The sequence below is a fragment of the Sardina pilchardus genome, chromosome 6, assembly GCF_963854185.1.
Source record: "Sardina pilchardus chromosome 6, fSarPil1.1, whole genome shotgun sequence".
Lineage (NCBI taxonomy): Eukaryota > Metazoa > Chordata > Actinopteri > Clupeiformes > Clupeidae > Sardina > Sardina pilchardus.
Window position 1 is genome coordinate 15,738,517 of NC_084999.1, and position 142,852 is coordinate 15,881,368.

Here is a 142,852-nt window from a genome sequence, read left to right on the forward strand (position 1 = left end):
GGGCAGACAGGGTGAGGAGAAGATGGACAGTGATATGTCTGCGCTATGTTTACTTCTGCCGTTTTTGCTTTTCGCGCCCATGTCTAACAAAACCGCTCAGGATCTCTCAGTCGAAGTGTAAAAGCTAAGTCGCCAAATATGTTGGCTATGACTTAGCTTAAATGCATGTATCATCATTTATAACCATTTAACATCAACTTATACGCACAAATGTTTGTTTGAGTGGCAGTCCATGTTTCTAAACCAAAAAACTTTCAGTCAAAGTCAGTAAACTGTTCCTTGCAATCCTCTGTCCATTCAGAGTGCTTCAAAAACAAACAATCAAACAAAAAACTACTCACACATAGTTCTTGCTCTGTAACTGGCAAACACACACAGTGACTCAGATCAACCATAAACAATTCCAGACAATTGACAGGTTGTCAGGACCACAGAGCCATAACAGGTGTAATTTCATTGGCTCAAATTTCAACATTTTGCAGACTCAAACTCAAAAGCTGTTGTTAACCTGAATAAACAACAGAACAATTAAAAGAAACAATCTTTAATACTAAAATGTATGGGTTGTTCTAATAACATATTACTCTATTCCAAATGAATACTGCACCTGTTAATCAAACATTACCACTACAAAGTAACCGTTAACCTCGCCATGCACAACATTATGCTCTAATGACTACTGAGGTTATTGCTTCTTTGATATTACCTCAATCATTTATTTAATGTTCATAAAGTACAGCCTTATGGAGACCTCTTTGTTTTCATGGCTATTAGCTGATTTGTTTGTCTGCAACTAATGGATTTGAAACGTAGCTTACAGTCCTCTCGTGTAAAATTCACACTCCACATTTGTCCAATTACTCTCAAACGCCGAGTAATTTATATTCTTCATACCCCCGGAAACCCTGTACCAGAGGAACACCACAATGAGTATTACAGTCGTAAGTCAAAACAACACACTCACTCTGAGTCATGACAGGATTAGCACAGCATAGCATATCCCTGGGTCTAACTTGACAGCCTCACCGAGTCAATCACACACAGGGGCTTCACACTACAGTAGGCAGCGTCCCCACACCTACCTCTGTCTCACAGAGGAGCTTCCTGTATGGAAGAACCATGTGGCATCCTGCCTACCTCAGCTTTGTCACTATGACATGGTGGACTTATAAGATTCCTGGGGGGGGATTTGTCATGCTACCCAATAAGAGTTCCACGGAGGCATATGCAACTGCAATGGGAATGGTGTGCAGTTATCCTAATCGGTGTATGGTTATTCTGTAGCATAAAGATGGTATGGTATGCAAAAGGTATTGTGTGAATATGCTGCAGGCGATCAGTATACATAACCACATTAGAGCTGTCACTAGCAGGGCTCCAATTGGATTAGTGTCACCCTTGATAAGGCGAAGGGCGGAAAAAGGAATCGAGGGTGGAAATGGAATAAGGAGACGGTGCCTTTCTTTTTCTTTTCTTTTCTTTTTTTTCTCGTCTGTTTTCTTCATGGTGTAATTTCATTTCCAAATCAGCAGACTGAAGACAAGTATGTACCGTTAAAGCACATCGCAAAGTTAATGGAATATTTATGCATTAGTTCCTGAATCCACTTTCTTTCTCTCTCTCTCTCTCTCTCTCTCTTTCTCTCTCTCTGTCATTCTTTCTTTCTTTCTCTTCCCCACTCAGAGCCTGGCTCCATTATGACTCCGTTTTTATGGTTGTAATTTGGCTGATTTCATGAGGTCTCATCTGAGCCCATCCCAAAGTTTGGAATAAGGAATGGCCAAAAACCTGCTCTGTAAGAGATATGGGGTTGGGGGGGGTCACTGTGATGTGTCTGAGTTATTAGCCTGCTCTGTCCCAAGCAAGGCGAAAGCAAATCAGACCGGGTTAGACAGCCTGGGCAGTCAATGGGCAGGCGGCGTGTTCAGAACATGGAGGGAGATCCCATTAAGCTAATGCAGTAGGAGGACGGAAGATAAGAGAGCGGAATTAGTATACAGTGGGACCCTCAACTGTACATTCTGCTACATTATTACTTAGAGAGAGCAGAACAGGAGACCGAGGCGGCGTGCATAGAATATAGAGACGGAATCATTGATGGATGGACAAATATACAGACATACAGACAGACAGACAGACAGACAGATAGATAGCTATATAGACAGTCAGAGAAAGACAGATATATAGACAGTCAGACAGAGAGACTGATAGATAGGGGGTATGGAGACAGACAAGAGGAAAGGGACTGACGAGGGGAGGCGAGAGGGTGAGAGAGAATCGGAGTGAGACTAGACCCACAATGTTGGAGAAGAGAAAAAAAAACACCACCACAATATCCGTTAACATTCAGACAGAGTCCTGCATGGCGCTGTGTGCACAGTAAAACCAATAAGAGCGCGGCATCATGGGATTGCGAAATAAAGACTCGGCACAATGCTGAATCGCCAGGGACACTGAGGGGGAGAATCGCAAGATGGGAGCCAGATACAGACCTGTATGAAGCATTCAACTTCATGGGCACAATAGCCAGAGCCTCAGACTGCTGGGGGGATTCTCATTTTCTACAGCGCGTGAATCATCCCCAGCGCCATTGTGCGGTCACGTTCCTATTAAACCGGCTTCTCCAATCCTATCTTGGCCTAGTTGGAGAACCAATGTACCACACCACTGATTAAGTCTATCCTTGAGTTTAAATTAGACATAGTGAAAAGTGTTCTTTGCACACACCACATTCAATAATGTACAAATGTGCCATTAAAGGTTCATGTCAGGATGTGAATATATTTGGAAAAGACTGGTATTTTTTATTTTATTTTTTTGTTTAATGTTATAATATTGGCTTTTTTCTGCAAGATGAGTTGGCTGCAAACCCCAATACGTACTGCAGGTTCTGAATAAATCAGAATTAATGTGAAAAAGAATGTACTGTATAGCTTGTCAGATGCCAAATATATTTGGTCTTGGCGGTGCTAATTTTTTTACAGTGGTTGTTGATATCTTTTTGAATGCTGTCAGTGGTTACCGACTGCAGGCAGGAAGAACAGCCAGAATGGACAAAAACTACAGATGCATGTGGAACTCATTGGAATTCAAATTAACTACACAGTTGGGTGTTATAATTAGCTAGAGACATTTCTCATCACAATATTCTCAAACATATGCTTAATCATATCAACATGTTTCAAATTATTTCACTTTTACCAGCACATAGCGTGTCACTTCATGTAACTTTACCAAAGAAAATCCGTGTTCTGCCAGCGTTGCGCTTTGGTTGGACTCGGATTGAAAGGTTGCACTGTGTGGCATTTGAAGTGCCTACACAGCCAAAGCATTAACCCTTTCCTCTGTGAGGGCTCTATGGTCCATCTGTCAGGGTCACCTGAGAGAAAGATAGGAGAGAAAGAGCCGGATTAGCGGAGGATAAAATGCTTTTCACACATCAAGCAGAAAACCTGCCCCCTGTGGACCTACACTTCAGCTAGTGGAACACCATCACAAAGCAGCCCACCACCACCCCATGGTTTCAAGGATCACACGCATTGATGCATGTTCTGACAGTTGGTGACTTTGCAACATTTCAACACGGCTCAGCTCTGTTTAATGGCTGGCTGAATCTGACTGATCTTAGAGCGTGATTGACATATAAACTGATCATAAATATGCAATATGGACTCCTACAGTATAGCCACAGAATCAATGTGTTCAGTCCAGTCTAAATTAATTGTACAGTATTCATTTAGCTAGCTTTTTGATTGACCATTGTGGAAAGTCCCAAACCAACAATAGCATAATGAATTTAACATATTTCCTGTGTACAACTAGCCTGGCTAGCACCACAACTTCTCAATGAAACGTGGTCTGGGAACCAAACGTTCATTTTCTCGTTTTTCAAAAAATGCCCAGATCCATTTATTGGGCGCCATGGATGTCTATCAAATGCGTCTGTGCATAGCTCATCATCGTCTTGCTTTCCCCTCTGTTCTGTGATGGGTCCCCTATCTGAGGCAAAAATTAGAGCGGTAGTTTCCAGGCTTCCTTAGCAGCGTGAATCAAATCATGCGCTAGGCAGCATGGGAACACCCAGGCTAGTGTACAACAGAAAAACACAACTGTTTGTTCTTGTGATAATGTATGGTTTTGTGTTATGATTATTCTTCAAGCACAATAAGTAACAGTTAACATATGGCAGGTGTGACTTTTGATGTTGCCTCTAACAGCAGGTGACAACCTAACCACTCATGACTTGAGAGGCTGACACTATTCTTTAAAAATAAAAAATAAAAACATCTCAGCCAAAACCAATTATAGTCTGACATACAGTATACAGTCACCCTTATTGTAGTTAAACTACAATAAAGCTTCCTTAGAGAGACATGTATAGGGTAGCAAAAGCTACCCAGAAAAGTGGTTCAAATTACCTTGCAAAAAATGATCAAATTCAAAGTGCTTAGTAAATAAAACATGTATACTTTAAATTTCTTTAAACGTCATCTCTATGTCAGTAGATAGAAGAATTGTAAAAGTCTGGGTTCAGAAAGCAAAAGTCCTACCACACATTTGCTCCAACCATTGAAATCAGACGAATCTAACAAGTCCAACTCCTCAGCCAGGTACAGCAGATGAGCAAATTAGTGAAATCACTTTTGCTAAATGCACCGGTAGAAACAATACATGGTAGGAGCTCTACTTTCTGAAGCTTGACTTTCACACCTTGTATTTACTCTTGGCTTGCATCAAGGACTGAAGCAAAAAGATGGAGGGGCTGGTCAAAGGTAGTTCACAGCAGAGGGATAACTGTTTGTAGGTTCAGTAGTAAACTACACAAAAAGAAGAAAGCTGGCTAGATAGCCAGGCAGGCCATTGGCTGAGCGCCGCTGTATCAAGGCAGCTCACCGTGCTTCAACTGTGTATTCATTGTGTGCTGTGTGTGTGTTCACCAACAGATGGGACAAATGCAGATACCAAATTCCTTGTTTACACAAGTATACTTGGCTGAGAAATCTGATCTTTTTAAAGATCATAGGCATTCCACAAAAACAGCCATCTGATCTTTATATTCAAGCAGTGTAAAGAAAATCCAACTTTGTCATCCAGGATGCCTCCACCAAGGCTTTGAGTCATCAGGCAGAAGGTTCAGATTGCCTCTGGCTAAAACGTCATCATACAACAAATCCTTCATTCCCAATACAGTACATACACAAAACTCATGCTACTGAAGTACTGATACATCACACACACTCTGCCTCATGGCAACATATTAGACAATAAAGCTTTTGGATTCTTGAATCTTGAAAAATGACCAAACCAACCGAGTCATACATATGAATATGGTTAAATTACCAGCAAGCTACTGCACATTTAGTTATCCTACTAGTACACTAGTCCCAAACACTGCACCTTCAACACTCCTTGTTCTAGTGTGGTATCTGCCTTGATTGAGGCACCTAATCACCTGCAGCTTGTGAGCAGGCAGGATCTGCTCAAGGAGAGCCAGAGCGTGGAGGTGCAGCAAACTCCAGCAGGAAACAAAAGAGGCTGAGGGTGCTAATTATCAGCTGAGCCCCCACAATAACATCACTGTGGCTCACAGCAGTGTGATCGTGTGTGTGTGTGTGTGTGTGTGTGTGTGTGTGTGTGTGTGTGTGTGTGTGTGATGCCAGTTGGGGAAGGGGTGTTGCTAATTGCCTTGTCTAGTAATCAAGTTTCTTTGAAACACAAGCAATGACACACACACACACACACACACACACACACACACACACACATACTGTACACACACAGACACACAGACACACACACACACACACACACACACACAAACACACATGTATACATAGACACATACACACATATGGTGACAGAAGGTGGATGAAGTTACATCTGTTATTCAGCAGAGCATTTTTTAGATGCAAAAACCCCACGTCCCACCCCACATCCCACATCCCACATCAGTTTTCACTATGCTTCAATACTGCCCCCTAGCAGCTTTTGATCGGTACTGCAACATAATGATCACATCAATATCATTTTATCCATTACGAGGCTAGGAAAAAAGGTCATTTGGGAAATAAAGTATTTTAATCAGACAGTACACAGAACATTACTCGCAGGCAGGAGAGGAAGCGTAGTCTGAAATTGAAAATTACATTTTCTGACATTATTACAGCACAGCATGGAACAAGGCCATTGTTTCAGCATGGGGATTCATTTACTGATGACAGCACGCCACCATCGGAACAGATAGAGCTGATTTTTATGATGCAGCGTGTGCCTTTCTGTTAATGTCCATCCCGTGCAAATGAAAGAGAAGCGGAATCTAAATAGCACGCATATGAAATACTGTTTATTTGTTTGTTTGTTTGTTTGGTGTTGTTGGCGCTTGATTGTTCCTGTGTGGGAGAGGAAATGTTGTTGAGTGATGAGCGTTATGGTGATGCACAGCACGTCTTTTGCTAAGACAGCAGGCAACTAAATGTGATCTAGCATCGTCAGTCGGGCAGATGTGGAAAACATGGAGCTTTTCTGTCACACATCCCGTTTAAGGTACGAGGGCCTCTTTTCAGTCTGTGGCATGGTCTGCTCATCTGGCAAGGCCACAGGTGACCCTCAAGGACGTGCCAAGGAAACTGGGCATAAATCTTTAAAAAAAAAAAAAATGTGCAAATTGCCTAAACGTTTGCCAATACACATCTCGTTCACATTGTCACTGAGTGTGCAGACATTTCATGTTTGACCAGAAAGGTTATTTTCTGTGCGCTCAAAATTGTTTGTGCACCCCGGACTTGAGTTTGCACATCCCTGTAATTGCGATAGCTCCCTGTTATCTTATGCGTTAGGTGAGAGAAGTGAGGCTGTTGGGTAAGCTAGCTAACACCTGCCACAAACAGGCCCTGGTTCTCTTATTTTAGCCCGGGGCTCCTGTTGTCCTGACAGAGAAGTACCTCAAGAGGCAAAGGTGCCAGGAACAGGTGTCTGTGGAGAGAGGGGAACTCCATTCGGACACAGACACCCTCAGTTGGCTGCTAGGATTACACTGGACTGAGCAACTGCAGGTAAGTAACACCTTATTTCCCCCTCTTTCATCCATGGCTGAATTGTTTTAAAGTTTAATTTGTGGAGAGCTAAACTGATGGTATAGCTGATGGTTGTGTCCGTGGGAGTAGTTACTGTTGGACTGATTTTAAAAATCTATGTTACGTGTCATTGCTGCATCACCGATGCCACAACCACATTCATGCATATCAGTCACAATATTTATGTTATTGCTATTATGATAGCTGTTTTACACAATATTTATAGACATTTTCTGCTGCATAAACAACATGTGTTCATAAGGCATTTCCGGTGGCACAGAAAATGACATTGAGCAAATGGTAACTTGGGGACAAAAGCCCCCCATTTAATTCAACACTTTGTAGAGAATTACTCTTAAGTCTGATCAATTGTCATCTAAAAGTATTTGTGTTGGTTTTGAGCCTTTCAACTGAAAACCCTCTGAGGAACAGATTGAAAGGGTTTTTTTTTTCATGTTGTTTTTATCAACTGTTTTATCAACTTTGAAATGATTACCTCATTTATTCCAAGCTTGTGCTGCCTTCCGTTGACAGAGCAGTTAACCTGGGCTGAAATCTGGTGGTTTCCCAGCCTCCTGAAGATGTATGGGCTGTATCTGGAAGCGGTGAATGATTACATCAATGAGTCATACGGGGAGGACGTCTGGAGACTGATTGAGGCCCGCGCAGAGATACCCCACCTTAAGTTTGTCCGGCACCAGATGTACAAGTAAAGCAACCACACTTATCCTCCTTTCTGGTCTGAATTAATAACAAGTTGATTATGATAAAGATAGAATATTTCTTCATTAGTAAAGAGTTACAGTGGAGTGAGAACAATCATCCGTATAAGACAAGTGTGTTTGGGTTTGTGTGTGTGTGTGTGTGTGTGTGTGTGTGTGTGTTGAGAAAGAGGAAGGAAAGCTGAAACATACGGAAATGGCAGTATAAGCCTTAAAACAATCTAAAAATTGCCTGAACGATTAACACGCATCATTAGCGAATAACCAAATGCCACTTTAAAGAGTAACACATTCTTGGTTAAGTCTTCTGATCTGAGACCCTTCAACTGTGAGAGGGCAAGGGGAGGACAACAGGATAAATGTAAACAAGGCATGCTGTATTCTTCTGGAGACTTCCCTCCGAAAGACTTCAGTTACTGCCTTACTAAACCTCCCTTAACCCATCAAGCTCTTTGAGAGGTCTGTAATATAGTGCTGGATTACCTCTCAAATTGGATAATGGAGTTCAGCAGATGTACAGGGGGATCTGGAAACCCTGGCCCAAATGGTCTTTACACTTTTAAAGGCCAGGCATCGAAGCAGATTAAGCAAATAACATTTGCTGTTTCGGAGTCCCCAGACGTTTTTCATTCTTGCCCCTCAAAAAAATCTGTTCATTTTCATAGGTCATGTTTCTGAAGGATCTGCTATAGGGTTATACCAATTTTACTCCGTTGCAGTGACAATCTCATCCTTCGCTTGGCAAAAGCAGCTGGGGAAGTCTTGGGCAAGACGCATGATGAGTTGATGTATGCCTTCGGGGTCTACATGGTCAAGAGGATAGGGAATTATGGCTATGAGCGGATACTGAAGGTATATTCTTTTATGACACTGATCAACCCTCATCATTATCAATAAACTGACAACAAAGGTGATGTCAGACTTCCACTCTATTTTATTGTTTTATTGTATTTTATTGTATAGCTAGTAGCTAAATCTGGTAGCTTGTGGTAAATCTGGTCGTTTCTGGTAGTTCCTCTCTGTTATCAATATGTTTTGCACACGGTCCCTGAGAGAAATAAACTACATTAACTAAACAAAACTAAATAATAAAGATGATATTACATACCAAAAGAACTGACCATGATCCTTCGAACAGGTGCTTGGCCGGAATGTGCGAGATTTCATCAACGAACTGGACAACCTGCACGAGTACTTCCGCTTCTCCTTCCCCAAGGTGCAGCCGCCCAGCTTCTGTGTGGAGGAGGAGTGCGAGACCAGCCTGACCCTGCACTACCGCAGCACCAGGAAGGGCTTCACCCAGTTTGTGAAAGGTACCCTGGAGGGGGGTGGACAAGGGGAGAAGACAATGCTTATTATAGACACGGCCCAGCAATGCAGTGAATGGCCATTTTATATGTTATTCTGATGAAATGTCAATCAGCTGTCGTGGGTGACTTGTGCGCCACACCCCTGTCGTTGGATGAGAGTGTAGTCTACGCTGCCGGTGTGTGATTTGTCCTTTTCATCCCACTGCTGTGTGGTAATTTCCTGTGCTCCTTCACAAAGGGCAACTCTCCCAAGTGGGCCGGCAGTTCTACAACACAGATATCGAGGTGGAGATTCTGTCAAAGGAGGAGACAGAGAAAATGACATACGTGGTATGAGAGCGAGCGAGAGTGAGAAATAGCGAGAAAGAGAGAGAGAGAGAGAGATGAGAATTCTTAATTTGCCCTTCGTCAAGTCTCTCTCTCATAACTCAATTGTGTTGCAGGTGTACAAGATGAACTTTGACAATGCTGCCTTCAAGCATCGAATGCCCCAGCAGAAGACGGCCCCTGGCTACGAGAAACTGCCCATGAAGAGGGGCATCTTTTTCGACATGTTCCCCTTCAGCGTCATATTCCGCCGGGACATGACCATGTACCGGATCGGCGACGGCCTCAAGGAAGTCTTCTCCGACCTGCAGGGCAAGAAGGTCGACGAGGAGTTCACCCTGATTCGGCCGATGCTTGAGTTCAGCTGGGACAATGTAGGTGAAGTTGTGAATGAACCCCATTGCAAACATCCCAAAAGAACAAACGTGACCAAATATATTGTGATATATTTTTCCACAGGCTATATTCCCTACATTTAGACCTTTTCCATATTTTATATCATGCACTTAGATCTACACCCACCTGAACAATGTGTTTGAGCTGCTGTCCAAAGCTGTGGTGGAGAGCAAACAGAAGGTGAACATCCCAAAGCTCAGCAAAGAGGAGCCTGAGGAGAAAGAGGAGGTTGAGAAACCGAAGAAAGAGAAGCGGGGTATGGCTCTTCTTTTATACGTACGATGAAGCCCTCAGGACAAATCAATAAGTGTACTGTGTCTAGACATCTGAGACAGTCAGAAAAACTAAAGACAACAACGTAATGCTCCTCTCCAGGCACTAGGAGGAGCAGTTGGGTCATTTGAAGCGGCCTCAGGCTAAATGTATATGTCATCACCTGAAAAATCGGAGAAAGCACATATTGGCTAACCTTTGACCTTTGTGTTAGTGACACACACTGAACAAATGCAGTGTCTCCTCCTAGACGACAAAGCCATGGACGACATGAAGGGGGTGGACCAGGAGTACAGCAGTGCTCTCACGCAGTACAACAGCTCTACCAACTCAGGCGGAGAGGACATCGAGCTGCTCGCCTTCCAGACGGTGACCGGTGAGAGTCGCATCCTGCCTCCTCCTACGCTTAAACACACACACACGCACGCGCACGCGCACACACACACACACACACACACACACACACACACACACACACACACACACACACACACACACACACACACACACACACACACACACACACACACACACACACACACACACACACACACACACACACACACACACACACAGACCAGGGCTGATGAGAGTGTCCAGCAGCTCTTCCCCAGACAGTGCTGGATGTGTTTGTTCCCTACGGTCTCCTCAGCTGGCCTCCACTGCGGAACACCAACACCAACACTGATACATCACAGGGAAAATAATCACATTGCAAATCAGAGCGTGGGGGCAAATACGATAGATTTATCTAGGGGCGGTAATGAAATAATCTAATATATTATGGCTGATTTGGAAACAAAGCACCCGGGAGGGAAAAAAAAGGGTGTTTGCTGTGCTGCAGAGCTTGACCAGCTTCTCATCAACCAAATTGGTCTATTAAAGTTATTTACACAAATATCACCTTCCCGACACAAAAGTTACCACAGCATACAAATCAAAAACCATGGTCTCATTTTGCTCCTGCCTAGGGAAATGCAGTGAGACCATATTCGAGGACATGCGGGAGCCACCGAAGAAGCCCCTTCACCTGAAGGGCCAGATGAAGTATGTGCCCCAGTGGGACTCCCTCATCTTCCTGGGGACGCCCATGTAAGTTTCCAAACAGTCTCTCCCCGTTTTGGGGCCACTTCTACTCTCTCCTTGTCTCTCTCTCTGAAGGGCCTCAGTGGGGGCTCAGTGGCACTTTATTTTCTCACTTGTTGTCCCACTATGCTTCTCTTACAGTATATGTCATAGAATTTGACATGTTAGGTGTAGACCCAACTTTTTTTCCACTTTCAACCTTGAAAATATCACGCTTTTTGTTTGTGTCCTTATGATGGTTAATGAAGTCATTTCAGATCTCAAACTGACAAAAAAAACACAACACTTAAAAGGGAGAATCAGATATCCATTAATATAAACACACAGATTTGCTACTACTAAATATGATCTTTGTTTTGGGTAAATGTTGTCAACAACTCCATTATTAGTTCTTTCATCATAACAGGAACAGAAATACATCTTTAGGTCATTATGTGAAGAAGCACACAGTGCTCCTCTAAGGAGGTATTAGATAAATGTTTGAAAGAAGTCTACTCAACAAAAGCCTTAATAATCTATCGGTAGTAACTCTCTTCTTCTCTCTCTCCCCCTCTATGCATCTCTCTGTCTTTCCAACCTTATCTCTCCACAAAGTATCGAGACTGTGGAGGACATGATTAAAATGGGGGTTTATGTAAACGACCTGAACCTACACGACTCCAGCAGAGAACTCATTCTAGCCGGCACACAGCAGTCGGCTGAGCTTCAGCTGGCGTTGGACCAGGTACACACACACACACACACACACACACACACAAACACACACACACACACACACACACACACACACACACAATAGGCCTATTATACCATAAACCATATCTTACAAGCAAGCTCCTAAACGTGCCAAGGCCTCCACAGTCCACACAGAGTAAGGAAGTTAGGTCCTCTCGTGGAGTAACGTAGACAGCCTGAGAAACGTTATGTCATTCAATGATGTTCTGCCACAGGAGCAACAGAAGTATGCCCAGCTCCAAGAGATCATTAAGAAGCTGGACGAGGAGAAGAAGAGAGGCGACTCCCTGCTGTACGCCATGATCCCTAAAGCTGTGGCCGACCGGCTCCGCAAAGGCATCACGGCTCTCGAGACCTGTCAGGTAGACACGCCCTCTGACCACACCAAACACTGACCACACACCATTACTTCCGAGTTACATAATAGAATTCACTGACAGGGCCTTCACTGCCTTTCACTAAATGAGACTTAAGGGTAATTTCACAATCAGGTTAAGTGCTTGACATTATCCACATACATGTCTGTGAACATCAAAGTCATTGCACATCACAAAGATTATAATATATCAAGAAGGTTCAATTTTTAGGTCTTGTGTAAAAAAGCCCTTACCTTGACTGTGAAACTACCCATATGCACTGAACTAGTGTAGTTCATGTAAATCAAGACCATCAACACATATCAGAATATTTCTCTTGAGATAAATATCTGTCTTGCTTGCTTGCTTGCACAGTACAGATAATGAGAGAGCATAGCTCTTGATAATGTGTCTAGACACCAGCTCACATCTGGTGTGTTTTCCTTCCAGGTATTTCCAGATGTCACCATCTTGTTCAGCGATGTGGTCAAGTTCAACGAGATCTGCATTCACATCACACCCATGCAAGTGGTGGACATGCTGAATGAAATCTACATCGTCTTCGACACCCTCAGCGAGAAGCACAATGTCTACAAGGTGACCGAGCCTCAGCCGTGCCTCAAAGATCACTTTCCCCCATTGTGCGCGGAAAACGTACCATAGGAATTTGAACTGTTTGCATTGCTAAGGGTTCTGTTCTAACCACACACCCTTCCCGTGTGGCGTGCAGGTGGAGACCATCAGGGATGCTTACATGGTGGTCGCGGGCGTTCCCAATAAAACCACATTCCATGCCCACCACATCTGCGACATGGCCCTGGACATGCTGAGCTCTATTGACCACCTGAAGGACCCCTCCACTGGGGACAACATTCAGATCCGAGTTGGTTAGTGGACTGTTCAAAGAGAATTTAAATCATGTGTTAACATCGACCAGTCGCTGACAGATAAATGGTCAAATTCACCAGCCACTCAATAGTAAATAACTATTTTTGCATTTGAAATCTACTAGCCACATTCAACTTTGACCAGCATTTTAACTGAAGGCACAACCTCTTCAGCAGATCCAAACAGCTAGATCAAACAGCTAGTGTAGATCAAACAGCTAGATCTGAATCAATTTTGATGCTACATTCTTGTCCTCTGGTTATCTCAGGCCACCATTGGATTTGTTTCAGGTGTTCTTGTTGCTCTATCTTTGCAGGCATCCATTCTGGCATGGTGGTGGCAGGCGTGGTGGGACTGAAGATGCCGCGCTACTGTTTGTTTGGGGACACGGTGAACACAGCCTCCCGGATGGAGAGTAATGGAGTGGTGCGTGGGTCATCGTTGTTCATAATCAGCTATGTCATTATTGCCACAAAGTTTGCGATGCCGTGCCAAGACAATGTTTAAAACGAAATATAGCCCTGCGACAGCTAAAGGCTTTCTATTGCTTTTGCAGGGCATGCAAATCCACATTAGCCAAACCACAAAGGACCACCTGGAACATGAGCCATACATTATTGAAGAGAGAGGAAAGATTTTTGTGAAGGTACTGTACAACCCCTCCTTCCACATGCATTTCTATAAGCAGTGATGGGTGAGCAGAAAACCATTACACAAGCCACAATAAATCACAACTGGTATACTTATTTAACATCACAATGTGTGGGTGTGAAGTAAATTCTCAATGCCGATAGCATTGTGTTGATACAGAGCTGATAAAAACAATGTTCTCTTTCTTCTTCTCCCATCCCGCCACAGGGAAAGGGCTACATGAAGACATATTGGCTGAAGGGGAAGAAGGATCTCTCCTTCAAGACTCCAGCTGAACTGAGGTACAGCAGCGAGCAGAAAGACTCGGAGGACCGCAGCTCCAACGGGTGGGTGGACGAGGCCAAGGCCCCTTTACATAACCATGCAAAAAAGACCATATCAGAAAACGCAAATGCATTTTGCCTAGAGGGGTCATTATGTAATGCGTTGCTTTTTTTCCCCCGTGCTCTCTCGTCCACAGCTCCACCTGCACCAACACCAAACGCTCCAGCTCCAACCTGAACATCCCCAACGAGGAGCAGGCCGAGGCCAAGCCCTCAGAGCAGACAGATCTGCCGCCCGAAGCCCTCCCCGCGCCGGAGGGCAGCACGGAGGACAACACGGTCGCCGCGGAGCCCCAAGACAAAGAGAAGGTCAAAAAGACTAAGAACAACAAAGGCGGGAAGGTGGAGAACAACTCGGGCACCGCGGCAGAAGGGGCGCCCCCTGCTGGTGGCGAGGAGAACGCGGCTGGCCTGGTGCTCAATAACAAGAAGCATAGTTTCAGGCAACAGTATAGGCGGTTACCAGCTAACCTCCCCATGCGCAGCACGGCCTGCAGGCTCCTCTAAGAAGACGAGAAAGAGAGAGAAAGAGAGATGGAGAAGGAGAAAGAAAGAGGTGATAGTCATCTGGCAGTCCTTAAAATGATCAACATGCCACATGCATAGGTTCCAGTAAAGGAAAGTCGATTGCTCTTCAGGTGAATTCATAGTCCAGGCGACTAGTGTCACGTGACTGAAATGAAGAGGGTCTTATGAAGTAACAACTTCTGGCTCTCATTGTCTGTCACTGATGACAAACTGGCTCAGATCGCAATGACATCATTTCTATGGCAACTCCATTACCTAGATAACTAAGATTAGATAACTAGCTCAAGTCTCATAAACTACAGATAACAATCCTGAATAGCAGATTTTTCTTGTTTAACCTTCGTGATTTGATCAGAAAAACAGAAATTACATCTCCCCAACCATTAATTAAGTACACATTTTTGTGTCACATTTTTATAAATTTTGCATATGACACTGATAGCTACTTTGGATGCTGAAAACATTAACTTGCCAACAAGGCCACTGAATCTGAATACCACTGAATTGCAAAAACATTCAAATCTTAGATGTACTGTATATGACTAAGTCTAAAATTCCCTAGAAAACACATATGTAGTCTTTTCACATCATTTTTGTTGAGTGACATTGTCACTTGCACTGTAAATTAGGCTCCATACAGAGGGTGAACATTGTACAATTGTACATTGTAGAATGTACAATTATTTTTACAAAAAGGGATATGGATATTATTTATAGTACCACTACTACTACTACTACTACTATATTACTAATACTATTGTTTTTAGTAACAATAGCTAGTTGTATTACTATTTGTATCATTATAAATCATAATAATTGTCAACATGAAAGAGCTGCCATCACTGAAAGGCTGCTATGTTTAAGGATGGGGTGGTGCTTCATTTGTTTTGTTTTGTTTTTTTGTTTTGTTTTGTTTTGTTTTTTTATTTAAAATACAAATCCATACTCATTATTCATTCATCTGCTAGTGTATGTCTGCAGGGATCAAAAGTAATCTACATATGTTAACCTATGTTTGTAATAATGTTTTAAATTATTTCCATGATTTGTCCATAACAAGTTGTTGTACAGTCAAAAGACTACTTTATGTTTGATTTTATTATTATTTTAGTACAGCTTATACATACAATAGTGTGTTAATATACCTGTAACATATAAATGCTGGAATTATTGTCACATGGGAATTTGTAGACATATCATATTCAACATGTGATCCTTTTACCACCTCATTGGTTGTAGAGATTACATAACTTCTACATAACCTATGTCTGGTTTTTCAAGTTATGTTGTATTGATGATGATGTGAAATACTATTTCAGTGTATAGTATCAGTCAACCCAATAGCTTTGATTTCAACAATAGGATTCTAATACACTTGACAAAAAACAATCACACAATAACCAAACAATGACTACAATTGCTTGGAGAATAGTAACTGGTGGTACCGGGGTTCACCTACAGATTTAATTTATGAGAAATGAAATAGCTCCACTCTGCATTGGAGTATCCCACTGTATTGCTTCCGATACAACATATATTAAAGTTTTATATAGTCTGTGAATAGCTTTCTGTTATCTGAATATGTGTGTGTGTGTGTGTGTGTGTGTGTGTGTGTGTTTGTGTGGGCGGGGCAAGTAGCATGTCTGTGGAACGAGAACAAATATCATTGATATGATATGATGTAACGGTATTGATACCAACACACAATAGTAGTCATAATGGAAAATTAAAACAATGTGAGCATGTCCTGGATCTACTGTCACACTAATTTAAATATCCACAGCCAAGGCACTGATAATCACTACAAAGTGGTATGCAAAGCCATCCATAAAAGCAGTGACACTACATTAGAATGAGAGGGCTAACCACACTCTCACGCTATTTACAGCCAGCAACACTCCTCACATATTACTCTACGATGTCACTGAATGATAACAGGGGAGCCACCAGGAAACCGCCTGAGCAACACTTCCTGTTCGTTGTCACGGTGACGATCTTAATTCTATCAGCAGCCGTTACAACTTCTCCACAGCTCATTCCCTGTGCCAGCCGAAGTAAAATAACTGAATAAAAAGACAAAAACGGCAACACTAAAAGGCAACAGGGATTGGGCTGTTCCAGAATGGTTCGTTCAGTGAGCTGAGGGTAAACAAAAACCCACCCATTTGTTGAAGTGAGCCACGGAATGACCTCTCATGTGTCCTCTGACCTGGAAACAATCGCTGGCACAGAGCCAGTTCAAGTGAAGCAGATGATGGTTAAGTTAAAACGCACCTCCCCGGTCCATCTGGTTGTCATTCAGATACTATACGTGGCAGATAATGACTCATATCAGTAAGTGGCTGACTTCCTCCATACCGAGCCAGTCAGGAAGGACAACAGTAAAGTAGCCTATGGATCATTTGCCTGCTTGTGTGATGTCTTGTTACATGACGCACATACTCACCAACATGATCATGAGTAGAGTAAGGTGCAGTGTAACAATCATAAGATACCAAGAATATACCAGACATACTAATGACTTCACAGAAGAAAAAAAATACTTTCACCTTTAAGGTGTTTGAGATGTGCTGTCCTTAGCACTCTGGAAAACCTGCATAGCTATCAAACTAACTTAGTGTGTCCATGCCATAGACAAGGAAGAACAAGATTCAACAGAATTGAGAGAATCTCTGTGCAGAGATGACATCAGTGCTTCAGTGCTCCAACACAAATGTTTAAATTTCAACAAAGATGCTTATCTGCTACAGAATCGCTTAAATTGCAGTCAATGAGTAAGACTTCAAACTCTCTGCTGACAGTAGCGGCACATTCCAGTAACAGCCGTGACAAAAAGAGTAAAGCCTTCCCCTTTTCAAAGCGCGGCATCACTGGATCACAGCTGAATTCTTTCTGGTAGTTTCACTTGTCAGGACAGGCAGAGACACTATGTCAGCACCAAAGCGTGTATGAGAGAGAGAGAGAGAGAGAGAGAGAGAGAGAGGAGAGAGAGAGAAAGGGAGTGTACACAAGTGTGAGTGTGTGTGTGTGGGAGAGAGAGAGGGAGAGAGAGAGATGTGGGGTGTGTCTTCAACAATTAGTTCCTCAAGGAAGTACAACTGAAATTATCTTGAAACAGAGTGACGAGCACTGACTGGAGAGGCACGGAGGATTTCTGTTTGTTTTTCACCCAGTCAAAACTTGGGATTCTATTGATCCAGCGCTTCATGTTGACCACCTGAGCCACGTGCAGAACTGAGGGAGACATCTGACCGAGAGGAGGGAGGGGAACCACAGAGAAACAGGTATGTTTGTTTTGAATTTGAACTTGTTGTGTCTTATCACTCTGCATTGACTAGCATGGTGATTAAGCATGCCTGCCCAGTGCCACTGAGTGTTTCTGATTGTTTGCTGTCGCCGTAGAGACACCTCGGCACACATGGCTCTCCACTATGCATTCTGTTAAAACACAACCTGTGTTCTGTTTGGCTCCAATAGTGTTTTGAAAAGAACCAAAAAGAGAAGAAAGGGTAAAAAATAAAGCGTGGTGCTGATGCTTCTTGTTTTTTGGATGCACTGGACAACATGAACAGCTAGTTCAAGTGTACATTCTTTCCACTGTCCAACTTCTCCATTGCAGCTGTCTGCTTTTGGAGGGGAATACTGCTATTTGTAGTCAAGCTGGAACAGGTACTGCTGCTTGCTCTGCTGACACACTCACGAGTGGGGTATGAGTGTCTAGTGGTGCCATTTGAAATTGCACAACCAAGACTCAACAACTATGGAGTTTCTCTCTCTCTTTCCAGTTGGACTAGACATGATTCATTTTGAAAGGTTCTGAAAAGAATACAGAAAACCGCATTTGGCTTCTCGAAAGTGAGAATTTGCCAAACAGATGATGGCGAGGCACAAAGGGTTTAGAGATACCGCTCAACAGATCCCATTTTCACTTCCTTTTTAAGAGAACAGGGTTGGGTGTCAGAATCGGTTCTAAAACTGGAACGATTAACCACTAGCAAGCGCAGGGAGGGATTTTGCTAGGTCAACTGTACAAACATTCCATCAGCCTAGGTGTTCTATCTCAGTTACACACACACACACACACGCACAAACACAAACACAAGCGATATCGGCCCTGAAGACTGTGAAAGAAAGTGGTGTACATGTAAATCACCAGCACACCAGTCTGTGACACATACAAGCACGCGCACATGGGCCAGCAATGAAAGCACAACCTATGTCTGGCCCCACAAACAACATACAGGTTCCTCAATGCTGCTCTCCACTCCTTTTCTCTCCCCTTGTTCTTTCACCTCGTGAGGCACGTAAATGGGAGATAAAAACAACAACAGCGCTATGTCCAAACAAAGGCGAGAACGGTGAGTCAACCAGCTGAAGCCTCTGCCCCTAGTGACAGTCAGTTCTTGACCTACAGTAAGCCCTTAACAGATGACAGGCATCCCCCCCCCCCCCAACCTCCACTGGAGGGCTTTGCGATGATCAATGCAGTGATCAATGACCCGCTGCTTGTTGAGACAGTGGGCCTGCTCCTATATCCTCCAAAGAGTCCGAGGCTCTACCTCCACGCTCGGTCCCCTGAGGGCTGCACGCGGCAGTCATCTGTGGAATGCCAAATATTTACCTCGCCTGTAGGTCCTCGTCCAATCAGACGGCTCGTCGTCGGACAGTCGTCGTCCACGCTTGCCTGATCTTTTAGGCCCTGTGGTAATGACAATTAAGAGTTAAAATGGCTCGTGTTCAAATACTGTAAGTCAACTAACTGGCTCACATCTTTAATTGGAGGGGCCTAGAAGGACTTGAGTCTTAATCGATTTCACAATCTTCCTTTACGCTGAAACTCTGCCTAAATTATATTTCTGATTCTCCAAACATGTTACATACATACATTTTGCATTCACAACTTTTCCTCATGACATGATGTATTCAGAATGGGTCATAAGTAGAGATATATCTCAGAGATGTCTGTAGCAGATGTCTGGTTAGCACAGAGCAGCACAGATAATTGAGGACGGCATATATTGGATGTGCAGCTTGTTTTGGATTCTGTATTAAATTAGAGGATTACAGTTTCCAGCACATATTCATTCTGATGGAGCGGGAAAATTGACTGATTGGACCGCACAGCTCTCAAATCCTAATTGGATAACTGGCACAGAATTGGAGCTCCACAGACTTTTAAATAGCCATTGCATTCTTTCCCTGTCATCATTATCTCTATTCAGGAAATTGATTTAATAAAATGCTCTCTGAATCCAAATGATCCTTTTATTTCCTGAGGAACATGGCTGGGTATTCAACTATAGATTACAGCAGTCACTGGTAGCTTAAGTTGGTAGATGTTATTCTGAAATGTCCTTAAAGTGTATGCCAACTTTTCCATTCCCAAAAAGTTACTGATACACTTTAGGTTATTTGCGACTTCAGTGAGGTGACATGGGCCAATGCAATATATACCTCCGGGTACATTAACCCAGGTAAGGTAGCATTGAGCTGTTCTGTCATACATCCCCCCACACATAACTGAGTGTTTGATGAAATCTGGTGGTGCGTGTGCAAACCTGCTCAAACTATGCAATCAACCAACCACTCTCCCTTCTTGTCTTCACTTGCAAACTGTTCTGAGCCTGCCCAAGAACTCTCCAAACAATTGTACAATACAATTGTATTCCCCGCTAAGCCAAAAAGTTGCTGCGGAGAGCACCATTTTATTATATAAGGTGCTTTCTGAGTGTTACACAGCAACTGCAAATCATATTCATGGTTCATTTTCATGCTACATTTACTGTTGTATTACCCACAAACACATACAAAAAAATCCTGGAATTTAAGGGGTCAGGGATGTTATTTAGAATATTGAGCATCTGAAATAACCAGCTGTGATGTTTTCTGTTCAGGGGCAAGCAGCCTGGACCCTTGCTGGCAGACGGTTACATCTTGATTTTTGTTGCAAGCAAGCTCTTACCACAACAAAGAATGTGGTCTTATTGGCCTACACACGGATATAATGAGCACATCAACAGGCTGTTATGTTTATGTGATGTGGATACATTGCTGAATTCCTAGAGGATATCTCTGGTCCCTTCAGAGTTAGGCTTTTAAAGACTCCAGAAGCTCTGGGGTCCCTAAGGCCAACACTCAAAGGGATATAAAAACACGACGTGTCATAATAAATCTTTTTCAACAGGGAGATGGGATCATTTTGGTTCAAAATCATGCAAATTGTTTTTCTATTAGCTGTGAAAATGGAAAAATGGGACTATCTTTTACCTAAAAATAAGTAAGTAACTGAGCTCTTTCCCTCTTTTTTATGAACGTCTATGAAGCAATGGAGTCTTTTAGCTCCAAGGACATGGCCATGAAGGCCCAGAAGAAAATCCTCAGCCAAATGGCCAGTAAGTCTGTGGTGCAGATGTTCATCGACGACACCAGCAGTGAGATCCTGGATGAGCTCTACCGTGTCTCAAAGCAGTACACTGGGAACAAGACAGAGTCCCAGAAGGTCATCAAGGACCTGATCAAGATCGCTGTGAAGATTGGAGTACTCTTCCGCCACAACCGCTTCACTCCAGAAGAGCTGAGTCTCGCCCAGAACTTTAAGAAGAAGCTGCACCAAGGTGCCATGACTGCTATAAGCTTCTATGAGGTAAGCCATGCCTTCCTGAAAGCTTATTTGTGTTGCTTAAAGGGAATAGCCTAGCTCTGAAGAGGGGGATCCTGAGGGAATTCAAACTAGAGACTCTCCTGTTGTTGTGCCCATCTTTATCAGCACATAACTGTGATGACTCACTGGTTACAGGAAACATTTGAGAGACATTTGTCAAATGTGAAAAATCACAGCTTTTCACAGCATTAACCAACAATTCACATGTACACTGTTAAGATACTTTAGCGAAGACACAGGGAAGGGGACCTCAAGGGATGCCAACGTGGCTATTACATATATTATTCATACAGTGGCAGGGAGCCACAGAGTTCATTTCACACTCCGCTACGTGGTGCTGAGAAGGGTTCTGGACTCCCTGGCGAGGCATCCATAAGACTGGGAGACGTAATTTAGACATGTCATTTAGGCACACTTCTGCCATCTGGGGTACAATCTCAAGTAGTCATAATCGTTTGCAAATAAGCATCACGCAGCACATCAACAACCATGACTCTTTTCAAAATAACACGAGGATAACATTGCCTTTCTCTATTTCCATTTGACTTAGGTGGACTTCACCTTTGAGTGTAGTGTGATTTCGGAGATCCTGACTGACTGCCGGGATATTCTCCTGAGGCTCGTGGAGAAGCACCTCACACCCAAGTCCCAGATGCGCATCACCCACGTCTTCAACCACTACTCTGAGCATGAACTGCTGACAGAACTTTACAAACATAATGGCCCTTACAAACCCCACCTCACAAACATCTGCAATGGCCTAAACAAACTGTTGGAAGAGGGCAAGTTATGAGAGTGCCAGATCACAAAATGACTTTTCTCATGAGGCAGGTTTGCATGCAACAGCTGTGCACTGAAACAGACAAAGTTGCATCAAGACAAACATCCTTACTCGCATTACCAACTATGACAACAGGGCCCAGTTTGTGTATGTACCATGGCCTTGTGTGTAAAATAATGTATGTACATATTACATATTCAATATCAAATCTAACTCCTTAAATAATTATCAACAAAGGTCATTATCTGAAGACAAACTGTCTAAGCTTAAGTTTTAAACATCATTTGTTGGGTTTTCTTTTTTTCTTTTTTTTGGCTCAGTCTTTGTTCACAGTGGAATCTCCGTCCTCCATGTATCACACTGAGGCCATTTACAATTAGATCATGAAATACAAATTATTGTGTTCCTTCCTAAATGTGTCTACACTCCATATAATTACATAAGTGACAACTGGCATTGTGAAATCAAAGACAAAATGAATGAAATAGAAATTAGCAGTTAAATTTACACAGACATGATTAGAAGAGAAATTCATTCCAACTTGGAACATCCATGAACCCACACTGCCATCTAGTGGTAACCTACGTGGTTCAGGTTCAACTTCGCATTGCATAACCGCCACTGTTGAGAAAGGAAGGAACAAGACCTTCTACAAAGCTACTCAAATGTTCTATGAAATGATCAAGTCTTCAGAGAAACAATAACTGCTGCTGCATACTTTCAGATCAACAGGCCTCCTGACAGGGCACTGGCTAACATGTAACTGGGAGTGTTCAGGTAACTAAGCAACATTTTCAACTGAACTCACTAGGGATATAAAAGAAATTCTATGCAGTAGTGCATTGTCAACGCATCACCATTCTTCAGATCATGAGCCAATTTCACAGTGTCCAGGTGCCTGGCCTAGTTGATGTTAATGATGCCTTAATTGGCAGGGTAAAACATCTTCCTGTTTCTGTCTTTCCTATAGACTGAGCTGTTCCAGAGGAAGTTAGCTTACACAGTGGCGACATCTTGTGAAATAGGCTCATTGCCTTTGCATGCAAAAATAAATGTGATGTAAGGTTGAGAGGGAGGACAAGTTTACCTTATGATAAAGCAGGACAAATGATCAGTCACAAAAATAGTTCTATTCTCAAAGGTGCATGTATACAAAAACACATCATTCGCATTGTGTCTTAATCAATACAGTGACGTATAGATTTGGCAAAACATACTTCATGAAATAGCTAAATTAGCGTTTTAGTAATGTACAGTTCCATAAGACAAAACGAATACAACTGTTCAAGTAAACAACTGTGTTTATTCAGTGTATTTTGCAACAGTTTTGCTTTTTCCCAAATACAAAATATTTGGCTCTGACTTTACACAGTAAAGTGCCAGTAGAGGGACATCAAATGTGAATCCACAAGTACTTTTGAAAATCATTCATTATTGTATGACGGGCAGAAACAATCTCCTCTCTAAACTGTGCAATCCCTTTTAGAGCTTGTGTTGACAGAGGAGGGAAATATAGTGAGGAAAATTGTGTTCAACTCAACAAAACCTTTCCAGTGTAGAAGCAACACACAGAATGAGGTGGTGTGTTTGGCTACTGGTCTGTCTACATCAATTCCATAAAGGTCCAGATAAAGACACGTACAGCTAAAAACAGAACCGGGTAACTGAATGCATTACAATGTTCTAACAAATACATGTTAAGTGACCAGCTCGTTATACTCAGCAATAGTGGTTCCTTGCCAAAAAGTAATTTGTCCTTTTACATGCCATACATAGAGTAAAATTGTGGGAACTTCTTAATGTCAGCAGTTTTACCAGACTTTCACTCTGCCAGCAAGTAAACACAAGGTAATCTACTCCAACTAACAATGATCGTTGCAGAGAAATTGCTGGGCTAATCTTACATCACATAGCACAATAGCTGCATGTGTTTTCACACAATCTTGTACTTAATATCCTTTACTCCAAAAAAAGATAACCCAATATCTGTTGCCACAACAACAAAATGTTTGTAAACTACACAAAAAAAGCTACTTGTCTTGTGCTGTTACCAGGATAAATAGATCATATTAACTCTTTCTTTAACAGTACCTTAATAACAAAGAGGTAGTGACGCTACTAATTCACATTCTTATATTATTGTGTTTATCTGCGCATATAATAGAAGCTTAAAAGACTGATAACTACAAAAACCATACATACACCATTCATGTGTTTTCTGCCATTTTGAGGCCCTCAAACTCTACAAACTAAGTGAAAGACAGAGCCTAAATTAACTCCCCTTCCCCTTTCCTGCTTGTGGTCAACATGATTTCACTGTGATAAAAAAAAGCCCTTAATGCCTGATGACAAACACAAAGACACACAAGAAAAATCAAAGTTGAAAGATCTCATCTTCCGTCTCCCGAAGTTTCTTGGTGCGTCTGGTGATGGTGAGTGGAACAGCCCCAATGGAGGTCTGAGGCTGCCGCTCGCGTGCGGACGCTGCCCTGCCACGACACGGTGAGATGTGGCTCCGCAGCACTCTGCTCGACTGAAGTGGGTCATCCGAAACAAACCTGAAGAGTAAGACCCGCCCCCCCAAAAAAGAAAACAATAAATAAATAAAATATAAAAAGATCAAGTCATATATTTTGGAATTTATATGACTTGGAGTAGATATTTTGGAGCAGCAGTTTTATTATTTGCATAATTACAATTTAAAAATGTTCCTTGGGTAATTACAATATTTCAATAGGTGTTTTAGAATGGTTTTTCTACTATTACACCTCACCTTGACATAAGTCTAATTGGGTGCCTTTCACTACAAGAATTGCAGCCAAGGCTACAGTATGCTAATTTTCTCTGCGAGGAACTGTTCATTCAAGACCTACAGACCTCTCAGTTTTTGGACTGTGCCACCATCCCTGTTATATAGGCTGCAGTGGAAATTACTTGTGCATGAGGATATGCGGATGCAATTCATAACGTTTTCTATTTCATCAAAAATCATGTTTAAAATGTAGATAAAACAAACAAATCGAAGATCATCTTTCTTGGATGCATGACACTGTTCATTTCTGGTTAGCATTACATGAATGACAAGCCGACATGATGTGCACTAACTAGAAAGAACTAGGCTATTTCCAGATTTTTTGCCAGTAGGCCTAGGTTATGTAGCCTAGACTAAATTGTCATTTAGTAGGCTAAAGATAGTAGATAAGCTTAACATTGCTATTTGTTTTATCATAAATGAGGAGGAACACAAGTTTTCCCGACTGCTGTGACTGCCCTGGCCTTCACACTCTGCTCTTTTCTTTTCTTTTCTTTTCTTTTCTCCTGCTCAGATAGTTCTGCTTCACCTTCTCATCAATAATAAAACTCTTAACTTGACACAAGGGGGAGAAAGGGCCTTGATTCATTTGAGAGGAGAACACTCTGCCTCTGTAGTCTAGGTGCGTCAGTGTCAGGTCATCATAATCTTTCCCAGGACTGTGGGGAGGGGACCCACCACACTGGGGAGTGAAAAGTGAAGGCCTGCAGTCGCACAGGGCAGGCTGATGGCGAGCACGGCCAAGAAAATCTTCAAAACAGCAATATCATGCATGTTTTGCCATCAGTCTGGTCCCACAACACCACCGGTCCACCGGGAATCCTCCCGATTCTCCCGATTACCAATCTGCTACTGCTTCACACACACACACACACAACACAAACAAAATGAAACTGTCAGACACAGCTCAGGCTACTTACGCTTTCTCTTCTCTGCATGTCTTTGCAGCCGCCTGTTTTGACTGGGTGATCAAACTGTCCATCCGTTTCAGATAATCCATTGGTGAAAGGTCTGCACCACTTGAGTCTTTCTCTGAATCTTTCTGTGCTGTTCCATTCTCAACGGGGTCATCTTTAGGCGCACTGTCTCCTTGACACATCTCCTCATTAGAAGCCTCGTCTCCATTGCTGAACAGGCCCACATCCAGCTCCGACAGCACAGGGATGGAGAGAGACTTCTTGAGGAATATAGATTCATTTGTGTACAGTCTGTTAGCTCTTTTAATGTCTTCCATCTGAAACACAGAAATACACGTAATTATTTTTGCCACAACAGCTGGCTTCCATTTAGTTTGTTATCCTTATCTACTCATGTATAGTCAATGCCTAATCCAGCAGGACCACCACAGGTTTGTTCATCATTATTTTATTAGGCTATATGCATGGGAGGCTGTTCATGTACCTCATTTCTATCCGGTGGAGCGTTAGCTGTGTTGTAATTGCATCTTCTGTTATACTTTGCTCCTTGCATGTTCACTCTAACACTGAAGATATGGTTTGCCCAATTACGACAATTGTAACACATTCATAAACCCTTTTACATCATGACTTGCTGATTCACTAGGTGCAAAAATCAAGCGGGTCTGTGTAGACACTGACTGATTACATTAACAATAGCCTCACACCTCAACACTCTTGGCTCCACCAGAAACAAATGAGGTACTGTACCTGGACAGCCTTCCGTGCATACAGGCTTTTTAATAGACTTGGGGAGTGCAACTGTCTCACTGTTCATAAACAAACCTTTTGAACATTGTTTCAGGTCTTACTGGTACCATAACATAACTTATATGGCAAGTCTGCTATAGCCTACATGGATTAGACTGTTAGCTTTTTTTTTTTTTTCAATGAAGAATTTCACTTTTCAAGTTTGCTTATATTCTTGGACTAATGTTAAATCCATGTAGGCCTACGGCAAACGGGTCTTTACACATTACTTACAGAAACGCCATACTTGAGAGCCAATCCTTGAAGCGTTTCTCCAGGTTGAACTTCATGCTCAATTCGCTTTTGACGTACAGGTGACAAGGAAGAATTCACTATACTTCCATAGGATCTCGTCCGGTGTCCACGGAGGAGGCCACGAGCCCCATTTGGATGACGGTCCGACGACATTAGCCAAGCTTACTATGATAACAACCTGACGAAGGTTTAACTCATGTAGGAGGCGGCTAACTATAACTTAGCTAAACAGAGCGGTCCTCTCTAACGTATGTTAACTTGGTTTCCCTCGTGTGTAATGCTAGCTGACGCATGAGTTCATGTCCGTGCTAATGACATAGTTAGCTAACTTAGCTCCAACTATCAAATGGAAGGTGAAGTTAACTGGCTAGCTTAACGACGCTGATTATGATAGTTAGGTGAACAACCAACAACAGCGTTCTGCTTTGCATTTAACGTTAAAGGCAATATGCACATTGAAATAGATAACAGTTATTGGATTAGCAACCTCACCACTCCTTAATTGTTGCCCAAGCAAGAATGAATACCAGTCTGTTCGACATTAATGTTTGTCAACGTTAGCACAGTTTCAAGGAAAGTTAACTGACGTTAGCCTTTGAGATGCTACATTTAGTTTTTGAGTCAGACGACACAGCTAAAACGCTGCAATGCTATATCTACGTGAACTTGTAAAATCACATGTTAGTTGCAAGTTACTGACAACTCTGCATAGTTAATCTTCACATCGCTAGCACAAAAAAACACTAACCCATTAAGGTAGACCTATCGTGTGAAATTGAATCTTTCCACAGTTCTCCGACAATCCAGTAGCGACTAGCTAGACTGAGGATACTTTTCTTAGTTAGCTTGGCACAGCGAGCTCTAGAGGCAACCTAAACATTATCAACAACTCGCTTAGTTGACATTACACAGCTTAGCACTTATATCACTAGCATCACTAATGCTAAGTTACAGTAGAACTACATAGATCAAAACAAAAACACTGCTCTCGTCTGTCGCCTCGCATTGATTGTCTGACATCCATCCACGTGATGATACCACTTTGGAAGAGGAGGGACTTGCACTTAACATTCGGAAACAGTGTAACTTACAGAATTGTCACTTTAGCCTACTGTCACATAATGTCACAGACAGCCTGTAACTTACCAGGGTTGGCCCTCTTCTGGTCATGATATATCCCTTTCTCTGCTGAAATATTTCATTCCTTCCTCATATGGATCAATGCTAGGCTACTACTCCTCTTCAATGTAAATAAACGTTACAAGAACTATTATTTTTTGTTATGTTTAGTTTTTATACTTTATTTTCTTCTTAGTGTTCAGCCATCCCTGGTGGTCTAGTGGTTAGGATTCGGCGCTCTCACCGCCGCGGCCCGGGTTCGATTCCCGGTCAGGGAATGTACTTTTGAATCAGCCTACTTTAGAAGTGAACCTGAGTAAACATAGACCAGTGTGTAGTTCCATCTGATTTCTGATTTCATCTCAGAACCAGACATTGGCATTGCAAACTTATGCACTCTCTATAGGCCTATTCTAAGAAGAAAGAAATAAGTAGCCTATTTAGTTTGGTGCGCTGTCTCAAAAATAGGCTTAGGCCTAGGCCACAACACAAAAATGTCATCAGGTAAATGGTAGATACGGCATAAAACGCACAAAAAACATTCTCTGTCGCATGAAGGCAGCACTGCTCCACCCATCACTTGTAGCACTAGCCTATAGGCTAGCCTAGCCTATTAGGCCTATTGTTCATTTGCATTTTTATCTGGTTTTTTTTATTTTTTTATTTTTTTATTATTTCACAACATCAATTTAAATCTCTCATTATGGCTTGTAAAACACTGGATCTGATATCGGCTCTATCGGCTATAACCGCAAAGCTACCAGATCTGTTAGTTCGATGAAATGAGACATAGCTACACATTTGACTTTCTTTGATGTCGCAAAAATCATACTTTCATAAAATCATGCAGCATCGCCTACTCTAGCCTACCTTGCTTGTCTGTGAAAATCGTTACTTGCTGGATAAGCAAATAGCGTGTGTGTGCGTGAGGAAAAGAGCTCTGATATGATTGATTGAATGGACAGGCCTATTATTTATTTGCTCTTCTCCCTAATGTAGTGTGACCAACTTTTTATTGTTCACTGTTAAATTCATTATTGAATTGTGTTTTTATGTGTAGGCTATGTCGCTTTGGACAAAAGCGTCTGTCAAATCCCGGGCCATAACCGTACAGATGTTACGGCTCTGCACAGACCCAGAGCCGTATAAGAGCCTAATGCAACAGCGCCCTCTAGAGTCGCATAATTCCAGGGTAACAAATTCGGTGAAACACTTGTCCAACTATGACGCGTTGTTAGTCAACTCTCAATCCATTGTGACATCATACTTTGTGTTTTATCGGTGGTTAAAAGCGGTGCAATCGCAGAACGGTAGCATTTTTAATGTGAGACAGAGACAGACAGACGGACAGAGTTTCTTATTGAGTAATTTTCGTTAAAAATGGGATGTTGCTGCAGCAAACAGGTAATTTCATTTATAGAATTACACCATATTTATATTATTATCTTCATTTATAGTGAAAATCAATGAAAATTCATTACATCAGGTCAAGTCTTTTATTCATTTGATCACATTTAAACCTACTGTAATACATCATTAATGAATTCCAAGAAATGTTACATCGATATATTCATATATTTCTTAGGACAATGATGAGGACGAGGACGACATCAGTCGCCACAAAGACGTGGTATTCACTTCCTCCACCTCTAGCCTTCCCCTCTCCAAAGGCCTGACCCGCAGCACCTCCTGCCCTGTCCTCTCCTCCACCCTTTCCCCCCACAGTGCTCCCTCTCGTGCTCACTCCTCTCCCAATTTAGCCTCCTCCCGCTGCAGCCCTCTCCTGTCCAACCGCTCACCCACACAATACCCCACAACCAAATCCCCCCAGCGGACAGTCCCTGGTGAGTCTCGCCTCCTTGCACCAGCTATGGCAAAGTAGTGTGCTATCTGAACACTTTATGCTGGCTTACTTGTAATTCCTCAGTCAAATCTTCCTCCCTGTGATTCCCTTATTGCTTCATGTTTAAGGCCTGCAACTTTCTGTTCTCTTTCCCCAGACACCCACCTGTCATCCACAAACCTCCAGTTACTAGGGTAAGCATTACCTAGTACCCTAGCTAGATTAGCTTAATACATAGTTGCCACTTTAAAAAAATTTTTTACATTGGAGGTCCTCCTATACCACAGCTTGAAATAAGATGTATGGAATAATATAATGCATTCCACAATCAACTACTGTCTGTGAAATGTGTCCACCTCATCAGTATTCTCACTAAAGAGTCTTTCTTGAAAAGTACATTTTAACATGAACAGAGTGGACGGCTTGTTTGAAAAGTACAAACAATAACAGAGAGTGAACTTCTTGATTGTACAAAAGTACATTGTAAACATTATTTGCCACTTGTGTTATGTATTCCTGCCTCTTACAGGTTTCCAAACAATGGGAACACCTGTTACTTAAACGCCACCATGCAGAGTCTCCTTGGCCTGGATTCTTTCAGCAGTGACATCGTGGACCAACTATGCTGCTGGAAAGGACACTCGTTTACCCCTCTTCTGAGGTAATGAGAAGCACCCCTGAACCATTTCATTCACCAGCAATCCAGCACAGAAAGTGACATGGTCCCTAACCTTAGTCTTTGTTAGCTTTTGAAATTGGTTCCTTTAGTTACCTTCTGAATCAAAGTCTTAATATCTGTAGGGGCATGGCACTACTACAACGGTCAAGACAGAATTCTAAGAGAGCTGAGAAGAAGAGGCTGATCCTGAAGAAAATACAGAGGTCTATTTCAAAGATCTGCTCCCATTTCTGTGGGGATCACCAGCAGGTAGGCTCAGATCTCACAGACACTGTGATGAGAATAGGTGACATAATGGCCGGGCAGGAATGCCGAGTGAGAATATCTTGTAAGATATAACGAAGGTCGGAGTGTGTTAAGTTTGGAATTGGAGTTTAATTTGAGCCAAGAGACCAGGGAAGCTTTGATGGGTTTTTTTTAAAAATTAATTTGACTTTAACTTAACTTCTGTGTTGTTGTTGTAAGTCGCTGTTGTGTCTGTTTTTGTAAGTGGAATAAAGGTGTCTGAGAGGTAAATGTGTTGTTTTACTCAATATCCACCACAGGATGCCCACGAACTCCTGGTGTTCTGCCTTATTAAATTGAAAGAGGAGGGGGAGACTCTCCGCAGGATAATGGGGGTGGCCACCAGGTGCCCTGTGGCCAACTTGGAGTTCCAGCTCCTATCAGTGCGCACCTGCAACAGGTAAGACCTTCTGCACCGTGAATGACGGTCCACTCCAATGTCTAAAATCTTGTGACCTGCACTAATAAGACTTACATTTATACAACGAGAGTCGTGGCGAGTGTGTCTCGCTAAATAAGCTAGTCACTACAACAACAGAAGGATGATGTTTGTTTTTGTCTCGTTGAAGCTGTGGACTCAGAGCAGAGAGGAGGGAGGATTATAACCATCTCTCCATCCCGTCCTCCCACCAAGGCACAGTGATCGACAACCTGGCCCAGTTTTTCAAGGTCACAGCGTGTAAATAGACAACAATGCCACTGAATCCAACCACTGGTGTTGAAAGGAGGGATAGTCACCGTATGTTTTTGTTTTTCTTCTCTTAGACAACGGAGCTGGAGTGGGCTTGCAGCTCCTGTCCAGGCCAGGCAGCCTCGGAGGAGCTCCAGTTCTTCACTCAGCCACGGTATGCAGCCTAAGATATGCCACCCCAGGCACGAAACTGTGAACAATGAATAAGAACATTCGAATGAAAATGTGGTTTAGCAATCGGCTTTAAAGAAAATTGTCTGTCTTTTCGTCTTGAGATATTGCACATGTCTTACCCCGTGTCCCCCTCCCTGGCAGGGTCCTAGTCCTGCACCTCAAGAGATTCGGCGGAGAATTTCTGCAGAAGAGTGCGTGCAGCATTGAGATTGCCCCAGAGCTGAGATTCTCCACCCATGAGCAGGGAGGAGGCTCCATGGAGCAGCTTACGCCAAGGTGGGTATGCACTGTTGTGGATTGGCAGATATTTACCAGTAATATTAGCCATGGAAAGGTGCAGAAAACATTGTCCTTTAGACTTAAGACACCAGAACGTCAGAAAACAAATCCTCTAGTATACAGTAGATATAGGATAAATAATAATATGAATGTGCTAGGTATACAATCAAACAGAGATAAAGCCAAAATGACCAATTGACTGAACTACTTAGAATACTCATTATGCTTTTTGTTTGTTTCTCCCTGGCATCCTCAGTATGGTCAGTTTGGACATGGACATGGACATGTCATTTTACACTCCCTTCGCATCTCCAGCCGGCAGCCACAGCAGCAGCAGTTCTACTCTAGGTAGGTGTGAGCTCCAGCACATATCCACGTCAGCGTCAACACACAAGAACAGTTCAATGAATTATATTCTTTAAAGAAACAACAGGTCTGCCTGTGTGTGTGTGTGTACTGTAGAATTGTAACGACAGAGGTAGAATCATGGCAGGTGTGTGTTCAACTTTCCCTCGTTTTTGTTCTTCACCCCATCAGTCTTGAGGGACAGTGGAGAGAGCGCAGGAGAGTCAGATAGCATGACGTCGTTTCTGGTGAGGAATGGCAGTTACTGTAGACCAGAAAAAATAGTAAAAGAAGGAGAAACAAATGCAACGCAAAACACGGGATTTTCATTAAGTGTAATAACATGGAATACTGTAGATGCATTTATTTGACTTTTTCTTTCACGCAGATGGAGACAGAGAGCAACATCACAACATACCACTTGGCAAGCGTTGTGTCCCACCTGGGTGACAGTATGGAGAGTGGTAAGTAGCCAACAAAAAAAAATATTCCAGCATACATGTTTCACATTGTCCAAAATTCCTGGCATTCATGATAATGGACAATATGTGTGTTCAGGTCACTACATCTGTGATGTTGCGGAGCGGGATGGCAGTGATTGGCTGTGCTTCAATGACAGTATGGTGTCACGGAAGAGCAAGGAAGACGTACTGCAGGACAGGGAGAGCACAGCCTACTTGCTCTTCTATGTGAAGAGGTACGCCAGCAGTCTACATCCTGGTGATTTGGGTGAGAAATGAGTATATGTGCCCTTGATAACAGACATTTGTTACTTTCTTTATAGCGAGGGAGGAGAGGAGGACAAAGGAGGAGTTGGCTAGATGTCAACTGGACATCTAGTCATAGGAAGAGATTTGGCATGGTGAGTGCTGCTCAGATCAAGGATGTGGTTGCTAAGACAATTCTGAATTGTCCTATGATCTTGTGAAATTTGGGTTTGGATACGATTTTTGTAATCACTGAAATAACAAGCCTTTTCAGATAGTTTTGCAAACCAGTCTGTAAGTAATTTCGGTCATTAGGCCTTCCGTTCAAAAGTCACAACATGAAAAGTCCAACCAACCCAGGTTTTCTCTGTGTCTCTCCTAGCCGTTTCTTGACGCCGGGCTGTTTGACTATTATGATCTTCTGAGCCCCACCTCGTGTCATGATGTCATGAGAGAAATTGGCTGCCGGAAAGAGACACCCGTCTGCTGGTGACTCCACCCTGTTCTACTGAGGTAATGACGTTCACCTCAGAATAACTCACTAACATCAGTCATGACATGTTGTCTGTTTTTTGTGTGTCAATACTTACAGCTTCTCTATCTATAAACTTAAACTTCTAGAGACCTCTTCCTTTGCCCTGGTTGTCAGAGTCACAATCATCATCAAGGAACATCAGCTCAGAAACAGAGAGACGGTTGCCGCCAAGAGGTAGGCCTATATGTCCACTTTGTAAAGTGATTATCATTTAGCGATTCAAATTTTGCCATTTGCCAGATTTCTTATAACTACAGTAAAAGTACCATAGTGTTCAGCAGAACTATCTTTCCCAACTGGTAACGAGAGATCACGTGTTATTCTTCTGTCCAGGAAGCAGTGTCCAGGAAGCCGTCATGACGGATTTCAACCTTTTTTCCATCATTGCGATCCATGATCAGTGCTGGAATTGAAAATAGCTTGGCTCACATCTTCAAGTTCCAACACTTTTAATGTTTTTATTTTTTGAGAATATAAGCACCATTAAACATCAAATTAATGCTCATTAAACTAAAACTGCAGTGGCTCTCCAATGTGTTATTTATGAAGTGTTCTGAATAGTGTCTTGAATGTAATTGATCCATGGATAGTACCTGTACTGTGACTGCTACTGAGATTTGAGAGGAAATCCACCACAACATTTCAGTGGCATAGCCAGGGGTGTGCTTGGGTGTGCCTGGCCCTGGGACACCCAGTCATCGGCCTGGCACACCTAAAATATTTTCCACCTTTGGCAATAAACTTTCATGCTTACCATTACTCCGTCTGTTCTTTGTAACCTGCCTGCCAAACCAACCATAATATATAGCTTATCCTAGCAAGCTATCATGAAATTCCAAGTTTAAATCCAAGCCATGCCATCTTCAAAATCAGAATCAGCTTTATTGGCCAGGTTTGTGTTAAAAAAAAAAAAAGAAAGCAATTTCACTTCAGTTAACTTTGCTCTCAAAGTACAACTCTCAAACAAATAAAACATAAAAGAGAAACATAACAGTATGAATAGAATAAAGGGCAGTAGAATAAGGCTATGCATAAGATTAAATACAGTACATTTGCAAATAAATGAAGTCCACTGGTTACTCCTGTTCCTCACTGATCAAGGTTCTTGTTGTCTATCCAACGGATATTGTCCAAAGCATTACTTCGGCCAATCAGTTACACTACACAATCTTTACTAAACAATAAACAAAGGCCTAGGCCTAGTTCACGTGTTGATTTGTAGACCTAAGACTCATATAGGCACTGCATCCTTATTTTCTGAAAGTCAGTTATTCACTTTTTCTGCCCCTCACTTTTTCTGGGTTGAGGCCGCAGGCACACCTTGATTATAATTTCTGTCTACGCCTGTGCAACATGTTGGAAGATCACATCAATCAGTAATCATAAATCTTTAACATCATAAAGACAAACTTTGGACAGCAGATAAGCCACCATATAGCCAGAGAGGGTTAAAGCGGAGTATTGAAGGATCTTTGATATAGCTGTCTAATACCCAGAGGTCAAGGTACAGAGAGGACCAAGGTTTCTTAATGTATAGCATTTCTTCTTCATCTGATATTATGTTAAGAAAAGCTATGCTCACTATGACCACTAGGCGGAGCTATGTTGTAGTTTTAATAATCCAGCATCAGCAGTGTAAAATCCATTAGGCTAATATCCATAAAAAAAATAAAAAAAACTGGAAGCGGAATACCTACAAATATATTCAGGGTTCCTACACATTTTCAAATGTCAAATTTTGCATACGTTTTCTATACTAAGTCTAATGTCTGACCAGAGATAATTTTCTGTTGTGGCAAAATCTATTTGCTAGTTCAGGGTCTGCTCAATGCTGACACTTTGCTACTTGACTGTTTATTGCAACTTATAGGCCTAAACAAAAAAGGCCAAAAAAGGACTCTTGAAAAAAAAAGAGGCAGAACAAACCACCTTGAGTTAATAGCCCCACATCACCACATACCCTTCACCATGCTAGATTGGTATGGTGTTTTTTTGTCCAGTTAGCCTATTTGCTGGTTTGAGCTCAATGACAATGAAACCAGCATAGGCATTATTGTGGTGATGTGAGGCTATTTTAATTCCCAAGGCCAAGGGAACTTAATCAGGATGCATAGTATTCTGGATCCATGAAATAACTGGCCTATTTTATTTATTGGTGTCCTTAAAGGTTAGATATTTTCACTTTTTTTTTAATTCAAGGCATTAAGATCAATTTCCAAAACACCATTTTATATTCCTCTGTTTAGTCAACTTTAGTATACAAATACAGTACTGTAGTACAGTACAGTCACTGTACTGTATTGATTATATGGAAGTTACTGCCTTTTGCCTTGGCATGGCACTTTATTTGTGGGCATAGTACAGTAACTTCAAAATAAGGATCAAAGATCATGTTTGAGCTCAAGATCTGTTTATGTAACTTATTTGTGTAGACTTCATTATCACTCACACTTTTTCTCTTCAAAGTCATTTTTTATCAGTTTCACACTCAGGCGAGTTAAGGTCTTTTGCCTTTGCAGGACAGTATAGTGAGTATGCCAAGTTTGATAAAGGTCCTTCAAACAGCTTTGAGTCATTGAAAAAAATTGGCATAGAGCCAATAGAATTTGTTGCCTTTGTGGGTGCCCTCTGCTCGGTCAACTTGCACAGGCAAACTTGCTTGTCTTTACCTGCATACGGCTTCACAAGGGTTGACACTTCAACAACAGCCTTCACTGCAATACACAAGCTTCATACAACACGGCTGTTCTGCACATTAGCCGATTGTGATTAATACAAACCATTAGCTATATTTTACATTTTATATTTAACTATGTTTTACCAGTGTGCCCATGCTCCACTCACATTAATTTTTCAAACAATAATAGTATGAGTATTAGGTTGGAGAAGGCCATTATAGTACTGAAAAAAATGTGGATGCCTACGATTCTAAATCTTATCAGACCCCCTTTGTAAGTTTATTGTAAAAATATCACATTTGGTAGTGAAAACAGTTAATTATTGTGAACATTTGAAGCTTAGCTACTCCACTATAGGAATTTGTTCAGAAAGATTCAGTAGGGTTGTCAAATTAACTGATTCATTTTGATTAATTCATTTCAGAAAAATTAACTGATAAAAAAAGATAACGCAGATTAATCGATTGTGACCTTTGACTCAGAGTCAGTAACCATTAGACTGTAAAATGAAGGAGAGAGAAGAGAATGCGCTGCCTACATGTAGATCATTGATTGGAACATTTACTTAAACTCTTTCCGAGGCACTTTTGAATTGATTTCCTCAGCATATTAAGTCATATTGTTATGTCCATTATTTGAACAGTGAAAGTAATAAGAGTTTTTGAACTTTAATGTCACTAATACGGATTATACAATGATTCATTTCAATTGAAATATTCAAATTGCTTACACAGCAAAAAGTATATGCAGTATGCAATTAATTTAGATTGATTAATCACAGAGTATGTAATTAATTAGATTTTTTTTTTAATTGATTGACAGCCCTAATTCTCAGACAGAAACACAGTTCTAGCAGCAAAGGGATTTTTCTAGTGTTCAACATAGATGAAATACTTTTGGAATAGAAAAAGAGCCATTTAACCTCTATGCACTACAATAACCAAACCCTTCCCATGCTGCCCATACATGACAATAAGAATGGCACTGGTTGATTATTTGTTTTATTAATCATTATTATAAGGCAACTCTGGACTGTGCAGACTCTGATGAGAGGACAAAAACATATAAAGTGAGACGTTGCATTCTGCTGCATACAAATGTTTAGCACTGTTCTGCTAGAACCTGCTAGAACCTCCTTTTGGGTGCTGCCAGACAGGCAGAGACCGGCTGCTTCTAATGCAACGCTGACTGAAACGAAATGTTTTCACACACAAATGGCCAAGACTACGTTGGGATAAAAATTCTGGCTGGCGCATCGGATCCCCAAAAGTGCTTAAAAACAGCAGTCTCTATTCATACAAAACATGATGTACAATTCATCCAGCCATGAGGTCCTGCATTGTTTGGCCTTCTTTCTTTCACACACACAGGGAACCGTCTTTATGTGTGCAGTGAATGGGTAAAGCTATAACGCCTCAGCACCCAACAGATCTGAGATCAGTCCCGTGAGCTGTGCATTGATTTAGCTCTTAAACTCCATCCTTCTTAGGATACAGTTCCAGTTTCCCGCTCATCCTTCAGACCAACGAACGAAGCATTAAGTAGACACCAGTGGGACGTCTGCAGTGTCACCTGCAACTACCTATTAACCGTTTTTATACAAATGTGATACATCAGACATCCAACTTTTAGAGAGAGGGGGGAAAAAAAGAGACAAAAACATGCCCAAGAAGAAAGGACAGGATATTAAGCTCATAGAATGGGCTGCTTGCCTCTAAAATAACCGTGAGTGAAATGCATGACAATATGAGACAAAAACGTACTACCACAGCCACTCAATTTCCATACCATAAAGAGCAGCATGTGAAACCACCATAAACAGTAAAAATATACACACACACGAGGCATCCACTCCTCTCCCTCGCTTCCGACTCTCTCTCACACACACACACTTTTACCATACGTGCATTAATTTCATTTTGTAGGAGACCCCTCACTGGTCCAACAATTTAAACATTAGCTCAAAAGCTGCCTGCCAGACCGCCATCTTTGGTTTCAGCCCAGTAATAGTCTGGGCTCTCTGCTAAGACACACACATTTGTATGAAGAACATGCAAATGCTGCAAACAAACAAACAAACAAACAAACAAAAACAGGTCTCTCCAGCTGGTGGAGTGAGGAGTGAAAGTAGCCTGAGAAGAGGCAGAACATATGAAGAACTCCAAGTCACATACAGAGCTAAGACAAAGCATGTGGATTAGCGTGAAGCCTGGTCTCCACAGCATCTATAGAGGCCACACAACACTAGCACTGCTGAATGTGCTGCTGCCACATCTCCACACAGCACCAAGATTGGGAAAAGGGAAATCCGTAAAAGGCCATTTCAACAAAGAATGATCTCAACCCATCAGACAATCGTAAATCAACTAACTCCTCACAAGTTGTAAGTTGTAGTGCTGACTAAACTAAAAAGTAGTAGTTTGAATGTTGGGGTCACACACTATTCCTGATAACCGAGTATTCCTGCTCAGTGAAATGGCCCCCTGATCTTGATTTGTGTTCCTTGGGTGACGCATTTTTTAAATTCAGGTCAAGCGCAAACGGCTATTTTTCCCCATCTTTCATATCTTTTCATGGCCACAGTATGAAAAAAGACTCGCTACAGAACCATGCTCTCTATACTAAACATGATGTCACCCATGAATTTACCTTTGTGGCTTCAGAAGGGTGGCTTCGACAAATAATGAAACAATCTCAACTACATAGGCTTGCTCAACCTACTCAGACAAACCCAGATTTTAGAAAATGCAATCAATCTGTGGATAGCTGTGTATGCATGTATGTATGTATATATATAATATATACAACAATATATACAATACGCCCATATATCAGGTCTAAACTTGCTGCAATAGAAACGTGCACTTGAAACATCACAAAGGCACAACTGTCAGGGCGCACTTAACGTTTGAATAGCCAAAGTGTGGCTGCACTCTTGCCCTCCAGGCTACAACACCGGATCAAGGAACTGAAAAAGAGAGAGGGGGAGGATGAATGCTAGCTCGACACCTGATATGATCTGAAAGGCCATTATCCTCCCTCTAGGCTGCTGACGAGGAACAAAACGTCCAGGATATCTGTTGGAGAGGCATTGCGAGGCTGTGCATTTGATTATGCGGCCTTCCATGAATCTTACCTCAACTGTGTTCAATTAGGTTTATGTAAACACCCATTTTTTGCAAACGCATATGTGCATACACATTCTCTGTCTCTCAAACACACACACACACACACACACTCACACACACACACACACACACCTTTAAACACAAAGAGTGTAAAATGAGCACAACAGTATGCTAAGGCAACAGGTTTAAAACCCAAGTCCAAATTGATCTCCTTGCTGTGATGAGACAGCAGGTCCCATCTCTTGTTGTCACCGCAAACACAGCAAACAAAGGTCAAGTGTCATGTGCAGGGAGCGCCCAGGGAGGAGGAGGGGTGGGGGGGTGTAACAATGATGTTGTTGTAAATCACACACCGAGAGATACATTCAACGGTCTAATTTTCTTTTCTTTTTTTCATCAGTCTTCCTCTGCTGAGAGTATATGTGCCCCAGAGAAAGAAGTAAACCCCCCCCCCAAACCCCCCCCCCCCCCAAAAAAAAAAAACAGTGGCAAACACTCAAGCAACACCCCCACACCCACCAAGTTTACTTCTTTTTGTTTTCTGTCATAGGGGCCATGGTGACTGCTGTAGCCGCGCTTCCCTTCAGAGGCGAGCAGAAGGGCAGATAGACAAGGCAGTAGCGTGAGAGAGATTGGTCCTGGAATGGCACTGCCAGTGGTCCCCAAAGATGTGGGAGGCGATGGATGATGCTGGGAGGCTTATTTCAGTCCAGGAGGACAGAGACAAGTGGGCATTTGATAGGACTCATCCTCCTCACTACCCAGCACCACCAACCACACTCCCACTGCTACTACACACACACACACACACCCGCAGACACACACACACGCACGCACGCACGCACACACACACACACACACACAGCTCAGTGGTCTGCCGTGTCCTTGCTCACTATGTTCGTCTCTATGTCCGTGTTGGTGCTGGGAGGATTGGGCTTGTGGTCCTCAACCGGGGCAGCGGCGGTTTTGGGGGGCGGGTCGAGGCCCTCCTCCGTCCCGATGTTGACGGTGATGTTGGTGTAGAGCGGCTGGTAGTCCCGCGAGAGCAGCTCGTACTCCAGCGAGTTCATGCCGTCCTGTTTCCACGTCTGCCGGGTCTTGGCCAGCATGTTGAACCTGTAGCGGAGACGGACAGAGAGAAGAGCGATGGAGCAGGAAGACAAAAAGGGCGGGACAGAAACAGAACAGAAGGAAACGTTTAAGTCCATTTGTTTATGTACAGATGGTACGGGTTGAGAATGCTCCTTTCTTTCCCGCACATCGGGACTCCCGAAGCATCGGGAAAACTGCAACCGCAAGGGGGCAACATAGACCGCCCTAATAATATGAAGGTTCGGCTCATGGAAAAACCCGCTGGTGACAAGCGGAGAAAAGAGACATGACGCTCGGCATGTTAGATTGCAGTTGCAGAGTTTTCGAATGTTTACAGCCTACCTCACAGCTCTCTCACTCGACGTAGCCTATAACTCAGTCAGTCCAGCAGAGATGCCAGAGCAACGTTTTGGTCAATGGAGAGGGAGAGAAATGCTCCGCATATCCGTCTCATTTAATCATTAAAATGAAAGTGATTGGCGAAATTAATCAAACGACGTTTCAATAAACCATTGTTGAAATGAATGAAAATGGTTTTAGAAACCTATAGGCATATCAGAAGGAAATAGCCTTCAATTCAACCTGAAATAGGCTACTCGAAAGGCAACCTTAGATTAATTCATGAATTCATTACGGTTACAAGACCGCATTTCCGTGAATAGGCTATTATTGTCAACGTCAAGGCGAAGACGAAAGAGATGGACAAGATGGACATTTTGGCAACATTTACATGCTAGGAATAGCCTAGGCCTACTTAGAAATGTGTAAGCTATTTTAAAACGGAGGCTTGTTCATTTTAACCGGCGACGTTTCAAGTACATATCCCGAATAAAGCCTGTTGAAGTTCACATCCAGCTGTGGCGCAAGTGGTAGAAGCATACGTATCGTATGCCAGCGACCGGGGTTCGAAACCTAGTCGAAGAACCTCTCCGGAACCCATCAAAACAAAATGCATCGATTCATTAAAAGATATGAAAGATTTCCTGTTTTGAGATTCTTTTTATGTTTGCGATGTCTGCTGAAAAGAAAAGTTAATATGTTAATTCGTGGTTCAGCGCGCACTCACACACATTTTTACATTGACATAGTGTCGGGCTCAAGTGTCGTCCTCAGTGCCGCATATAGGCTATAATGTAGTGAACTAAGACGAGTGTGGGGGAGGGGGAATGATCGCACAAGACAATTGCTCTTCATGAAATGGATCTCACAGGCGGCTGTCGGTTTTTAAATGTAGCCTACTACACCACTTGCGAAATCGGACGTGGCACATAGCCTAATTATTAGGCTACTGGATAGCAAATCCATAGACTTTGTTCATCCTACATCCTTAAAATGAAAGTGATGACTGGCGAAATTAATCAAACGACGTTTCAATAAACCATTGTTGAAATGAATGAAAATGGTTTTAGAAACCTATAGGCCTATCAGAAGGAAATAGCCTTCAATTCAACCTGAAATAGGCTACTCGAAAGGCAACCTTAGATTAATTCATGAATTCATACGGTTACAAGACCGCATTTCCGTGAATAGGCTATTATTGTCAACGTCAAGGCGAAGACGAAAGAGATGGACAAGATGGACATTTTGGCAACATTTACATGCTAGGAATAGGCTACTTAGAAATGTGTAGGCCTAAGCTATTTTAAAACGGAGGCTTGTTCATTTTAACCGGCAACGTTTCAAGTACATATGCCGAATAAAGCCTGTCAAAGTTCACATGCAGCTGTGGCGCAAGTGGTTGAAGCATAGGTATCGTACGCCAGCGACCGGGGTTCGACACCCAGTCGAAGAACCTCTCCGGAACCCATCAAAACAAAATGCATCGATTTATTAAAAGAAATGAAAGATTTCCTGTTTTGAGATTCTTTTTATGTTTGCAATGTCTGCTGAAAAGAAAAGTTAATATGTTAATTCGTGGTTCAGCGCGCACTCACACACATTTTTACATTGACAGTGTCGGGCTCAAGTGTCGTCCTCAGTGCCGCATATAGGCTATAATGTAGTGAACTGGTTAGACGAGTGTGGGGGAGGGGGAATGATCGCACAAGACAATTGCTCTTCATGAAATGGATCTCACAGGCGGCTGTCGATTTTTAAATGTAGCCTACTACACCACTTGCGAAATCGGACGTGGCACATAGCCTAATTATTAGGCTACTGGATAGCAAATCCATCATCCTATATCCTTGGCGGAGATAATAATTAGGCCTATCAAATTAAAAGCACACTACGACAGGTATACTTGTGTGATCACGCAACACAAGAGAGCATTTAGCGATGGGACAGTTGTGAATGAGTGCTTAACACCCTGGAGTCTAAATACCCCCGGGGGATTTGAAAAACTGTTCCAAACACACATCTCAATCTCTGCTTTTATCATATTATAGAAACACCATTAGAAGCCTTTAATCAACTCGTTTTCAAATATAATATTCATATATATTTTAAGAGAATATGGCAATGATAATGGCACTTTCTAAAAACAATAAATTCTTATGTGACACATTTAGTCTAGCCTACTTTATGAGTTTTTTTTGACCCCTCTAATAAATTGCCTATAGTCCTAGCCTACTACGATAATGGAGGAAGGGCTGCCTAACTATTCCCCCTAAGAGTTTTTTCATAAGATAAAATGTTTACTCTATTTAAGTTTAGGATTTGGTAGACAAGACAACCTCGGAAAAGTTCTTCAGATAAACAATGTTTTATTGAATTAAAGGAAAGAAAATGTATCGCCAGGGTTTCGGGGCTTGCGAAGGCATTCGTTGATCTTATCGATGCAGTCCTTGCGGCCACTTCTCCCCATCGTAGGAAACTTTCTGCTTAGTGTTGACAACACAAAGGTCTTGACGTTGTGTGGCAGTGCTTGCTTGCCCTTCGATCCATCCCAGTTGGTGGTTTTGCACCAGGCTCTGTAGTGCTCCTTTGTGGTGATGGCTCTGAAGAGCAGGCATCCGTATCTACCAACGTTGCCGCGACTCTGTTGGTGAATCCGAGCATGTTGTTCTGGGCAGTGCTTATGGCAAGGCTATTAACACCTGTCACTGAGCTATGGACAAGCAGTTATGCTCGAAAATTATCATAATAACAGACACACCTAATTGTATGGCTCTATGTTTGAACACATCAAATTAGCAAGCATTTCCTCCCGATAGCAGCAACGTTTGCTTTCTTTTTCTGTCGGTCCGCGGTTGCTTGGTCAATTGCGCAGCAAATCATCAGATGAAGCGGACCTAATTTCACTGTAGTGTGTGTGCATTGAGTAGTTCCTTAAAATACGGAACAAAGAGCGTCCCGTAGGCTATCTGTTCAATACAGAAGAAGACTTTTACTTATATATTTCTTATAACGAAACGCGAAGAAAAAATACGAGGACTGACCATCTCGCCTCTCCGCGTTTCCCCCAATACCATGGCGACAAAGAGAAATAAATATGATTGGACATTTTAATGTTTGTAGCGCGCCAGTTTACCCAGTGTGTGTGCATTGAGTAGTTCCTTAAAATATGGAACAAAGAGCGTCCCGTAGGCTATCTGTTCAATACAGAAGAAGACTTTAACTATTACTTATATATTTCTTATAACGAAACGCGAAGAAAAAATAGGCTAGGAGGACTGACCATCTCGCCTCTCCGCGTTTCCCCCAATACCATGGCGACAAAGAGAAATAAATATGATTTGACATTTTAATGTTTGTAGCGCGCCAGTTTACCCAGTGTGTGTGCATTGAGTAGTTCCTTAAAATATGGAACAAAGAGCGTCCCGTAGGCTATCTGTTCAATACAGAAGAAGACTTTAACTATTACTTATATATTTCTTATAACGAAACGCGAAGAAAAAATACGAGGACTGACCATCTCGTCTCTCCGCGTTTCCCCCAATACCATGGCGACAAAGAGAAATAAATATGATTTGACATTTTAATGTTTGTAGCGCGCCAGTTTACCCAGTGTGTGTGCATTGAGTAGTTCCTTAAAATAGCCTACGGAACAAAGAGCGTTCAAAGATCTGTTTAATACGGAAGAAGACTAACTATTACTTATATATTTCTTATAACGCTGGCTGTAGGCGATTTCTATAACCATTTTCATTCATTTCAACAATGGTTCATTGAAGTGTCGTTTGAATGATTTCGCCAGTCATCACCTTCATTTTAATGATTCAATGAGATTAAGGAGTCGACTATTGACGGATATGCGGTCTTCATCATTAAATGCAGTTGAAACTTTCTGCCACCTGGTGGTTGTTTGGGTACATTGCCTTAGCCTCGAAAAAAATCGTCTTGACGCACTGCGGGATCTCTTCGGGAGTCCCGCGGGAGAAGGTGCATTCTCAACCCGTACCCACTGTACATATTTACACAGACATGGAAGAAGGAAGATAAATATGCAGATCGGGGGAATAAAGACTTGACAGTAGTTGATTAACTACAGAGCATTTCACACTCAGTGACTTGAGAGAACTGAAACCCTCCACGTATGTGCTCTGCTGTTGAGCTCTTCTCCTCCCCACTAGCCACACCACGAGGTCCACTACGTGCTCAGGCCGTGACTCACGGGACCGTACCTCTCGGGGTTGCGCTCGTTCCCCTCGTCCAGCTTGTGCTTGATCATTTTGTAGCGGCCCACGTTCAGCGACGGGCGAGAGATCGCCATACCTCCCAGGGACACCCTGAGAAGAGGAGAGGAGAGAAGAGAAGAGAGCAGGAGTGCGGGAGAGAGGGGGATGTAGAGAAAGAGAAGATAAAGGCAACGGAAGAGAGTGAGTGTGGAAACAGCCCCAAGTATAGACATGCTATGACATGAGAGGGACTCTGACACATCAAACATCTACTGGGAGTGGCCCAGTAGATATGAGGTGAACATAGGTGATAGCTTATCAAAAGGATTTGAAAATAAAGAGCTCTTTCTGGAGAGATGAATCATAACGGTTTTATTTGACTACAATTTGGGTTAAACATTTCTTGAATGTGCCTATATGAATGAACCTCTCGGCTTCCATAAAGGCTTCATCTGTGATTTGAATGTTCGGACACGTGGTAAGCCAACAATGAGGAACGGACAGCTGCTCTTTCACAACTGCTCAACTTTACATTTTAACAAGCGCCAAACCAAACGGGTGAGCTGGATTCTCTCGAGTCAGAACCTTTACATGGATTCCCTTTTTACAGAGAAGCCATGATGAAACTAGAGAATCAGGAAGTGAAACCCACCCCCAATGTGACCATTAGCCAACTGTGCTAAAATAGCATTCCTAGCTGATCTTTCCACTGTTTATAACTGGAGGTGGGCAAATGACCTTGAGTAGGGGGGAGGGGTAGGGGCGGGGACGCAGAGTTAGGCGTGTTGATGTGGGCGCTCTACTCCACACACACACACACACACACACACACACACACACACGTCCTCACTCACCTGATGCCGATGTCGTCGTCCTCGCCTCCCCAGCCCCAGTAGTTGTTGGGGAAACCGTTCATCTTGAGGTACTGCAGAGGAGTCAGTGCAGACACGCCTCCAAAATACATCTTGTAGGGTAACCTGCCCAGAGCAAGTGCAAACACACAGAGAGATAGAAATAGAGATAAATAAATGAATATTGTACAATGTATAGGAGGGAGGGAGGGAGAGAGAGAAAATGAATGGCGATATAAACAAGAGCCAGAGATAAATAGATAGAGAGGTGGAGGAGAGAGGAAGGAGGACAAAGACAAGCAGAGTACACACAAATAATGAGGAGGGGGAAAGGTAAAGAGTGTGGATGTATGTGTGTGTGTGTGTGTGTGTGTGTGTGTGTGTGTGTGTGTGGGGCTGCTTAATCGAAGAACACACAAAGGGGCTAGGCAATGAGGTGTGATGTGTGCATGATTGAGTCACATCACGCAAACGAACAAAGGGAGGCCTACACGTTTTCCAGGACCGATGACTTTAGTTAAACAGACATGTTTACACGGCTGAAAAGAACATGACGTACGTCCACCTGCATTAGCTATTGTACTGTAACTAGTCCTATACACAGACAAACCCCAGCGGACAAACAGGATCCTTATTTAGGGATTAGTCCTGTTTATATAGGGAGGCTCCATATACAATTCAAACAGAGAAAAAAAAACACTTGGATAAGTGTAATTATTTATATAAAAGCACTGCTGGTTGTCAAAATCAAAAAGAGAGCTAAAGTGAGATTTCTTCTTACAGATCAAGTGAAAACATTGCTGCTCGATTTACAAACAGTATAATTAGTTTGAATCATTCCTTCTCAATTTACAGTACAATCCGTTTCAATCATTCGGAGACAGAGTACACAAAGGCTGTATTCAGATTACACAGCTGAATGGGTCATTCTGATTTCCCACACGATCCCATTTTCCTGCCTAGGTGGACAACCTACACTGATGATGGTAACATTCACATTCAGCCAGGTGGCATGTATCTACTTATAAATCTATTTACAGTACCGTTCCACTGTATTCCATAACTGGGGACTGAGATAGGCTAATCGGTCGACCTGGGTTCAGAAATCATGTCGTGTCGTAAAATGTCTGTTTAAAACATCAGTCAGCTTTAGCTTGATGAACAATTTATGATAAATTTACACAAAATGCCCAATAAATAAATAAATAAATAATATAATATTATAAATATAATATTATAAATATAATTAATTAATTAATTAATAAAAACTGTGTCCCATATCGGCCCTGTGAGGTGGAGAAGATATCAAGCAGGTAGAAGCACGATGTACTGTATCTAGACTAACAAATGACAGGACAAGAGACACACTGACTTGTAGCCGAATTTGTCCATGGCTATGGCGGCGTGCTTGGGGTAGATGTCGCAGGTGTAGGTGTTGCGGTCGTCCTCGGGGATGAGGTCCACATCGTGGAAGAACAGACAGTCCCACTCCTCCTCGCGCATGGCCTCCCGCAAGCCTATGTTCATCAGCTTGGCCCGATTAAACGTGTAGTCCCCCGCCTATCCAAACACACAGTCACTCATGGTCACACATGAACCCATCTATCTATCCAAACACATACTGCAATACATACATCATACACATAACAAGTTGTTAACGTCAACCTAATACTGAAACACAGACCCTTAACAAAAGAGAGAATAACTGATTGACCAAATTTAATCCTGACATACATTTATGATCACATACTTATACATTTGCGGATGCGAACCTACACACTAATTCCTTGCAATATTCCTGTAAATCCGAGTGAGCTCAGATGTGGCGGTACTTGAGGCTGAAAAGCCTGGGGATTAGCTGTAATCCCAGCCAGGCTGATGAGAGGTAGCCATCCCTGAGAGAGGAGACATGACAAAAGCCAAGGGTTTTGCCACTGCATTATCACTATGTGTGTATGTGTGTGTGTGTGTATGTGTGTGTCATGGGGTCTTGATCTTTGTTGGCTGTTTACTGACACAGAGCCCAACTCTCACACGTGGCCTCAGTGATACGTCCAAGTACGCATGCTAGGGCCAGGGTTTGGCACGTGCAGTGTTGAAACAATATCGTGCTGATGACGTCATGCACCCGGACGCAAGCTACCTGATAACAGGCTAGTGATCAGACGCCAAAAGCTAATCTTTGTGGACACTTAGTTAGAAATTTGTCTTAGTTATAAATACGTCATTCATTACACGTCAATTATTACCAGGGCCACTCTCACCAGAGCAAGGTAGGGTAACGTGAGTCTTGTGCTCCAGGGCTCTACAGTGGACAGCCAAGAATCGTACCCACAACTTTTTCTGGGCACTGTACTAGCCCAGCTCCTCATCCACTATGCTACCTCCGCCCGCACAACCCTTCTTTAATAGAAGAATAGCAGCATAATAACAAAGGCCCTTTACACATGGAAAATGCCAATGCTTCATACATTTCTTGGAGATCAATAAATTATATACAACATGGGAATGAGTGTGAAAACTGACGGAAACATATTTCTGCCAAACAAATTCACACACAAAATTAAATAGTAGTAGTAATAATAATAATACTATTGTAATAAAAATCATTCTCCATGTAAGGTGAATAACAGTAGAAATCCAATTGCCAACAAGGTAAGGCAAGAGATGAGTGTGTACTTCACCAAAGCAGGGACTGTTTAAGTGGATAAAGAGATTTGGAATTAAGGCTGAACACAACAGGCATGACATGCGTTTATTTGCTGCAGTACCACTGCCTCTTGCCAGGCAGCACTGTGGAGTCACTTGTGACGCAGCCCACAGACTTGCAGCTCTGATTTCCTCATTACCGTTTCCTCACTGCAGCGTGCCTCACGGGCTAGCTGCAACATGCCACTCGTCTGATTAACTTCATGTGCTCCTCTAGCGAACAGCAAGGGCACTAGGAAACACCACTACAGAGAAACCAAGATTGTGGCATGGCCCTGATATGAGATATGAGCATGGTAAAGACCTAAGCGTGTGTGCGTGTGTGTGTGTGTGTGTGTGTGTGTGTTGAAGGGACACAGGGTTCTCACCTGGTGAATGACGTAGATACCATAATCGAGCTGTTGCCTCTGTAAGAACGGATGCAGGTAGTAGAGCAGGAACTTCAAGTGGTGTTCCCGGTTTCTGTGGGGGACAATGACGGCGGTGCGATGCCTGGCCTCACAGTTCGGAGGCTGGTAACGACCTCCCCGAGTAACAAGTGGGTTCCTTCGCTGGACCTCGGCAAACGTCAAGCCCGTAGGGAAAGTGACGCGGATCGGTCCGCCTACACTCACAGAACCACAAGAAAGAGAGAAAGGGAAAAAGGAAAAAGAAAAACACATTAAGCAAAGCAGAGGCTGGAAATAAACCTTGGGTTGCCTTAAGGGCATCATAGCACATTAAGACTAAATGATGTAATATGAAGCAAATTCAGTCTAGAGCGACTGCTGACTACTTGCAGAAAGGAACAGCTCAGGATAAAATGAGTCTCAAATAGGAACAAGAAATGAGCTAGAATGACTAAGACATGCTAATGACCTGGCCCTGCGCTGAGCATGTGATCCTTCACAGGAAGACATGGACATTTTTCACAACTGTAAAAGCAGTTGCATAGTACACAGTACCTATGGGGAGAGGAGAACGGCGACCTCTCTTGTGTCAACTCATTTGTTAGCAATACCATTGATTTTTTCAGCTACAACTGGCCACTTGAAGATGGCATTTGAACCTTTTTTCATTCTCTCTGAAGTCTTCTAAAAAAGATTGTCCCTTCCCGACAACACCCTCCTTTATCAGAGTCAGACAAACATGCAGAGGGGGTGGTGCGGCCTCCCATGAATCAACACTACACTCCGGTGCCACTGAGAAACCTTAGCAACAGGAAACGGAGCCCCAGCAATGAGAGGAGGAAGCAGTGTTTGGCAATCCATGATAAGACGACAGTGGCCGGACAAACACGGAAGTCAGAGGTGCGCCAGGATGGGGAAGGAAAAGAGAACAGCGAGAGCTTAAGATCACAAGAGATAGGAGTGGACAGTCAGAGTTGGATTAGAGAGAGGGACACAAGCATTGGGGGCAGAACCGGAGTCGGTATTACAGACATGCGGCTGAGGTGCACTCACCAATGAGAGGCGACTTCTTGGGGCAGTAGGGGAGGTCCTCTTTGGCTGGACTCCGGGCCTGGACCGACAGGTTGGCGTACACGTCCCCTCCGTTGGTGCTGGTGCCGTTGCGTCCGTGGGCTGCGGCCGAGGGCTCCGCCTTGCGGAAGATCCGGAAGAAGTACGAGACCCTCCGCTGGTAGCCCTCCCGCGACAGCAGCGCCATGACGACCAGCTGCACGCCCAGGAACATCACCAGGTAGCGCCATTTGGACTGTAGCTTGACCATGGCAGACGCCCGCAGGGATCTACGCGCTCGGCAGGCACACCTGGCTCAGCTCGACTCGTCTGCGTTCAAAAGAGGTTATGGAGCGGCTTGGCCGTGAAAGAAACCAGGCAGTCACTCTATGGTGGTCTCATTCCTCTGAGAGGAGCTTGAACCCAGACACATAAGCTCGGAGGAGATGAATAATAATAAAGAAATAAGAAAAATGCCCAGCTACAGCTATATAGCGAGGTATACGATATGTAGCGCTGACGAAACTGGGACGAGGGCCAAAAATTGTAAACCAGTCATATAGGTCCTGGAGTTAGTGCCGTCAGGGAACGTAAACCTTTTAAAAAAACAAAATGTAGACACAAAAGGCACTTGGGAGTGGGGGGTTGAGATAAGGAATCACAGAATGTTCCGATGTTTCTGATTGTAGTGGAACGCACAACGTTAGTCTTGCAGCGGAGCAGAAACCTTTCACGTTCTCACTCGTCGCGGGTCTTTCAGGTCCATTTGACTTTCGTTCCGAGTCCTCGCTGATTATCTGACACAATCCCTCTGTGGAGGCGAGGTGCACTTCACGCAGACGAGAGTCTTTTTCTGGCCATCGTCCATGTTAGAGCGACATCCCTCCACCGCAAAGAGTCGTCTCTCCGCTGCTCACTCTTGAACAATGGCCAAGAGTCTAGCTGTGGTAACTGCGCGTGTGACAGTAGGCGAGTGTGCTTGTTTGAACATGTGTGTGGAGGAAAAGAAACACAATGGAAAAGAGAGGGGAAGGGATATCCAATACCCACGGCTATTGTCCCATTCTGTCGCCGTCTAATTGTAGGGTCCAATAAACCAGCTGGTCAAGGTCAGGGACAGAATCATGGGTTTCCCTGTAGAAGAGAAAAAGGAAAAAGAGGAGGAGAAAAATGAGTGGGAAAGTTAAGGCCAGATGCTAAATCAAACACATTAAAACCTCCATTCCTATTCAACCAAACAAAAAGCAACATTATGTCACAACAACTCGCCAGTCGCCACTCTTTGAGGTATTGTACCTTTGGCATCTATCTATAAATGACAAGAATGTCTGTCTGTGTGTCAGTGTCAAAGTGACACCAAAATGAATGGGGGTCAATGGAACCCTAACTGGAAGTGGTCTACAACTAGCCTCAGAGGCGCCCACGTTCGTTTACCCCCTTGGATAAACAAGACATCCTCAATGACTTAGAACTTTGAACGATGTCCGGGGCATGAGCTGGAGGACCGAGGAGAGGCCGATAGGCAAATATAGCTTTGAGATGAACCCAGTGTCCCCTACAGAAGCCTGTGCAGCAATGGCAACAGTACTTCCTAAACCTTGCCATCTCAGCTGTTGAGGTTTATGTTCGTAGGCTGGTAGGTGCTTCACTAATCTCAACCCAAATGCTCCTTTAAATCTGTGTCTCCTTATCCCCCATCACCACCACTACGCCAACCCCACGCGACACACACGTACACATACAACTCCAGCCCACCTCCATTCAGGAGGGCTGCCCTTATCTGATGGGCGCGGACCCATTGGTCTTTGACAGCCAGCGCTAGCAGCAGCTTGTGTTTGTTTTCATCCTTTCCTGAATGCCACAGCTCAAGTGCTCGAACAGGATCAAGCCTGGTGTGTGTGTATGTGTGTGTGTGTGAGTGTGTGTGTATGTGTGCGGGGGACATTTCTTCCAACATGGCCACCTTCCCAGACTCAAGAACCTACTGGCAGTAACAACAACCCCCCCCCCCCACACACACACACACACACCCCACATCAGGAGGCTTTTTTCTCTCGCTCAGACTTGTGCTGTCCTGCTGTTGCTTCAGACTGTTGTCTAGCTTTGAGGCCCTTGCCTGCCTCACACATTGCTTCTCTGAGCATCGTGTGTATCTGTGATTACAAATCAATTAGTGCTCATTAAAACGGCCACACTCAGATCTGCTAATCCTAATCCCACGAGCAGTGATGGGATAGGCAGTTTACATAGACAGAGAGAGAGAGAGAGAGAGAGAGAGAGAGAGAGAGAGAGAGAGAGAGAGAGAGAGAGAGAGAGAGAGAGAGAGAGAGAGAGAGAGAGAGAGAGAGAGAGAGAGAGGGTGAGAGAGAGAGAGAGAGAGGGTGGGTAGTTGGAGTGGAGCGACACAGGATGTAGAGAAACAGTGTAAGTAACCACAATAGCGTGTGTGTGTGTGTGTGTGTGTGTGTGTGTGTGTGTGTGTGTGTGTGTGTGAGAGAGAGAGAGAGAGAGAGAGAATGTGTATTTGAAGAGCACTGTAACGTTACATTTGTGGGCCCATTTGAGCATTTCTGCCTAATCCCCAGTCAATCCCACGCACACTCACAGGAAACTGGTTCATTAAGCATAGCTCATTAAGATGGGAGAGAGAGAGAGGGAGAGAGAGAGAGAGAGAGCAAGCAGTGGGGGAGAGAAAAAGCAGTGGGCGGAGAGAGAGAGAGAGAGAGAGAGACAGAGAGAGAGTGAGTGAGTGAGTGACTGAGTGAGAGAGAGAATGAATGGCGGTATAAACAGAGCCAGCACATCAGAGATGCGAGAGGAGGAGAGAGAGCAAAAGGAGAGGAAAGCAGAAAAAGGCAGAAAGGCCAGGAGAGTGATCAAGGATAAAGTGGAGGGAGCGTGCGCAAGAGAGAGAGAGACAGAGAGAAAGAGAAAGGGAGGAAGGAGAGGGAAGGGGTTGGGGGCATGCTGGGAAAAAGCCAGAGCTAATGACTTCTTTTTGTGGTTGGAAATGAGAGCAGATGGAGGGCTGACCCTTCAGAGCGCTCTCTCTCCCTCATAAAAGACCAGCTCTGCACACTGAGAGACAGCCCTACACTTGAACATAGCGTATGAGGGCAGAACACACACACACACACACACACACACACACACACACACACACACACACACACACACACACACACACACACACACACACACACACACACACACACACACACACACACACACACACACACACACACACACACACACACACACACACACACACACACACACACACACACACACACACACAGTAAATAATGCATAGAATTGACTAGAGGTATGCAGGATGAGGCAGGTCAGCCAGGCGGTTCCTGGACTTCCTGCAGAAATAAGAACTGCATCTAGCTCTCTCTCTGGAAAGCGACCTAATGCATCTGGTGAATGGAGAACACGGAGCCTGGAGCCCCGAGTAACAGTGCTGTTGCGTAAGGCACATTTTTGTGCTTGTGTAAAACAGAATGGAAACGGCATGAGCAGCAGAGCGCTGATGGCGAGGAGGGGGGAAGAAATATGCTGCTGTCGTCGATGCTGTTCATCTCTTCCCCTTCTCGTCTTCCGTTATTCAATGCTCTGTCTTTTCCTCTCCTCCGCATCCCCGCTCGTTTCCCCCTCTCCTGCTCTCCCTCATCACCATACGCACGTCTACCCTCTCCGGCGTTCCCGTTTCTGGGCACAGTCGGAATTCAAAGCAGCAGCGCAGGCATGACTAACGCCGGCCGCCTTGCCGAGCCAAATAATGTGCAGCGCCGCGCCATCCCCTCCTGCTCTTCCTCCTTCCCCTTCTCCTCCTCTTCCTCGTCACTTGCTACAGGCTGCAAGGCCTCTGAGCCTTTGTCAGAGAGCACATCCTATAAATGGGCTGCCTCCGCTGCCGGAGGTCATTAATACCACACACACACACACACAATCACACAATCACACACATGCCAATGCACACATGCAAACACACACAAGTCACAAGTCATCACACATGCTCATACACGCACGCACGCACGCATGCACGCACGCGCACACACACACACACAAGTCACAAGTCATCACACATGCTCATACACACACGCACGCACGCGCACACACACACACACAATCACACACATGCCAATGCTCACACATATACACAAGTCACAAGTCATCACACATGCTCATACACGCACGCACGCACATACACACGCACACACACACACACACACACACACACAAACAAACAAATGAACTGAGTGGTGAGTGCATTGGAACACAAGACTTGGCATGAGAAAATGACAAAAGGAAAAAGGCCGCTAGCCAAACGGCTTGGACATATTTATAGATCTTTATCCGGCGAGCGCCTGGGGAGACGCATGTTAGATGGGAGATATAATTAGAGTCCTACCTGAGAAATCAGAACTCCCTGCCTGCCACATGCCGCCCTAGCTAGCTCGCCCATGTCTACCGACGGCACAGTCCGCCTCCAGCCCAACAACCAGACCCCAGTGGACCAGAAAAGTAGACAGGAGAGAGAGGTGGACTATATGGGGCAAGGTTGAACTGCACGCCCCCCCCCAATGTAGTTCCACAGATCCTCCCCTGCAACCCCCCCACCCCCATCACCAACACAATCTCTACACCATCAGTCAAACAGCACAAGAGGAGGAGGAGGAGGAGGAGAAAGTGCTGGCTGGCCGGCCTCCATGTGAAGGACAAAAGGAGACGACAGCGTGTGTTAGGTAAACAGGGAAGTCAGGCAACATGCAACAGAAACATTCTATCATTCAAACTAATGTGCAGAATTAGGGAGGGGGAAGGGGAGAGAGAGAGAAAGAGAAAGGGAAAGAGAGACTTAAAATTGGAGGTCTTACGAAACAGTGCAGAAGGCGGGCTGGGGGGGGGGGGGGGAGTGGAGTTGCAGAGGAAATGTGGAATACTTGAAAACATCTGGAAAGCATCGCTGAGATTTTTGTAGCAGAGGAGAGACGAGATGGTAGAAGAGGGGGATGTAAAAAGAGACAGGAGGAAAGAGAGACGGGAGGGAGGAACGACACGCACAGTCGCGCACACACACACACACAAAAAAGAGAGACTGAAACAACCGAGGCAGAGACTGTGAGAGAAAAGAGAGAAAAGAGAGACACAGAGGGGTGAAACAGAAGAGGAAGAGGCAGAACTCCTACGGCAGGCAAAAGCAGACACGGCCTGGTGCTTCTGCCCTGGAGCCACAGATCGGTGAGCGAGAGCCGCTCCAGCTCCTCCCAGTCAGAAGCGCAGCCACCAGTGCGAGCGCCCCAGTCTGGGTCATGTGTCAAAGGCACATCTGTTCGCCTAAGCATCTCCTGGACCCTGTAATCTCTGCAGATCTACTCCGACACATTTGCATACCGCAGCGTAGTAAACAAATAAGGTGAACTCCCTTAATCACATGGACAGGAAAGGGGTCGGGATGATGGGCCATAAACGTACCTGCTAAAGCCACGCGGAAAAGTGACCGCTAAGCCTCTGATGGTGTCCACTGCACTCAGGACTGCCAGAGGAACGCGTGATCGATAGCCCACAACGTGATAGCCCACGAGAAGCTTTGCTACGTTCACTAGGGCTTAAATCCTCTAAGAGTCCTTACGGTGTTGCACAGCATCCTGCAATGACCCTAGGTCCAGACACCACATGGACTCACATACAGTCGATTTATTTTCTTCATTTCTATATTTAAAAATGAAAAAAAAAAAAACCCTCTTAGACTCTTATCAGCCATCTGGTGCTTTAACGTTAAACGTTTAAGTGCTTAAAAGCAGTCGGTCCACAGCTCCATCTGTTCTTGTTACTCAAAGCCGTCTTCGGGGGATTTCTGCTAAAAAGAATTCTGAAATGTTGTCAGTGTCACTCTGCTTGACGACGCTCACTGAAGACTGAAATGCTTTGTTAACGCTGCTGCTCTGCCAGGTTAGGCAAATCGAGTGGCACACAGTGAAGCTCAGAGACACGCATTCAAATTCATTGTGGTCTACAGTTTGTCCATTTCCATTGTGACCTGTAGTTCCACTCGATTAGCCTTAAAACATTTCTTCTTCTTTGATCATCCGTGAAGTACATACTACTACGGGTGCTGGTCACTTTTGTTTTATTTTCTCTCTCTTCCTCTTTCACGGCCATAGGTACGGTGCCACAGCACAGGACAAATCCGGGGCTTTCCCAGTTCAATGACTGCTACAGAATTCCACCTTTGCAAATAGGTTGATATGGTTGGTTACAATGCAAATGGACGAATAGCTCGGTCACATTTAAGAGCAGGAGGAAGCTCCCAGGATGAGATTTTGCCGCCAATTTCACCCCCTAGGTGTGCGTAATGAATCATTCTGTGAGTCTCCTCAGGGCAAGCACATACAAATATATATACCATCCATCACCTCACAGCCTCAAAGCACTAACATTGTGGTTGAAGCCTAGATTCAGAATCAAGAACATGATCTAATAGTGTTCAACAACACTCCTGATTCAAGAGCAAACAATTCTTTAGGCCAAAACATCAACGTCTTTGCTATGGGTACACCTCTGAATCGTACAGGCAAAGCAGAGTGATTCAACCTGTATCAACTCCTTCAGGAACAATTCAAATATGAGGACGGAAATAAAATAGTAGCCTTGACAACAGCAATATGAGGAGGATTAGGCTTTGCGAAACAAACACTACTAACTCTGCTTTCTGCAAGACAGCCGAGACAAACCAAAGAGCTAATCTCACCTGGCAGTGTTGAGGATATGCAAGACTGCAAAAATTCTCTTTCAGTCCGACATGTCATCTGTGATGAAAATGACAGTGTCAGCGTGGCTGACTCAGCATAAGGCTCTATTGTGGTCTGCAAGCCTGTGTTTCTACATAACAAAGATTCCAGCGGCACTGTTTACCGTCTAACGGCTTCTCTCGTTGTTTAGAGCAGTGTTTTTCAACCTTTTTTGAGCCTTGGCACACTTTTTTCATTGAGAAAATCCTGAGGCACACCACCAGCCGAAAATGTTAAATAAATTGAAATTTTATTGAAAATGAAATTAAATAAAAATCTGCAGCCCGCAATAACGATATCAAGTCATTCTTGTCAAAATGTCTTGAATGGGAATCAAATGAACACAAAGAAAATTATTTCTATTCACTCTTTTTTAGACCACTTAGGTGAAATTGGATAATTTCCCACGGCACACCTAACAATGTGTCACGGCACACTAGTGTGCCACGGCACAGTGGTTGAAAAACACTGGTTTAGAGAGACATAAGAGCTTTAGGTCGTAGGTAAATGTAAAGTCCCAACACTGGGTATGAGACCCCCCACTGGGGCACATTGCAGTGAACCAGAATCTAGCATGTGGGGTTGACCTCCTATGTTTGCAGTACTAACTACAAATGCTTGTTGTCCACAGAGGTTCTCTGGTTAGCATAGGCTATAGATAAGTGCCACAGCAGCCCCACCAGGAGTCAGCCTCTCCATGGAAACACACCAGCAACTTTGGATCCCATGGGAGTTGGTGCCGCTGTGCCTCTGGCACTTAGTTCTCATGACTTCCCATCTAAACCAACCCACCGCCCCTCCCCTTGTAGAATTTAGGAGCGCAAACGGTAGTCTCCAGGCTCTCAGCATGGCAACCTGAGTGTTGCCCTGAGCTCAGTGGGATCCCTGGTGAGCAGGTGCTGTTGTGTCAGCTGTTGTGAAAAAAACTGTTTAGCTTTCTGTTTTTTTGTTTTGCTTTGCTTTTGAGATAGGTCTAACTATGGAAAATCAGTGACAATCACAAGGGTACCTTGTAAACTTAAAGCAAAGCCTAATTTACAGTCCAGGCGCGACAAGCTCTGCGACACTCCAACAGACACAAATTGTGCCTCTTTCACTTCATTTTCCTCAGCTACACCTGGCGTCGCAGTCTACACTATAAATTGACCTTAACTATCCAGTCCCTCACTGCTGTGGACTTATTGTTTCTGTTTATTATTCTACTGCTACTGTTAAATATGTATTTCCTTATTCTACAGTTACATATTCTGTTAACTATTCCACCTTGTCCTCTTGGCTACGGCTTTCTTGTCTTACATGGCTTCACCTGGAGTCATACACTGCCACTATGGCAACAGCCAATGCTTGGATCAGGATCTAAGCAGCTAGCAACGAACAGTGGGGTATTCCAGGTATGTGGTTAGTGACAAACCTGGGTATGTTAAGTTGTGAACCTCCTACAAGAGCCCTATGCCATTGTTTTGTTAGGAGAATGAAGCCATATAGCTCTTCTATTTGGAGGTTTACCACTTACTCAGAGTTAACTTCCACAGGATTGTCATTAAACCACGTATCTGGAATACCCCCCAGGAATACCCCCACAAGCACAGCCTGAATGCATTAAGCACAGGCAGTCTATTTATGGATTCCTATCTCAATCACCTGGGCATAGCTCACCTACCCAAGACAAACTGTTACACATTAACAGCTAAATTTCCATGTTACACAAATAGGCCTAATTTGTATGGTAGGAGCAGGCTTCACTCAGTCTCTTTCTTTTTAGAGTGCTTGGCCAAACTTATGCTTACTCAGACTTTGCCGCACTTTGCAGTTTGCATATAAAGGTATAAACTCACGAGCACACTGAATGAATGTACGCGCCGAATGTACGCGCCACTGTCGCATCTGGTATAGCTGCTTACATTGATTGTAGTGATTATTAACTGCTGCAGCATACGCTTCGCGAACGGAACGATGCAGTTACGTGTCTAAAACACCTTTCATTCATTAACATCAGAGAATCAAGTTTCCCTCCTGTCAGACAACTCCGTCTATCACGGAATCCTTCCAGGTCTTTCCCTTTGTCATTCTTCCTGAAGAATGTCAACATACTCAAAGGCTTGTGTCCACACAAGTGCTTGGCTGCTCAAGTTGACGACATAATTCATTTGACTGAGGAATGTGGGCTTATCAGAACCATTAATCCAATTCACCAGAAATGGTAAGAGGCAGGCGTGGCACTGTGTACCATTAATAAATCAATAACAAAAGCAACATCCAAGGTGGATTGGAGAGCTCAACTGCACGCCACATCCCTTAGTTATTTACTTTACTAATAAGACATAAATCTATCAACGATATCACAAAAAGTGAAAATCAATTAGAAAGTTCTTGACATGTTGCCTTTAACAACTCTAGCCAACCCAGGCACTGTCATAATCAATCAATAAATACACTTTAAAGTTTTACATTTTCATCTCATGATCTGAAGCACCCGTTTTAGTCAAAGGAGGATATTTTGCTGAACGCATTTGTTCACAGGGGATACACTTGTCTTAGCTACTGTGCCTGCTGTGTGAAACCGAAGTTAAATATCAAATCCAAAGGGGACCTCATTAGATGTTTGATGTAACAGGCACAATTGTTTTTTTCCTATGGCACTATGGTGAACAGCTGGCCAAAAACTGGGCCTACTACTGCAAGATCAGAGTATACCAATGCATGTCTGTCAAAACAGCATGCTTAACAGGGCTACTATACAGAGACATTACAAAACATTACATGTATTCATTTAGCAGACTTTTTAACTCAAAGTGACTTACACTACATCAATTTTATCACCAGGACCATTGTCCCCAGAGCAACTCAGGGTTAAATCATGCCTTGCTCAAGGACACAACGGTGGAAGCCAGAAATTGACCCCACAGCTTTTCAGGCAGCAGCCCAGCTCCTTAACCACCACAGTACCACTGTAGCATGGTAATTGGCTAGAACAGTGTCCTAAACCAAAGTATTTTACATCCCTGATGAAAATCCTATCTAGATGTCAAATCAGATGAATGGGTCCCAAAGCCAAGGCCTGTAAATATTTCTGTTCAAATCCATTGTCTTCATATTTTTTCGACCCTTCATATTTATTTAGTTTTACAGCATGACACACATTCACTAATAACCCATGCTTGGGGGTCAATATCAATATCCCAAACGTTGTAGAGCGGAAGACAAAACATCTCAGTATGAATCAACCATTAAATGTTTGTATGGCGTACTGAGGCGGTGTAGCAACCATTCCCTGAATTCTGTCTAATTTGACACAGATCAAAAACACCCATCAGAAAACTACAAGTTAACTCAAGTGGTAAACCTCCTAGAGCTTGGCATGGCGAACAAAAAACGTAGACTCGTTGCCATGTTCTGGCCTTCATTTTACACTGTAACACATGTTGCCGTATTAAAGAGGTTAGGTGACAAAACCAATGTTACTCAACACAGTAGTGTAGGCTATATCGTGGCCAGCTGGCGACTAGGCTGTCAGATTTATTGATCGGCTGAAATTGATACTAAGGACCTGTAGGCAAACAACTGGGAGATGAGATGAGAGGAGAAATTTGCGAGTTAATGAAACAAGGATTATCCAAATGTAAAAGTTTTCTAAACTATTCAGTAATTCGAAGCAGTTTGTTGGGCGACCTAATCAAATTGTACATGATGTAGCTGGGACGATATTTTATACTTCCCTCTACATTCCCTCCGTGTAAACATGGTCTAGACACAGACGCATATCTCAACAGAATAATGTTACCCTGAACAGTTATCGAAAAACAATGTTGGCCACTTCAACATTCGGAATCACTTATTAATCAGCGTGGGTATACTCCAGACCACAAACATTTCCTAAATGCTAACGTAAATCCAAACCTTAGTCTTTCCAAACTTGACGTCGGCGGCCAGCAAAAATGAACGTTAATTTTAGTCCATCATCAAGATAAAATCATACAAGTAATGTTATCAGCCGTTAGGGTCATGATTAAGACATTCTTCTCACAATAGTTGTAAAACTATTTCTAAAAACGTTTATTTCGAATATTTTAGTTTGACAACGCTACGTATAAACTATACACAGACAGACTTGCATCCAACCTTAACGTTATCTCAAACAAAAACCAGTGGACAAGAGGCTAACGCACAGATATGGCAACTAACGTTTCGTTCATACATGTGTAGCCTAGCCAGCTAGCGGAGTTCCAGTCCGTGATGAGAACAACTAGCTGGGGAACTATGCAAGCAAACACACTATACAAATGGGCTGTTTTATTTTGTCGATCAATCTAATCGTTCGTCTTCCTAGCCTCGCCACTTACCCGATGTTTGTCGTCCTTTTAAGTACGTGGTTATTCCTCCGCACAGTTACCGCTACAGCTCCCACTAGTAAAGTTGAAAGGCGCAGCTTCGCTACTTCAACACAGGAAGTGATGTACTTCTTCTATGCGATCCTGGGCCCTCGGGAGGGTGGTTACTTCAGACACTTTATTTGATGAAACACCTCCTAATAACCTCTGTGTTGTTTTCCCACAAAAGCGTTTCTTAACTTACTCAAGCAAGCCCAATCACGCCGTGTTTTAACCACAGTATTGTTTTAACCACAATCCACAAAGTCACCATTAACTTATTACACTGTTAACATAACAGTGTTTCTTGACAACTAAACTTCTGATACAGAAATAGGCCTAGGCCGCTGCCGCTCGTGAAAAACCAGCAGCTCACATTCTATTCTAGAATGTTATTGAAAAAGACCATCCGTTTAAAATCAACTGTAAAACCACTTTCACAACAAACTGCAAATCTCTAAAATCACTTCCACTTAACGACTAGAAATGTGTTAACGCTATAAGGAAGTTACTCAGTTGTCGTCAGATAAGGTTTAAGACCATATATTTATATTACAAAATAGGTAGCCTACCAGCTAGAATTACAAGATGTCACAGGAGTTTCCCCAGTTCCAACCGTGGCAGCCCCAACCCAAACTTGATGCAGTGGTTGAAGCTCTCTGGCAAACTCTCTGCCCTAATCACAAAGGCACCTACAACCTGGACCTGTCGTGTCTGTCTTTAAATAGACCTGACGTTTACGATGTATCGCTAGTGACTCATGCAATCTACACAAACTACTTCGACCCTATCACTGAACATCTGCCAATGAAAACGTCAGTTAACAGGTATGTAGCCTTGATTAAGTTGATGATAAATCGTTAGCTACTGACTCATTATCTACACAACGTCTTACTATGCTTATTACAGTCACTGAACATCTGGCAATCAACGTCATTAGTAGCCTGTCAAGAAAGATCCTGTTTAAATAAGAGTTACTAAAACCTTACAAACAAGAAGGAACCATCGCATTTTGGAACAAAACAACAATCTTAGAGGAATACTAGGCATAATTTGACACGTAAAAAAGGCTTTATGTGACCTATTTGCATCCATAACATCAGGGATGTTATGAATTTACTGTAGCCCTAGCCTACCATAAGTTGTTTCGTAAGGGTTAGGCCACTGGTCCAAATGTGTTTTTTTTTCCTAACGCAAATGGTTAGATTATTGAATATTAGTTGATTGTTGAAAATAAGTTCCCAATGCAGAGGCAGTCATGAAAAACGTCATATCGTTTTCAATTAAACCCTTTATTGTGAAAATTGAACTGGCCATCCAGGACTCAGGCAGCCTATTTTTTATATTATTATTATGGGGTGCAGCACTGGTTAGGCAGTTATTGTAGGCCTACATTGAAATCTGTTCTTCCCTCCTATGGTCTAAGACAGTACTGCAACCTAAGACTGAGCTGCTTCGATTCGTGGGCAGACACAAAGATGGAGAGAGAAAGAATGAGGGACAAGAGACAGCGGAGTCAAATCCCAGCACAACGCAATGTGCGGTCCAGCGGACCATACTTGTCTAGACTCACTCAGTACGGGGCCTCGGGACCTATGTCCACAAAACAGTACCTATATCACATGTATGGTTATAACTGTAGATGATGGGGCCTCTTGCACATGTACTAATCATAAACATACCAAGTATTACAGTGCATTGTTTCATCTCGACTTTGTGTCCTTACTTCCAAAATTAAGGGCCTATATGTTAATAGGTATGTGAATCTGAATTAGTTTGAAAACATTTGTGCAGGCAGCCACTCATCTCTTGTTAAATATTAAAGCTCAATGAGAGCAAAAGCTGCTTGGCCAAAGTCATTAGTTTCTTTCCCTTCTCTTTATTTTTGAAGATGTGCTTACTCATCACCACAATTAGTTCAATATTAAATAAATACAAAATAAACTCAGGGGCATTTTATGGAAAACCTCTTTTTAATGGACATAGTTATACAGTTATATCATTGTAGAACATGAAGTTCCTTGGATTCTGGCCATCCAGCTGGTCACATAAGATTCTGTAGTGTGTGTGTGTGTGTGTGTGTGTGTGTGTGTGTGTGTGTGTGTGTGTGTGTGTGTGTGTGTGTGTGTGTGTGTGTGTGTGTGTGTGTGGAGTGAGTGAGTGAAACAGAGAGAGTCTCTCTGTATTGAAATAATGGACCCAATGCTAGAAGAAAACCTTGAGAAGTTGTATTCCTCCTATACAAGGTCCTGACCAGCTTTGAGTCTGTAAAATTACTACTACTTATGTATGCACAAAATGAAAACAAAAAAAGTCAAAAAGTGTAGTTCTAATATGCAAAGGTAGGGTAGCATCACTACTTGTAGAACTCATGCTCTTGCTCATCCTTTTTGATGACAGTCTTATACGCTTTCTCAAAGTCCTTGGCCAGGACAATGTATCTGTTCTCACGTACAGCTAGCATGCCAGCCTAGAGGGGAAACAAAATCAACAAATCAGGCATATCTGCAACACAATGCAATGCACACAAGCAACTTGATGCTGCCTCATAGGATAGGTTCACACTACCCCGCCAAATCTGATTTGTTAAATTTGGGCCACTTCCACATGTGGTCTAAATCCGATACAGGAATGATGTTTTGCAATGCGACAAGCAGTCAGAACAGGAATATCAGAATTCATGTGACTTTTACGTTCTTGATCGATCTTCATCAAAAATTTGTGCTGGCAAAATACCAAATATTTCACTGGAGCAGTGAGTTGTGAGCACGCTCTCTGATGTGTGCTATCGCATTACTCAATGGAAATAAGAGAGCTATGAAGGTAGTCAGTCAGTTGGGTTAGCTGGGTGCCGTTTGTGTGTTCGTTTGTTGTTGTTTTGCGCATGTGGGTCATGTCATGTTCCATCACCAGTCCTCACTGAGGTAGGAATCTGATATTGCCCACATTTAATTAAAAGAAAAATGTGAACAACCACACCAAAAAATCAGAATTGAGCAGTAAGACTTGCACGTGTTAATCTAGCCTTATGCAATATATCCAAGAGCAGAAAAGAGAACATGCCAAACCGCTGCAATCTTGTAAGCAAGAGTAGAAAACCCAACAAGTTGTACCATGTCAATACCCAAACAATACAAAGACTCCAACCAGTACAAGGATAACTCTAATTAAAAGGTGATTGTTAATGTAGAAGTAAAGATTAAGCTGCATATACTTCCAAATCCGGTTCAACTGTTTAGAGTAGAAAAGTACAAAAACAAACAGCAGCAACCATGCATCCTCCGTCTCCCACAGCTTACCTCTTGACAGATGGAGTTGATATCTGCTCCGGAGATCTTGTCTGGTCGAGCCACATCTTTCAAATTAGTTAAGGGAAACCAAGGGAAGGGACACCAAGGAAAGTGTGCTTTGCACACAGGGAAGGGACACCAAGGAAGTGTGCTTTGCATCTCTTTTTAAGATGCAGAGCACACATACTTATTTGTTTTAAAAAATATGCTCCGTGGCAGCAAAACCTAGAGAGAGAGAGAGACGCACACAGAGAGAGAGAGAGAGACACACAGACAGACAGACAGACAGACTCAGGCGGCACAGTGAGTTAAGGATACAGTCCTCTAGATCCACCTCCTCAGAGAGGTTCATTTTGCTTGTGATGGTGGAGAAGATCAAACGCTTTTGACGCCTGTCTGGGAGGGGGAACTCGATCTTCCTGTCCAAACGACCCGGACGCAACAGGGCAGGATCCAGAGTGTCTGCTCTGTTAGTGGCCATGATTACCTGGATGCCACAGAGAGTCCAGTCAAGGCCACATTTTGCAGCTAGAGGCATGGCATGTTATATGGGCCATAGCTTCCGATGCACACAGCTACACACACAGTAAAATAAAAACACCATACCTTCACATTCACATTCTGGTCAAACCCATCCATCTGATTTAGCAGCTCCAGCAGGATTCGCTGCACCTCTCGGTCAGCTAAAGCAGGAGAATAGGTCAGAGGTGAATATTCAGGTCAGACAATGACCATAGCACCACGTACAAATGAAAAAAGCAGACTAATCTGATTTGTGCCAAAAAGCACAAAAGATAAATACTCAATCTCCCACTGATCTAATAATGTGCTTACTCACATTCAAAGCTAGGACTACGTCTCCAGGAAATAATTTAATAGCAGGGGCTGTTGAGTTGCACAGCCTTTCGGCCTCTACAAATTGACTTCAAGCAAAAAGTGTATGAGAGCACATTAAGATGATGTTCACTGAGTAATTAGCCCAACGAGGCCACAGCACGAGTAAGGGGTTGCTTTTCAGAAGACTCGAGAGGCTAGCAGAATGCTGACACATTGCATCATTGGCAGCCAGCCATTTCCTGGTAATGCTGCCCTCTGGTGGTCATTTATTGCTCTGCTTCAAAACACACTTTTCACTGCGGATGACAGTATGTCAGAAACCACTGATGACATTTGGGAGTCTATACTTGATTTCTTTTCTTATTTTTGTGTTACAGCAGTGCTTGAACTTGGCAGTATTGACCCTGGTAAAATATATATACTGATGAAAAAAAGAAGAACTTAACACTGATGGTTTAGCAAGAACCACCATGGTTTTAACAAAATTGACCAAGTGTGAGGTGGCCCTAAATACCATCTATCTACACAGCCTGAAATTGTACCATGTTTGGCAACCAATCATAGATCAAATCAACAAATATTCTAAATCCCCATATCATCATTATGTCATACTTCTCTCTACGCCCTTCCTCCTTCATGCTATTAATGTGTTTTAATGCATTTCATGCTCATGGATCAATGCCACAGTTTTGGTTTTGAGGGCTGCAGTCTGTACAAACTGTAAACAGTTAGATAAAAATTCCTTCTTCATACTTTAATTATAGAACACATAGGCCTAGGTCAGAAATGTCAAATGGCTTTAAAACTTTGATGGTTCCCACCCCTATTTATTCAAAATTTCCCCAAGGTTGTCTCCAGATCTAAATCAATCTGACTGAGGTTTTAAGGCCCCGGTACAGTCCACGCACCCGACTTGTCGTGCGACATGTTGACGTCACGGGGAACGTTGTAACCATGTATACTTGCGCGTGGTAGTCGCGACACAAAATTATGCAGTATTCTACTGAACAGAGGCACGTATCCATTGACGTTAATGGCAGTAGCAACTAGCCTCTTTGCTGATATTTCAGACTTAGCTTGCACAACTGAAGGATTAGCCTACCATCTCGTTTATGAGATGAGTTTGTGTAATCTCCGTAAATGGAAAGAGATTTTTTTTTTTTAGGTCTAGCAGATATCCTTTGGTTGAAAATAAATCTCTTCGTTACCTTTTGCTGGAATGCTTCTGTGCCTCGGTCCTATAGCCTAGAAATCTAGACGCCCCTAGCGGCAGCAAATGTAATTTGGCTGGCGGGGCAGTCTAGGCATGATCCATTGAGGCAGGGAGCTGAGAACCCCCAGCACCAGTGGGCCAATCACAGGGCTTAACATAATGGTGACTGACATGCGACCAGAAGTTGCGACGGTAACGCATCCAGTTATTTGAAAACAAGAAGATGATTCGTTTAGCGTTATCCTATTGCGTGGAGAGGGAAGGTTACGCATCCTGCTGCTACTTGAAAACAAGAAGATGATTCGTTTAGCGTTATCCTATTGCGGGGAGGAAATTTGAAAGACAACTGTTTATCCCACCCCTCCGATTGAGCCCTGTCTACGGTGAGTGTCCAGACCCTACATCTTGATGTGGGTCTGGCTCGTCAGGCTATCGGTCCTAGTCATTTCCCCCTAATTCCTCCTGTTGCAACTCTCACTGGTAACTTCGTTAACTTATCCAACGTAGTTCACAACTGTAAACAAATCAGTCATCCAGGCAACTCTCGCTGCAGCCTAGCCAAGTTAACTTCCCACTTCTCAAACTTACTATTATTCAAACTTCATGACTACAGTCGTTTTAAAAATGAATGGGCTTATTTAAGATGTTGGATAGGCTATATGATAATGCCTGAATGTGGTTTATGTGGTTGATGCCTGTGGAAGGACACTGGCTCCGTGAGCTTGGCTTCAATCTCTTCCTAGTTGTCGTGCGAGGTTGGCGCGCGCGGCTGATATAAAATGTTCGGTGCGCGACACGTCGGCGCGCGGCTGAAATGTGGCTTGCGACACAGGAAATTACGTCATTTTGACGTCACATTGTCGCGCGACAGGTCGGGTGCGTCGAGTATACTTATAACTTTAGGCAGCCAATCTTACCGCCAGTCTGGGCGTCAAAACGCTTAGTGGCAATGGCGTCGATTTCGTCAATGAAAATGATGGCTGGGGCATTCTCTTTGGCCAGTCGGAAGACGTCGCGCACCATGCGAGGGCCCTCACCCAAGTACTTCTGGACAAACTCTGAGCCCACCACACGGATGAATGCAGCTGAGAGAGAAAGAAGAACAACATGGAGTGAGCTAGAGAGATATGGGAGGAATCTATTTTGACAGCAGTGCAAGTGTTCATGTCGTCACTGTTAAAGCAATACCTTAACAGAAATGAAATGCAAGTGCATGGATTATAAATCCTTATAATATCCATATAAATTCATAATATATTTCACTCTAACCATAGTTTTGTACACAAAACACAATTCATTCATAATTATAGCTTCTTTGTACTAGAGGAAATCAGGTTGAATCACTAACGTGTATATTAGATGTGTAACAGCCCTGAGAAATATATGCGTAATGGGAGTACCACACATGGGCAGGTGAACTGTGTTGGTGAGCAGCTGGTTACCTGTAGTGTGGTGAGCCACAGCTTTGGCCAGCATAGTCTTCCCACAGCCTGGGGGCCCATACATCAGCACTCCTCTGGGGGGGTCAATACCAATCTGGGCAGAGAGAGACACAAGAGCACATCAGGACTAGCCTGGCTTCGTACTTCCGCTCAATTTCGTTTCCCTACAGAACTGAGACTGAGATTACGTTGCACAGGTATGGTCTTTGAATTTGCCATGTCCCTACATCCGTAGCAGACCACTTGAAATACATCAACGTGGGTAGCGAAAAGGGCTTTGAGGCAGATAACGGCAGAAAATAACGTTAATGTGAGAATTATCTGACTGTACGTTGGACTTAAGCGACAGACATATACGTTGGATTTCATTTCTATTATTAGCTCTATCCAGTTTACTAACAGGAGTGTCACTGTCGGGCTGCCAATGGGTTTGGCAAGTTTAATTTTACATGTTATAACATCAGCTAAACATAAGTCATACCTTCATTTTATCACTTGAAATACAAACATATTCCCTACAACAAAGATGAGATAACTGGCTATACCAGAGAGTTAAAGCGGGGCAATCAAGGATCTTTGGTTGTACCGAAGTTCCACAAGTAACGTTAGATTACATAGGAGGTTACGGTAACTTTAGCTACGACTTTATGTATTAGCTACGGGCTAAATTGGTCCTCTACACTGGGGTACTGGTAGCAAATTATGTTGGTAATATACGTTTCGGGATGAGTCAGCAACATATAAATATTTCTTCATGACCGTTGAGTTAGTAAAAGGACTGAATGTCCTGTGTGCTTAGGCTAATCGCCATAGCCTTGTTTAGCCTGTTAATCAAATGAATGTAAGAAAGTAAAGTTGTCCGTCATGTTATTGAAAGATACATGTGGCTGACAAGTGACTGACAGGAGGGTTCACTCCTCGTTAGGCTGCGCTAAGAAACCGAGAGGGGTCACCGATGCACCGGAGTGGTTATCCTCTCTTTGGTAGAGAGAGAGACGAGAAAAACAATCAAGCATGAAAATGGAAATTATCGTGGCCAGAAAAGTTATCGAGCTCATTTTTTTTTATCGTGCGATTAATTGATCTATTGAATATCGCGACAGGCCTAGCGCAGACCACCACAGCACCACAGAGCCCTCTGCATCGCCTTACACTCCCCTCTAAGCCCTACACAGACCCCTGTCATGCACCTCCAAAAATGTTTAACTTTGCGTCAAGGCAATGCAGACCACAAGGGTGGTGTATTAAATACTAACCGTATTATTTCAGAACCGCAGCAATATTTTAAATGAAGGGTTTTAAATGCAGTAATGGGAGACACAGCAGGGATGGGATCCATAAAGGACCATGGGGCGGGAATCGAACCCGGGTTGCCAGCGCACGGTGCAGGCGTCCCACCCAGGTGGGGGCGCGTCCCTGTTTTAGGGACGTTGAAAATGGGATTCAATGGCCTCTTAGCCAGACAGATCTGCAGGGTAAGTCCCACATTTCAGGTTCAGATTGGTATTCCCAGGCTAATTCTGGGAGCTACGTGCACACACAGTCAGTAGCCACTGTGTGGAATCCTCAGGGTTATGCCAACACATTTAATTCACCTAAATACAGTAATTGGAGGATTATGAACATCTGCTGTTGTTGCAAGTGTGCAGGGTAGGCTATCCATTAACTGACACAATAACCAACATGTTTTCTTTTTAAAAGATACATTCAAGTTTAATTATTACCTGCTGACTAATGTGAACTACTTTCTGTGAGTTTACTGTGAAAAAAATCACTCATTGTCGTCAGACACAGCTCTAGCTCCGTGAACTGGAAACAAAGTGGAGCAAAACTGTTCCCTAAACCATAATAAAACTGAGCTTTGAGCCGGTCATCGAAAGGGGGAGACGGGAGTGTTGAGCTCGTTCTGAGGTGTTAAGCAATGTTTTTGGTTAAATTATTATTCTGAATTGTTTGCAACATCTTTGCAGTTTCTATATCATAATTAAAAGTCTATGGATAAGTATAAGTAACTGCATACTGGCAGATACCTGTTTGTAGAGTTCAAAATGCGTAAGGGGCAGCTCAACTGCCTCCCTTACTTCCTGCTTTTGGATGTCCATGCCTCCAATGTCTGCATACATCACATCAGGCTTCTGGTCTGAGGGGGACAGGGAAGAAAAACATTGGTGTGAAGCTCCAACAAAAACATACAAAAAGAGCTAGGCTTCTGTAGACCGTTATGAGTAACCTGCAGCAGTACAGAGTACACACATGAGAAACTTGGTCTGAACCTTCAAACAAACTCTTGAGTGGTCTCAATGCATACGATTATAGCCTTGTATCTCATACACAGACAAAGCAAACATACTGTATGTATCCAGCTAATTTTACTTTCATGTTCTATTCCTTAAGACTGTTTCAGATGGATGGTAACAACAGATCACAGATTCTTTGAAAACATTTGTCTGAATGTTCGTGGAGAAATACCTTTAGACTATTAGGGAGTGTTTGTGAATGCTTACAAAGCAAATGAAAACCTGTTTGAAAAATTTAAATCAGATCTGGTGCTAACTGGTGCTTACCAGAAGTGAGCATCATGATGCTGCTGTCTGCCTCAGGAGGCAGCACATCCACAAGGGCATTGCTGTGCTTGTGAAGGGCCACTGAGGCGTTGGGTTTCAGCAGCTCACGATCAATGGTGCTGAGGATGCGCACATAATAGTTGGAGCCTACAAGGAAGTGAACAAAGACACCATCACAGTTCCAGTTATAGACAGATGTATGTGAGTGTATGTGCTGTGTGTGAACACTGAACACAGTGAGTGGGAGTACATTTCCTAATCATACATTACATTTGCATTTATCGATTTAGCAGACACTTTTATCCAAAGTGACTTACTTATGTCAATTAGATTACATGGGGCACTTTCCCCTGGAGCAACTTGGAAGCTAAGAATTGGACTCACAACTCATCAGGCTACTAGAACTACATGCTAACACAGCTCCTTAATCACTGGGCAATTCTGTGTCAAATCAGACAAAATCCAAAAGAAATGGTTGCTGGCTGCACCATCTCCGATTTTGCCCAAAGTTTGTAACTGACTAACTAACTAACAAATATTTAGGTCCCAAAAATAAGACCTCTAAAATATTTTTGCTAAATTCCAAATATTTTCATACATTTTTCCACCCTTGATTTTGTATAATTTTTATACACTTAGAAATGCCTAATATTGGAGGACAAGTTTGAGCATCAATGTCTTGAAAAGTATTATTCATAGCCTGCCCAACCTCTGTGAATGAGAATGGTAGGGGCGCTACTGTTTTGATACATGATGACAAAAGCGCTATTTTTAACACACTAAGAAGGCTCGACACAACATGAAACTTTGATAGAAGTATCATCAGTGTCTCTACACATGAACTCGAGCATTGAGAACATTGTTTGTGTAGTACGCACAGTTTATTAAAAAGAAAGGCTTTGGACAACTCACTCCTTGACTGGCAAGACAGCAGCGAACAGAAAAACCAAGTGAGTTGATTGAAACCTTTCTTTTAGTAAACACTCCGTACACAAACAATGTTCTCAATGCTCGCGTTCATGTTTTAAACAGGAATATTCAGTAGACCTAGATGTAAACTTCCAGTTCACAGTGATTTCATAATGTTCCTTCCAAAATGGATGTTCTGATTATTAAGTCCAGACCTCTGCCTCTTGCAATGGTAAGCTTGAAGATTCAGTGCATAAGCATACCAGGCAGCCTTTTTTCGCCACAGAAGCACCAGTTATACTTATGAGTGCTAGTTGTCCTTTAGAAGATAATAAAGATTGTCAAAGTCTGTCCTACACCTTAACACCTTTTATGTTGACATAGCTTGCCTATGAGAGGAGACAATTTCTGCCACCGCAACATTTTCCAAAATAAAATAAACAACATTTCGCCAGTTGGCAAGAAGGGGGGCGCGAGACTTGGCTAATGTTCTTTGGGGTGATTGTCAGAGAAAGATTTAAGAACCACTGTTCTATGGTGTGCCAGTAACACTATAAAGTAACAAAGTGGCTTGCAAAGTCAATGTAGAAAATTGAAATATCTAAAAGATCAACAACAAAAAAATATCTACCTGTAGTGGAACCAACAATAGCAGTGTTCTGGTCCACAGCTTCAAGGAACTGTCCAATAACGAGCGGGATGCTCTGTATCCTCTTCACCTCCTCTTGGGCATGAAGAAACTCCTTCTTCAGATTCTTTTGCTCATCTTTGATGTATTCTTCCTGCACCTCCAGAAACTCCAACTCTTGCTGCAATTTCTAAAAAAACAAATCAAGAAATAGTGTCTAATGGAAGAGATGTATTGACAGTAATCTGCCATCTAGAAATAACCCGATAGTTTCGACTCAGATAAATTGTAGTGAATGAAATGACAGAGTGTGTGACATTTAACAGGATTATTTTAAACACGTACATATCCAGCAGTATTTCATAGACGTAATGTTAAATAAGTTTCAAACCTTGTATCTACTGTAGAGGTCTTCTAGGTCCTCTGGTTCTGGGGCCAAGAAGGACAGGCCCGTCTGGGGCCTTGAGCTTAGCATAGCAGTAACGTCCTCCTTAAAAAATACAATGCAGCAGACGTTTATTATCAAACTAACCTACCGTTAACAACACCAGTAGTGGACATGACCACATTATGACTCCTTTGTTTTCCTTAACTGTACTAGAGTGAGGGACACTTACAGCATCAATAAGCAAACACCCTATTACACTTGCTAATGTTGTCTGACACGATGTTATCCAGTATTTTAACCGATAGTTTCCAATAACACTTCATCTCATCGTGCCATTTTACATGTTATACAAGACAACCCGATTAAGAAAACAACAGATAGCCATCAACCACACTACAGGTTAACATTACAGTCAGCAATCTCCGCTATACATTACTGTTGACAAGCTAAAAAGCTAACTGTTAGCGAACAGCCTAGCCTAGCTGCCAACCGGTAACGTTCGCAATAATTAGATACAGCAATGTTGCCACTGATTAACGGGCAAGGTTAACCGTTGCTTCCAAATCAAAGTAACAAAACGATTATAAAATATTAGAGATTATGACTGATACAAACATCTATATTATTTCGCCAAAGCCAGATAGCTAACTAACTCACTAGGGACTGCATGACAGAGCATTTGTAGAAGCTAACGTTAGCTAAACCTAAACTAGCCATACCATTAACGCTATATTACCGTGAATGAATAGGCACCTTTTTACTGAGAGTGTTATGCGAATATATTTTTCGCGTCTTTCGTTTCCCCACCTCATACAACAAACATGAAGGTATGATACAATTACGGACTAGCTGTATTAAGCACACAAATAAGGAAAACGTCACGGAAAAATACGATGAATTACCTGGGGTTTTTCAACTACAACACCGCCGTCCTCCATGTTGAATTTTGTCACAGTTGACGTAATGAGCGTGCTTGGGTTTTACGTCGCCACGTTCCATAAACGTCCATCTGAGCCTGGGTAATGAAGTTGTCAGAAAGTGGAAGAGGAATTTGCCGAATTTGTCTGCCTGTAATGTTGGCCAAATGAAATCTGTGTAATGTCTTTAACCACAGTAGACTGCCATTGCATCAGACCTATTGCTGAAATGGGTGAAGACCTTGGGTGTCTTGAAAGGCGCTTTTGTTATGTAAAAATGTATTATTATTATTATATCCCCATACATAACCAGGTGAGGACATGATTCACTGATGGTAAAGGTGAAGAATATCAAGTAGGCCTAATTCAACATCTACCATTATGTTACAGGGGAATAAATGGCTGGACTCTGGAGGAGTGCGTATACATGATCTGATACAGGTGTTCAAAGGCATAAAGGAGAAGGTGTCACACTCATCATGTCATTATGTAAGGACACACACTTTACTTTTCTAGTTTGCTCACATTCATAAAAAATACTGCTACAGAAATGGCCCCACATGCACACACGTGCACTCACTCACTCACTCACAGGCACACACACGCACACACACCGACACACACACATAATTAATACGGTAGGTCTAACACTAAGGTATGAGTGATATGCCATAACCTAACCCTAACTCTAGGCCTAACTTAACCGAGTGACACTTATCATTTTAACATTTTAAATTAACAAATGTCTGTGACTTGTTTATAATGTTTATGACACGTTCATGACAGTATCATGACACTCTTATACCTTCAAGTAAAGTGTAACCATTCATATTTCAAGAGAAAACATGATCTTTACATGGCCTTTTCTCAGCTGGTATGGTTGGCAAGCACATGTTCACTTGTGCTCACTTGCTAATTTCTGTTGACTTAAAAACTAGATTTTTTTTAATTTTACATACAGTATAATATGGGATTTAGTTCATAGTTGCCTCAAAATAGCAGGACAGTGCACACCGTGTATATTTATCATGCATCATGAGACATTTTGAAAGAAATCCAAAATCTCAGTGCAAGGACATAAAAGTTAGTCAGGCTCCGCCTGTCTGCACACTTCCACTCAATTTATTTTCCCTAGTACTCTGGAATAGCTTGATCCGCCCTCGTTAACTCCGGCTTCAGGACACCCGACCAACCAGCAGCAACAGAGGACGTTTCTGAGAGTGATCACAGTTGCAAGCCTATCGTTATTGTTGTGTCCCCCGTGGTTAACATTATTACCAAACGTTAGTGATTGAACTCCAATAATTTCAAACTTCAGACAAGCGTCTACCAGTCAGGAAATAAACATTTGTTAATGGATCTAGCTAGGCCAGACTCTCTGTGAAGTCAGGTCTGATATCCAGGCATAGAAGTGCCCGTAGATACAGAAACACCCTTCTACACAGGTACACACAATAACATACAGAGTATGCACACAGACACACACATTGAAACATTTAGATGTACAGTATAGCAAATTATGAATATACCTAAAATATGTTTTCCACCATATGTCAACAGTTGGATGTCAACAGTGTGCATCAATGACGAGCACTGCAAGGAATTCTCGGCTCCCTGACAGAATTATAGCTGCGGACTTTTATTTGCAGACTTTGTAGACAGAGGGGTAGCTCCGGGTTGCAGGCCACCCTTGAGATTCAATTGGCCACCCCAGGTGCCACCCCAAAATCCTAGTCTACGATTCGCCATTAACAGTCAAAGGCAAGACCTTTCTTGATGCACTTGCAGCGCACTAGTTTGAAATATCAGGGTTCAGAAATATAAGCAATATAGCAAACATGCTTGCAGTTATAGGCTAAATGGCTTATTGTTTTTAGCATGTGAGTTTACAATAGGCCTACAGGCTACTGCTTGTGCTAACAGGAGAACATATATTTACCTATCGCATCTGCCAGTGCCCATTTATCTTATTACACACACACACACAAAACCCAGTATTACGATTGTGGAATCATCTGCCTATTCTACCTACTCAGCCAACACTGTTGTATTGTTATGTTGTATTGTAAATAGTCTACTGCCCTAATGTAGTATTGACATTGAGGAAAGTTTACATATTAGGCCAGTGTTTCTTAACTGGTGGGTCGGAACCCAAAAGTGGGTTGTGGTATGATCTGAGTGATGGGTCGCAGAGCTTTTGGCTAAAAAGAAATTAAAAATCCCCAATTTGAAATGCTACCTGATCAGATCTATCATTGGCCCGTTATTTTTGATAAACTTTATTCGTAGCCTATATTGCCATGGCAAGGAGACAAGGTCATGTGACAGGTCATGTTAGATATAATGTTAGGGAGCAAATTTTATAAAAGTATGCATAATTTTAAGATATCACGTGAAACGCAAGTTGGCTTCAACCCTTAATACATGAAGTAAGATAGAATATTATTCACTTAAATTGAGGACAAAATAAGACAGTGTGGGGTGCACATGAGAGCATAAAACCATCCAAACTAAAATGCCACATGGAAACAACGCACCCCTGTCAAAGACAAACCTGTCGAGTAGTACTTTGAAAGGTATCAGTTAAAGACTTCACAAATGTAATGCCAAACATCTGCATTTTCCAAACAAGTAGGCCAGGCACTTTGCATGTCTTATGTAGGCTACCTCACCATATTCGTTGGCCTGAACGCTAAATATATATATATCGTTGGTCACAACTTTATGAACAGGTGAATTTATGGATTCCAAAACCAGACCAGTTAAGAGCCACTGTCTGGCAAAAAAACATTTCACACTTCCACTTTTGCTCAAATGGCCTAATTTCTGAACGGGTTTTGTTCAGAGCTGAAAAATGAGCTGAAAACGGTATTTGACATTTTATCCAATTACAAAGACATTTGATGTGAGAGTATGGTCTTTGTCCTTCTTTGTCCTTCAATTTATGAGTATGGCGCTTGGTGCATGGTTTTACTCATGCATGTGTGCTAATTTAACAACTTGAGTCTTTCTGTTTATCTAGATGCCACCCTTGAATTAACCAGTGCCCCACTAGGGCCACCCTTGTTACAAGTCTCTAGAATCGCCACTGTTTGTAGAGTAAAGAGTGGTGGAGACAGTGTGGTTTTAGAACACATATCTATTTTGCACACAAAATGTTTAGTGTAATTTTAATTTACCTAAACTAGAATCATCAATCAAGGGGAGAGAGCATGTCAAGGCCGGGACACACCCACCCGATTATCGGCTGTCGGGCGAGGTCGGGGACTCGAGTCTGTGCCGGAGAGAGTGTTTCATTGGCATTACACAAGCTATAACAGTAAAATAGACGGACTGCCACTGGCTGATTCAACACATCAAATTTCCAAATTGAATGCAACGGCTCCTCCGCCTGACAACGGCACAGGACACACCAAACAGACTCGAGTCCCTGACCTCTACCGACTGTCTGATGCCGTCCGACGGCCGATAATCAGGTTGGTTTGTCCCAGCCTTTACATGCTCTCCCCTTGGTTGTACTATGATCCTAGTTATTCTCGGCCTTAAGACTTCTGGCTTACTAGCTGCAGGAGTAGGGAAAAGAGAGACATTTAGAAGCATGTTTTCTTTTCTTTGGATAATACATGGCATCACCATTCGGCAGTCAGGTTGATATATCAATAACAGGTAATATATCATTTGCATGATGTATAATTTCAGTTATGTTCATCAAACCTACACAATTACTTAACACAAGGCCTCAATGAATTGATTACGTAATCTAGGTTGTGGGGTCAAAGGCAAAGGTCACATGCGATATCTCAGAAGACAGATCTTCATGAAAACCTTCCTGTGGCGAGACCAATCAAAATTTGCCATTCTTTGGGGGGTGCTTTGTACCTGGCTTTTGCACATCAGGAAAAGCACAATAAATGCTGAATGATACACTGTGCATGTTTTGAGCAACATACTGTATGCTACAATCTAGTGTCTGTTTTTTAGCAAAGGCCTTGAATATAAGGAAAACAATGGCAAACTGCATTCAGCACATTTTACAGTAAAATGTCTCCAGTGGAAGAGCACAAATGCTAAAATGGCCTGTCTGCAGTCCAGATCTGTTATTTTTGGTGCATCATTAAATTAAAAACCATTAAAGACTGTTGAGCCGTTGAAATTCTATTGGACAAAAATTCTCTTTTCAAGCAAATCTCTTTGTCTTTGTCTTTTTACCATCCAATAGACATATATATGGTTTACTTGTTTAGCTATTCATAGTGTTCTCATTTTATTCATATTTTACACAGCATCCAAACTTCTTGAAAGGGGGCTGTAAAATATCACTAAATTAAGCAATTTCAGGTATCACTAATGCAATGATAAAGTACTGTCAGTTGTATACCTAATTAATATTTGCACAAAACACTAAAACATGGATTTATGGATTTTTGAAACAATATAGCCTATAGATGCAGTTCAAGTGAATTCAAATATGCTCACATTTAATTAAAACAGAACAAAGTCTAAAATATTTAGTCACAATATTACTGTAATAAAATAGAAGAAATGTTCTTCAGAATTGAACTTGGCAACGTTTAATTCTGTTGATTAATTTCCTTCTTCTCTTTCAGTATGACAACAAAACTCATGTCCATGACATAAACTCCCACTCACACACAATAAGCACACATGCACATGCGCGCGCGGCGCGCGCACGCACACACACACACACACACACACACACACACACACACACACACACACAGAGAAATTATATAAATGATATATATATATATATATATATATATATATATATATATATATATATATATAATACAGCTGCACAAATAAAAAGAACAAGCGACAGGTTGAACAGCAGGTAATGTATAACTTTCCATATAGAGAGTGCATATCTCCCCATGCATTCATGATCATAATACAACAACAAACAGCATCCCCAATGAAATCTATACACTAATCTCTTCTCTACCACTGACAATGCACAGGAGAACTGGCCAAAGACAGGGCATAACTGGCCAAAGTCAGGGCATAACGAAAACACAATGCTTGTTAGCTTACTCACATTATGTAAGGGTCAGGTTTCCTGCTGTTTATTATATTCATAAGTGGTTCTTAACTGGTCTGGTTTTAGGACCCACAATTTCCAGTGTTCATCAAGTGTTCCCCGACCTAACCAGTTAAGAAACACTCTATAGGTATATGTTTTGGATTTGGGATGATGGATGCCAGTATGTTTTTCTTTAATCGATTTGCACTGAAACTATTCATCTGTAAATTAGTTTATTTTCTGTTATGGTAACATGTGATCATACAGACTCAAAGTTTTGTGATTTGTGTTAGGTCTTTGAATAAAAGCTAAATAAATCAACTTATGTAAAAGTAAATCTAAATGTATTTATTTCCGGTTTCCATAGCCTACCTACTATCAAGGCAGCTTCCCCTTACATCACATGTATGCTAAAGATCATAAAGTGACTCATCTGAGAAAGATAAATAGGTTTTGTGTAATTATCTGAAATCCTAAACTTCATTATGATAATTAAATGGGCAAACAAATACTCCCCCTAGTGGATATTCTTTAGACAAACATAACTGCATTACGGTTTATTGGGTAAACCATAAGTGAAACTGGAGGTACTAATGTTGAGAGAGAGAGAAAGGATTTATGCTCCCACCTCTCTCCTTCTGTATTATACACACAAACGCACAGACAAAGTGCATTGGCATAAAATTGCTCACTATAGGATTGTCGATTCATAGCCTTTGGCTTTCTTCAAAATAAATAAAGTTAAAACGCTGTTTGATGGTATGAGACTTCCAATATTTCAACACTTTTCAATCGAGCAATCCTCCTCACAAAGCGTTGCTTAATATATAGCACAAAATCAAATCAAGGAGTCTAGAGCACTGTCAGAACCTAAACAGAAGCATTCAACCTCTGTTTAAATAATTCAACCATTATTTTTCAACAGTATGACTGATGCTTTGACCTTTGAGAAGACCTTTGTGTCACTACCTCAACACCACAGCTGAGACTATTTTCCAAAGCTGGTTGCACTGCTGACTGTGAGGCTCAGAAGACTCCCTCTCATGGTTCAGTATCCACAGTAAAAAGGCAAATGTTAACAGATAATAGGTTAAAAAGAGACATGCCTGTCATTCTGTTAGATCATATTCTATATGTCTACTTAATATTGTCATATTTTATTATCATTTTTGATTGTTTGTTTGTTACACAATTTTTTGTACATTGGGTAACTTTGTCCCGTTAAATCAGCATTTGATGTAGCTTCCATTGATCTGTTTCTACAGAGGAGCAAATCTGGATACGTTTTGGCTATGTGTGTGAATGTGTGTGTGCGTGTGTCTGTGTGTGTGTGTGTGTGTGTGTGTGTGTGTGTGTGTGTGTGTGTGTGTGTGTGTGTGTGTGTGTGTGTGTGGATGGATGGATGGCTATTGATCCTACTGAGGTCAAACTGCTGATTAACTAAACTGGATCCTCCATGCTCTAGCTTTGCAGGTCATACATAAGATTTGGGCTTTGCAGGCTCTGGTTGCCTTGTGATGAGTTCACCATATTGGCTCCTACTGTTATCAGCTGTTATTGCAGCCAGAATAGGCCTATTCATTCTAGTCAATATTATGAGACAAACAGCAGAACAATGAAATCGTTTTTACTTAAAAAAAAAAAAAAAAAAAAAAAAAGGCTTTTAACTTTAATTACAGTGCAGGCATTACATTTCATGTTATATCCACAGCACGTCACGGTGGACCACTGGATAGGCCTACTAAATCGACGTTACCATAACAACAGCAACTACACTGATCTAGCTCCCCCTCCATCCCACTACCGCAATGCATCACCATCACTCCCCCTCCCCACCATCTTTTCCTCTCCCCATCCCAAAGGCTGATTAGCACACCACTCCATCCGCACATCACACCGTTTCGCCGACGCACTAGTATTTTTTTTCAATCTGCGCTCGTCCGTCACATATGCCGAAGGACGCGTTTTTACCTTCTGGAAGAGTCTGCGGTGACCCGTGGCTCCGGAATAGCCTGCACATTCTGTGCGCCTTTTGCTGATAGGCCTGTGTTTTCTGTCATCCGCAACGCTCAGCTGTGAGGGGGGTTTGGCAGAGTGACTAACGGAATGATTTGACTGTCCTATCGGGAGGTTATAGTCCAGTCCACGGCAGTTCCGGGTGACAGTCGGATGGGATGACGAAGGAAATGTAACATTTTGATATGGAGAGTATTCGGTAGCGGAATGCGTCCTTTCATTGACCAGAGGATAATTTGATGGGTAAGAGTTAGGCAAACGACGTTGAAGTCTGTTTTAGGTAGGCTAATTCATCACACCGGCTGTTATCATCATCTAGTAGGCTAGTCTATCAACATAACTTAGAGCACTGTGTAGGCTATATGTATTTTGAAAATAGTAGCTCAGACCCCGAGCATCGTTTCTAGTTGTTGATAACGCACCGGGATCGTGGCTTTCTATTTTTCTATCACTGTTGGTGCTGTCGGTCAAAAACACTGTTGTGTAAATCGTGAGCCTCACCAGTCGTGAAGAGAATCTGTTTCCAGAACAGGTTGAAGGTGCTCTATTTAGCAACAAATAGCTATAGCACACATGCTGTAGGTTATGTGTCCTAATAAAGGTGGATGATAAGCGGAAATTCACACTTGGATGGGCAACTGGTGAAATACCATTCTGCGAGGAAGAGGCATACTGGATCGTACCACCAGTAGATTAATTTACAAAAGAAGTTATTTGTATAAATCATAACATAGTGCAAGATTAAAACAATTGATTGTTAATTTTGGCATGTGTTGCATGCATTAGATGTGTTTTATCCTGAGTAAGCTATGTAGTTTAAATGTGTATACTGAGGAGCAATAGGCCTATGAGCAGAAAGCAGCAATAATGTGAGTGTTAATGCACACCTGGAGCCAAAGACATTTACAGTAAGAGTATGTACATGCTTCCATTTGTCACTACCATCACTCACTGTGAATTTCTTAGTCGCCCAAAAGTCTACTCAGGTCAGACACATTATCAAAAGCTACAGACAGAGATATAATATTCGCACGTAAGAAATTTCCAAACCATCGCCTATATCTTTGAGCATCATTGTCTTCCACACTTTGCACAAATTCCATGAGACATTGACAGCACGCGTATGTGTTAAATGTTTAAACCATAAACCTCATACACAAGTCTTCCTAACATACATCATTGCAATCACTGCTGAAAAATTGTGAGAAGGACACTGAAAACAGGCCGAACTTGTATTTTTTTTTCTCAAAGCAAGAGGGACGAACTGTGGACTAAATTGAAAGAAATTTTACTGAGCTGTGGACTAACTTTGTCTGGGCAGACACCGGCTATCACACGTGTGTGTGTGTGTGTGATTATAAATAGATGAACAAAGTCTTCGAAAACAGAGTGGCTGAAACCCGAGGCTTCCAGGCCTGCCCCTCCTTTCTTTTCGTTCCCTGAGCCATCAGATACTGGGCGGCTAGAGGCGCACCGCACGTGGAACAGCCCGAGCCGAGATCCGAGACAGGCCGGTGAAAGACCGTGGGGTAGGCCTCGGACTGGACCTAAGAACTGACCCGACCTTGGTGAGCAGAGCCATCCCACAGCGCAACACCCCCTCCTCCCTCAGACTGGGGAGGAAGAGCAAGAGGAGGAAGAGGAGGAGAAAGAGACACGCCCTTTGATCGCAGACACCTCCCCAGACTCTTTGAGTGCAGAGTGCTCCCCCCACGCCACGCCACCCCACCCGACCTCCGCCCCAGCCCCAGCTCGTCACGCGAGGGGTCGCGATCGTCGTGATCCAGTTGTTTCCTGTTCTCTTCTCTGTTGTGATTTCTCTCCTTCAGCGCGCTCTGGAGTTGCGTTGGAGGCAACCCACACGCTTTCTTCACAGAGAGCCCTTGCCTCGTGACCAACTACCTACTCACATCCACATCTCCCTCCTGCCAGGAGGTGTGTGAGGACTCACAAGCGTCTGTGTGTGTGTGTGTGTGTGTGTGTGTGTGAGCGTGTGTGTGTGTGTGTGTGAGAGAGAGAAAGAGACGCCTCTTCATAATGATGTCTGCACTGCGGATACTGCTGGTCCCCCTGGCTCTCTGCACTCTGCACGGTGAGTACTGCCTGACTTTATTAGCGCTGCTGAGGCATGCATGAGCCGCTGCTCTCACTCTCTCTCTCCATCTGTGTCTCCCAAACAAAACCACACCGTCTTGCTGTAACTGTCAGGGGGTATTAGAGCAGCAAGGAGCTCCAGGAAGGAGCTTGCAATGGGCTCAATGGAGCTGGGTTGAATGGAGCATTTTCATCATCTCCTTTGAAGTGTGTGTGTGTGTTTGTGTGTGTGTGTTTGTGTGTGTGTGTGTGTGTGTGCAATCATTATACAGTATGCCTCAAAGGATAGATCATGCCGTTTATGAGGAACAGAGATGAATAGTTGCTTGTAGTGTAATAGAGATGTGGTCGTACGCAAGGTTTGTGTCTGTCTTACCCTCCATTCATGCCATTTGTGTGTGTGTGTGTGTGTCTGTGTGTGTATTTAACTGTCGCCCAGATGGCCCACCTTACAAGCCTAAACCAGATGCTCTATTTTTTCGAAGCATGTCATGAGGTACAGCCATGTGGTGTTGGTGAAATGGATGTAATAAGGTAGAACCACGTGGGTTGGTAAAGTGGACGTGTTGTGGCAAAGCCACATGGTGTTGGTAAAATTGAGGGCACCGGGCAATGCCAGTACACCATCTGATGCAAAGCGCCACTCTTAGTGGACACCCATGATCCCTACGGCTGGCGTCATGGTACAAATATGCCACTGACAGCTTGCAGTCAGCATGTGTAAAGGCAACGCTGGCAAATGGGTTGTGTGTGTGTTCACTCAGGCACAATAAGTAGCAATAAATTAAATATTTAAATAAAAAAAAACACACTCTCCAAGTTCGGCAAAAGTTGAACATTTATCTTTATACGCACGCTAACATTGTCCTTTTCCTTGCTTGATGGGATTGGGATTGAAAAGTGAACTCTGCTTATTTACGCATTGATTTTATCCAAAAATGTAAAGTAGGGCAGAAAAAGGCACCCTGTCAGAGAGCTGAAGTGGCTCTCCCGTCTGAAAGCCTATTTTTGTTGTGCACTCAGAGCCTTGGGGGAGTGAGCCTGGCGTTTCCTGCTGATGCAGGTGGATGACGTAACCGGGTGTCAAGAGGGGTTGAGCAGAGATGTGCACGCATTAGGGGGGCAGGGATGGCTCGCATGGGGGAGAAACCTCAGATGGCCTCCTCATGATTCCGCCTTCTGAATACCGGAATCCAAAAGGCACTCCTGCGGGACTGAGGAGCGTAGTAGAAATCCCACTTCTGCTTTTGTCTACCAGGTTAGGGGAGGAAACAGATGGTCCAACGGGCGAAACTGGCCAAGTTGGGCGTCAGCGAGAGTGAGAGGAGAGAGGGATAAATCCATTATGCAACGCCAGTGAGTTAGTTGTGTAACTACTTTTTTTGGGAGGAAAACACTTCTTCCATGTGGTTCATGTTTTCAGAATGAAAAGCATTTTGCTCAAACAGAGACAGATACGGGAATCGTTGGCCCAGGCCAGATAAGAGGGAAAGACTGGCTGGGCAGGGGACAGACAGACAGGATGACAAGCGAGTCCCAGGATGGGTTGATATGATCCCAGTCCTCTGTTAGCAATATCTCTGTTAGTGGGTCTTATATTGCCTGTTTCTCACCTGGCTCCCATCTAATTCAATTGTGAACTCAGTTGATGATGAGGTGGTGGTCACTGGCTATCCCTGGCCAGAGATCAGCCAATGGCAATAGGCCACACATTAAACGTGATGGACGAAGACCTTGAGGATGTCAACTGTTGCCATGATGAATTAGCCACCGGCAACACAGACAGATGTAATTGGACAAATAAGTTTCAGGCGAGACAGAGAGGAATGATTTATTTGGCCTTTAATCATGCCAGCCTTGAGGCTTTCCCAGTTGCCTGAGAATTGTAGTAGGCCTACCGTCATTAATGGCCTCTGAATAAAAAAAACAAAACAAAACAAAAAAACTCCCAACACATTAAGCAGGATGTTTTTCGGTGGGGGCCTGATAATCTCTGGGCTCTCAGGTCTCTCCTCTCCTATCCTCTCTAGTCCGCTCCTCCCCCCACCAAGGCCAGGCGGCCGGCAGCCATTCACACGCATGTTTGCTGCTGTGATTGGGGAGGTGTGTTGCACACAAAAGAGGCCCTGACAGATGGGATGCATGTGGACTAATGCTAACGCCAATAGAGCCCTGGACAGAGGAGGAGGATGCTGAACCCAGAGATGGAGAGAGTCATCTCTAGGTTCAAAGGCTTTGTCAAAACATGATTCAGAAAAACTCATTCATGCCTCTATCTCCAGCAGGGTTGATCACTGCAGTGGACCTTTTACAAGCCTTCCTAAAAAAGACTATCAAACAGCTACAGGTGATGCAAAATGCAGCAGCCAGACTTCCTGAACTGACCACATTACTTCAATATTTAAGTCCCTGTGCTGGCTTCCAGTTGGTCATTCTAGACTCAAGAGCAGATTGTTCTCACATACTTTCTGCTAACAGATCAAATGCACCTCCTTTTAATCAAATGCACTTAATGTTTTATGATGATTTTAATTATTCTATTTTATGTACTATTTTCTTTTATGCTTTTATTTGCTATTTTTTTTATTTTGTTTATGAAGGGCACATTGAATTGCCTCTCATTAAACTTGCTATGCCCTTGCTTCACCAGCGACTCAGTACACATCATGTGTGTGTGTGTGTGTGTGTGTGTGTGTGTGTGTGTGTGTGTGTGTGTGTGCTCGCATGGGGGGTGAGGGGGCGTGAGGCGACACTGCAGGTCTCCCCTGCTGAGCTGCTCTCTGTGTGGCGTTTTGCGTCATCAGAAGGCCATCCGCAGGGCTCGTGTTCCGGGCGTCTCACGCACCAGCCCTCAGTGAGTGAGCGCTGCATGGAAAACTGCATCTCCTCAAGGGCTCCTCTTCGCTCCCCTCCCTGCACACAAATGTGTACATGGGAGCACACACACACACACACACACACACACACACACACACACACACACACTCACACACACACACACACTCACAGACACATAGAGACACAGTCACAAACACATACAGACGCAGTAACACATGCATACTGCTAATGTCTCACTCCTCCAGTTTCTGTCACGCATAGTGTAAGATTCTTACTCTCTCACACATGCATAATGCATACACACATATGTACCCATCTGCGGCCATGCTTATGTAGTCTGTGTGGCTCTGTGTGTGTGTGGTGTGCAATCAAGTATTTATTGAGAGGATATATGGCAGTGTAGCTGACAGGTCATGCTGGTCAGCATATCTGAGGCAGCCATGAGGCTATAGAGAAAGACTGGTGGTGGTGTGTGTGTGTGTGTGTGTGGAGGGGGGCAGGCTGTGAGAGGACGGTAATGGAAAAGAGCCTGACAGAGAGGCACTGAGATGAAGACTAGAAAGTGGAAGATGAAGAGAGAGTGAGTGAGGGAGGGAGAGAGAGTGAGTGTGTGATTCCATTATGGTTTTGCATAGACAGAAAGTCACAGCTCTTCTGTCAGCAGTTGGTATCGGAGACGGAGGATAGAGTGGATAAGGAGCCGAGGGGCCGAGCGAGGCGGTCTGCCTAGAGCACTCTCTGTCGTGCTCATGCTGACCTCTGGAGAGCCACGTCCTGCACAGTGAGAAGCTTTGGGAGAGAAAGGCGAGCCTGCACCAGGGAGCAGGAGACAGAGCTGCACCTTTGATTTAGTTTTAGCTGTACAGTTGGTGGGATCAATGGTCTTTACTGCTGTGTGTGTGGAAAGGTGAAGGATGCTTTTATCTAAAGCAACTTACAAATACGAATTCCGAGCCTTTGTTTTATGCTTGAAAGGAGACTGAGGGTCCATGTCTCAGTTCTTGGAGAGTGGAGACCCAGACAGGAAAAGTGTTCATTAATCATTTAAGAGTAGGGCGGGTGAAGAGAGAGAGAGAGAGAGAGAAAGGAGTGCATGAGAGAGAGGGAGGATGAGAGAGAACGCTTGGAGACAGGCATATCCAATAAGAGCAAGGGAGCTGAGCTAGTGGATATTTCTCTTTCTTTATTTTCTTCTTTTTTTGCCGTCACTACCGTCCTCACTCTGGTACTGTGACGCAGTGTGAATTGCATTCTCATATCCCAATTGTGTGTTTTAACCACTGGACGTCTGAAGACTGGGGTGTCTGCTCTAGGTTAACTGGCATTGTGGGAGCATTTTCTGAAGAGACACAGATTGATGGAATACGGAGACAGCCAGTTAAATCAGTAGCATAACTTGTAGATGCCTGCCAACTGATAAAATATTCAGTAGTTGTCGACAGACAGGGCTTGTGCAGATATGAAGGCGAGGGACAGGGATGAATGGCGTGCTGAAGACATCTCCTACTCCATCTTCTCTTCAATTCCTCTGATTTCTATCTCTGTCTCCCCAGCCACTTGACCTACCACCAGTAATCAGAAAAGTGTGTGCTAAATGCAATCTAATGTAATCAGCCTGATCTTCAGTAGAGTTCGGTACTCCCTGAGGCAGTGTTCTCTGCTTAGCATCTGTCTCTAGATCAGAGAGAGAGTGTGTGTGTGTGTGTGTGTGTGTGTGTGTGTGTGTGTGTGTGTGTGTGTGTGTGTGTGTGTGTGTGTGTGTGTGTGTGTGTGTGTGTGTGTGTGTGTGTGTGTGTGTGTGCGTGTGTCTGTCTCCACACTGGCCTTGCTGAAGATGGGGATGTGTCGATGTTGATCTCAAGCAGCAGAGACCGCAAAGACACTTTGAGCTGGCATGGAAAATAACTCCCATGAGCCCCGAGTGCCCGGAACCGGGCGAGACATTTTCCCTGGATACCGCGGTCTCTATACATCTCTGACACGAATAGCAAAACGTTGGCCATGGAAACCTTACAGCGGCTCTTGTTGTTTTGCTGCTCTCTTTTTTTGTTTGTTTTTTTTTTCATTTCTCCTCGTGACTCTCTTGCCCCCGCTGATATTTGCACCGTGTTGGTCCAGCAAATGATTCCCTGAGAAAATGTAATAACCTTCATAAACTCCGCAGCAGCCTAGCCTGCTGGAGCAGCAGATTATTTATCGAAGCTCTTTTTTCAGGCAGGCAGGCAGACCGTCCAGGGGCCATTTTTTGGTGCTAAAGCCCCAGCGGAGGCATAAACCAATGCGGTGGATTAAAGGTTCTCCCTGACTCATAATCTGGTGTTTTTCGGGGCAGATGCGTTGCATAACGTAATCTGTGCGCGAGCGAGCGCTCGCATTAGAGAATGACTTTGATATTGCGGGTGACTGGTGCCCCTGAAGGTCGAGAATGAGCCCATATGACGGCCCCGAGGGATCCTAATCGGGAGAGACGCTTGCCTTGCTTGTCTTATGCAGTCAGTCTCATGATACGCTACGTCCCCATGATCTGTCTCTCTCTGTCAGTCCATCTTTCTCTCACGCTGTCTTTTCACATGCCTGCTTTTAACCTGTAGCTTTCTCATCTATACTGTTTCCCCAGCTCCCTCAGTGTCTGTGCTTTACAGTGTTCTGTCTATCTCTGTATCTCTATCTCTGTCTGTGTCTATGTCTGTGCTGCACTTGTGTTCTTGTGGTCTGTTGTGGTGTACTTTCCTGTATGCCACATACTGTAATAACTGTGTTGTCTTCCATGTGTATAGATGTCTGTCTTGTGATTTGTTTCTTCTGTGTGTATACACATGCAGCATGCTCCTCTTGCTGCTCTCATGTCCTTTACCTCCCTCGTCCCCCTCTTCTTCCTGCTTTGTGAGAGTGGCATACTGTATGTAGCATCTGTGATAGTTCTGTTGATAACCCCCCCTTCCTCCTCCTCCCACTGCTCCCCCCCCTTAGTCTTTATTTACAGTTTATCAGACAGCATTTGCTCACTACTCTTGAGTTTCCCTAAATGCTACCACAACAATGGCTGTGTGTGACTGTTGCTCAGAACTGTGTTAATTCTTCCTCTCTTTCTTCCTGCTTCCCTCTCTTCTTCTCCTTCTCTTCCTTCCTGCCTCAGAAGTGTTTCCGCATTCCCATATTCCCCGCTTACCTGAACCCCCTCCCCTCCCCCCCCCCCCAACCCCAAGAGCCCTTTCTTTCTTCCAGCGGTGAAGAAAACAAAACTCAGTGATTTTTCCCAGAATGTTCTGAAGAGAGGAAAAAAGAGAGAGCAATATCAAATCAGTTCCCAGAGATGCTGTCCGTAACCCCGTTCAGCAGAGAGAGAAGGCGACGGCGGTGTCGGCGATAAGATTGTGTATCAGTATTGTGTAGTGGCGAGTGCCTCAGCAGCTATGCCAAAGATCTGCCGCTGACAGTCGTAGTTGGAAGTAACCCCGGCTCACAGGTTTATCTCGAGCAAGAGGACCTGTTGTGTAGCGTTACTGTTAAAAAATGTACGTTTACAGCCATGCAGATGCTTCATTCAAAACTACAGAGTGCGGTGTGAGAGGCACTTGGAAGCACAGGTGTGTTGCTCTCCGCCGATGTGTGTGTCTCTTGATGGCATATATAGACCCATGCTGCTATATATGATGATAGATAAGCTACATAGAGGTCAAATGGCCAGGGATTGTCAACAAAAGCATCTGCGAGCAATTTATTTCCCCTCACACGGAAAGCTCTTTCTGTGCCTCGGTGGCAGGCTGAATAATTAGTGATGGGTCAAAAACAACCATTACTGTGTTGTCGACACGCGACACAGTTGATTGGGAACTAAAACTAGACACCGCCTTCTGAAAATGAGTGGAAATAAAATATGCAAGACAAAAAAAATGCCTTGATATGAGCTACCACAGGAATAATAATAACAACAACAACATAAAAAACAACAGCATGCAAATGTAAGTGATGGGAACGTGCACGTAAATGAGCATCAGAAGACTGATGTTTGAAGTCTCTGTCTTGTCTCATGCCCCATTGCGAACATTGTAACTTAGATGTGGAGTGCTTGCAGTTGCTAAAATAAATAAAAGTCTGTCAGGCCAGACATTCATATGCATTATTTGAAATAATATCATGGTAGGTTGCAGTAGCCATGTCTGAGCACAATCCCTATAACACTGTAGGGCTAGTTTTCTTCTATTTTCCAATCTAGACTAGTCTTGGACTAACCTGAGCAAAGCAAAGCGCTGTCACGCTAGTCCAGAACTAGTCCTGAACTAGTCCAGAGCTAGTCCAGAACCTCCATCTTAGGAGACTGGACTCTGTGAAAACCCAGTGGAGAGTGCTGATTGCGGCGTCCTAACCTCTGGGCCTGTGGTCTGTCCTCAGCTCGTCTCAGCCATGCGGCGTGCGTGGAGGTGGACTCGGACACGGAGGCGGTGGCGGGAGCGGGGTTTAAGATGGGCTGCATCTCCTGCAAGCTGAGGGGGGAGGTGGAGGCCAAGGCCACTGTGGACTGGTACTTCATGGCCCAGGGAGAGAAAGAATTCTCCCATGTGAGTATGCTTCCCACTCTGTCTTGCTCAGCCATTAAAGGGACAGTCAGCGATTACGCAGGAAGTCGCATACAATCGCTGACTGCACCTCTCAGCACGACCATGTGTATTAGGGTCATTGTGTGTTGTGGGTGACTTTTTGTTTATACAGTAATTTCTCGCATATAAGCCACATTGTGTATATGCCGCAGGACAGTGTTTTATGGAAGTTAAAAGAAACAAAACCATATTAATTGCCCCCCTGTAGGCTATTAACCTCATAGCTGAAGAAATTTTGCAAAATCAATGCCGCGGCTAATAGTCAGGAAATTACGGTACTTATAATGTTCTGGAGTCTTTTTTGATATACTACTTGCACTATTTTGGGGTATGTGGTTGTGTCATGGCAGGTGCCATAAAAAGCCCCAGAATTCACGCTCAGATTTGCGATAGGAACAACACCACTGCATTATTATGCTGGTGATCAGTTAGTCTATAGGAGCAGCCAGACTGGCATCTGAGCAATAGGCTATACTGTATGCACGGAAGGCTGCTCAGGTACTGTACTTCATTTGTTTCTGGTGGAGCCAGGTGTGTTGGAACCTGCTGCTATTGTTAATTGTCAGTGTCTACATGGACCCGCTTGGTTGTTGCACCTAGCGAATCAGCATGTTACGATGTAAAAGGGTTTATGCATGTGTTATAATTGTTATTATTGGGCAAACCATATCTTCAGTGTTGGAGTGAACATGGAAGGAGCAAAATGTAACAGAAGATGCAGTTACAACACAGTTAAGGCTTCACCAGAAACAAACAATAGGTACCTGAACAGCCTTCCATGCATATAGCCTATTGCTGTTGTCCATTAGGCTAGCACCCCCCCCCCCCCCCCCCCCCCCATCTCTCTATGTACTGGAATTAGAGCTGTACATGTCTCTCACAAGAAGGCAGACACATGCATTTTTTATGCTGAGGTGTTTTGTCTCTGCATAGGCCATTGGCAACAAAACCTCATCCCATAATAGAGTTTAGTCCATTAGACAGAAGCCTTGGCTCAGCTGTGCACTAAGCCAAAGCAAAGCACCACCTCAAGGTTCACTGATAGATTTGCTAATGTCAAGGATGTCATCCATTTTAAGTCAGTTGCTAAAGCAGAAATGTTCTACAGATGGTATAACAGAAGGTATGACATTAGCCAGCATTGTGAGAACTGTGTGTCCCAAGATCAGTGAACATTTTTCAACCATTGACATTGCTTCATGAGTGTTAATGGAATCACATTATGAATAGCACTAGGTGGATGTACATTGGTGTGTTTGTATGTGTGTGTGTGTGTGTGTGTGTGTGTGTGTGTGTGTGTGTGTGTGTGTGTGTGTGTGTGTGTGTGTGTGTGTGTGTGTGTGTGTGTGTATGTACAGTTCTGCTTGGATGTAGCACAACCTTGTGTAACTTGATTCTGTGCAACAGAATGCCAAGGACAGAGTCAGAGTCAGAGAGAGTATGTGGTCAGGGGTTTAACCTTTGAGCTTTTTGTCTATTCTGAGCTCAGTAAGGGCCTGACAGGGTAACAGTGGTGCTGATCTACAATGAAACGGTGACATGAATGACCTCAGGTTGCCTTGTCAAAAAAAGCTCATGAGCGTTGACAACTGTGAATACTCTTCCCATCCAGATGATCTTAAATGGGATATTGCTGAATAGTGGGACAGATAAGCTCATAATATATATAACAGGTATTGTGCATTTTATGACTAAAGTGACATTTTAGCCCAGTGTTTCTAGAGACAGTAAACTTCATTTTCAGACATGGAGCCACTTCAGATTTAATCTCAGGGGCCAGACAGGCTCAAAACAAATTTCACTCATTTTCAGGAGTAAAATATTTCTGCAAGTCTAGAAAGGTACAGCATTGACCATTAAAAAAAAATCAAACTGCAGATAGGAGCAAAAATAAACTAACTTGGGCAGAAAATTAGAATATGAGCAAGCATGTACAGTATGTGATACTACCCCGCAAACACACCAACGTGTGGCCGTAACATGATTTTCCGATCACGGATAATGTTGCCATGTTAGGTTCCAACGTGGCGGCTTAATGGCGACCATGCAGTAACCAAAGTGGCTCTCCGGCAACCTTCCTGCAACATAATTGCCACATAACCGCAATATTGTAGCAACGTTGAAACCCATGTGCTCGGAAGTCGCTGTCACATCTTTTTTACATGACCTGTATAACGGGTGCCGGCTAGATATACAGAACATGTGGTTCAGGACTGTGCTTCGCGGGTGATTGATGGCTTTTTCAAATGTAAATCTCTGACTACCTCAAACACAGAAGCTGTGTCATTGATGCCTTTTAAAAACACCCCGCTAGCCAATTTAATGATTCTGTACAAAAAAGCCTTGGGTTCCTCACAATTCCATTGTAGGCCTACACCTCACTTGCGCAACTCACAGCACACAGGTGTGCCTGCCTTGGCACACCGATGGAAGACCACTGCATTAGATAACTAGTTCCTCTACTGTCCCTCCGTAGATCTGCAGATTTGACCCTGACCGCGACGCGAGGCAACCCGACGTGACCGACGAACGTTTCTACGAACGTCTGTACTGGAACGGCAGCAAGAACACGTTGGACGTGCAGGACGGATCCATCTTCATCCACAACGTCTCCTTCAACGACACAGGCACCTACCGCTGTTACTTTGACCGCAGCCTCACCTTCGCCAACTACAACTACCGCACCAACACCACCAAGTTCGTCCTCATCAAAGTGGTTCCCAAAGGTGAGGGAGTGCTTGAGTGATGATGGTGATGGTGATGATGAAGAAGAGATGGAAGTAACATATGACATTTGACATGGTGTTGGGGGTGTCACAGGGCAACTGGTGCCAGTACACTTTGAACTCAAGAGTCCTTAATTCACAAAATGAGGGAGGCACAACCTCCAGAGCTGTTCTTCACAGTTATTGGCCCGCGTGTTGAGCAAGATTTCTGAGAACAAAAAAGTACAAGGGAAATGCATCCTTTGTCCTGATTAGATATGTCAAAGTCAAGGATGCTGTTACTAAAAGCCACCTGTTGTTGAAATACATGTAATTGATGTAACCAAGGTCACAGTATCAAGTTAGCTTACATCAGAGTACTTGTACACAGTGTGTGGCTGTGAATTGCTGTCAGGCTGTGAGATATTGATGCAGGACAGAGAACATGTTCTGAAGACTCCAGTGTTCTAACTGCATGTCTATTTTAAGATCAATGTAATGTAATGTAATATATATATATATATATATATATGTGTGTGTGTGTGTGTGTGTGTGTGTGTGTGTGTGTGTGTGTGTGTATACCGGTATATAAATCTATGTTTGTTATAGCATATAACGTGGTTGTGTAACAGAGCAGGTCTGATGATTGGTGAGGGTGTTATGAGTCAGTCATAAAATCGTCTAGTTTTTCATTCAGTGGATGGGGACAGCCAAGGATAACCCAGGGACCCTACTAGGGTCATTCACTTTCTATTTTATTAGATTTGAACAGTCTGTAGAAACTTGATGTTAGAGCATTAGAGATATGGTCTAAGAGGGTGAAGGGAGTCATTTGATAATTTCATTTGTTGTATTATTTGAGAGAGAGATGATGGGAGGAAATAATTACCTTTTGGAATAGCACATCCCTGTGGTGAGTTGGCTGTATTACAAGGGAACAGAAATTTCAGCAGTTTGCCTTAACTCGAGGGATTATTTTGGATGTGCTGTCGCAGAGGTTGAGCCATTTGAGCAGTTTGAGATGGAGTGCACTTCCGTGCTCAGCCTTCATCCCATTTACATCTCAGTTTACTCGGCACGCCTATAATAACACTGTAACTTTTTCCCCCCCTCAGCCACTCGAGGCTTGGCCTCCATCTTGTCGGAGGTAATGATGTACGTATCGATCATTGGGCTTCAGCTATGGCTGGTGGTTGAGATGGTGTACTGTTACCGGAAGATAGCGGCCGCCGGGGAGGAGGCCCTGAGAGAGAGCGCGTAAGTAGCCATTCTTTTAGCCCTGCTTCACCTGCTGCTCAGCTCCACTGCTGAGTCTGCGGATACTCAAGTAATGGAGGATACTGTATGTCTCCTGTGCCTCCGTTAAGTGGTTAACTTGTTATTGTCCGTAAGAGTTACTGCAAACCGAGGGCCTGAACTTTTCTGCTTTCTGTTTCCTTCTGGAAAGTGACACTCTGTGGTCAGTTTCTGAATTCTTCTGTTTCCCTCTTAATGCACAAGCACTTCCCTGGGGTCACTTGTACTGTCCTGTTTCTGTCCTTCAGAGTCACTCAGCTGTGACTTTTTGCCAATTTTTCAGCTTTTCTCATTTTTCTGCTTTTCTGCCTTTCTTGATCTTTACGCCTTTTCTGTCCTTTCTTCTTCCCTCCTGCCTCTCCCTCAGGGCGGAGTACTTAGCCATAGCCTCGGAGAGTAAAGATAACTGTGCGGGGGTTCAGGAGGCAGAATAACACAGGTAGGTCTGCCTTCAGGTTACGACCAGAGTGCCGATCAGGCCTGCTCATGTCTGATCTAACTGCCCAGTCTCTGCTTCCTTCCCCCTCCAATGGCCGCAGACTCTGCTACATCTATTCAAATCACTTTGTTTACAGACATAATGTGTTTTTGGAGGGTGTGGTGGGGTTGGTTGGGGGTATAATGTAATGGACAAATGTAATGGAATTTAGAGAAAACTTGAACTTGGTGTAATCATAAACTTCTGTTTGTGTGACAGGTCTGTGTGTCTTCTTTTCAGGACAAAGAAAATCCCCAAACACCTGGCCTAACGTTCCCAAACACCTGGCCTAACATTCCCAAACACCAGGCCTAACGTTCCCAAACACCAGGCCTAACATTCCCGTCCATCCTGCTGTCCTGTACACAGCCTTGAGCCAGGTCTTGTAAAATGACTCCATCACATCTGCACAGCATCCACTCAGCCAGAACAGAAGACCCATCCAAGAACCCTTAACGTCATTAACGCCTCTGGAACTCACCGTGCCGGAGGTATAAAAGTCCTGCCACATTTTTTTCCAACCATTCACTTAATCAGCTGATTCTAATGAGCACAGCTCTTAAGCCAGGTAGATCGGGTAATTAGTGAAATCACCTATGTTAAGCGCACAGTACACAATACATGGCAGGACGTTTTTGCTTTCTGAAGCTGGACTTTTACATCTGGGCACAGTACCATTAACACTTTGTCCCTCACATTAGATGTGTCAGAACGATGTAGCTCAGTTTTCATTCGTAGATGAGGAAGTAACAATGTAATATATGGTGAGAAATTGAATAACAATGGATTCCTAAAGACCAACGGGACACTTATGTCTATATGAAAGATGATAATCAAAATGGCAAATGTTATGAAGTTGTAAATATGCACTGACTCATTTACACACTAGTGAGACGGCACAGTAGTGTATTCCAGATGTCTCTCTACTGACTGAACGAGTGATCTGCTTTATGAAGACTATCAGTGACATGAAATGACTGCTGACATAAATCAGCATACTTGGTCATAAAGATGCATTAAACGTGGGTTTAGAAGATAAGGTGCAACTGAAAAGCTTAGCACTTTGTCACAGGGGCATGATCTTGCATCTGATAAAGTATTGAATTGTAACAGCAGCTGTATATGATTGGATTACTGGAGAGAGATGTTTTGTGTGAGCAGATCTTCCTTCTGATAACATGCATGTGTATAATGCAGCGACAGTACAGATTCTACTAAACTCTAGTAACCAAACTGAGATGTTAGACATTCCTCCTTGTTAGCCATCACATAAAGCACATTATGGCCGTTTGGGCACAAGCGCACACACTACATTTGTACAACTTTCCTGCACCCCTCTCCACTCAGAACCCCACTCCTAAAACATCTCACTCGTGTAAATATTTAAATATAATGTATTACTTATTCTCTGATGCAATGGAATTGTATGGATGACACTAGTGGTCAGTTTTGATAAGGTTTTATCTTTTTGTTAAAAACACTTCACTAACTCGCATACTCCAAGCTGTTAACAGAGGTGGTCCACTTATTAACTTGGCATGCATTTTGAGATTTTAAATGTTGTAGCTAAGCATCCACTGAACAAAGTGGCGCAGACCTAAGGCCTCCTCAGCTGTGTTGACAAATGTTATGGGTGAGACCTGGTCAAGCAAATGCGCATTACAGCAGCTGTGGCTGCTCATGATGTGTGTGCTCCTTCATGCCATTCGAACAAATGTATGAGATGATGATTTATGAGGTCCATGTTCCATGAAGAGTAGCCTACATGCATTTTTAAAGTCTATGTTTTTTCTATGCCCTGGAATTTTCTCTGCCTTGATCCCTACAGTTAAAGAAAGAAATCTGAAGATTGTTGGGTTTTTTTTTTCTTTCCACTAAGGGCTGCATGAGTTATTTGGTTAGCAATCCCCTAATGCTTGGGAATGTTAAAAAAAAAAAAAAAATCATCTCACTTGTGCCTCACGCGGAAATGTTTTCCCCAAACCTCCAAGAAGATGAAGTCTTAGCTAGGCTAGGTAGACCAAATACACTGGAGGTAAATCTGTCTCTAGTGAAGGAGAATGCAAACAAAAAGGCAAAACAATGTGTGTGTCATCAGATCACTCATAAAGCCTGGGAGATTTATTCGTCTCCCCTGCTTGTCCTTTTGCCAACCCTCAGGCGAGAACCCCGTTTTGCCAAGGGGGGGCAGCAAAACACTGCCAGACTGACTGCCGTTTTTAGGGCCTTGATTGGTGGGGGGGAAAAACTATTTTCAAAGTACAGGTACAGATTTTGTTACTTTTGGGATGTTGCATCTTGTAATAATTCAGCTTTCTACTGCATGCCTTTGCAAAGTTTGAAAGAACTTAAGGTTTAGTCTTTCCCTCTTAGCTACCGTGAGATGAGCGCCAAGTCGATTTGATTGTATTGGTCGGTTCACATGCCTCAGTGTGTCACAAAACGGGTTCAACACAGACAGTTATGAACAACTAATGCTCCCGCCACACCTGGTCACTAATGATGTGTTTGTTGCATATCAGTGGTCTTGTCTGGTATGACCCCCTATGCCTACTCTTCAGAGTTTGCTGAATTGTCATTGCTGGTCCTTTTCATGTCTACCGAGACTGAACGTTCACTTTAGGTGTCTAAGTTGGTAACTCCACTCTCACCGTGACAGCATACCCTGTTCACATAAAACATTTTGGGGGGGCAAAAGCTATTTTAAAAGTATGCATTTCATGTATATGTGAAAATGTTGCTTGCCAAACAAATTATGAAAAGGATATGGTTAAGTATAATTAAAAATGTAATGGAAAACATGCCTTGTGTCCTGTTCTTTGTACACTTCTACTGTAGCGTAACTTACCTAATGATTCCTTGATTCATCACGTAAATATGTTTAAATTGGTTTCCATTTCTTTCTTTGTTAATGTGTCCATTGAACTTCTATCTTCTAGGGAGGCATGTAGGCATGTAGACCGAAATACCATAGGCCACATGTTCAACAGAGACCATTGCAAGGTGAATTACTACATTTATTGATATTTTATTGCTATTTCCTAATTAGAATACTAGCCTATTGGTATACAGGAATTTCTGCCAGCTCACCATTCCACAGTTGAGAATGCCGGATCCTGTTGTGGCACTATGTTTATTGTGACTGAACTGGTAGCATTTAAAAGAGCCTTAGCTATGTATAGGTTTAGGCTACTGTGTTGTGCTGGGTGATGTCCACCCGCGAAAAGGGGTTACATTTAATGCAATTCCATTCCATTCTAAATACTAAAAAACATTCAAATGTCCAAGACAGTGTTTGTATTTAAAGCAGGACAAGGCAAACTGGAATGTGGAGCGGGGGAAAAAGCACTATTCTGATGAGGAAATATATCCTATTTTGAGATTAAATTCTTCACCGTCAAACACAAGAGCATAGGCTTATCTTGCTTAGGCACACACACAAGCACAATGTTAAGCAAACATTGCAGATATCAACCTATTGAGAGCTGACAGCAGCAAATTCTAAGTGCAGTGCTTGAAATTAAGTCGAAGGTTAAGAGAGTCATGACTAAAAGAGACCGACGTCTTGACTGATAATGGTAAACCACAGTTTACACAAAGAGAGCACTCGTTAAATATAAATATGAATGTCAAGAATGTCTTGTGATGAGGTGGGTTACAAAGCAGACAAGCTCTTATTCATTCACAAGGCCTTGTTCCTGAGAGCACTTCGACTTTACTTCTAGTGCTAACCTTTCCTTTGGGTGCAAACCTTCCACAGGTAAAACGTGTAACCTGAGATGAGAATAGATTCTCCCTCTGGCATTAGGTACTATTGTGAGGAACGCATAACAAATGCACAGGAAAGACAATGAGTCGTAAAGACGTCACCGATAATCAGAGAGGGTTCATGAGTGTGGTGCTCTCACACACACACACACACACACAGACAGACACATAATCAGAGAGGGTTCATGAGTGTGGTGCTCTCTCTCTCACACACACACACACACAGACACACACACACACACAGACACACACAAACACAAGGCAGTGAAGAAAGCAGTCATGGGGAGGCTGAGTTGTTGCATATTTCATAGGTTCTTATTTCTCCATGTCATCTGGTGTGTACAATCAAATCTTTACAGTACATTCACCCTTCCCTTTCAAACCCTCCATCCATCCATCCCTCTATTGCTGGCCTCCTCCTCCTCCTCCCTCCCTCCCTGTCCCCAAATAAATAACACATCCTTTCATTACTCACAAGAGCTGTGCCCAGCAAAGCCCATAGACAAACACCACTGACAGACCAGGGCAGGAGAGAGGGAGACGGAGGAGCAGAGAGAGGGATGGGAAACAGAGTGATGTAGAGAGAGAGAGAGAGACAGAGAGAGAGAGAGAGAGAGGGGTGAAACGAAGAGAGCGATGTAGAGAAAGAGAGGAAACGGAGGGGTGAAGCTAAGACAGTGAAGTGGAGAGAGAGAGAGAGAGAGACAGAAGTGATTTAAGACACAAAGGACGGTTAAAAGGGTGAGACAGAGAAAGATATTGAAGGGCGAGAACAACTAATAAAAAGCACAACATCAGATACAAAAGCATGAAATGCAATAAAAGACCAAAACAAAAATTAAAAACACGCCAACACAAATACTGCGACAGGTTCCCTTTTTCTTCATCCGGGCCTCAAAAGTTCTGCTTGGTCCTTCAGCGTCCAGCCCAGTGAACTACAACAAACAGCTAATGACTGCATCTATGTTCAGCTGGTAGAGTCTACAGGAACCCCCAAAAGTTCAAGTTCTGGTTCATAATAATACAGTTCCACGCAACCTGATACTGTATACCAGTAACAGCAGGCAAAGGGATGATGAGCACTCATCCTTGAAAGACACTGGGAGGAAGTCCATTCCACACACACGTCCGCTCACACACACACACACACTCACACTCAAATTGATGAATTTCAAGACACAATGGGGAAACAAACAAACAAACAAACAAACAATATAAGAACAACAACAATTAGCCTCACCCTAGTTTGCCTGTAGCTCTTTCTAATAAACCCCTTTCAAGTTTCGTCCATTTTTGTTTCTGTGTCCTGCAGTCTGGCGTCCCTCTTCATTATTGCTTTTTTGGGGGGGACTGCTTTCAGCTTTCTGCTGAGGCGTCTGCGTCTGCGCCTTCTCTCGGCCAATTGGTCCATGATGACAGCTCAAGCACAGAGCGCAGCGCGTCCTACGCACGGGGGGTTACAGTGAGGTTCTCAGTCCAAGAGTCTCTACAATAAATACTGAGTAGGGTTCAAGATACACAAACTTGCTCTTCAGTATGGTTTTTCAAACATACACACACACACACACGCACGCACACACACACGCACACACACGCACAAACGCACACTTTGTAGAGTAGCATCAGTCTTGGTTCTCTTATAGTCTGAAAAAGACTTCTAATGAAACAAACGCACACACGATTGACCTCTGGAGGTATTGAGTCAAAAGAAAAGTAAAAAAACAAAACGAACAAATAAAAGTAAAACACAACACAGGGTCCACTAGTGACCATCTCTAGCCTACTGACCCCCTCCCACCCCCAACATGCAGAATGGCAGGCAAACTTTGACCTCCTGAGAGGAGTGCTGGTCACCCTCTCAGTCAATACCCAAGTCTTTCAAGTAGTCCTCCACTACACATATATACTGTATATCTTTTAGAAAAGGCGGACAGAACAAGGGGACAGGACGCGAGGAGAAGTGGAGAGGAGAGGGAGAAGCGGACTGCGTTGCACGTGCAGCCGGGAGGCAGTTGAGTCTTCTGCTGTTTGGTAGGCTGGGACACGCGACCGGGGGGTGTCTGAGAGCGGAGAGCAGAGCCTCCCTCAGCTCAGTTCGCTTCAGCTCTGTCTGATGAGGGCGCAGTCTTCTCCAGGAAACGCCCGCAGAGAGAGAGAGAGAGAGAGAGAGAGAGAGAGAGAGAGAAAGAGAGAGACACACAGGAAGATGGCTCAAGTTGCAGCTCAGTCGAGAGGTTCCAAGGTGACCCGTTCTGAGGTGATGCTTTGCGGCCAGTAAAAACAAGTGACAAACTCCTCGTTTTGCCTCGTCTGAGTGATCAAGGCCAGCTCAGTTCTGCTGTGGTTGTGGATGTGGCAGAAGTCACTGATGAAGTTTATTGCTGTAGTCGACCAGAGGGTGTGTCTGGGGAGGACTGACATGTTGAAATGCTTGGAACGATTTGCTCAATTGCTCTGTGTGCGCAGTTGCCCTTTGTATGGAGATCTAGTCTTTTGGGTGTTTTCCCCCCACTGCGTTCCGTTCTCAACTCCCATAATGCATGATGACCCCCCCACTTCTTGCCTCACACACACACACACACACATAGAGTCAGCCCCCGTGTGTTGTCCCCTCAGACACTCCCCGCGCTGCTCTGTGGTTCCAACAGCACACTGGGAGGCTGAGTGGTGGGGTTCTAAGCAGACGGGGTGTGTGAGGTCCTCCAGAGTGGGGTGGGGTGGGGTGGGAGAGGGTCAGTGTTCTGGAAGTGTCTCTGTGGGGGGGTCCGCAGGGATGTCCTCCTGAGGCTCTTCCGGAACGATTCCTTTGTGCAGCTTTTCCAGTGACTGTTTCATCTGCGGAGCATCAACCAAGACATAGACAGGTTAGCTTTGGGGACGTGGTGGCTTGGTGAAGTCCTTGCATCTGACAGTGCGCACGGTGTACAGCAATGTCAGTGTGTCAGTGGAGGTGGCATTAGTGTGTGAAAGGTGAAACACACGTGCTGGTCATTGGGCTACTGAGCCAATCTAAATACCTGCAGTGAATCACACAGGACCAAAAGCTGCCCACATACAGATCACACACACACACGAACACGCACACAGAAGCATGCAGACACACACACACACGCACGTGCAGAGAGCATGTACAGTAGTGAGTGGATACTGCTGCTCTGGAGTAGAACAGGCACGGTCAGAAGAACAATGACCTCAGCACGTTTACAACCTGTACTGTGAACATTATTGACAGTAAACATGAGATGGCCTGGTCTGACGCACGCGCGCACACACACACACACACACACACACGCACACACAAACACACATATACACACACACAGTAAGAATACTGTCACTGTAACAGGGGCAACCTCAGGGACAGTGTGCAGAGAGCAGAGAGGTATTCCTAGCAGGTGGTTCTGTGACAAATGTGGCTGTTAAAACAGAGCACTATTGAACACTATGGCTTTCTTTTGCTCTGAGTATGACACCATGGGGCTCTGCCATAGGGCGTCAGTCTCCTACTCTTGACTTCACTAAGCCACCAATGGGGCTTTTCCATTGCATGGTATCAACTCAACTCTACTCTACTCGATTTTGGTATCGGGTGTTCGTTTTCCATGGCAACCAAGTACCCCCATAAGCTAGCCGATTGAAATAGCAATGCTGAAGAAAACAACTGTAATGTCATTGACTTCATCTTTTGGTACCGGCTAGGCTCACTTGGAATCTCAACAGAGGTGATACCAGAAATAGTACCAGGTACCAGGTACCAGTTTTTGCTAGTGGAAAACCAAACAAAGCGAGTAGAGTCGAGTGGAGTTGAGCTAATACCATGCAGTGGCAAAGCCACATAGGGGTTATCACTGAGCCACTTGTGGAGTGTCCGTGTGGGGTGGGTGCTGTGTGTGAGCGGAGAGGCTGCGTGCAGGATACCTGGTCCAGGAGAGTGACGGAGGACTGCAGGATCTGCTGCCACTTGCTCAGCTGCGCCTGGTGGAACTGCCGCTGCAGCTGCAGCACCTGGGCCCACTCGCCCGCCGACTGTGGAAGAGGGCTGGGACACACACACACACACACGCACACACACATCAAATAGACATCAAACAGACATACATGTACAAACATGTCAACAAACAACAAACACAAAAACAGCTATTCAAAGAGAAGGAGGGTCCATGGCGCAAAGAGCAATCACATGGCTGCGCTTCATACGATTACTACACCAAACCTCAGTCACAAATCAAAACTGCCTCCCTCGGTCACAGCGCGCGAATGCTTCTCTTATCACACTCTGTATGCAAGTCAGGCGCTGCGCTGCGCCAGAGTGCAGTTCCTCGGCGTGGCCTGCAGAGGTCCTCACCTGTCTGTGAGCGAGTAGGAGTGCCAGGTCTCCAGGGTGTGGGCCGCCCGCTCCAGTGCCCACAGCTTATAGAACAGCAGCATGTTCAGGGCCACCAGCACCACCAGACTACAGAGAGACAGAGAGAGAGAGAGAGAGAGAGAGAGAGAGAGAGAGAGAGAGAGAGAGAGAGAGAGAGAGAGACAGAGAGAGAGACAGAGAGAGAGAGACAGAGAGAGAGAGAGGAGACAAAAACAGAGGTGAGACTCTAGCATCTATAATGCAAACCACGAGACCATCAACAAACCATCCATTATGCAAAACCAAGCGCAGCAGACTTGTGATGAGACAGGTGTATTTGCCATTCTAATGCTCTTCCCAAGAGTGCCTCTTCCTCATTCAAAAGAACTCTGGTGGTTCTGCAGCACACAGCCTCTATAGGCTCATGGGAGCCGTGTAGTCAGGACTCAGGCGCTGGCCCCAGCTGACCCTGACTGGGGCGGAGGGGAACATGTGGTGCACTGACCAGGATGCGGGTGACATATTTGAATAGATTTGCATGAGGAAAGGCAGGATCTGGCAAAGCATCTAGCACAAACAAATATAGGGGTTGGGTTGGGTTGGGGTAGGGTAGGAGGGGAGGGGAGGGGAGGGGAGGTGATGGGATGAGGTGCTGTGAGTGGACAGAGGGCTTCTCCAGTTGAGGCTCTGAGTTCAAAACTTAAACCAAGGGGCTGGTTCTTGGCTGACCTTCACACACACACCCCCACCCCCACACACACACACACTTCACCCTCAAATATACACTCACACACACACACAATCACACACTAGTATCATGAGGCACACATCAGGCACACAGTATAATCATGTAATTGTGCTTGTCTACACACAAGCAAGTGTAGTCAGTTCGGTGATCACAAACACACAAACAGAAGAGTTACGTTACCTGACACAGATCCTGTGCAGGAGAAGTAGCGAGGGAAGCAAGGAGAAAACAAAGCCGGGGAAAGAAACAGAGAGAGAGAGAGAGGGAAAAAGAGGTAGAGAGAGAGAGAGGGGGAGAAAGTAAGAGGGAGTGTGAGAAAGAGAGAGGTAGCATGAAGCAGTTAGTAAGCAGAGATTGTGTTTCACACCCAGTCTCAACAACTAACAAATGTTAGCTTAGCATCAACACCTTCTAAATAATGTCCAACACCTGGGCTTAATTCAACACTTTAATACCATCAAACATATATTTACTCACATTACACGTTCATAACTATCTCACCAAAACAAGGTTCACAGGTAGAGTCTACCCCACAGCTTAAACCCAGAGTGTTGACATTACATGAAAAAGTGTTCACCTTCTTCACCACAGTATAGAGCTGGAGCCATACTGTGTGGACGCATGCTGACAGGTAGGGACAATGGAGGCAACATGCGAGAGAAGCAAGCGCGAGAGAGAGAGAGAGAGAGAGAGAGAGAGAGAGAGAGAGAGAGAGAGAGAGAGGGCGGCTAAAATAGGCCAGCACCCCATTTGGAGGTCTCGGCCCTGATCGTGAGGGAAAATGGAGGGATTTTGAAATTGCTTTTGCATCCGTTCAGGCGGGGCGGGACGGGGACGGGATGGGTTTTTATTTTCCGCTAGTTGCAGCTTGGCAGCGGACGCGGCGAAAAATCTAATCCCGCGCCAGGGGGGCTATCTGATCTGGGCTTTACTAGCGGCAGAGTGGTGACATGGGCACAGCTGTTTTTATGCCTCATCCACCCGGCGGCACAGCTGACATGCGCAAGCATTCGCACACAACATCACAAACCACACACACAACACATGCCAACAAACACACACACACACACACACACACACAAATAATAATAAACAATGAAAAACATACAGAAGCACAGTTACCTAACAGACACTGTCATTGTCACACAGTTAGATAGATACACAGACCAACACAGACAAAGGAGTACACTTTTATAGCCAAATAATCACAAATGGACAAACACAATACTCTTCCCCATGTCAAGACATGCACTAACACACACACACAGTCCCATGTTCCAGACAGACAGCCATAAAGATAAAGTAAGATAGGCGCACTCACATGAAGCTGACTATGAGCAGCACGGTCGAGATGTTGCCGCTGCCGCTGTTACTGCCGATGCCACGTGCCCTCTCACCCAGCTTCAGAAACGTGCCACCTGAAGACAGACAAAGAGAGACAGAGAGAGAGAGAGAGAGAGAGAGAGGAGAGAGAGAGAGAAAGAGATAGAGAGGGAGAGGAGGAGAGGATGAAGAGTGGGTAGGACAGAGGGTGATTGAATAAAAGGCATGTTGAATAAAATGGAATATTTATTGAATAAAATGGAATACTTAATGGTGGGAGTTTTGTTTTGCAATGCCAAACATGACCACTAGATGTCAGGTTACTAAAAAAGGTAGTGCATGCATCTGTGAGGGAGAGGAGAAAAAAGAGCGGGAGAGGAACAGGAAGAGTGTGCATATGCAGTATGTGTATATGTGTTTGTACGTGTGTGTGTGTGTGTGTGTGTGTGTGTGTGTGTGTGTGGGTGGTTGTGGATGGGACAGGTTGCAGAATGCACCGAGTCTTCTTGGCAGCGTGTGCCCGCGCTCCTTGCGGAGCCTCCAGATGGCGGCGCTGACTCACCGGTGTCCCGCCGCTCCCGGTCGTCGGCCAGGCCCCGCTCGGCCCGTTCGCCCGCCGCCCCTCCCATGCCGCCGCCGCCCGCCGCGCCCGCCGCCTCCCGCTCCCCGGCGCGCCGCGACAGGTTGCGCTTGCGCCGCCGCAGCGCCGGGGGGGTCTTGGCCGAGTCTGCCGCCGCCGCCGCCGCCTCGCTCGACGTCACCACGGTAACCTCCGACTGCAGCAGCGTCTCCAGCTTGCACACTTCCACCTCTGACGGGAGAGGGAGGGGGAGATGTAGCACATTAGAAACACCCAGAACCAGCCAAGACACACCCAGGCCAAAGACAGCTCTACACACATTGTATTCAATTCATAGAGGCTCTCGTGTACACAAAGCATCCATCGGTTTTGGACTTCCGGATTAATGTGTCCCCTCGAAAACACCTTCATGATGTCAGTCGTGTAACAACCATCTTAGTATTCGGTTATTAAGTGATGATGTAGTAATGGGATACTAAATCTCTTGCTACATAAATCTCTCGCTAAAACGGAAGTGATGATGACAAAGTTTACAAGTCGCAAAAACCGTCTGGCTGCACTAGTAAACGTTTTTCAGGAAGAAATCTATTGGGTTCGTAGCGTCTGACTAAAGAACCGAATTGCAACTGCCTGCTCTCTGCTACTGTAAAAAAAACAACATCTCTATTCAATCCAGATTTCACATGCAAATGACAATACTACAAAATGTTAAGTGCACTTTCCTTGACTACTAGACTGACCTTCTGACCTGACCCTGCCCACCTCCCTATTGCATGTGGCAGTCCCAGTCAAATAGTCAATAGCAGACAGGGCCTATTCAGCTACATTCAAATTCACCTTCACTTCAAAGTGGCACACCCACACTGACATTTACACATGGTCAGTCAGTCCAACCGTTTACTGGCATAGGCTGGTCCAACCGAAATCCAGACCAAGAGGGGAAGAGGGATAGTAACTTGCATTTTCATTTTGAGTTGCAGCTTTGCTTTACAATGGGCTGTATTTAGCTTGTTCTATTTCCAAAGAGCACACTCTCAAAACACTACCATTAAAGTATTCATTTACGTTTACTGTTGACATGTGACCGCTCAAGGACTTATGTTTAGAGTCACATCTCAAATGACATGCTGACAGCCTTTTACAAATTAAGCTAACTTCATCAAGCAGGAATCTATGATGAACTCTCACAGAGACACAGGGTGTGACGCTAGGCCTCCCATTCCCATGGCAAACTGTGTCTATGACAAACACATCGGCCTGACAAAGAGCTGTGTGCATACTTTGCTCTGTTTTCTGGATTATGGGATATGGCAGCACAGAACAGCTAAATATACAGTATGTGTGACCTCACATGACACATTGAACATATATGAAAATGAATCTTAGAGACGATGGACAAAGTTTAGATTCAGGAACAGGATGTCCTTCCCAAAGGCTCTGCAATTAGCCTCTGGATACACCAATGAGCATAATTCTTGGACCAGGAGGAGAGCCAGTAAGGAAGGATATAAAAGGGAGAAGCCAGTCTATGGGATAAACTTATTGCTGAAGCAAGAATATACTGATTCTTCTTTTGTACTTAATCTAATTGAAACTTATGCTTTAGCCACATGTTTAAGGCACAGAGGAAGCACTTCTGGGTGTGTGAGTGTGATATGACGGCCAATTTCTTGTAAGGGCACAGCAAGTTGGCCCTCCTCCAAGCCCTCCACAACAAAGAATGAGAGCCAATGTATTGACATAATATTCATGTATAAACCCCGTGGAGACAACCGCAGGGAACACATTCTAAAGGAAGAAAGATAACTAACTCTCAGTTTCCCAGGGAGAAATATTGTGTAAGGGAGGGGATAGCTAGCATTAATGACTTCAGGAAGCTTGTCAACTGGTATTTACTTTTTTTAAGTCTTTCCTTCCATTCTCCCACGCTCCCTCCCTCCTACCGACCCCCCCCCCCCCACACACACACACACACCCCTCTCTCTCTCTCTCTCTCTCTCTCTCCTCACCCATGTGTCTGTAGTAATCTTCGATGCCACTCCATGTGTTCTTCTCGATGAGGGCTTTCACCAGGCTCCACGGCTGCTTCCTGTAGCAGATATCTGAGGACACCCTGCACGCACAAACACACACACACACACGCACACACACACACACACACACACACACACACACGCACACACGACCGTCCTGCCATCAGATCAAACACAACCCCTTAACAGCCTTAAAAGGTACACAAACAAACCTCTGTTTACATCTACAGATTTATCATCAAAACAAACAGCCTGCTTCCTCAGGGGCTGCTTGACTTAATCACATAGTGTAGTGTGAGGGCTTTTACATAAGAGGCCTGCCAAGTCATAGTTTATATCTGACCTTTGTGGGCAAACAGTGAAGACATTCAGGCCAGAGAGGATAATATTGATAGTTTGACAGTGGGGCTACACTGGGCATGTAACTAAAGCATTCCCTTTGCGATGCATACATTTTTTTTATAGAAAGTGTGTTTTTTCCAAACGTATCTGGTGTGGCCAGTTCCAGGGATCTAAGCGGAAGCTAATTGTTGCTGCAGACGCAACCTGAACGGAATGCTTCACTTGTAGCCCCGATGTGAGTCCAGTTACAGTACTTCATCCTGCCAGTCATGTCTTCTGCTAGACACTGTGCTAATACTGACTGGTTATTAGAAGTCTTTTGTCTGGGCAGGACAACACTGGTTCAATATGAATGTCAAATCTTTGACCATTAATGCATAATTACATGTAAATGACTGCCAGCTCTGACAGCACATGAACCTTGCAGTCCATTATGGCAAAGACTTCTTTCATTCATTTGGAAAAATTTCAACAAAACTCAAGCTTTTTGGGGGGGTCATGGACATCCTAAGTGTAACATCTTGATCTTGAGCAGATTCACGTCCCTCTTGTCCCTGTGGGCTTACCGTAGCCGGCTCTTGTGCTTGTTGACGGAGGTGAGGCAGTAGCGGTGTACAGTGTAGAAGTAGTCCTGGTATGGGATGCCCGAGGTAATGACCTCCGAGTCCACCACGTAGCTCTCGCCCCGCGCACTGCTCTTGTGGAGAGTCTGGGGGCAGGAGAGGACACGGGCAACCAGGTTAACGCATACTCCACATACACAATGCACACGCTCAACGCACTTTGTGCGTACGCACGCGTCAACATACAGTACACACTGTCAGGGCTCGACATTAATGTTTGCAAATTGTTACAAGTGGCAACCAAAAACTCATGCCTGGAGGCCAAGCTGACAACCACTTTCAAAAGTTAACGTTGAGCCCTGCACACTGTACATTCTAAACACACACAAACACGCGCACACACACACACACGCTCGGGAGTTTTCCACTACAGGACTTCAGGGGTAGTCTTACGGGAGCTTAGCCATTCGTGTGTGTCTCCACTGTCGGAACCCAGAAAGGCAGACTAATGTCAGCTAATAGGCTTAAACTAATCAGAATATCGATGGTAAATTAATTTATCAGGTAATTACAAATGAAACCAACATAATGCAACATTGATTTGGAACCACTATTCATACTGTAGATAGCCTGTGATGTTTATTGACTTCAAATCACTCCATCTGAAGTTTGTGTAAAATCAAAGAATAGGCGAGCTGTTAAAAACATTTCGATTGGTTTAAAACCAGCATGGATCTTTGTAGCCTCCAAGGTGACTTTAGGTAGTAAGAATGTTTAGGTTACTGGAACTGAACACGTAAGTGTAAGTGCTAATAAAGGATTTAGTGAAGGTGTATCAGTGTGGGGAATATTTGCTGCAGCTGCCCTGCCAGTCTAACTAGCACCGTGATCACAGAGCAAAGGCTGCAGGTCCTGTGAGCAGTGGAGACACAGCAGCTCAAAGGGTTGAATAGTGGGGAGTTCCTGTACCTGTCCCCTTTACCTGGGTAGTGGGCCTAAGTAAGTACCTGTAATGGAAATTAGCCTCAGACACACACACACACACACACACACACACACACACACACACACACACAGACTTATTCACACCCAGAATCATCCAGAACAACCAGAATCCTGTGGTCAGCTCAAGTAGACTGAACCATCCACACAATTCAACATCAACAGAAGAAAAAACACACAAACATGGTTACCCACATCCACACCCAGGACTGTCAACTCTAACACCAACACCGATTTACATCCACAAACAGCTAGGAGGTTTAAATCTGCAAACATACAAACACACACACACACACACACACACACCAAGCCCATCATCACCCACGTTCTCACCCATACAAACAGAACCTACACCACCACACTTGCATACGTCCAAGACCACAAACACACCATTTCAACACAGATGCAGCGACGGAAATCAGCAGAGTGCTGCCACAGCTGTTACCCCACACCTACAGGGCCCCTAAAATACTAGTGCACCTCAACACATACGTAATACATGCGCAGAGAGAGGAACACAGAGAGAGAGAGAGAGAGAGTCAAAGAAAGAGAGTGAAAAAGAAAGAGAGTTAACATGACATTAGATTCAGAGAGGAGTACAAACAGGGTCGGACTCGGTGATGGGAAGAGATGTGGAAAAAATAGAAAAAGAAAAAAAGGAAAAAGAGAAAGAAAGACAGAAAGAAAGAAAGAGTGAGAGAGAGAGAGTGAGAGAGAGAGAGAGTGAGAGAGTGAGAGAGTGAGAGAGTGAGAGAGTGAGAGAGAGCAAGGCAGGAAGGAGCTGAGGTCTGACCTGCGTCTCCACCACAGGGGCGGTTTTGGGGCCCAGTGGGTTGTTGATGGCGATGGTGTAGCTCAGCACGCGCGTGGTGCTCCCAGCAGTGGCGTCCTGCTGCCAGTCACGCACGTTCAGATCTGACCAGAGGAGGAGGAGGAGGAGAGGAGAGGGGGAGAGAGACAAGGCAGGGGTCAGGACGCGAATAACGCAGCGCTGTGTGAACTCATCTTAAAGTGAGACCAGAGGAGAGGTTTGAATGGATTTTATGACAGACAGACTGCTCCTGCCAATTACTGATCTGATTTTATTTTATTTATTTTATTTTATTATAAACCTGACAAAGTCATGACACACTGATCATGTCCACTCGTTCACACCATCAGTCCATCTGATCTGATCATTTTATTGACCTCACTCCAAATGGAAATATAAAATAGGAAACATAATGTTTTAATGGCACAAATATCTGCGGCATTAGACCTACAAAAACAGTCATGACACTATTGGAAATGATGAGTGATGCCAAGGCAACCATGGGCCCCTGCCAGAGGGACACACCCACAGCTGAGGCCGATGTGTCGCAGCAGGCCCTGCCTGCCATTGCACACGCCCTTCATTCCACTGCAGGTCCAAGAGCTAAAGAGAAGCACCGGATTTCACCATCACCGTGGTCTGTGTTTCAGTGAAAGTCAACGGCACCTTATAAGGGAATTAGTGGAGTTTAAACAAGCTTTTGTCTCCCAGCCAAGCTCATTTTGTTATTCTATACTTGATTGGAAGCAAGCGGAACTAAACTGAGGTGAAGAACTAAAAGCGAACGTCATTTAGCAGTTTCTCACTGAACTGAATCCATTCCACACCCTCTTGGGGAAATAAAACTAAAACCCAGCCTCTGGTCTTGCTTGGTTCCTCTTTGCCTTGCCTAGCCTCTGTTATGCCTGCTGTGAAATGCCACAGGCCTAGCTTTTATCTGCTGGTGACAACTTTGTTAGCACCAATGTATCAAGAAGGAAGGTGGCAACATGAGGTGACATTGGGGTGGAAAACATACACTGTGCTGGTTGTTTGGTACAAAGCTGAATGGAGACTCTGTGCGTTTGTGTGTGTATGTGTTTGTGTGTGTTTGTGTGTGTTTGTGTGTGTGTGTGTGTGTGTGTGTGCATGCGCGCGCTTGTGTGGCCCGGACATTCATTCATTCCTTTGTACAATATGGGCAGGATTTGGTGCTGTTTGGCTTGGCTAGGCCTGGACAATATTTGGAAACTGCGTTGGCAATATGTCAGTCCATGCTTGTGCCTACATTGCACACAATGTGTTTGTATGTGTGCATATGTGTGTGTGTGTGTGTGTGTGTGTGTGTGTGTGTGTGTGTGTGTGTGTTAGTCTGTATGTGTGCATATGTGTGTGTGTGTGTGTGTGTGTGTGTGTGCGTGCGCATGTACGCAGCCTCACCTGTGAAGTGGCGCTGGGAGAAGAGGTGCTGGATGAAGTGCGTGTCCCCGGAGAAGAGCAGGTCGTGCAGCTTGTCCACGCTCATGCGCACCACCGTGTTGATGTGCAAGCGGCCGCCCAGGTCTGCACAGAGCGCCTCCACCTCACCTGGAGAGACCACAGACGATTCCCCGTCACACACCGCCATCCAGTTCACTATTATACTATCACTATACACTACTATCCAGTTCACTACTATACTATCACTATACACTACTATCCAGATCACTACTATACTACCATTATACACTACTATCCAGTTCACTACTATACTATCACTTAGTATACACTACTATCCAGATCACTACTATACTACCATTATACACTACTATCCAGTTCACTACTATACTATCACTTAGTATACACTACTATCCAGATCACTATTACACAGACTACTGCTCTTCACATAGCATGTTAAGCTAAGGAGAATACCACATTTCCTACAAAGTGGGAGATACACCTATACTAATAAATACACACAGGTGCTGTACATACTGTACAATAGACAGAAGGACAAAGGGGACAAACCCCATAAAAAAAAACATAAAACCTACAGTACAGAAAGCATTAAAGAATTATAGAATAAGCAGTTCTACAAAACGCTGAGCGGTTCAACACCCCTTCAACAGGAATAAAGCTGTGCAGTGCTGCCAGTGCCACACACCGAGCTCTGTGACCCTGCGCACACTGTTTCAACAGAGGAAAGAAATGCAACTGTGGAAGCGGACTCCTCCGCAGGAAATGGCCTCAGGCTAGATGCCGTGAATACGAAACCACATGACACATTTGCATGAAGGTGATGAAACGGAATGGTTGAATAAGTAACTGACTCAGGGTAGTTACCAACAACTTGACACCCTAAGTTTCTCTGTAAATCCACACATTTCTCTCTAAATCCACAAATTGACCTGGACAACAGTGTTGAGTCATACAGAATGTTTCTTGTCGTGACTGAAGGAAGTGTCATACACAAACATATTCATACACTTCGCTACACTCTTGTAACTATGTAATTGAAGAGGCACACATTCCTGCATGACCCCTTACGAAAAATAACTAAATACTAAGTATCTAGTATCTAGAGTAATCTACTAGAGTAAAAGTACTATAAGACTGCACTATAGGAAAACTATAAAGTATATAGTAATATCATAAAAGTATATAGTAATATCATACAATATCATTGTAGAAATGTTATAGCATTACTAAGTAAAGGGAATTAGTGCAGAAATGACTACAGATATTTATATCTATTTACATGTGCCACTAAGACTGGCTATACTATGCTAACTCTTTTAACAGTGTTTTTATCTTCTCCCACTAGGTCTGTAGAGACAGCCTATCTGCTCCTGCCACATCACTGGAAAGAGAACCTGCAAACCCCCTACACAGATTACTTCCAACGTGCCTCTGCACCGCCAAAAACTCGCTCTACAACAACGACCACCTTATTTACCTGTGCCACACCTACAGTCACTTCCGCCCTGGCGACAGTGCAGACGGCCCGCCGGGCACCTCAGTGCCTGGAGCACAGGTGCCGCTGCATCCCGACACCACCACAGAGAGGCCACTCACCCCGAGAGCATTCACCCGACGTGCTGTTTTCCTCACAACACGCGCCAAGGAGCAGGTCACAACAGACACAAACATGTAGCTGTCCCACAGACAAACACACACACACACACACACACACACACACACACACACACACACGTGCCCTCCTGGCGCTGACTGCCTTGTACTGTTAACTTCACCTTCCCCAGGGCCATGTCTGCCTCTTCTGTGTCCACAGGCACATGCTTAGCCCATCACAAATAAACACACACACACACACACACACACACACACAGTGACAGAGCTCCACATTCAACTTAGAGAAGGCCAATTCATTCCTATATTCCATTCCATTCCAAAAACAACACCGTCACTACATCCAGCATATTAAACAAGCCACCTTCACAGACATTTCCATTTGCCTAAGGTACTAGAAAGACGGGTGATTTCCTAAGTCAAACCGGGAGCCATTTGAAGCCTACTTAAGCTAGAGGCAAAGCTGTGGCTCTTTGAAGTCTACCAAAGCCATAGGCAAACTGCAGGGTTTTTTTCCCCCCAAGCCTCATCCTGTAGCTACATTAGCTTAGCATACAAGCAAAGTGCTGTCTGGTTGGGCGAAATGAAGACCGCCAGTGCATTTCTAAGAGAGTGGGCCCCTTTGGAGAAGTCCGTCCTCAGTTGCTGTGCTGCTGCACGAGTGTCTGTCCGTCATTCATCTCAGTGGTGTCTGCAGAGGGAGGGGGAGCAGCTGACCCCCCCCAGGCTGCTCCGGGTGACAGCTGTGTTCACGGCATATGACACAGCATGTGTGACGCCGAGGGGAGGGAGGCAGAGAGAGAGAGGGAGGGAGAGAGAGAGAGAGAGAGAGAGGGAGAGAGAGAGAGAGAGACCCTGCCACCGCTTCACAGGGCTCAGCAGATCGGCTCAGGGGGAACCCAAACCCAGAATCCAAATCTCAGATCAGGTCAGTGAAAGGGTAGTTGCGAAGACTGTAACATTACAGAGTTCACTGGCAGCTGAGTGAGGAATGAAAGTACTGACTTCAGGTACATGCCCCAACTGGATACAAGCCAGGGCTCCGGGGTCACGTTCAGCAAATGTTATAAATATTCAAATATAATGCGTACAAAGTTTTTTTTTCCTGACACACACTTCCTAGGAAGGACATTTGAATGTGTGGCGTTACACGGACACTCTAGATTCCACTCTAATGTCTGATGCCGTGAACGCACTCGACCGTCCAAATCAGCTGTGTCCACTTACTCTCTTCCTGTGTGTCGGAGGAGTTGCTGGGGTCCGTGGGCAGCTCGTCGTCATTGGTGATGTCCAGCGAGGACAGGTTGTGAGGAGTCGGAGGAGGTGCGAGATTATTGGTTGACTCAGACAGCGTCTCCCCGCCACACTCCTCCAGATTCTAGAGCACGAGAGAGAGAGAGAGAGAGAGAGAGAGAGGGAGGGAGGGAGGGAGGGAAGACAGGGACAGAGAAACAAGAAGTACAGGGAGGGAGAGGGACAGAACGAAGGAAGGAAAGAAAGAAAGAGAGGATGGGGAGGAAAGAAAAGGATGGAGAGACAGGAACGATAGTGAAGGACACAGAGAAAGACAGAGAGAGAGAGATAAAGAGAGAGAGAGAGAGAGAGAGAGAGAGAGAGAGAGAGACAGACAATGAGTCATATTGCAGTTGTGCTGCAGTCACATCCCTATTAGCACACACATGGGAGTGCGCTGGAGGGCCACGGTGCTATCAGAGGAGCGGGCACAGTGCCAGGCTCATGTGCATTTTTATTGAGTCAGTAACAGCATTCTGGCCAATCTGATCGCCCTGTTCCGTCGCTCTATTACTGTCAGATTCCAGTAATCTCATTGCCACACCATGACACATGGCAGGACGCCAACGAGGGCTAACAAGGACAAATGCAAAGGCGGACAGTAGAGTAGGACTTTGTGTGTGTGTGCGTGTGTGTGTGTGTGTGTGTGTGTGTGTGTGTGTGTGTGTGTGTGCGAGGGTGTGTGTGTGTGTGTGTGTGTGTCTGCCTCTTCTGTGTGACTGTGGACACAGAAGAGGCAGACATAGCCCTGGTGAAGGTGAAGTTAAAACTACAAGGCAGTGTGTAAGTGTGTGTGTGTGTGTGTGTGTGTGTGTGTGTGTGTGTGTGTGTGTGTGTGTGTGTGTGTGTGTGTGTGTGTGTGTGTGTGTGTGTGTGTGTGTCTGCCTCTTCTGTGTGACTGTGGACACAGAAGAGGCAGACATAGCCCTGGTGAAGGTGAAGTTGAAACTACAAGGCAGTGTGTAAGTGTGTGTGTGTGTGTGTGTGTGTGTGTGTGTGTGTGTGTGTGTGTGTGTGTGTGTGTGTGTGTGTGTGTGTGTGTGTGTGTGTGTGTGTGTGTGTGTGTGTGTGTGTGTGTGTGTGTGTGTGTGTGTGAAAAACAGGGAACACGCCTCCCGATTTGTCAGAGGGAATCAACGGTAGTCAGAGGGAATCAACAGTAGTAGTGGTGATCAGTCATGGCTGGAAAAGTCATGTGTGTTTGGGTGACAGATTTGAATTCTTTGCCTTGTTTTCCTTGTTTTCGCAATCCAGATTCAATCAAACATGTTTGATATCTTCCAGTCCATTCTATGGTGGTCATCAATACAATTATGACATCCAGCCAACAGCCAACCATAGCTCAATCATTATGTTTATGCTCATAACAAACTCCCAATCATCAGTCTACTAAAGCCTGATTGTATAATAAGTGGTGACAGGTAGCTTATTTAAGTGTATTCCATATCATCTGTTTTCCATCCTGTTTATGTCCCTGTTGCCCTGTATTGAATATCTAAACTGTATGGACATTTTTATTTAGGTTAGGAGAACAGATCAGCTGGTTGTCAAACCAGTCAGCTGATTGACCTAGCTATCAGCTGACGTCCCTGTCAGCTGATGAGTCTTTGAAAGACTTAAAAATTGTTGAAGTTAGAGCGAAAGGGAGGCGTGATTAGTACGCTCAGGGAGACCACTGGAGACCTGCTGTTTTCGTGACTGTAAGTGCACTTAATGAAGGTAGAGGTGGAAGTAGCTAAAGGCCACCGTATACCTAACTCTGAGCTGTACTCAGCCTACAAGCTGAACTGGTGTGTGCGTTGTGAGTGTGCAGACATCTGACATGGAGCTTCCCCTATGGAACAATTAACGAGTGTGTGTGTGTGTGTGTGTGTGTTCTTGTGTATGTGTGTATGTGTGTGTGCACGCATGTGTGTAAACTCACGGCGGATGTGGAGGCGGACGCGCCCCCTGTGAAGGTGGGGGGCGTAGTGGAGGGCAGTGAGCTCTGGGAGTTGGGGGGGCTGGGCTCCGGCGCGTCGCTGAAGCTGCCCCTGGCACCAGGCCGGCCGCCGGCGGCTGGCACATCCACGGGCAGCCCCGAGGACGAGGCCGGGGAGGACCCTGCCGCAGGGGGACTGCTCGGGGGCAGGGCATAGGCAGAGGCAGAGGCAGAGGCGGAGGCAGGCTGGGGGGAAGAGGCCACTGGAGAGGTGGGGACCGCCGCTAAATCCAGCAGGTCAGTTACAGAGACAGACTCCTCCACCGGCCTAGAGAGAGGGAGAGAGACCGAGAGAGGAAGGAAGAAAGAAAGAGGAGAAAGAAAGAATGAAAAAAAGAGAAAGCGATGAAGGAAGAGAGGAGAGGATGAGAGAATCAGAGAGAAAAATGAGAGAGGCGAGAGGTAAGTGAGGGAAAAGCAGGCATAGAACAGAGATAGAGATTGATAGAGAAGCAGAGAGAGACACAGACAGACAGACAGACAGACAGACAGACAGACACACAGACAGACAGAGAGGAGGGAAGTAGAAACAAATAGGAAGTTCAGTAGCAGTTATAAATAAAGGAAATGTGGTCATAGACATGAGAAGCAAAATACAGACCTACTAAAGAAGGAAACCAAAACCATACAAATACATAACCATGAAAGTCAAAGATTATGAAATCCAAAACGTCCCCATCAGACCAGCACACAATACAAAGGGGACTTCCATCAACACATAGTGAGCCAACAACCAAGGCATGACTTGCACTACACCAAAGAGCGTGTGGTCAGTCAGACCACAGGAGCAGGGGGGTCCAGGAACTCACAGCATGCCGTTGATGTGCTCGGCCGTGGGGGAGACGTAGTCGTCGTCCTCGCTGGTCAGGCCCAGCTCTGTGCCGTAGCACTGGTGCACTATGTGCCACATCTCCTTGGGAGAGAGCGTCTGAGGGGAGCGGAGGAGAGGAGAGAGGAGGAGAGGAGAGGAGAGAGGAGAGAGGAGAGGAGGAGAGGAGGAGAGGAGAGGAGAGAAGAGGAGAGGAGGAGAGAGTATGAAAGAGAGGTAGGTCAAGGACAGAGAGTAGGACAAAAGATGAAAAGGGAAAGGGAAGGGTAGGCGTAGGATTTAAAAATAGAGAGAACGTGGAGGGGAGGAATATAGAGAATATTATCATATATATTATACACATCATAGATCAGATTATGATTATTATTATCATGTTTATTATACTATTATCATGCTAGTTATACAAAACAAGAATGGTGGGAAGTATAGGACAACTCTGCAGTACACAGGAAGAATTAAAAAGAGAAAGAGGAAAGGCGCAAAACCAAGCTAGCCAGAAATCTGAAATGGTGTCTGTGGTGTACGTCAGCACTACTAAAGACCAGTACCTTGTCCATCAGCGCGTTCTGCCACAGCCTGAAGATCATCATGTAGCTCCGATCCCTGGCCCCAAACGATGTGAAGAAGTGCTGGGAAGGGACAGACAGATGAGATTAGGTTCTACTTTGTTGTCATCATGCAGAGTACAAATACAAGGTACAGGTCAGTCCTGTTTACATCAGTCACGCCACCTGCTTACATCCATCATGCTTCCATTAAATTCACTCTATGCACCTTCAGCGTATGTCTATTACTCAAAGCACAAATGGGTTATCTTTCAGGGCTCCATTCTATTTTAAACATCCAAATCCAAGGACTTTTCAAGGACCATTTCAAAGAAATCCAAGGACGCAACAAGACCCGTTTTGAGGACACGGATCAAGGTCAATTTCATCAACGTGACAATAAGATGAGTTATTCCATGGTGATAAAACTGACTCTACTACTGAGAATTTGCATTAGTAAGTGCACTAATAGGAAACTCCCCATTGTGGCCACCACATTGGTGGTACTGTGGCCATCTTAGCTGATGTCCAAGCTACGTGATGGAGGTCCCGTTCCCGTTCTTGCCCAATCTCTTTTTTTTGGGATTCATGATGGTGAGTAACTTGTGAAATCTACACTGACCAAGCCGAGTCACATGGTCAGACTGACCACTGGCCCTAGTCATGCATGCACCAGAGAGAGCGCTAGTAACATGAACTGCCCCGCACCCTGCGCCTGGCACCAGAATGAGCTTTACAGTGACGAGGCAAATAACAGGAGCCTTAAGTGGGTTTCGAGGGCTTCTCCCCTGAGAAAATATTTTAGATGTTGCTAATGCTGCTAAATGCTGTTTTCGCTCAGTTTCAGGGGGAAAGAGATCATTCTGTTCGCACATCACAAAACACACTCCTGCTATGCTTAGTCCATCATGCGCCAGTAAGTGCTCCACTGCAGTGCTACAGTAAGTGTTCCATCCCAGTGCTCCCAAGATGGACTAGGATTGAGGACTGAGCTCGGAGAGGACAAATGACTCACTGAGATGAACAACCCAGCTGAACGAAGGGCTGAAATACCGTACCATTATTAGAGTTTTCCCAGGGGACAATCTAGATTTGATCATGTGGAGGTCAGCCTCACCTTCTCGTGTTCAGTGCTGATCTGAATGGCGTTGGGGATGAGCTTGGCCGTTTTCTCCTTCGTCAGGGTGGTCACGTCTTTCAGCAGGATGGTGATCTGATTGGATGGAATACAGGAAGGGCAAATAACAGACAATGTATTTACAGTACAATTTTTAAAAAAATGTTAAAAATAAACAGTGAATTTTCAAGATTACAAATCACTTGCTTTCGTTGTCAACTGTCTGTGCCTACATGTACCAATGCGTCTAAGGTGTGTGTGTGTGTGTGTGTGTGTGTGTGTGTGTGTGTGTGTGCTAATATATAATGCATTTCTATTTGTAGGACTCACAGTGGTTTCCCATCTGAAGATGTTACTATAGAAACAGAGCCAGTTCTCTGACAAGTAGAGACGACCCTGCAGCAGAATGTCCTTTTGCAATGCGCAGGAGTAATCTGGGGACAAGAAACAGGAGAAAGAGAATGAGAGAGGGAGACAGACAGACAGAGAAAGACAGACAGAGAGAGAGAGAGAGAGAGAGAGAGGGAGAGGGAGAGAGGGAGCACAGGAGGAAATGTTGATCTTGTGTATGATGCACCGTGAACACGAGGACATTGTGTGACTCACACTGAGACTCCACAGCAGGCCTGAGGCTACTTTACATAACATCCAGGTGAAGAGCCTCACCTGTGTGCAGGCCTGCATGACTTAGCCCCAGCTCTGGTTTCTTCCAGAGTCTGAGGCGACTTTCTGTGCTACTTTCTGTCTTTACCTGCCAGCGGAGTCACTCACCGACAATGAGGCGCTCTGTGTCAGGCAGCTTTTTGAAGATTTTCCGGAAATCTTCATTCCTTTGCTTATATGTAGGGCTCAGTACCTAAGGACAAAAAAATCGCCAAGCGCAGGTTAACCACTTGTTAACGTGTGTGTGTGTGTGTGTGTGTGTGTGTGTGTGTGTGTGTGTGTGTGTGTGTGTGTGTGTGTGTGTGTGGGTGTATGTGTGTGTGTGTGCATGTTTGTGTGAGCGTTGCGATATTTATGCATGTGTACGTGTGTGTGTGCGTATTTGTGTGTCTGTATGTTTGTCTAAGTGCTTGGATGTTTATACATGTGTATGTATGTGTGTGTGTGTGTGTGTGTGTCTGTATGAGTGTGTGTGTGTGTGTGTGTGTGTGTGTGTGTGTGTGTGTGTATGTGTGTCTGTATCATGTGTGTGTGTGTTCTAAGTCTACGTTTTAAAAAGTCAGTCTGCAAATCCCCAAGAGTGGGGGTAAACTGCTGGGGAGGAGCAGCACTCTGCAGGTTCCAGTGAGGGAGTGATCACGGTGGTATTGGCGCTTCAGCACAAGCTCAGCGCTGATCAAGAGTGCGCTTCCCACTGTGGCCCACGGAAACACACCCCATCAGCAGAACCCAGAGCACTCAGCCATGAACCCCTGCCAAAAGCACACATATATACTCACATTGTACCAGCTCTGCATTTTCTGCAAGAGAGAGCAAACAGAGCATAGAGTCAGAGGAGCACCAGGGCAGCCGTTTCTCATTCCCCCCCAAAAGACCTCTTCTTCTCAGAGGCTGCGCTGCGGCACTCACAAATGTACTGTATAGTGTACACGCATTCCACACACAAATACAGGCTTGTCCGTACCAAGATTTACAACTATAAAGACAACAGTAACGTTAGGAACATCTCCTGCAGAACGGCGATAAGAAAAGGCTCTGCGGAGTATTCTTCAGGTTTATTAATGCGATTTATAACATTTGATGGAGTGAAATTGGCTGTCAGATTTCTTCTGTTATTTTCAAAATCACTCTGATAATGATCCCCGATGACCCCTATGATTTCTTGATGTAGTTGTCCTTGTAGTATGTGGTGTGGACATTGACGTTTTAATCAACTTTAGTGACACTTAGCTTGCACCGTTATCGTAATGTTTATAATTCTTGGTGTGGAGAGGCCTTCAGGCCTTCAGGCCTTCCTGCGCTAATATAACGGCTGTTGATGGATAAGCCTTGTGCTTCCCTTGACATGTAAAGACCTTGAGCCCTGCAGCCAGAGTCCATGAGATGTCACTGCAACAACCTTCACCACACACAAACATACTCCCACCACCATGGTACTTATCTCTTCAGCCATCTCTCTGCTCTGCCCCCATCCACACTCTACTAACCATCACACACACACACACACACACACACACAAACACATACACGGCACGCACCCAAACACAAACGCAAACACACACACACGCGCACCTGTCTTCACCTTTACATTAGTTAGGCTGATAAAACATCTACCTAGTGCACCTTCTATCAAGGAGGCCCACAACAGCCTAGTCTGATATTGTATAGCATGTAGGAGGATCTCAGGGGGACTTGAGAAGCTACAATATAACTTAACATCAGTCTAAAGACTGCACTTTGAAATCATGCAATGTGCTGATAGCAAGCGCTGTGGACACGGTGATATTCTCAGAGATCCATCCCATCCCCAATCTTAGCGTGTCTCTGCATTGCTAGCATTGTCCTTCAATCCTGGCCTTCAGGATGTGGTTGGGCTGCTTTTGACATTGAATTCCAATCAGTGATTGTATCCTCTCAACCATTTAGCTTACAGTGCACTATGGCCCGACCTGTGTATGTTAACATATGTATAATAACCATAGACTGTGATAATAACACATAAAGCACATATTCAGTGTGAGGCTGCATAAGACCACGCAACGCTGCCTGCAGGTGATCGTCTTACCTTAGTATTGCGGGAGAAATGTCGGGAGGAAGAGGAGAGAGGGTAGGAGGAGGTGGAGGACGCCGACGGGGTGGGGGGCTGCGGGCTGTCGGCTCCCCCGCCGCCGCCCCCCCTCTCTGTGGAACCCTCACCCTCGCTGGCACGCCCCCCCAGCACGCGCCTGCGCAGGGAGGGGGAGCTGCCCGGGGTGCTGCGTGGAGAGTTACTGGCCGTACTGCAGAGGGCCAAGCCAGGGGGGAGAGAGAGAACACGTTAGCGCCCACAGGTAGAGGAACTGGTTCAAGTTTACCATGTCATTAGTGGGATTCGGCTTGATGTAGCCGCCTGCAGCCGTCTTAAGGTGAGGCTATTTGTGAAATTCTGATACGTTTTCAACCCGGTGCTGTGGATACATCATGTTTGAATGCATGAATCTCAGAAATGACCGCGTAATGCAGTCGTCTTAAGACAGCTGCAGGCGGCAATATGAATTCGAATCCATTTACTGATTCTCTTCGCCAAGCACACAGTATTTCTTAGCCTATTTCTCAAGGCAGGGTACATCTAATTACACACATCTACTTGAAGGTGCAGTATGCAAGACCTAGGGGGGGGTCTAGCCTATTAGCAGAAATGGAATATATTACTCATAATCATGTTCATATTTATGACCTGCAACTACTAAGCAATCTGTTTGTTTTGGGTTTTTTTTTAGCTTAACTCTCTATGAGCCCTTCAAAACTACATAGGGACTAGGCCATATTTTCACCGTTTTTGTAATGGTGAAAATAAGCGATTTATCTCAACATAGCATATTCGCTCCATAAGGTTGGGCTGCAGAGTCATCTGAGGTTGGTATCCAACAAGGTGGAGTTGGCTAAACTCTCTCTCTATACGGATCTGGTCCTCCACTGAGTTCACCAGAGTGGCACATCAGAGGAATAAAGCACAACCCTGGCACAACAGAGGCTCTCCTATAGGTTTGGGAAAGAAGTGGTATTTAGTTGGCTGCTATCAGCCTCAACTCTAACGATGCCATCAGCGCTATTAAATCCTACATACCGCAGTCTACGTGTTCAGGCCTAGGTTTTGCATTATGAAGTGGCTGCTGCAGTTATCAAAAATGAATTATCTTGCTTGCACACCATGGGATTTCAAAGGCTGCGACTGTTACTAAGAGCAACAAGCTGACAGTTTCTGTCACAGAAAAGAAAAGAAGAAAGGCTATGTTTGCAAGAAGAGTCAGCCTCCACATTAAAACATGGACGGAAACAAGTCATCAAGGTTGCTCCAGCGCATATTTTTTCAGGGGCTGACTCTCCATATCAGCAGAATCCTGACAAACAGTCCTTGAAATAAATCTTGCCGTCTGAGACAAGGACAAATGCGGACAACCAGCAGGACTAAGGCACTGAGGCTCGTCTCGCTGAGCACAGGGCATGGCCTGGTGAAGATGGCTCTGTTTATATCACAACAAACGTTGCCATGGCTGCATACCTTTCCAGCTGAAGTGAAAGGAGAGGGAATTCCTGGGTAGTTCTAGGCTTCAGCGACTCTGGTTAGCATACCATGTCACAAAACTCTCAGATTGGAAATAAATCACTTAACATGCCGTTGTTTTCAGTTAGGCTACCCTAAAATAGCATGAATCTGCAGATAAATGTTGAAGGTGTGAGTCACAAATGTACAATGAGAGATGCCGTTAATGCCACCTACAGCTCAATTAGTTAAATCAATAAGTTAATGTTAATGTTGGATGAAGTCACAACATTGTTCTGCCAGTTTCAGTTTTAAAAAACTGGACCCCATTCCCTCTAGCAAATTTAATCATTCTGACATAGACAATATGTTCAATTTAATATCAGGATAGATAACAAACATAGACTTACTGGGCATTGATTTTGAAGTGCAACATAGAAAAAATAAAATAAAATAAGATTCCATTTACAGAATGGTTTTAAGAGCTGACTCAAGACAGTGAACACCAAACACTCTAAACCCCAAATTCCGCTCAAACTAACCCAGCGTAACCTGCACACACACACGCACACACACACACACACACACACACACACACACACACACACACACACACACACACACACACACACACACACACACACACACACACACACACACACACACACACACACACACACACACACATTCTGTAGCAGCAGCCTTGCATCCACCTACTTTTCATCCACACACCCCATTCTCTTCAGATGCTATTTTTTTCTCTCGCACACTCTTTTTCACACTCTATTTCTTTTTTCTCCCTATTCTCTTTCTTTTCAGACTCCCCATTCCTCGCTCTTTCCTCCACTAAAACAGCCCTTTCTGCCAAAATCCGCTCAAAGCCAGCCCGATTCTCCTGTTGTCCCGGCGACTAGGCGGGGAGAGCTGAAGGGCCGTGTCTGTATCTCCAAGGTAACCAAATCAGACCATGATAAAGCCCTCCTTGACGAGTTGGCTAGGCCTGTCGGAGAGCGAAAATATCTACAATCACCAATGTGTACACTCTCAAGACTATGGTTTCATTGTGTGACAACTTCACAGTAGGCTACTACTGCTTGAGAGAATATACAACATCTAGCTGCAAACCTACAAATCTTATTAAAGGTTCTAACCCCAGAACATATGGTTCTGATGATCTACTGTCAAATCACACATCACTGCGGTGTATCACTCGTTCTAAAAACACCCTGAACAAGGCAGTAGGCTACATTTACGCGCATCATGGTGGACACATTGCGAGACTGACCAGCGTAATCGCGCGCGTGCTCGCCACAATCTGTGTCAGTGTCTGTGACTGTCCGTGTGTGTGCACACACAAACTAAATCCTGCCTCACTGGCAAATCCGTCCGCTCGAATTTTCGATTTTGGTTTCAGAGCGGCAAGCGTATCTTTCGCGATATCAGCTGCAAAAGGCATGTGATAGCCTACACAGTGCAGAACCCAATACAGCCAACAAGCACGCAACTGGCCCGGTGAGAAACAAACCAGACATGTAAAGGCCGACACAGAGCAAGGCTTCATGGTTAACAGTCAAGTAGGGGAGAGTAAAAGTAAACATAGGCTGCCGACATCCCAACATAACCAAAAGCGTAGCATACGTATCCTGCTGACAAGGCTCGTATATTTGGCTAAGGATAAAGATGCGATCTTGCATAGTGCACCGGTAACGTTATGCACAATAAACGTCCCTCCCTGCTGTATGACAGCGTAAACTAGCGTGTTGCTAAAACAGGCAGGTTAAAGGGCACTCTATGAGAATAGGGAGATGAATGAAATAACTGAACGATCGACTTCATCGGACCGTAACTGATCAACACGGGAGGCATATGGCAGACTTCGTTTTTGTTACTTACTCGAACATGTCATGAGGTTTTTCCGAAATAACACCCACGCCGACAAACGCTGCGAATATGGCACGATGGATAACAGTAACAGCGCTACGCCGATGAAACGGAGTGGTCAGATGGCCGCTTAGCTTGGGCTGCAAGCGCATTCACTTCCCTACGGTCCGTGTCCTTCATCCGCGGCTGCTCTCAGTTCCACGATCTCGGCGAATATCCCCCCCCAAAAAAACATCCTCCGAAACGAGGTGCACCTAACCGAGGTTCTTTTTTTGGAACCACGTCTGTTTCACGGTGATTAACTGACGCTGCACCCTCGAGCGCAGCAAGAGGGAGGAGATACGGGGGATAAGGGTGGGAGATGGGGAGGGGGAGGAGGAGGAGGAGGGGGATTCTACTGTGTGAAAGAAAGGAGTCCTCCTCACACCACGCTGCCTGGACGAGGGCCACAGATTCTGTGATGATGGTTACAACTGCACATTGCGATCAGATGCATATTTATAACACAAGGAACAACAAGGAAAACAGAGGTCGCAAAGTCACGTAAACCAGCCAAATATTACAGTTATAGACTAGCCTATTGTACATTTCCATGTATTTGATTGAATTAAAAACAAATCTGGCGTCATAATTAACATGTCATTCTGGCTAGTCTATCAACCCTACCAAACCCTTTAACTCTCAGTCTCTCCTCATCTCTGGATTAGAGACTGTAAAGCACCATAATAATAATCCAGAGTGGTTGGGCCTCTGTCCGTCTGTAATCTGCTTTCCTGAGGTCTCTGGGCACGGCCCCTCATAATCTCGGTCTAAAGGCCAAGATGGAGGAGGAGTGATGAAGGAGGATCTCAAATGAGGTTAAGGAGTTCACCACCAGGAGAGGGGAGTTGAGAGAGAAAACTGACCATAGGAATTTATGTGACACTCATCAAACGGTTGAGAAGGCAGATACAAGGAGGCTTATATTTGTCACCTAAACATAGATCAATTGGCCATGACACGACTGTACTCTTCCAATTGTCCTTTCTGAATGCCTCCCCATCCCATCAGCATTTTATCCCGTGTGCAAGGTCCCAAGCAGGTGCCGGATAGGGGGCCTGAACCAGTACGCATCTTCAATCTTATCACTATTTTCTCTTTATTTATAGGCTAAAAGACTAGAAAGCAGACCAAAACATGCTCTACAATGTTCCTCTGGGAAACGATCTAGAATGCATACAGTACACGTGTGGGTCTGAGTTGGTCGGTGCCTCACAGAGGGAGGGGTCGGCACTGCTGCACAGTCAAAATGACCTTTCAGTCAATTAGTCAATTAGCCGCCCGATTTAGGGAGTCCCGTCTGAACCAATGGAGAGGAGACAGAGGAGGGGTCAGGAGATGGCAGCAGCTGACTGCCCCCGGTGTCCATCTTACACAATCTCAGCGAGGCCACGGTTGGAAATATGCACCCGCTCACAGATAAATGGCAGCTATTAAAAACTTTGGTGTCTTCCTCTTTCCGCATCCAAAAAGGCACAGCCTTTAAATACAGAGAAGAATTATGTCAATCTGTGAGGAATCTTCCCGTGAGAACTAGTGCTCGAACCAAAATGATGTTCTTAGCTGAGGTTAGGCACGTGTTCCCCAACTGAAATGTCAGTAGAACTGGGGAAAGAAGAGGACACATATCAAACAGTGACTTTACACCAAAAAGGCCACCCTGTCCCTCCCTAGAGTAAACAAAACATTGTGGCTTTTGCGGTCTCGTTTTTGTGACGCAAGAGTTGTGCAAGGGGTTATGATTAGTCTGTTTGGAACAGCACAGTACTGACGGTGCACAACCCTCAGAGGGACGGATACCAGACCAACGTGCATAAGGAATGCCAAACAAACAAAACCAAAGCAGTCGGGTCACAGCATGCAGTCAATACTGTAGACGGCCAAGTCACACTACACAACACCCACACAGCTCCCACCTACACAGGTAGCCTCGCACTTCACTGGACAGCATTTCTACTTACTGCAACTCACTTCTTTCAGAGAGGACTGGAATCAGCATTATTATTAGATTCATTTTTAAATTGCTTGTAACTTATTTGTTTAGTAATAAGCTCAGACTATTTTTTTCCTCTTTTTCACTGAACACATTTATGTAGGTGTCCACGACCATGGTAACCTTGCCAGGGACAAGGAGGCGGTCATTCCCAGCTGCACTCCTATACTGACAATTACACACATTGATGCACTTATTCCTACTGCACTCTAGCTTTTTTATTTCACTATTTTTGTCACTCTCTACTTTTTTCACTCTTACTGCACGCTACCCTTTTACATTTTCCTAGAATTGTTAAAAAAGCTTAAAATGTTTTACCATGTTGTAAGTCGCATTGGTTAAAAAGCAACAGCCAAACGTAAAGTAATATATACTATACAGTTCTTTACAACTAAACCAGCTGGATGATGTACTGAAACACAGCACAACTGCCTGGAGGAAAGCATAGGCTGCTAACAACTGGACAAGGCAGTAAAATGGCCTCCCATTAAGTGTTCACTTTCACAGACCTAAGTATGGTTCATCACTCTGACAGGACAGGACCTGATGCTATCTGTGTGTGCTGTTGAGCTTCTAATTAGTCGAATGTTCTAGCAATCTGGGAGATGACCTCTTAATGGCCTACTACCATGTCCAGACGTCCACACACTCAATCACTCACAACTATGGATAATGTGTTTTTATAAACTTTAACTTACATCAGGAAAATACTTAAATTACATGTTTATTACACAGTCATTTGTGAAAGGTACCATTATTGATGCATTGTCTTTGGTTTCGTAAGTTAAAAATAGGGATATTTTATATAACCCTCTGCATGACAACCTCCAGTGTGTAATGTTGAGAGGATGCGAAGGACAGGAGTGTGGTGAGAGCAGCCCCAGCTGATGGGAGCAGGTGAATGAGTCACACGGTGTGTTTACTGACAGCCCAGCGCCTTCCCAACACACGACACTTAATCTGCCTAGCCAAGGCAGAAACTACAGTCTTCATATAAACATCAGAATACTCTGCCAGGACCAGGGAGAAAATGCAATCTTCATCTAAGCAATTAAAACACATTGTTTAGTCTACCTTTTAGTTTCAATCCAATACATAGGCCGCTATAGGCCTATAGCTACGGTAATGTAAATATTTGACTATGTCATAGGATATATGACATCTGAAAACTGTGATTCCGCAATCTCCTATTTTTTCCCATAATGCATTACACTGAAGCCTATCGATGATTTTTTCTCTCTCGCTGTAAACCAGCTCAAGGACAAACGGATCAGATCAATCTCCACAGGCTATAAGCCATGGACCAGCCAGAGCTGGGATGCCACTGTAAGCAATATTTTTCATTTTCAAAAGAAGTGGGTCAATAATTTGCTGCTTGGCAATTGAAAGGGACAGGAGCACAGCTGTTCATATGAACCTCACAGAAACACACACACTGCCTCCTCAGCCGTCCCTCTGAGAGGCTGACAACACAGCGCTGCACCACACAGAGCCGCGCTCTGATTGGGCGACGGTGACATCATAGTGAACAGCCTGTGTTCCCACAGGGCAGCAGTGATGTCATGCATATGAAAGCAGGATGGATGGGAGGAAGAGCCCGCCTGCTTTCCCTAATTTGCCAGTAGCCCGGCCTGGCTCAGGATTCTCCAGTAGTGTGGTCCTCTTTTGCCCTCACTCATCCATATCTCTCTCCATTTCCTCCCTCCCTCCATCTATCTCTCCATCCCTTTACCGGTTACATTACTGAGTTGAGGCATATGCCTCTTTCTTGCACCAATGCACTTCCTTGCCGTTGCCTTCTTTTGCAATATATTCACATTTTTTCTAAAGCAATACCTCACAATATTACTTCTTGTGTAGAGAACAACACAAAAGTTTTGCAAAGGAATACTGCAACTATTGGCATGAACTAAGAAATCAATTCTATCTGTGAGGTTTTAGAAAGTCGGTTTACGTAATACTAAAGAAGTAAGGATACTCTTAGTAGTACAGCTAAAGCTTTTATCCCCCCACACTTGATCCTCACGCAGATTTGCATGTGAGTGTACACTATCCAAAATAAAGCCTTTTTTTTGGACCAAAAACTGACACATAACAAAAATCTGAGGCAAATCCGCCAATTAAAAAGTTGTCACTTGGCTATTAATAAATTGTAGGCCTACACCACAGGAAGGCGATTTTTTTTCTATTGCAGAAGCTACTGTAAAGTAAGTGCATGCTACTGTAAAGTAAGTGCATGCAACTGTTAGACATGACTTTCAGTTATGAACACATAAACACATGATCACAATCCAAACTCTCTCTCAAACTAGTGACTTGCAGTGCTTAGCGATGGGATTGGTTGCAGTTGTTAAGTGTCTCCAGCACTTATGGGCTGCACTTAACTAAACTCACACACAGGCGCACACACACACACTCACGCACAAGCACACACTGACCTGCAGCTGTCCCAGTCAGAGCCGTCCCTGCTGAGCAGACTGCGGAGCGACCAGCGCGAGCGTCTGCTCGGGGACCCGCTCCGAGACCAGGAGCGCGACGGCGGGGGCAGCAGCAGGGGCGAGGGGCTGCCCTGCCTCCGCCGCTGACCGTACTCTTCCTCCTCCCCGGCGTCTTCCTCCTCGCCGCTCCTGGAGGGGCTGGGAGAGGGGCTCCGCTGTCGCCGGCTGATCGGCTTCCACTCCCCCTCCACGTCCTCCTCGCCCCCCTCCGCTTCCCCCGGCCCCTGGCTGGCCTCGCCCTGCTGGTGCCGGGGGTGTGTGAGGCGGAGGGGGGAGCCCTCTGGGGTGGCGGGCCCGCAGGGGCGCGTCCTGGCCCTGCAGCGGCGGGACCGGGGGCGGCGGCAGCGAGGGCTGGGGGACCGAGACCAGGACTCGGTGTCGGACGACGGGGGGAGCACCGTCAGCGTGGGGATGGGGATGGGGATGGACTCCGCCATCGCACCGTCCGGGACAACACCCACCGATGTCGTCATTGTTTACCCCGGCACTCCTTTTCGGAGGGGGTGGGGTGGGGGGGGGAGTGGGTTTTGCAAGGGGGGAGCTTGGCGTCTGAGTAGTTTTTTTTTTTTTTAAATCCTCTTTGAAATGCTTTCCCCTGGAAATCCAATAGAGATGATTCTTGGAGTATCAAAACCGCCTTGTTTGTGCTCATAAACAAAGGCCTCTCAGCAATCTTGCTGTATGTCCTGTGACAACACGTTTTCTGGCAAACCCATACTCATCGAATAAATTCACAGGCGACTGCATTCACTCTTGGGAGCTTCTTCTGAGAGTGCAGAAAAGTTAAGTCTCTCGCACACAGTGAATAGCCTTAACACTCTCCCCTTTGCTGTCATAATGAAGTGAAGTTTTTCCTGTCGGGGAGATGTGGTGAAATTGGTCCTTAGCCTTGGAGATGAGAGCTCAAAGCCTCCTTCACACCTGAATGCTGTCAATACTGCCGCAGCAAGCGAGGCGGGGGAGGGGCATGCACACAAGAAATCTTTAAAAAGCCACAACAATGCCGCCGACTGGCCGAGAGGATCCCTTTTCAGTACGCAACCTTGAGCTAGGAGACTCGGGCTTCACATTACCGCCCACCACCCCCTCCTCCTCCTCCTTCTCCTCCCTTCTCCTTCTTCTTCTTCTCTGTTTTCTTCTCTTCTTCTCTGCACTTCACCTTGTCTGCAGTTCTCTCTGGAGTCTTCCGTGTTATTTGGGGTGGTTCCTCTCCCTCGCACTCTGTTGCCTTTCACAAGGAGCACTGTTTCGCAATGTGCTTCATCAGTGAGGGCAGAGCTCGCAGTCGTGCAGAGGAGATAATTATCACTGAGGGCCAACCACTGAGGGGAGTAGAGACTTTATCTGTATTCATTGCTTCCTCTTAATGCACTGACACACACACACACACACACACACACACACACACACACACACACACACAAATACACACACAAACTCCCTACGGTTATTTTGGGCCTGAGTGTCTATGCCAAAACATCCCCAGTAAGAGACAGAGTCTGTTTTATGTTGTGCCTAAATTTCTATTGAAATGTCTCAGAATAGGTCAAAGTACAACTGTTGGCAGCTGTACAACTATTCAGTGCCTAACACACACTTAAAAACACTTAATAAAGACTCAATCACATGTGACAAAGTCATGGCTCGGTCACCTGGGCATCATCATACCCGCCTATTGTATTACAAAAGCCCCAAAATAGCCTATAATTTGAAGCCGCCTTTTCCAGCTGCGCTGACAACGTCTTTATCAATATGTAGGATATACAGAGGCAGCTGTATATGCATGGTCATCAAGCATGTCTAAAAAAGCAGACTAGCTGTTTTTTTTCCACATTGATTCTCATGAAAGGGAGGGGGGGGGCGGGGGCAGCCAGCGCACACAGCTGCTAGCCACAGAGACTCCCTGGGCTGCTCTGAGCCACCAGGACAACCCCGGGGAAGGCAGTGCTGAGCTGTCCTGTTGTGCTGAGCTGGCCTTAGCTGGGCGGAAGGAAGGAGGCAGGGGCCGGGCTGATATGTAGGGTGAGCAGGCAGGGTCACACCTCATTGGTCACCACCGGCGCAGAGATCATCTGCTCACCACTCAAAGCCATAAGGCGGCCGTGCTCTCGGGTCTTGTGACAGTACTCTCAACAGCAGCAGCGGCGGCGTAGTCCTTCACATGTTATTACATAATTGCTGCTGTCTTCGAATAAAGTTCTAGTGCTGTAAAGCAAGACCTTTGACATGAAGAGCTAATGCAAAGTTAGGTTTTTCCTCATAGTCGACAAAGCTTCTTCTGAGTAAGAGGCAAGAGGAGAATTGGGGACAACAGCACTGATGAATCTAGGCTACTGTACTATAACTGTATAGTTATGTGCCTGAATTCAATTTGCCTAAGTCACTAAGTGGCACAGGAAAATGTGTAACTCCTACCTGACTACGCTATGCCAAGTGGGCTATGCCAGCTGATATAGCCTACATCCTGTTACGATGGCACAGGACGTGCAACAGAGTAACATACAAGGATGGAACACACATGGATGGACTTCAAGGGGCAGTGGTCACCAGGGATGTTTTGACATGAAACACAGGCATTTGGATTCCAGGGTTGGGTTTGAAGATTAGAGTTACAAGGACTTATGCAGCACATCAGAGCAGAGCTCTCTTTTCACTCAGGGCTGGTATTTCACCTGTAGTCAGGCTTGCAGTGAAGCCTCCCCATGGTATTAAGTCATTTGTATATATTTAAATAGTTGTCACAAGGTTATCTGGGCATTGTTTTATCATTAAACGGATTACTTAACATGCTACACGGTCCTGTGCTGTCAACTGTTTAGATATTTTGCATTTAGCTGCACATTTTTAAAGCTCAGTGATTGACTCTTTCTTTACTCTGTGAGGTTATCAGGTGCAAGGACTGGATACTGAGGCCCGTTCCTCACCGTGCTGTGCTCAATTACTGGGTCAAAACGCTATTCCCAAAAATACACAAACACACACCTAATGCCAAAATTCATCAAAATGCATTCTGCGCTGAAAGCAACATTAGAGAAAAAGAACACAGACCAAAAAAAGCAACGCAGATGGCAGCTCAACATCTGAGGCTTCTCCCCCAGAGCATCTGCAGTCATTGACCTAGACATGGAACTTTATTTGCTCATCTGTTTGCACATGCCAAATCTTGGCAAGGTGGTGTTTGCACACTGTAATCCTGAGTAATCCATGCACTGCCCTCTACAACTCTCCTCATCACAGTCCACATCAGACGCGCTATCCTCCGCCTTATCACCCGGGAGTTATAAAGCATACCGAGAACAGCCAGGAACAGAACCTTTCTCTTAACAGCCCATGTAGTGGCTTTCCAAACTTCATTAAATGCATTCAAATGTACATATTTTATTGATTTGTTCGGCCTCTAAAACACCACCTCTGTCATATCTTTAGCTTTCCATTTCATGAACAGAGGACCGTTGAACTTGATCTTCCAACAGTATGACAGGTTACATGGGTATCATGTGTACAAGACTTATCGCAAAAAAGTTTACGAGTACGTAAAAAAGAAACCAATCGAGCCATCAAACCATTCATTTTGCTCATCTCATCAGTGAGCAAACAATGTATTGCCTTCTTGAAAGGAATCACTGAGATTTGACATCCCGTGTTTAGATGAACATATACGAGTCGTTCAATTACTATACAGTACTCTTTGAAATCGACCAGGGCCAGAGTGGGCCATACAGGAAGGAGCAGCATCCCTGGCACTGCAAACGTAGCCAGTTGTGGAGTCAAGTCTGAAGGTGAAACACTGACATTCCGTGTCATGACAACGAACAATAAAGCCCACTTTTAACACACGCTTGCATTAAAAAAAAAAATCCCATGGAGGCAGCAAGATAATTTATTGAGTTGTCATAATTTATCTTATCTTAAAACGCTATATTGCACGTGACTGGTTGTAAATATGAATCAGTCACCATAACATCAGCCACGAATCAACTGGAAAGTAGAGAAAAGTCAACGTGCAACAATTCATTCAAAATGTTGCAACATTTTGCATTAGAACGTAAGGAAAGTAAGGTGGTAACTTCCCCACTGCATGTGTAGCCTACTGTAAGATGTTGACTGGCCTGGCTAAGCTAATTGCAGCCTAGGCTGTCCAGTGACATTATAGGTCCTATAAAGTCTCCTGTAACGTTATAACTTAACGCAAATGACAACGTTACAGTCTTTTCGTCAACTTCAACTTAAAAAAAACTAAATTGAGGCAACGCCATTTCTTCAGTGTTGACAGCTTTGAAGTTGTGTATGAGCGAGGCCAAAACATTAGCTGGCCAAGTGTCATTATGATATTGTAATGTAATTGGAAAACCAAAATAACGCCACGTCGTTAACATAACTTATTATTACAGTATAGTTGTTCATACCTCACATTTGATGAATTTCCCCCGTTTCGATTCTCCTGCTCGGCCTCAGAGACCAGACGGGCGACGGTGCGAGGGGTGATATAATCCACTTTTTCACAGGAACACATCAGCATCCTTTAAGATGTTGCTAATGATAGAGCCTCTTAACGTTACCTCTCCAACGCCGCCAGTATTTCCACTGGAGAAAGCCACTATAGAATCGTTTCTTGAGATGTTCACAGTGATCCGCGGAGAGAAGTTGAGTCAAGCAAGTAACAGTCAGCTAATTGGCTGCCTATACATACCGGTGACCAAATGGTGGCTAGCTCAAAGGCTAGCTGCTAGTAAGTTAACCAATATGTTATTCCACAGCTAGAGTATGCGAACATTTCGTGTAATAACGGGTCGCCAGAAAATAATCGTTGTTTTCAACTGGACGACCTGTAACTCTCCATATTCTGCTTCGCCGTTTTCATCTAAAGTTTACAATTATAACCTCATTTTACCGGCAAAAAAGTTAACGTTACACTTTTACTTTTAAAAGGCTCGGCAGAGCGTACAACGGGGGTGTTGTTCCGTCCCCCAGTAAGCTCAACGAAACGTTGTACAGTGGAATACGAATAAGTATTCAATTTCATGCTGAGATTAAAATGGCAATATTCTGATATTACACCTATCATACGCAAAGATAAGTTATTACATGGTATGTGCAGCCACTGATGAAGTATTACTCTGTTGTATACAAAAGACTGAATACGCATTTCAAAACAAATACCCCTTTGTACACAACTTTATGGTACGGTCGGATTTGAGGCACGCAAACAAAGTAACGGGTGTTCATGACGTGTGAGCATCTTGACCAATCAATGAAAAGATATGGCAGTCAGATGCTATCGTAGGCATATATAACCAAAGAGCAAAGTTATGATTTTAAGGGGAAAATGTTATGATCGCAGAAGGCGATTCTCTGAGGTGGAGGAAGAAACTCTGATGCAATCACCAGCGAGTGTTTTGGATCATAAAAATGTTTCTTGGGCCCAGGTATAAATTAGAACGCCTAGGCTACATCTCTCTGAAAGCTGATCACGCTCATTATAGCATACTTTTTGTTGGGTCACTGACACAACTGTCCCGACTTAGCGTAGGTCTACTACACCGCATGGCTTTTGGTTACACCTCCCCCATTGCATCTTCGTTATTCTGTTATTAGGCTATTGCGTTCTGTGTTCACTAGACAATCTTTCTGCAGCCACACCTTTTCTAGGCTACCAAAAGCATTATAAAGCAACATTACATCGTCCATTAGCTTTTAGGCCTATTCATATAAGGTGACACCACGCCCAGTTTTGATTATTTGACTTAATACCAAGAGAGCTTCTCCACAAAGCCTGTATGATGCCATCACTATCCAGCCCATGAAGTGAGAATAAACAATCACAATGCTCCCTCTAGTGGACTAATAATGATATAGCCTACATAGGCTACAGGCTATTCTAAAAATATTAGAAACACTGTAGCCCAGTAGGCTACATAAATACGACAACAAATATAATTAAAACATGCTTAGGCCTACGTTACCTGACATTATGTTTCTATTAATTTATGAGCATGTAAATGAATAGATGAGAATAATACGTGTAAGGTGAATTCTCATAGTCAGCGTCGGTTCTCACCTTGCAGAAGCAGGTCACTGCGGTCCACCATGACTTCAGTGTCCCGGCGTATTGCAGTCAACACAGTGCGTCTCGGACCTAAACCAGGCTTTTCACGGATGTGCAGTTGGACAAAATTCTGGATATATCCCTTTGGTTTGACCTGTGAATATGTGACCTTGTTATAGCCTAATAGAAGACGAGACTGAAAGCAAGAGGGGCACTGAATGAGAAAGATTTTTGGTTTTACCCGGTCATCTGACGGAATCCGATGATTGGAAGACAGGGATGTTTTTGCCCTTGTGATATTATTTGTTGTGGCTAGCCGCTTTACATGATCATGACTTAAATAGCCTACAGGAGCCTATCTGTCACATTTTTACCCCAAAAGCTATTTTGAATAAGCGTGGGGCAAGTTGAAACTGGACATTTTGGGATAAATAGGCTAGTCCATGGATCCACGATTGCCAGGCTGTCTTACTATTACAAATGAATAATTTATCTTAAATGTTCTACAAATGTCCGATGGTTTCCCGTCTCTGAGATGTGGTTTGTCGTCATCTAAAGTTATTCTAGCATTAGGCTGCCCCAACACTCCGACAAACATTGCATTTCACTGTAACGTAGTAGGCTATAGGCTACTAAAAACTTGAAGGGGTATTTGTTTTTTACATAACATGAGTTACGGAAAGGGACAGGAGAACCAGCAGGCTACCTCAAATCAGGAGTGAAAGCTGAATTTCTGCACTGACCGAAAAACAGTCGTTGCTGACGGAAGGAACAGCGGCTAAAAATATGACACAGCATTTTACAGCATCTTGTTTTTTGTATCGTAGGTCCTCTAATACCGGTAGGCTAAAGTAAAACATGGGGCACTTCAGTAAAGGCTACCTGCATGGGCTTGGGGCTCCTCTGATGCAAACGGCGGTGTGATGCGTCCGGAAAGACCAACTCGTGTAGAGAGCACTTGTCTCCCAGCAAAGAATGAGAAACTGGAAACCTGACCAGGCCTAAAAATAAAAATGACCAACGAGAGTGATTGGGAAGCGAGATGAGAGGTGGAGTAGGGAGGTGGAGTAGAGAGGTGTGTTGGTGGACCGCGGGGGGGGGGGGGGGGGGGGTGTATCTCTCTCTCTCTCGTGTAGCCTACTCTCTCTCGAGCATGTCGTAAACAAACACAGACGCACGCTAAATTACTATTCCTGACTCTTGCATCAAATGCCTGTTGTTTTAACCATGACAAGACTACATGATGCCAAGGGCTATTGCTGTGGTTGAACTCTGACTGTAGCTGCAGTCTGCAGTCTGTGTTCTCAGGACAGCATCCTTGGTCTCAAGGTCCACTACATGGACAGGCTGATAACTTGATTTCACGATTATGTTATTATTATGTTATATAGGGTAGACTTGCATCCACACACACACACACACACACACACACACACACACACACACACACACACACACACACACACACAGGGAGAGAGAGAGAGAGAGAGAGAGAGAGAGAAATACTGTCCTTCATTTAATTCATTCATTTCAACTTTTATCAACTCTGTTGAGAGTACCTTGAGCATGTTTCAGTAAACAGTTTGACATTGAGTTAATGCTAAACCTCTGATAACATTTTGCCAGATAAATTGCAGCCAGTGGCTTTTTTTTTAGGAGGGAGGCTAATTGGTGCACAAGTGTCCAGTTAGATGATGACATATTGTCAGCTGATGATGGATAGCCTGATCTGCAAATATGATTTGATCATATTTATGATATATACATATATGATATATAAATATGATGAAATTTGACCATATTTCCATTTGCATGGACATAATGGTCACTGTTTACATGTGTTTCCCCATATAGACACAGTAAACCAACCAACAGTGTGTTATTAAAAGACCAGTGAGACTCCAATCTTTCAAGAGTCTTTCCCAAATTTTGTCATCTGATGTAGGCTTGTGGGTAGAATTCTTTGTTTCAGAAGCAACATGCTGATTGGCAGAAACTGTTTGGTTTATCAATGTTTGTTGTTTATAGTATCACTCTGTTCATGCATGTACAGGGTCAGGACTAAGCGCATCAGTTTTTTTTAGTGTCCAAGGAAAGGACGAGGGGACCACATAGCACTACATTTTACCAAAAGAACTTGAAATATATTTCTATATGCCACAATATATTTACCGGTATATTATACACATCATATTAAAAAGGCTTTGGAAGATTATCACCTGTGGAATAAGGAGAGCAACAGCAACAACAACATGACATCTTGACAATGTCCTACAAAAAAATAATCACAGTTATTAGATTTCAAATATGCTGTCCTGTGATAATACTATGTGCTGAGATAAAAGATACCCAATACCTAATGTATCCTCCACAATTTCTTTTCCCTGGTGCATTCATTCTATAATTACGGTGTGAGAGGTAAAAGGGAGATTTCCATAAAGTGGTCATAAAACCTTTCATAAGAGATCTATCTAATGGTGATCGTAACTGATATCAACATGAAAGATCTATGCCTTCAGGGGTGGACAGTAACTAAGTCCATTTACCTCAGTACCAATTTCTGAATATCTGTACTTTATACTTGTGTATCAATATATTTGGAAACTTGTGACTTTTACTCCATTTGAAAGACAAATACTTTTGACTCCACTTTTGAAATATGAAGTAGTTGTTACATTTAAAGTGATTCTTTAAATGCAATAATGCAATAGACCATCTTGAAGTTTATTTTTTCAATAGTTTCAATTTCAGCTTAGCTGTGGTAATGGTGCCGACAGCAGATTCTTCATCAGAACATCCTCCATGCAGACAGACCTGTTAGCAATTGATATTTGAAAAGTGCTCTCGTGGCAGGCTATTCTCCACAGCCATTGTGAAGCTGGAATGAAATTAGACCTGACATTCAGCTAGGTATTTAGCCTCTATCATCAAATGATAAATAAGCTCACAATTGAGTTATCTGGTTTTGTATTTAGGCTACTGATGAAAATGTTTTAAATTTGTGAACAGAAAATGAATAATGCCTTTAAATGCACTGCTCAAAAAAAAAAGGGAATACTTAAGAGTATACTGTAGCATCAAGTCTGTCACATTCGTGGGATATTGATCCGGCCAGCAACAGAGGTGGTTGTGAATCAGATTCACCTGCTTTGTCAACAAAATTTACTACAGGTGTTTTAGAGGGCCAATTCTGAGATGACCCCCAAAACAGGAATGGTTTTACAGGTGGCAACTGGAAATTTATCTTTATCCTTCTTGACTGATTGTTCACTAGTTTTGAATTTGGATAGGGTCAGTGTTACTACTGGTAGCATAAGCCAGTATTTGGAGCCTACAGAGGTTGCACACGTAGTCCAACTCCTCTATAGAATGGCACACGTTCCATTGCCAGAAAGATTGCTGTGTCTCCCAGCATATTAAGAGCATGGAAGAGATTCCAGGAGACAGGCGGTTGCTCGGTCTAGGAGAACAGCAGGGCAGGGTGGTAGAAGGTCCTTAACCCAGAAGGACTAGTATCTGCTCTTCTATGCAAGGAGGAACAGTATAGCCCTGCCAGAGCCCTACAGAATGACCTCCAGCAGGTCACTACAGTGTGAATGTCTCTGGCCACCCTGTCAGATACAGACTTCATGAAGGTGGCCTGAGGGCCTGATGGCCTCTAGAGTCTAGAGGGACCTGTGCTCACTGCCCAGCACCATAGAGCTCAAATGACATTTGCCACAGAATACAAACTTGTCAGGTCCGCCACTAGCACCCTGTGCTTTTCACAGATAAGAGCAGGTTCACCCTGAGCACATGTGACAGACATGAAAGGGTCTGGAGATGTCATAGAGAACATGATGCTGCCTGCAACATCATTCAGCATGACTGGTTTGGTGGTAGCTCAGTGATGGTCTGGGGAGGCATACCCTTGGAGTGATGCACAGACCTCTGTGGGCAAGACAAAGGGGATGAAATGTTCTGACCCTGTGGCAGTGGGCCTTGGGTTTCTCCTGCACAACGATGGCCACATGTGGCGAGATTGTGCAGGCAGTTCCTGGAGGATGAAGGAATTGATACCATTGACTGTCCCCCACACTTCCCTGAATTAAATGCAATAGAACACCTCTCGGACATTATGTTTTGGTCCATCTTAAACCCTCCTTTCATTTTGTGCTCCTTTAGTTTTTTTGAACAGTGTATATTATTTCATCCATTTCAACAGTTGCGAAGTTATGAAAACGGGTAAAATGTTTTTGTTGGATGTAACTAAAGGTCTGTTCCAGGATAGGCCTATTAATGAGCAAATAAACATTGTATTATATTATACAAAGGAGAAATACTTGTACTATTTGAATGCTTAAAGGGATGGTTCAGAGTAATTCATAGGGTCCTTTGCACCTGACCTTGAGCCAAACACCCCTTAGCTTTTTTCCCTTGGTCCAACATTGGTCGAATTAACGCTATCCACCGAATGGCACCAAACTTCAACGGTAGGGTCTCTACTCATAAAAGGTATTGGAAAGTTTGTAAGCACTCCAGGGGTTAATTAACTAATATTTGCATACAGTGGCGATTATAGACATTTTGGATCAAATTAAACATATTAAAGTTAATTATCTACTTTGGGTTTGCACTTTGTGCATACAAAAATGCACTTTATAAATGAATGTGACTTGACTTGACTTGGCTTGTCTATCACTGGGCTATGCTGTGTTAAAACAAATTCCCTCATGGGGACATTAAAATATAATTTATTCTATTCTATTCTATTCTATTAAATAAAGAGTCCTCCTCCAAGACATTTTCCCCCACAATAACTTATGCCTTATATCTGTTTAGTTGTCATCAAATAATTTGACCTGCTTTTTTGTCTGAGCTGGCAAAAAGCTAAACCAACTTCCATTATTTTAAACCAACTTCCATTATTTCTGACATTCTAATATGGCTTTCAAACCGGAATTGTGCATAGGTCATGCTCGAAAACGTATCAGAATCTCAGAAACAATCACGTCTGCAGTCGTCTTAAGACAGCTACATGAAGTTGAATGAGTCTGCTAACTCGACCAATGTTTGACCAAGGGCTTCTGGGAGGTTGTTTGGCTCGAGGTCATAGTGCAAAGAACCCTTGGGTGCAATTATGCCGAATCATCCCTTTAAGTATTTGTAAAAGCAATTGCTTCAGTACTTCAGCTTAAGTAAAAATCTGACTTGGTGACTTTCACTTGTATTGGAGTAATATTGGACAAGGTGTATTCTTTCACTTAAATGAAGGAATTGTTGACTTTGTCCCCCTTAGCATGCCTGAAGTAATTAGAATTCAATAATTCTGCTCTGCTATACACTTGTCCAATGTACTGGACACTTACACCCACTAGTGGTAATTTTGTATAGCCTACAACTCTGTAGTAAAACCTTAATGTGTGACCTTCCAATTTGCAGAGTAAATAGGAACCTAATAAATGAAAAGGATAAACATTTTCATTTTTGGAAATTATTTCAATGCCCAAATTAATTAAAAAAAAAAAATACATATATATATATAATAATAGGCACACTATACCCAACACAGTTACCCTTTAGTCAAATGGAAAGGTTTCTCTGATAATATAAAAATAAGATCCTTAATGCAAACTAAATAACCCTTTTGCAAAGTCCTGTTGCATTGGAATGAAATGCCTATCATGTAGTCTGAATATACACTTCTCAAATTCTGTCCTGGCCTGCATTCTGAGACACATGGATTCACACGGTCTAAATATAGCAGCCTTCAGCTCACGAGTGGACACACTGTAGGTTACCACACGGATTTCGTCTGTCATGTTTTCCGACTATTTTAGAATTAAACTTAGGAATCTATTACATCAATATTAACGTAAAAGAAGGAACTGTGGAAGTAAAGGTCCTGGTGAAATTGGAACTTGAAAGGGAAAAAGAGGAGACCAGATGTAAGGCTGAATAGGACTCAGGTGAAAGACATATAGTCTAGCTTAGTCATAACACAAGAAAGGGTGTTTACTTCATGTGTCGGTCAGCCAATGAACATTTGAAACATATTCAGCATTTGAAATAATGGCACATTTGAAGGTATCACTTTTGGGATTTCTCCTGTTTCTCCTTCACGGTAAGGTTCTGTAAAACAACATGTAAAACTCCTGATTGTTATCAAGACTCATTTTCTGTCCATATCTGAATGATAAAGCAGTGGAGATTCAAACAGTGGGCCACTTGTTCTATACTGCTTTTTTTTCATTGTAAATTGTGTTGTTTATTTATTGATCTACAACAAATAAACCTGCCTTTGCCTTTTTGCCCTGATGTCATCTGTGTTTGTGTTCTTCTCCATTACTGGTGCAGCAGCACCCCAGGCAGAGGCAGGATGTGCTGAGGTGGACTCCTTGACGGAGGCAGTGGCTGGGGAAAGCTTCCTGCTGGGCTGCATCTCCTGTAAGAGAAGGGAGGAAGTGGTGGCGTCCACCTATGTCGACTGGTTCTTCAAGCCCATTGAAGAGGAGAATTTTGTTCAAGTAAGTGTGGGGGATGACTGTTCATGTTAAATCCCACCAAATTCTCAACCTAGTATTTTCTTTTCCTTAAATTAAAGGATTTTTGACTTGATCTAAAATGTTATGAAATAGAGAGATTAAATGAATGATAAAAATTCATTTCACAACACCTGTTGAATAAAATGGTCCAACTATCAATGGCCGGGTTTCCCATATTCGTTAAGAAGCTCTTAAGTGCTAAGAACTTCTTAGGAGCGCTATCAGAACGTTCTAACAACGCTCCTAAGAAGTTCTTAGCACTTAAGAGCTTCTTAACGAATCTGGGAAACCCGACCAATGTCTGTTGGGAATATGATAGGGAACAATGGCAAACATTTTCTTACAGTAATATCAGGAATTGTTCAATGATGAAGACAAGATATTACAGGGGGTCAGAAAGAATCCCGGAATCATGTCTCGGAATCTACAGGCGTCTCTCTCTTGCCATACCAGAGCAATTAAGAGTCCACAAACAGGACAAAACTGGACTGGACTTATGGAAGAATAGCATAGACTAATATTTATTGTGATTTAAAGGTTAGATGATATACATAACACTGGTGGATTTGAGGTCATAAGAGTGAAAAAGAACTATTGATGAGTAGCACAGCCAGGGGAGATGGATCCAGCAATAATACAAATATTAAATTAAAAATAAAATGCTGACACACATGCAAAGCCTGAATAATACTATATGGTCCAGAACAGCTTGCCATTACTAACCTCCTCTATATACTAGCATTTGTATCCAGTATCCAGAGTTTATACAGTTGCTAATAATGAGAAAATAAATGGAAATGGAACGTTTGAAGTTTTATCTAAGAAAAGTATCATTAGTCATAATTATCATGTTTTACCACCTTCCTGCAGATTTATCACTATGAGGAGTCCTTTCCCACCATTCTGCATGAGGATTTTGATGGCCGTCTAGAGTGGCACG

The 142,852-nt window shown here is 44.0% G+C and overlaps 9 protein-coding genes and 2 long non-coding RNA genes across 20 annotated transcripts in view; 7 read left to right on the forward strand and 4 right to left on the reverse strand.

The window, feature by feature from the left end:
- The first annotated feature begins 7,774 nt into the window (after nt 1-7,774).
- Nucleotides 7,775-14,647, forward strand: LOC134083366 (soluble guanylate cyclase 88E-like). Its single transcript, XM_062539694.1, has 16 exons — nt 7,775-7,782; nt 8,515-8,647; nt 8,934-9,108; nt 9,344-9,435; nt 9,549-9,806; nt 9,943-10,084; nt 10,352-10,477; nt 11,073-11,193; nt 11,782-11,911; nt 12,138-12,284; nt 12,729-12,875; nt 13,009-13,165; nt 13,483-13,592; nt 13,723-13,812; nt 14,025-14,143; nt 14,278-14,647. The coding sequence occupies exons 1-16, from the start codon at nt 7,775-7,777 to the stop codon at nt 14,645-14,647; spliced, it is 2,325 nt and encodes a 774-aa protein (XP_062395678.1).
- Nucleotides 14,648-17,648: 3,001 nt separating this feature from the next.
- Nucleotides 17,649-22,525, forward strand: LOC134082712 (tumor necrosis factor alpha-induced protein 8-like protein 2). Its single transcript, XM_062538628.1, has 3 exons — nt 17,649-17,952; nt 20,992-21,311; nt 21,880-22,525. The coding sequence occupies exons 2-3, from the start codon at nt 20,994-20,996 to the stop codon at nt 22,120-22,122; spliced, it is 561 nt and encodes a 186-aa protein (XP_062394612.1). The 5' UTR covers nt 17,649-17,952; nt 20,992-20,993; the 3' UTR covers nt 22,123-22,525.
- An 868-nt stretch (nt 22,526-23,393) lies between these two features.
- Nucleotides 23,394-28,015, reverse strand: lysmd1 (LysM, putative peptidoglycan-binding, domain containing 1). The gene is made up of 3 exons (XM_062538629.1): nt 26,863-28,015; nt 25,843-26,156; nt 23,394-24,668 (listed from the first exon to the last, which is right to left on the reverse strand). The coding sequence occupies exons 1-3, from the start codon at nt 27,034-27,036 to the stop codon at nt 24,485-24,487; spliced, it is 672 nt and encodes a 223-aa protein (XP_062394613.1). The 5' UTR covers nt 27,037-28,015; the 3' UTR covers nt 23,394-24,484.
- A 2,694-nt stretch (nt 28,016-30,709) lies between these two features.
- Nucleotides 30,710-31,468, forward strand: LOC134082714 (uncharacterized). The gene is made up of 3 exons (XR_009939654.1): nt 30,710-30,773; nt 31,070-31,209; nt 31,379-31,468. It is a non-coding gene; the product is annotated as an uncharacterized LOC134082714 (long non-coding RNA).
- Nucleotides 31,469-31,699: 231 nt separating this feature from the next.
- Nucleotides 31,700-33,927, forward strand: LOC134083367 (ubiquitin carboxyl-terminal hydrolase 37-like). The gene is made up of 10 exons (XM_062539695.1): nt 31,700-31,728; nt 31,816-31,950; nt 32,210-32,301; nt 32,491-32,546; nt 32,687-32,762; nt 32,857-32,995; nt 33,083-33,160; nt 33,388-33,518; nt 33,627-33,714; nt 33,874-33,927. Exons 1-7 carry the CDS (start codon nt 31,700-31,702, stop codon nt 33,117-33,119), a joined length of 564 nt encoding a protein of 187 aa, XP_062395679.1. The 3' UTR covers nt 33,120-33,160; nt 33,388-33,518; nt 33,627-33,714; nt 33,874-33,927.
- Nucleotides 33,928-39,812: 5,885 nt separating this feature from the next.
- On the reverse strand, nt 39,813-61,791 carry si:dkey-199f5.8 (beta-1,4-galactosyltransferase 3). Of its 2 annotated transcripts, none has more exons than XM_062538634.1 (7): nt 61,733-61,791; nt 50,000-51,130; nt 48,926-49,161; nt 47,221-47,408; nt 45,852-45,974; nt 45,004-45,108; nt 39,813-40,462 (listed from the first exon to the last, which is right to left on the reverse strand). In XM_062538634.1, the coding sequence occupies exons 2-7, from the start codon at nt 50,265-50,267 to the stop codon at nt 40,213-40,215; spliced, it is 1,170 nt and encodes a 389-aa protein (XP_062394618.1). In that variant the 5' UTR covers nt 50,268-51,130; nt 61,733-61,791; the 3' UTR covers nt 39,813-40,212. The 2 variants fall into 2 exon arrangements, with proteins under 2 accessions (XP_062394618.1, XP_062394617.1); XM_062538633.1 differs by lacking the exon at nt 61,733-61,791 and adding an exon at nt 61,134-61,253.
- LOC134082717 (uncharacterized) lies at nt 61,597-63,015 on the forward strand. The gene is made up of 2 exons (XR_009939655.1): nt 61,597-61,987; nt 62,587-63,015. It is a non-coding gene; the product is annotated as an uncharacterized LOC134082717 (long non-coding RNA).
- Nucleotides 63,016-63,114: 99 nt separating this feature from the next.
- Nucleotides 63,115-73,409, reverse strand: psmc4 (proteasome 26S subunit, ATPase 4). 3 transcript variants are annotated; one of them, XM_062538630.1, is made up of 11 exons: nt 73,334-73,409; nt 72,435-72,533; nt 72,047-72,233; nt 70,507-70,653; nt 69,973-70,082; nt 67,943-68,036; nt 67,418-67,585; nt 65,057-65,133; nt 64,769-64,937; nt 64,460-64,515; nt 63,115-63,630 (listed from the first exon to the last, which is right to left on the reverse strand). In XM_062538630.1, exons 1-11 carry the CDS (start codon nt 73,367-73,369, stop codon nt 63,517-63,519), a joined length of 1,257 nt encoding a protein of 418 aa, XP_062394614.1. In that variant the 5' UTR covers nt 73,370-73,409; the 3' UTR covers nt 63,115-63,516. The 3 variants fall into 3 exon arrangements, with proteins under 3 accessions (XP_062394614.1, XP_062394616.1, XP_062394615.1); XM_062538632.1 differs by lacking the exon at nt 73,334-73,409 and adding an exon at nt 73,185-73,205; XM_062538631.1 differs by lacking the exon at nt 73,334-73,409 and adding an exon at nt 73,168-73,192.
- A 7,042-nt stretch (nt 73,410-80,451) lies between these two features.
- On the forward strand, nt 80,452-97,208 carry scn1ba (sodium channel, voltage-gated, type I, beta a). 4 transcript variants are annotated; one of them, XM_062538635.1, is made up of 6 exons: nt 80,453-82,500; nt 89,733-89,899; nt 92,415-92,664; nt 93,759-93,900; nt 94,307-94,378; nt 94,637-97,208. In XM_062538635.1, the coding sequence occupies exons 1-5, from the start codon at nt 82,446-82,448 to the stop codon at nt 94,371-94,373; spliced, it is 681 nt and encodes a 226-aa protein (XP_062394619.1). In that variant the 5' UTR covers nt 80,453-82,445; the 3' UTR covers nt 94,374-94,378; nt 94,637-97,208. The 4 variants fall into 4 exon arrangements, with proteins under 4 accessions (XP_062394620.1, XP_062394621.1, XP_062394619.1 ...); XM_062538638.1 differs by lacking the exon at nt 80,453-82,500 and adding an exon at nt 88,621-88,927 and having other exon boundaries at nt 94,658-97,208; XM_062538636.1 differs by lacking the exon at nt 94,307-94,378 and having other exon boundaries at nt 80,452-82,500.
- A 1,278-nt stretch (nt 97,209-98,486) lies between these two features.
- Nucleotides 98,487-134,449, reverse strand: gramd1a (GRAM domain containing 1A). Of its 3 annotated transcripts, none has more exons than XM_062538662.1 (19): nt 133,749-134,449; nt 121,474-121,687; nt 120,188-120,208; nt 119,517-119,601; nt 119,076-119,179; nt 118,746-118,841; nt 117,632-117,712; nt 117,064-117,182; nt 116,198-116,522; nt 114,208-114,358; nt 111,352-111,498; nt 109,915-110,036; nt 108,123-108,265; nt 107,191-107,294; nt 105,164-105,412; nt 104,600-104,696; nt 102,531-102,638; nt 102,104-102,224; nt 98,487-101,020 (listed from the first exon to the last, which is right to left on the reverse strand). In XM_062538662.1, exons 1-19 carry the CDS (start codon nt 133,859-133,861, stop codon nt 100,919-100,921), a joined length of 2,502 nt encoding a protein of 833 aa, XP_062394646.1. In that variant the 5' UTR covers nt 133,862-134,449; the 3' UTR covers nt 98,487-100,918. The 3 variants fall into 3 exon arrangements, with proteins under 3 accessions (XP_062394646.1, XP_062394644.1, XP_062394645.1); XM_062538660.1 differs by lacking the exon at nt 133,749-134,449 and adding an exon at nt 129,283-129,806; XM_062538661.1 differs by lacking the exon at nt 133,749-134,449 and adding an exon at nt 124,825-125,048.
- Nucleotides 134,450-141,146: 6,697 nt separating this feature from the next.
- Nucleotides 141,147-142,852, forward strand: part of si:ch211-225p5.8 (uncharacterized protein LOC555567 homolog) — a 4,817-nt gene continuing 3,111 nt past the window's right edge. Inside the window, exons 1-3 of one of the 2 annotated variants that reach the window (XM_062538641.1) lie at nt 141,147-141,491; nt 141,725-141,894; nt 142,783-142,852. The exon at nt 142,783-142,852 is cut by the window's right edge and continues 168 nt beyond it. In XM_062538641.1, coding sequence (XP_062394625.1) covers nt 141,440-141,491; nt 141,725-141,894; nt 142,783-142,852 — 292 coding nt within the window. In that variant the 5' untranslated portion in view covers nt 141,147-141,439. The remainder of the gene's footprint in view (nt 141,492-141,724; nt 141,895-142,782) is intronic. The other variant, XM_062538642.1, reaches the window with a different exon arrangement.

Coding starts and splice junctions, on each gene's coding strand:
- si:dkey-199f5.8 (XM_062538634.1), bottom strand. CDS start 50,267: ATGGTCAAGCTACAGTCCAAATGGCGCTACCTGGTGATGTTCCTGGGC. Junction 45,975..47,220: donor ATGGACAAATTCGGCTACAA/GTCAGTGTGTCT, acceptor TGCTCTGGGCAG/GTTACCCTACAAGATGTATT. Junction 45,109..45,851: donor GACGACGACATCGGCATCAG/GTGAGTGAGGAC, acceptor TCCTCTTCTCAG/GGTGTCCCTGGGAGGTATGG.
- LOC134083366 (XM_062539694.1), top strand. Junction 13,166..13,482: donor CAACATTCAGATCCGAGTTG/GTTAGTGGACTG, acceptor CTATCTTTGCAG/GCATCCATTCTGGCATGGTG. Junction 13,593..13,722: donor GGATGGAGAGTAATGGAGTG/GTGCGTGGGTCA, acceptor TTGCTTTTGCAG/GGCATGCAAATCCACATTAG.
- gramd1a (XM_062538660.1), bottom strand. CDS start 129,779: ATGGCGGAGTCCATCCCCATCCCCATCCCCACGCTGACGGTGCTCCCC. Junction 119,602..120,187: donor AAATGCAGAGCTGGTACAAT/GTGAGTATATAT, acceptor TTTTGTCCTTAG/GTACTGAGCCCTACATATAA. Junction 101,021..102,103: donor CCGTCACTCTCCTGGACCAG/GTATCCTGCACG, acceptor GATGCTCCGCAG/ATGAAACAGTCACTGGAAAA.
- psmc4 (XM_062538630.1), bottom strand. CDS start 73,369: ATGGAGGACGGCGGTGTTGTAGTTGAAAAACCCCAG. Junction 72,234..72,434: donor ACCTCTACAGTAGATACAAG/GTTTGAAACTTA, acceptor TTGTTTTTTTAG/AAATTGCAGCAAGAGTTGGA. Junction 70,083..70,506: donor CATCATGATGCTCACTTCTG/GTAAGCACCAGT, acceptor TGTCCCCCTCAG/ACCAGAAGCCTGATGTGATG.
- LOC134082712 (XM_062538628.1), top strand. CDS start 20,994: ATGGAGTCTTTTAGCTCCAAGGACATGGCCATGAAGGCCCAGAAGAAA. Junction 21,312..21,879: donor CTGCTATAAGCTTCTATGAG/GTAAGCCATGCC, acceptor CATTTGACTTAG/GTGGACTTCACCTTTGAGTG.
- lysmd1 (XM_062538629.1), bottom strand. CDS start 27,036: ATGTCGTCGGACCGTCATCCAAATGGGGCTCGTGGCCTCCTCCGTGGA. Junction 26,157..26,862: donor CTCTCAAGTATGGCGTTTCT/GTAAGTAATGTG, acceptor TCTGTGTTTCAG/ATGGAAGACATTAAAAGAGC. Junction 24,669..25,842: donor ACATGCAGAGAAGAGAAAGC/GTAAGTAGCCTG, acceptor CTTACTCTTCAG/GTTTGTTTCGGATGACCCAC.
- scn1ba (XM_062538635.1), top strand. CDS start 82,446: ATGATGTCTGCACTGCGGATACTGCTGGTCCCCCTGGCTCTCTGCACT. Junction 82,501..89,732: donor GGCTCTCTGCACTCTGCACG/GTGAGTACTGCC, acceptor GTCTGTCCTCAG/CTCGTCTCAGCCATGCGGCG. Junction 89,900..92,414: donor GAGAGAAAGAATTCTCCCAT/GTGAGTATGCTT, acceptor GTCCCTCCGTAG/ATCTGCAGATTTGACCCTGA.
- LOC134083367 (XM_062539695.1), top strand. CDS start 31,700: ATGAATAAGAACATTCGAATGAAAATGTG. Junction 32,302..32,490: donor CAGCAGCAGTTCTACTCTAG/GTAGGTGTGAGC, acceptor TCACCCCATCAG/TCTTGAGGGACAGTGGAGAG. Junction 32,547..32,686: donor ATAGCATGACGTCGTTTCTG/GTGAGGAATGGC, acceptor TCTTTCACGCAG/ATGGAGACAGAGAGCAACAT.